The 138,884-nt window shown below is 39.9% G+C and overlaps 12 protein-coding genes across 19 annotated transcripts in view; 6 read left to right on the forward strand and 6 right to left on the reverse strand.

The window, feature by feature from the left end:
- The first annotated feature begins 6,248 nt into the window (after window positions 1–6,248).
- Window positions 6,249–9,973, forward strand: sumo3a (small ubiquitin like modifier 3a). Of its 2 annotated transcripts, XM_026152685.1 has the most exons (4): window positions 6,256–6,411; window positions 7,290–7,418; window positions 7,509–7,580; window positions 7,719–9,973. In XM_026152685.1, the coding sequence occupies exons 1-4, from the start codon at window positions 6,391–6,393 to the stop codon at window positions 7,779–7,781; spliced, it is 285 nt and encodes a 94-aa protein (XP_026008470.1). In that variant the 5' UTR covers window positions 6,256–6,390; the 3' UTR covers window positions 7,782–9,973. The 2 variants fall into 2 exon arrangements, with proteins under 2 accessions (XP_026008469.1, XP_026008470.1); XM_026152684.1 differs by having other exon boundaries at window positions 6,249–6,411; window positions 7,290–7,580.
- A 2,818-nt stretch (window positions 9,974–12,791) lies between these two features.
- LOC113012768 (thrombospondin-type laminin G domain and EAR repeat-containing protein-like) lies at window positions 12,792–18,675 on the forward strand. Its single transcript, XM_026153095.1, has 12 exons — window positions 12,792–13,016; window positions 13,510–13,856; window positions 14,267–14,357; window positions 14,454–14,610; window positions 14,705–14,836; window positions 14,917–14,987; window positions 15,123–15,281; window positions 15,369–15,570; window positions 15,650–15,882; window positions 17,635–17,813; window positions 17,938–18,039; window positions 18,226–18,675. The coding sequence occupies exons 1-12, from the start codon at window positions 12,864–12,866 to the stop codon at window positions 18,377–18,379; spliced, it is 1,980 nt and encodes a 659-aa protein (XP_026008880.1). The 5' UTR covers window positions 12,792–12,863; the 3' UTR covers window positions 18,380–18,675.
- A 665-nt stretch (window positions 18,676–19,340) lies between these two features.
- usp40 (ubiquitin specific peptidase 40) lies at window positions 19,341–34,307 on the forward strand. 5 transcript variants are annotated; one of them, XM_026152210.1, is made up of 31 exons: window positions 19,341–20,035; window positions 20,136–20,224; window positions 20,305–20,418; window positions 23,889–24,053; window positions 24,164–24,310; window positions 24,470–24,613; window positions 24,701–24,829; window positions 25,873–25,989; window positions 26,096–26,203; window positions 26,306–26,506; window positions 26,668–26,806; window positions 27,022–27,103; window positions 27,289–27,460; window positions 27,538–27,622; window positions 27,708–27,778; window positions 27,855–28,264; window positions 28,347–28,500; window positions 28,590–28,650; window positions 29,364–29,417; window positions 29,654–29,742; window positions 29,910–29,996; window positions 30,073–30,109; window positions 30,234–30,298; window positions 30,818–30,892; window positions 30,986–31,201; window positions 31,286–31,404; window positions 31,523–31,588; window positions 31,740–31,950; window positions 32,091–32,186; window positions 32,262–32,356; window positions 32,527–34,307. In XM_026152210.1, the coding sequence occupies exons 1-31, from the start codon at window positions 19,840–19,842 to the stop codon at window positions 32,627–32,629; spliced, it is 3,897 nt and encodes a 1,298-aa protein (XP_026007995.1). In that variant the 5' UTR covers window positions 19,341–19,839; the 3' UTR covers window positions 32,630–34,307. The 5 variants fall into 5 exon arrangements, with proteins under 5 accessions (XP_026007995.1, XP_026007999.1, XP_026007996.1 ...); XM_026152214.1 differs by having other exon boundaries at window positions 31,310–31,404; XM_026152211.1 differs by having other exon boundaries at window positions 26,671–26,806.
- Window positions 34,308–37,199: 2,892 nt separating this feature from the next.
- On the forward strand, window positions 37,200–38,330 carry fabp7a (fatty acid binding protein 7, brain, a). Its single transcript, XM_026151931.1, has 4 exons — window positions 37,200–37,348; window positions 37,467–37,639; window positions 37,743–37,844; window positions 38,076–38,330. The coding sequence occupies exons 1-4, from the start codon at window positions 37,276–37,278 to the stop codon at window positions 38,124–38,126; spliced, it is 399 nt and encodes a 132-aa protein (XP_026007716.1). The 5' UTR covers window positions 37,200–37,275; the 3' UTR covers window positions 38,127–38,330.
- A 1,907-nt stretch (window positions 38,331–40,237) lies between these two features.
- Window positions 40,238–71,005, reverse strand: LOC113012701 (trichohyalin). The gene is made up of 51 exons (XM_026152998.1): window positions 70,524–71,005; window positions 68,428–68,634; window positions 68,253–68,336; window positions 68,073–68,177; window positions 67,830–67,985; window positions 67,487–67,630; window positions 67,214–67,357; window positions 66,743–66,886; window positions 66,517–66,636; window positions 66,274–66,393; window positions 66,146–66,190; window positions 66,015–66,062; window positions 65,885–65,911; window positions 58,302–58,361; window positions 58,025–58,177; window positions 57,225–57,845; window positions 56,075–56,939; window positions 52,502–53,737; window positions 52,437–52,465; window positions 52,005–52,094; window positions 51,645–51,710; window positions 51,333–51,380; window positions 51,054–51,095; window positions 50,911–50,958; window positions 50,747–50,815; window positions 50,598–50,645; window positions 50,450–50,494; window positions 50,120–50,158; window positions 49,969–50,037; window positions 49,765–49,812; window positions 49,466–49,516; window positions 49,283–49,327; window positions 48,888–48,926; window positions 48,743–48,805; window positions 48,586–48,633; window positions 47,630–47,719; window positions 47,279–47,344; window positions 46,855–46,899; window positions 46,622–46,672; window positions 46,439–46,483; window positions 46,029–46,061; window positions 45,902–45,949; window positions 45,713–45,772; window positions 45,531–45,575; window positions 45,000–45,047; window positions 44,787–44,828; window positions 43,096–43,143; window positions 42,732–42,773; window positions 42,600–42,644; window positions 42,485–42,520; window positions 40,238–42,364 (listed from the first exon to the last, which is right to left on the reverse strand). Exons 1-51 carry the CDS (start codon window positions 70,531–70,533, stop codon window positions 42,279–42,281), a joined length of 6,006 nt encoding a protein of 2,001 aa, XP_026008783.1. The 5' UTR covers window positions 70,534–71,005; the 3' UTR covers window positions 40,238–42,278.
- Window positions 58,401–61,006, forward strand: LOC113012122 (zinc finger BED domain-containing protein 1-like). Its single transcript, XM_026152126.1, has 2 exons — window positions 58,401–59,992; window positions 60,157–61,006. The coding sequence occupies exons 1-2, from the start codon at window positions 58,929–58,931 to the stop codon at window positions 60,827–60,829; spliced, it is 1,737 nt and encodes a 578-aa protein (XP_026007911.1). The 5' UTR covers window positions 58,401–58,928; the 3' UTR covers window positions 60,830–61,006.
- Window positions 71,006–72,357: 1,352 nt separating the features above from the next.
- On the reverse strand, window positions 72,358–76,952 carry LOC113012209 (adapter protein CIKS-like). 3 transcript variants are annotated; one of them, XM_026152265.1, is made up of 10 exons: window positions 76,797–76,952; window positions 76,254–76,656; window positions 76,047–76,183; window positions 75,321–75,417; window positions 75,006–75,196; window positions 74,275–74,363; window positions 74,126–74,194; window positions 73,600–73,704; window positions 72,810–72,884; window positions 72,358–72,719 (listed from the first exon to the last, which is right to left on the reverse strand). In XM_026152265.1, exons 2-10 carry the CDS (start codon window positions 76,631–76,633, stop codon window positions 72,549–72,551), a joined length of 1,314 nt encoding a protein of 437 aa, XP_026008050.1. In that variant the 5' UTR covers window positions 76,634–76,656; window positions 76,797–76,952; the 3' UTR covers window positions 72,358–72,548. The 3 variants fall into 3 exon arrangements, with proteins under 3 accessions (XP_026008050.1, XP_026008049.1, XP_026008051.1); XM_026152264.1 differs by having other exon boundaries at window positions 76,254–76,952; XM_026152266.1 differs by having other exon boundaries at window positions 75,321–75,352; window positions 76,047–76,952.
- A 1,425-nt stretch (window positions 76,953–78,377) lies between these two features.
- On the reverse strand, window positions 78,378–97,821 carry fyna (FYN proto-oncogene, Src family tyrosine kinase a). Its single transcript, XM_026152192.1, has 12 exons — window positions 97,612–97,821; window positions 88,347–88,603; window positions 85,710–85,806; window positions 83,709–83,807; window positions 83,382–83,485; window positions 83,040–83,189; window positions 82,751–82,915; window positions 82,014–82,193; window positions 81,553–81,629; window positions 81,017–81,170; window positions 79,486–79,617; window positions 78,378–78,904 (listed from the first exon to the last, which is right to left on the reverse strand). Exons 2-12 carry the CDS (start codon window positions 88,591–88,593, stop codon window positions 78,696–78,698), a joined length of 1,614 nt encoding a protein of 537 aa, XP_026007977.1. The 5' UTR covers window positions 88,594–88,603; window positions 97,612–97,821; the 3' UTR covers window positions 78,378–78,695.
- A 3,928-nt stretch (window positions 97,822–101,749) lies between these two features.
- On the forward strand, window positions 101,750–104,626 carry marcksb (myristoylated alanine-rich protein kinase C substrate b). The gene is made up of 2 exons (XM_026152037.1): window positions 101,750–101,999; window positions 103,048–104,626. Exons 1-2 carry the CDS (start codon window positions 101,904–101,906, stop codon window positions 103,606–103,608), a joined length of 657 nt encoding a protein of 218 aa, XP_026007822.1. The 5' UTR covers window positions 101,750–101,903; the 3' UTR covers window positions 103,609–104,626.
- A 2,964-nt stretch (window positions 104,627–107,590) lies between these two features.
- Window positions 107,591–112,416, reverse strand: col10a1a (collagen, type X, alpha 1a). Its single transcript, XM_026152929.1, has 3 exons — window positions 112,336–112,416; window positions 111,867–111,984; window positions 107,591–110,076 (listed from the first exon to the last, which is right to left on the reverse strand). The coding sequence occupies exons 2-3, from the start codon at window positions 111,967–111,969 to the stop codon at window positions 108,236–108,238; spliced, it is 1,944 nt and encodes a 647-aa protein (XP_026008714.1). The 5' UTR covers window positions 111,970–111,984; window positions 112,336–112,416; the 3' UTR covers window positions 107,591–108,235.
- A 17,838-nt stretch (window positions 112,417–130,254) lies between these two features.
- Window positions 130,255–136,619, reverse strand: LOC113012471 (transforming growth factor-beta receptor-associated protein 1). The gene is made up of 11 exons (XM_026152706.1): window positions 135,233–136,619; window positions 134,881–135,075; window positions 134,556–134,710; window positions 133,911–133,993; window positions 133,433–133,774; window positions 133,206–133,263; window positions 132,961–133,104; window positions 131,994–132,128; window positions 131,776–131,917; window positions 131,266–131,687; window positions 130,255–131,166 (listed from the first exon to the last, which is right to left on the reverse strand). Exons 1-11 carry the CDS (start codon window positions 135,915–135,917, stop codon window positions 131,023–131,025), a joined length of 2,505 nt encoding a protein of 834 aa, XP_026008491.1. The 5' UTR covers window positions 135,918–136,619; the 3' UTR covers window positions 130,255–131,022.
- Window positions 136,620–136,894: 275 nt separating this feature from the next.
- fhl5 (four and a half LIM domains 5) overlaps window positions 136,895–138,884 on the reverse strand; it is a 2,178-nt gene continuing 188 nt past the window's right edge. The window contains exons 2-6 of the mRNA XM_026152707.1: window positions 138,579–138,758; window positions 138,232–138,406; window positions 137,650–137,819; window positions 137,289–137,475; window positions 136,895–137,171 (exon numbers count right to left, since the gene is read on the reverse strand). Coding sequence (XP_026008492.1) covers window positions 137,020–137,171; window positions 137,289–137,475; window positions 137,650–137,819; window positions 138,232–138,406; window positions 138,579–138,740 — 846 coding nt within the window. The 5' untranslated portion in view covers window positions 138,741–138,758 and the 3' untranslated portion in view covers window positions 136,895–137,019. The remainder of the gene's footprint in view (window positions 137,172–137,288; window positions 137,476–137,649; window positions 137,820–138,231; window positions 138,407–138,578; window positions 138,759–138,884) is intronic.

The raw sequence follows: 138,884 nt of genomic DNA on the forward strand, positions 1-138,884 counted from the left end.
TAAAACCACCAATTTTTTTTAGCATTTATGTTATGAATACTGTGCAAAAGTCTCTAGCCACTCCTGCTTTCTTTATATTTTTCTTCCAAGGAAAATGGGTTCACTGTTAGTCTGTTGCTAGGCAATATGATGACCTCATGACATCTGATATAGATAAGAACTTTTGGGGCCCTGAGTCGTGCCTGTGTGTTATCAAACTCCTGATTGAGTAGAAGTTCACAGACGAACACACACACACAGATTTGTTGCAGGCATGTGCAGTTAAGGTCATTGAGTACATTCTTCTTCACTAGTACGGTTACTTCAACGCCAATGCCTTCTCCTTTGTAGATGAGAGACACATGGTTTTCATTGACAAGCAGCAGACGCATCTAGTAAACGTAGAGCGGGCGCAAAAAATGACGTACCGGCAGAGCGCAGCAGAGGGCCAGCAGAAAAATTCGCTCCAGCCAGCGGTCAGTGCAGCGCATGTCGCTCCTTGTGTCAAGGGGCCTTGAGAGGGTCACATCACCACAATGCCTAGAAAAAGGAAAGGCTCTTGCCGCAGCAGTAAGGATGCCATGCGGAAGAAGAAAATCAGGGCCACTGAATCTCAGCATCAAAGAGAATCTAGACTGGAAAACGCCAGATTAGCAGAAGCTGCACGAAGACAGCGAGAAACCAGCGAAGAGAGACAGCGTCGTTTAGAAAACGCCAGAGTATCCCAAGCTTCGCGGAGACGGCGCGAGAGCAGCGAAAAAAGACGACTTCGCCTGGAAAATTCCAGACTGGCCCAGGCTTCGCGGAGACAGCGCGAAACCAGCGAAGAAAGGCAGCGTCGATTGTACCATGCCCGGTCGGCTCAAGCTTCGCGCAGACAGCGGGAAACCAGTTTGGAAAGGCTGCAACGTCTGCAAAATGACCGCCTGGCTAAGGCTTCCAGAAGACGGCGTGAAACCAGCTTGGAGAGGGAGCATCGCCTGGAAAATAAGCGGCGGGGGCAAGCTTCACGGAGATTGCACGAAACCAGCGAAGAGAGACGGCATCGCTTAGAAAATGACAGATTGGCTCATGCATCACGAAGACAGCGAGAAACCAGCGAGGAAAGACGGCTTCGGCTGCAAAATGCCAGACTGGCTCAAGCTTCACGGAGGCAGCGAGAAACCAGCGAGGAAAGGCAGCGTCGATTGTACCATGCCCGGTCTGCTCAAGCTTTGCGCAGACTGAGAGAAACCAGTTCGGAGAGGGAGCATCGCCTACAAAATAATCGACTGGCTCAGGCTTCACGGAGACTGCGCGAAACCAGTGAGGAAAAGGTGCATCGCTTGGACCATGACCGGTCCGCACAAGCTTTGCGCAGACTGCGAGAAACCAGCGTGGACAGAGAAAGGCCGTCAGAAAACGACAGACCATGGCGCCGTGAACATTATAGACTGCAAGTGCTCAATGCTTCCCGAAAGACAAATGGACTCGGCTTTCCAGCACCTGTGTGGAATTTTCACGAGTCTGCTTTTGAGGAGGGACAGGTGCATTCTGAATTACCATCACTGTACACAGTGAACATCCAGAGTTTTGTCTGCGTCTGATTATGGTGACAGTGTTTATATGTATGCTTCTCCGTCTCCCCAGAAGCCTCTTGATTCTGTGTATCACACTTACTCACCGTTGTATCTTATATGAAGGAGTGGGATTTATTTATTTAGAAGGCTGAAAGACATTTTAGCTGCACCTCCCATTCACACTGGTCTTGGAGAAACTGGATTTGAATACCTTGCTGCCTATGAAATGAGCTACAAAGAAAACAAAAATTGTGAAACTGCATTTTTTGATTTCATGTTAAGTGTCTGTCTGGATTTTTCTCCTGGTGGTGTCATGGTTCTGTTTGTTTGTTTGTCTGTTTGTTAGCAATCTTGACTCCACAGTTTTCAAGGTATCATTTTCATATTTTGTGTGATGGTATACCAGTAACAGCCGGAGCTGATTTAATTTACAAGAAAATCAGGTCAAGGTCATGCCAAAATCAATAAAATCTTTATATTGCTCTTCATATTACCTTATTTTTTTTAATGGGTTGTCTTTACAAAAATATGCAAGCCTAGGTTAGCTAAGCATTTGACCTTGACCTTCATTGTCAGCACGCAAAGGTAAAGTTGACCCAGAAAAGTTTTTCAAAAAAACAATATCGAGTAATATATCATATAAAAGGCCATTGAGAGCTGTACAACCTACCACCCCACCCCGGCCCTCCCCCAAATACCATGCCCTACAGTGTTACAGTGACAGCATAAAGATTTGCAAAATCACGCACTGAAAATGAAAATATTTTTAAATCTCAAGGTTTTTTAGCTTATAGAAGCCAGAAATTTTAGTCAGTTGTGTTGCAATCATATAGGTAAAGATAATAAAACAGACTATTTTAGTATTCAATGCTTCAAGGTCATAGGTCAAAGGTCAGGCATTATGTCTTTATAAAAGCAGGCTGAGGTTGCTGCACTGTAATAAAAGCAGGCTGATGTCAGCATGTTATAATAAAAACATCATAAAACATCTATTTTTTTTAGTATAGTAAAAAAAAGTATAGTCCTTGCCCTTCAGGGTGAGTTGCACTCTCCGAATGCTCTTGTTTTTTCAATTCGACATCACAATGACACCATAAAGTCACAAAGTCACAGACTGCACGAATTTAACTTAAACTTAACTTTGACTTAAAATCTCTTTTTCTGCTTATAGAAGCCAAAGATTTCAGTTAATTCTGCTCCAGTCATATGGGTAAAAATAATCAAATACACCACTGTAATGTGGTATTTATGTTTGGTATATATTTTAGAATATCTTCAAGGCCATAGGTTAAAGTTCAGGGTCACACAAATTAGGAAAAAGCTTTAGTTTCCATTGGATCATCTCCTTAAAGTGATATATTAGTCATTGGGGGATATAAGCACTTTCTTTGTTTGAGCTCTTTAAAACATTATTTTTTCAGTACAAGATTATATAACTTCAAAACGCAAAAACACAAAAAGATTAATATACTACACTAGATTTATTACACTAGATTTTGTGAGTGCTCTTATATGTTTTAGGGGACTTTTTGGTACTCCTTTCCCTCTTGAAAAAGATCTCCATCGCAGTGAGACTACCTGTAACTAAAGGACTTATTAGTAACACATATATACCAAGTAAGTGGGTTAAAGTAAGGCCATGATTTTGCTGTCAAAAGGGACAATTACACTGTAGCATGGGCATGCTCTAGTTGACTCAATGTCCCACATATTAGTCAGCACAGCTCATAAAGAAATGTGAACTATGGATGCATCAGTACTGATGCCAAACAAGATAAGCAGAGAAAATGAGATGAAATGAGAGTTAAAGGTTAGACCATAAAATAAACTTCAGTTTCTATTTATCTGTGTTGTATTTAGTCAAAGGAGCTTGCAAAGAAAAGCGTCTGGACTTCTTTAAGTTGCTTGAAGACGTTTCACCTCTCATCCGAGAAGCTTCTTCAGTTCTAAGGTCAAATGGTGGAGAGTCCCAGATTTAAACCTAGTGGGAGTAACCCCCCACAGAGGGACAAAAGGACCCACTGATGATCCTCTAAACTCACCCGAAACTCTGGCTGATTGGGACCCACACCCAGTTTCACACCTTGGCTCAGGCGATTAGAGGATCATCAGGGGGTCCTTTTGTCCCTCTGTGGGGGGTTACTCCCACTAGGTTTAAATCTGGGACTCTCCACCATTTGACCTTAGAACTGAAGAAGCTTCTCGGATGAGAGGTGAAACGTCTTCAAGCAACTTAAAGAAGTCCAGACGCTTTTCTTTGCAAGCTCCTTTGACTACGATGACCTGGATGACTGAGAACCTTCACAGACACTGTGTTGTATTTACTTTGCCAGGAAGCTGGGAACCAATGCCAAACCAGTGAGGGACTTGCATAGTTTTTATGTTTTTAATGTTAAACATATAAAAATTTGCTATACCAACGTTACCAGTACTTCCCACATTGCCCCACACATTGCCCCTTTCTTTAATCAAATCAAATCAAATCACTTTTATTGTCACATCACATGTGCAGGTACATTGGTACAGCACATGTGAGTGAAATTCTTGTGTGCGAGCTTCACAAGCAACAGAGTTGTGCAAAATACAATAATGTAAACAAGCAAAATACAAGAATGGCTACATCTGAAACTAATAAATATATGTGCAATATATAATAGTATATGCATTTCTGGATGTGTATACTAAATATTTTTCTACGTGTGTGTGTGTGTGTGTACACATATTTTACAAATTAAATAGAGTAAACAATAAATAAAATATATAAAAATATACAGAGTTGAGACATGTGCAAAACAGTGGCATTACTGTACAGTATGGAGTGCATAATGTTAAAGTTCCAGTAGTGAAGCTGAGGTGTCTATGACGTGTTCAGCAGTCTGATGGCCTGGTGGAAGAAGCTGTCTCTCAGTCTGCTGGTACGGGACCGGATGCTGCAGAACCTCCTTCCTGATGGAAGTAGTCTGAACAGTTTATGGCTGGGGTGACTGGAGTCCTTGATGATCCTCCCCGCTTTCCTCAGGCACCGCTTCCTGTAGATGTCTTGGAGGGAGGGAAGCTCACCTCCAATTATCCGTTCAGAGCACCGCACTACTCGCTGGAGAGCTTTGCAGTTGTAGGCGGTGCTGTTGCCATACCAGGTGGTGATGCATCCAGTGAGGATGCTCTCAATGGCACAGTGATAGAAGGTCCTGAGGATGCGGGGGCTCATGCCGAATCTTTTCAGTCTCCTGAGAAAGAAGAGGCGCTGCTGCGCCTTCTTCACTGTTTTGTTTGTGTGTACTGACCATGTAAGATCCTCAGCCAGATGTACACCAAGGAACCGGAAGCTGCTCACTCTCTCCACAGCAGCGCCGTTGATGGTGATGGGGGTGTGTACTTCTCTGCACCTCCGGAAGTCCACTATCAACTCCTTTGTCTTTGCGACGTTGAGGGTGAGATGGTTGTCTTGACACCAGTGGGTCAGGGCGCTGACCTCCTCCCTGTAAGCCGTCTCATCACCATTGGTGATAAGACCCACCACTGTAGTGTCGTCCGCAAACTTCACAATGATGTTGGAGTTGTTAGTGGCTGTGCAGTCGTAGGTGTAGAGTGAGTATAGGAGAGGGCTCAGTACACACCCCTGTGGAGCACCAGTGTTCAGTGTGATGGGGGATGAGGTGATGCTGCCCAGTCTGACCACTTGGCGTCTGTCAGACAGGAAGCTAAGGATCCAGCTGCAGAGGGAGCTGCTCAGTCCTAGATCCTGCAGTTTCCTGTCCAGCTTCGAGGGAACGATGGTATTGAATGCTGAGCTGTAATCTACAAACAGCATTCTCACATACGTGTCTCTCTTCTCCAGGTGTGACAGGGCAGTGTGTAGTGTCAGGGCTATGGCATCATCAGTATTATTTTGGATTTTATCTAATCCACGCAGTGTCAAAAGTACACATACAGGCTCAAGTGTATACACTATATTGCTAATAGTCTTCACTTGCTGCCTTCACACATATGAACACAAGTTACATTCTTAATCCATAGGGTTTAATATGATGTCTGCTCACCTTTTGGAAAGAAGAAACTACCAGTTGCATTCAAACATGATCACTAACAAAAAGTAAACAGGCCTTCACCTTGTTAAACTGATAGATATTGTAGAACATTGAATAGCACTTATTAAGGGAATTAAGTGATTTGATGTCTATATTTGAGTCTGTATTTCTGCTTTTGACCCTGTGTGGATTGAAGAAAATCCCAAATAAATTCAAAGTTGTGCATCAGATTGATGCATACTGTAAATTAATCATTCCTGACTGGAAAAAGAACAGTTCAAAGAAATTATTAAAAGCCCCAAATTATCATGACTTTCATGCCCATAATGAGTGTATAAGAACTTCTGACCACTACTGTATTTCTGAACTTCTTAAAACATATAATTAAATTAAAAGAGTCAAAGTATTATTAAAAATGACAATAATAATACACTAGGATATTTAAACATTAAAGAGCTTAACCAATTCTGAAGTCTGGTCTAAACTAAACTAAGATGGAAACAAAACATTTTAAATGAATGGAAATTAAACTACAGAACTTCAATAGCTACCACTTACAGGTGGCTCGTTATTTGGTTTAATTTGTGCGCACAATAAGAGATTTTCATATAGATTCCTCGCGTGATCGAGTTTTTTTTGCATAGACGCGCGCTCCCGCGATTTGGCAACCACGTGGTGTTTTAAGGGCCAATGGCTTATTTGCAGCAACGGTCTGAAGCGCGCACCCGTTAGCAGGGCAGAGGAGAGGACAGAAGGCGGCAGAAAGACAAATAAAGCCGAACTAGCAGATTATTCTGTAAACTGCAACGCGAAATCCTGCCGAGATGTCAGAGGAAAAGCCAAAGGTAATATATAGAGGTTTATATAACTGCTTGCTTGTTATGATGGCTGAGGCGAGCTCCTGCGAAACCGTCGCTTATATGTGCAATCTAAAAATGGCCTGGTTTGCACGTTTCTCTAAATCGGCGCAGTGTTTGTTTCGCAAATGAATGAGTACCCGCACATTCATATGTGCGTCTATATGCGCTCACACAGCTCACTGTAGGTGAGTTTGGGAGGGATGTTGTCCCGCTAATTGGGGTCTAAAAGGTTGGGAGCAGGAATGTCAATTACACCATGATTGTTATTTGCGGATTTTTTTCTTTGTCGAAACGGGACCACGCTATGTCCGCAACGCCGCAAATGCCGCAACTGCAGCAGTGGCAGAAGAGCGCAAATGGAGGTGACGCACCGCCTTAAAAACTGATGTGACTATGGTATTCTGGTAGTTTTTATTTTATTTGTTTTAATTTTTTCGTTGTGCTGCTTGTTGTACCACAATACTTCATAACAAAACTGCTAGCAGCGTTAGCCGGTAGCTAAACTCGCCAGTGGTTCTGAGCCTAGCCCGGAGCTAATGATGCTAACGTTAGCGCCTGTGAGTGCCTTGTGTGAACGCATATGGTAGCATGTCTGTGTTATTGAGCTCCAATGTACGTTTTGTTTTAATCAAAGCATCAACTGAATAGTATGGCAGTAATTCAACACAAGTCACATCTGTGTTTTGTGACACGGCTGTTAAAATTGTGGGATTATATGCCTATTAGTTTACTTTCTGTATGTCTGAGCTAGCAAGGCTAACAGTATTGTGGATGTCGCTTTAAAGAAAACGTATACGTACTATGCATTACTGTGGTTGCTAATCCATTTGTTTATCAAGTGTTAAACCATTGTGTTTCTACAGGAAGGAGTAAAGACTGAGAATGACCACATCAACCTCAAGGTTGCAGGGCAGGATGGGTCGGTGGTTCAGTTTAAAATAAAAAGGCACACACCTCTCAGTAAACTAATGAAGGCATACTGTGAACGACAGGTAAGCTGCTGTAAGTTCTTAAGCAGCATGATTACATGCACACTTAACTTTGCTGTTCTTTTAACGGAAAGGCGGCATCTTCATCTGCAGGGTCTCTCAATAAGGCAGATCAGGTTCAGGTTTGATGGCCAGCCGATCAATGAGACGGATACGCCTGCACAGGTATGATTATTATGCACTTGTAACCATTATTGAAACACATTCAGTTTCTTTAAGATTACAGTGCACTTGTCCCCTAAATAAATTGAATATGTTTGCAATACTGTAAAATAATTAATATATGGAACATCTTTTTCTCAGCTGGAAATGGAAGATGAAGACACCATAGATGTTTTCCAGCAGCAGACAGGCGGCCATTGCTAAGCCCTACCCACCTCATTGACGGCCACCCTCAGACAACGCCCTCAACCATCTCACTGTCCATCCCTTCCCCACCACTCCCCTCATATTATTATTATTATTATTATTATTATTATTCTTTCAGTTTAAAGATGTCTGTCATGGTTTTCGTCAGGTGTTGGCGGGGGGCCTCGTTGGCTGTTTATGTGCTGTCTCAGTCAGGACTGAACTTTTGTGTGTCAACAGTCTCTCTGCTGGCCAATCAGGACACAGATTTCCTTCTGGCACCGCTGGCTGTGATTGGACCAACAACTCATCACAGCTGTTCCTGGTTTGTCACTGCTTTTGGTTCACTGTGCAGTGAAAGCTTAGTATCCAGTAGTTTGTCACTGTTTTCATCCATCAGGGTTGAATGCGAGGCTCTGCAAGTGTTTTGTCCAGGGGTCACTGTCAGTGGGCATAAAAATGGTTTGAAGTGGAAGCACTATCTGAACATAATACACACATGCTTCCCATTTCACATTGCTTTTCTGTGTGTTTGTTGTCTGAATGGTGACTCGTTTTTTTGTTTTTTGTTTTGTTAAATGAATTTTAATTCTTTGCATTTTAGGTGCTTCTGCAATGTTTCTTTTCTTTTGTAAATGTTAATTTTAGTTTTTTCGTCTGTTATTTTAAACATTAACACCCATGGGGCATATGGTCGACATTTTTTCCCCCTCCTGTACAGCAGTATCAGAATGGGTGTTAGATAAATGTTGTGGGACTTGGACCAATACTCCAAAAACAGAACGTCTGCTTCATATTTGACGTGCTTCTCTTTAAAAAGCCAACTTCAAGGTGAAAACTGTCACATTTAAAGGCATTTATATTGCATCAGTGTTTGCTTCCTCTTAGATGGCTACTCAGTGAGTGACTGTGGGTGTCTGCGGTACAGATGGATATATGCTTATGCAGAAATGCTTGTTTCAGGGGAAAGAATTCATCTATATCACAGAAGTGCATCCACTGTGTAAGCTGGTCGGCGTTTGATTGTGTAAAGAATCTCTTGGTGCAAAATACATAACATTTTTCTTTTTGGTTCTGTTTTTTTCCAAAGTGGGCTAGTGACCGGTCCTTGTGATGATCTCAAAAGCAGGTCTGCTTGTTGTAGAGGGTGGACTGTGAGTGGGAATAACTGAAAGGTTCCTGAATGTTTTTTGTTTTTTTTTTAGGTCAGGTGTCTCATCCCCTGTATTGCCCTAGCACAAGTAGGCCAACGGGAACACTGAGTTTTAGATGTGCTTTGAAGAGGAGCAGGTTCAAGTTTGAGCAAGGGTATCCAGCAAAAGTTGGACTGTCTTTGCTAAAAGACACCAATGACACTTTTCACTACTGTGCCAGCTGCTGAGATGCTGTCTGCTTGTGTGTTGTTACAGTGGCAGTCTTTCAAGTGGTGATGAGCGTCTTTCACTATTTTTACATTCTGGAGAGTGAAGCATGCAGTTCGTTTCATATCAGGAGGTCAGCCATTGGAGTTTGGGAGACAAGTGTTCTGTACCTACAGGGCCCCGTTCTTCGTATGTGGGTAACCAAATTATCTTTGAATGTAAATAGTCTGAAATGAGCTAGGATTTCTTTTTTCCCCCTTTCCTCCCCCCAGTTCAGCCACGGTTCATTAAGCTCAAATCCTGAAAAGAAAAACCCAGCTTTTTTGAAGTTAGTTGGATTCAAGTTATTAGAAAAGGTTGCACCTTTCAAAGTTAAAAACACACTGCAACAAAATGAAATGTAGGTTTTAATACGTGCTTTAAAAACTGTCTGAACACTTTCAGCTACTACAGTAAATGTTTTTCATCTTTTATATGAATAGTTAAGAGTTGGTGCCAGTACTGAGAAATGAAACCTTATTTCCTTGCACAGCCATCAGTAAGCATCTGTCAATATTGTATTGCACAGAGAAATGTTGAGTGTTTGTGCGACATGCATCTGCACAAGCCAGTCAGCAATCATGATTCCAGCTTTCGTCACACAAAGTAAGAGCACACTTTACGATGCCAACAAGCAGCCTTCCGCTCGCATTTCAAGAACCCAGTGAGCTGGACAAAGGTCAGCTGAGCTAAACTGTAAAGTACGAAGAACGGGGACCAGGTCTTGTCATGTTATGTTTTCTCTACTGATTTGTACATTATTTGTGGTCTTTTACTACTGTATACAATAAATATAGTTTGGTACTCAGATTTGATGTCAAGTTTTTGTTTTTGTGTTTGACCAGCTAATCTGTTTGTTTTAAAGAACATAACTTAAAGCCCCTTTTCTGTCTCCAGGGAAGGGAGGGGTAAAATTTGGGTACCCAGATGCACACAGATGGGAGCTAAGGATCCAAAAGCACCGAAAACCTGCTTTCTAATGTGCAAAAGTAACCATTAGGTGGCACCACTGGTCCATACCAATACCATGTCTTGGGTTTGCTAAAGCTTTGCTTTCATAAAAACATGAAAGTAGTGGGAAAAACCGTAAACTTAGCTGAAGTGTGTTTCAGAAAATGAGGTTCTGAAGTGGTCCTCAAGCACACTTCTTCATGTAGTAGACAAAAGATGACTAAATTTAGATAAATGAGTTAAAAAAGGACAAACACTGATTATCATCTAAAACTTCACCATCGTCTTTATTACCCAGGTCCAAATTTAGAACGTGGCATCTCATCTGATAGTCTGTGTGAATACTTGCATTCAGTATAACCGGAACAGTGATAAGATTAATCATAGCGGCCGATGAGTCAAACCAGGAATAAGGAAAATCAGGCACCGGTGGACAATCTGCATCTGCTTTTCTTCATCTAAACGGGTTCAGGGGTGTAACTGCTGTTCCTGGCAGTAAGAGAGATTGATGAATGGATAAAGGAAAATATACTGGTATGTATTTTGCATCCTTGATATTTGTGGCGTCCATAATCTTAATGTGGGTGGAAGAAGAAAGACTGTGTCATTTGCCTTGTAAATGTGCCGGATGGTTCTGAGAGATCTGACACAAGCAGACATGCCGCTGTTCCTCATGAGCACCTGGTGACCATCAAAATAAGATTAAACAGACTTGAGGAAATCAATGAATGTCGAGTTTGAGTGGCACTGTACACTTTCAGGTACTCCACTGTGACTGACTTGGCCCACCCAGGTTGACATACATGCAAATATGTATTAATTGCAAAAACTATCTGACCAAGCTGCTCTTAGTACTTTCTCCATTACAGTCTTTGCTTATGTTAATACTATTTTGCTAATTCAAAACATATATGTGGTTCAGCATACTATTTAGCTTTACTATCTTGAAACATAATTACTTTTTCAATACTTGCAGAGCTTTCAGGAAGCATCTAGATGTCCTGAACATACACTAAAGTGCGATCACAACTAATATAGTAAAAGCTCGGCTTGGATGCACTGCTTGACCAAAGCTCGTGCAAGTGTTGTTGTTTTCTTTTGATTGCCTTTTAATAATAACAATAAAAAAAGCCCTTTAATCAATCATTTTTCATGTGATCACATTCAGATATTGTGCCTGTCTGCTTGTCTGTGAGCGTACACGTATACATTAACAAAGTGGTGCAGCTCACCCCTCTGGCAGGTCTGTGTCATCAGATTTGTGGTTGAGTGCGGATGACTGACAGGGTGCTTAGTGATTTGCATGAGTCCGGAGTTTAAAAGGAGCTGCAGGTGCAGGTTTTTCCACACTTATGAATGGATCTCTCCAAGCGCGGATGCTCTGGGACTTCCTACTCCTAACATCAATCTTAGGTTACCAGTGTGACTTTAATGATTGTCACCCGAATTTCTTCATAGACATTTTTTTGTTTGGAGCTGGAATTCTTAGCAGGCTCAATATGAAGTGTACACAGCTTTCTGGTGTGTGTTGTCATTTAGGATAGGCAAAGAAATACCTTCAGTATGGAGACATTCCTACCAACTGGAAACTGAAACAAACCGATTTTCTGCAATGTCAACGCTGATATTTATGCCGTTCCTTCTCCTGGGGTTAAGAGTAACTGAGACAGCCACAGAAACATGGAGGCAATGTACAGGTATTATTCAATTTTTATTCTATTTTATCTCTTCCAGTCTCAGCTGAGTTCAGCACATGTAATGTTTAGTTAATTATTATACAGCGAATGGCTTACTGTTTCATCTAAAACCCAGGAAGCCCCTCTAGCTAAAATACTTTTTGGTAATTCCAGCTGTCTGCATCTGCCTACAGTACAGTAGGAGTGCTTCTCTGTGTGGACGTGCATGCCACTTTAACCTAAATGAACATCCATAAACAAGTACAGACATTGGGTGTGGTTGGGATTCCACAACAATCCCGTACACATTGAAATATTAGGACGTACACAGCGCATGTTTACGTGATGTCTCATCAGTGTGGGAGTATTATTATTTTTCTGTTATCGTTGCTTAGGAAAGAGTATCTTTTTAAAAAAAATAATTAAATAACAAACCCACTGAAGTCTCATAAAACCCCACCACTACCTAGGGCTGTTTCTCACACTCCAGGGTGTGGTGGTGGCAGTAGTACTGGGACATTGAGGAATTTATTAGTTTCCTGTGGATCCTGACCTTTTTGACTCGTGTCCCTTTAAAACAAACCTCTGGTTTTGAAGATGCTCTACCACACTCAGCACTTAAGGTATATAGAGTAAGTAATCCTGCTGGTGCACTAATCATTTCAGCTCAAACTTTATATGCTCTTAGGTATTTTTCTTTCTTCTTTTTTTTTTTTTTACAATAAAGCATCAAATCACACTTTTCATTGCAAAACCTAAAGTTATTAAATTATTCTAATGTACTGAAGTTGAGTGAAAGTGTGAAGTACGGTGAATAGATTACTTCTACTGCAGCCTGAGAGCGATTTTGTTTAAATCCACTTTAAAAACTTTCAGCTTTTATTCTTTTCTAACCCATTAATCATCCCAGGAATTCTGCAGTGTTACTTTCGCAACACGAGGAAGTTTAAAGTTTGGCCATAAAACTCACTGCCATAGTCTTTATTTGCATATTTTGTTCAGGTTCGCTTCCCCTGGATCTTCTATCTTTTGTCCTTGAGAGGGACCCATCCAAACTTGTGCCGGGGGTGCACATGAAGCAGGCCGGCGGGGTGAGGGGGATTCATTTCTCAAGCCCTGATACTGCACTGAGCTTTCCCTCCTCCCAGATTCTGGTGAACTGTGACCTCTTCCCCAAGGAATTCTCCATCGTTCTGACATTAAAAGTCTCCGACAGTGCACCCAAGGTGAGCATCTGACTGAAACGCCTCGGTACTAATGACTGCAGGGGTGTGAAAATAGGAATATGTTGCAAGTAATAACAGTTGATTACTTAAGTAAAATAATAGATGCCACCACTCCACCCTGCTTTGCTTGAGGAGATGTTGTGTGTTACATAAATAGAAAGACTGTGTCTCTGCAAACCCAAAACACAGAATAGATTTGACAGAAATTCCTGTTACAGTGCCATATTAACCCTGACAGAAAGATGAATGCATACGCTGCTAAACTTGACACAGATGTCGGTATTGCTCATATTTACTGCCTATTGATTTATTTGCAATTAAACTTACATGCAAGTCTGTTCTTCTAGTGCAATTTAGTGTTTCAAATTGCAACATAGTTCATTACCCATCACCTAAAAAACTCCATTCTTGATTAAAAAGCGTATGCACTTTGTTAGCATCGTCCGCTGCCAAATTCAGTGTGTCTGGGCTTCCTTCTTGTTTTTCCAAACAGGGGAATGAATATGTGTTTTCTCTGATGGGGCCGAAAGGACGACCAGTGGATCAGAACAAAGAGGAGAACGATGGAGGCAGCAGCTTGAAAAGCAATAAAGAGTCAAGTATCACCGGAGAAGAGCAACACAGTCAGAAGACAAGAGTCAAAAGTGATGGGCGCCTCATTCTTGGACTTAAATTCTCGGGAAAGCGTCTGCACTTCCTTTATAAAGGTCACAGAGGGGTTGTAGAGCACTGGGTGTTTCGAGGCACCCAGCTGGCTGACAGCCAGTGGCACACTCTTGTTTTAGCCATTGGTAGTCATCACGTGAAGCTCACAGTGGATTGCAGCTCACCAGTGGAAATGTAAGCTCAGTTTCTCTCCCCTCTTTCTCTTCTCTGTTCTCTGGGTGGATACGTCTGTTTCCCACTTTACTCTGTTCCCTCCGATTTTGCCTTGAGGCGCAGTAGATCCTTCACCACAATAAAATGGTCCTGCTCAAAATCTGCGTATGCCCTGCAGCCATATCACAGTAGCCTGACAGTGTGTGATAGATGGTTTTTTAGTGGAAATTCCCTCTGGCACGCCGAAAGGAGGAATATCAACACCCACACAGCACTTGTACATGTAATACAGTTCATGTCTCACACTGAGTCCTAGAATGAGAAGAACAGAGTGAACTACTTTAATTATAGAGAATTTAGTTCATTTACAGAAGAAAAACAACTTACTCCACCTATTAGAAATAATTATGTATATCTTTTATGGCAAACAGCATTCCCTCCAGGCCTTTCCCTTCAGACCTCAACATTCAGGGATCCAGATTCCACATTGGAAGTCGGGGGCTGTGGAAGGGCTTGTTTTCAGTAAGATGCCTTTCTTTATTTCAGACTATAATAAGATTTGTAAAGGATATGCCATGAACTCGGAAATGATTACCTCTTCTGTGACCACATATCCAGGGTCTACTGCGACAGCTGGTTTTGGTGCCAGGTTCAGATGCTACCCATCAGATCTGCCCCTCTTCTGACCCCCAGCTAGCAGCTCTGTCAGTACCACCACTGTTTTTAGACCTGCCAGCCACAGGAGCAGAAGATGATAGACATGGGAATACCTATGGTAATTTGCATATGCATGTATTTTTACTCAGTATAAATAAGACATTGCATGTTTGCTTGCCTCTTTGATTGCTTTCTGGTTTTTAATATGTCAGAAACTGAAGCTAGAGTGTCTGTGGGCTTGGAGAAGTCATGCTCAGAGCAGCTACAGGGCCAGCTGTGGTTTAATCCCCTCAAAAAGGGCCTCTACCTCTGTGACGGTACAGTTTGGATCACTGTGTTAGAAGGTGAGACTCCAACTAACACTGTTTCTGTTCTTGTTTCTATGAAATAAAATCACATAAACCATTCATTTTCATTAACACAGATCGCAAAAGGCTGGACTATGTGCTGGAACATCAGGTGCTCACCACCAGCTCAGAGACCCACGACATAGAGGTATTTATCCACCATTTGCTGTGAAACTTACTTAGGTCTTATTGTCTTATACTTTATTGTCTGATACTTTTGTTTCACTTTCATTTGGGATTTCCTGTACATAAACCCGCTGTGAAAAAAAAATCCAATCTCCAGCTGTTCCAGGTACCTGGTATGGGTCTGATGGCTGCTATGGCTCATCGGTCGGCATCTGGCTCTGCTGTGTATCTCTGGACTAAAACAGGTTTCCAACTCTATCAGAATATCAGCACCAACGGAGCCCTGGCTTGGAGGCATTTCAGCATGGGCAATAAGGTGTGACAAGTTAGTGGAAAAATCACACTTTAATCCTACTAAAAGCTTTAAACCTATACTCTTTCTCTTTTGTTGTTTTTAATGTAGATATATCTGGTGGTGTCTAATTCTGGGGGAGACAGGCGATTTAACAAAGACTCACAGGCGGACTTTTCTGTGATTTACAAGTGGAGCAAAAGGAGAAAAAGATTTGTGCAGTTCCAGACTCTGCAGACGCACTGTGCCCGAGACTGGGAGGCATTTAATATAGATGGACATACATATCTTGCTGTCGCTAATCATAGACAAGGTAATATAAATATATACCTATACTACCCGTTAACTTCCACAGTGTCTGGCATGGCATCTTTTGCTTGTTTGGCTTTTAGGTGACAAGAATCACACTATAGACAGTGTGATATACAGGTGGAACAGATTATCAAAGTCTTTTGAGGTCCACCAGATGCTCCAGACTTCAGGGGCGTACGACTGGGAGTTCTTCACTGTCGGACCTTACTATTTCCTGGTGGTCGCCAATGCTTTTGATGGCGTGACCACTTCTTTAGACTCCGTCATCTACGTTTGGGTGAATGGAAACTTCCAGGTGTTCCAGAAAATTAAGGTTTGTGATAAGAATAATGTAAAATGGTAAATGGTAAATGGGCTGCATTTATATAGCGCTTTTACTAGTCCCTAAGGACCCCAAAGCACTCTACACAACCAGTCATCTACCCATTCAAACACACATTCACACACTGGTGATGGCAAGCTACATTGTAGCCACAGCCACCCTGGGGCGCACTGAAAGTAGCTCAAATAGACTAAAAATATTTTCCTATCAGCTGTTTGCTGCTTCGCTACAAACCCCTCAAAACTCTGAGTGGGTTTGAGGACGGCATGGTTTCCACTCCATGGCAGGAAGTCATCTTCTGACCATTTGGGCTTTGGTTTCTCCTGATGAGATCTGTATCTGATGATTATGAAAAACTACCTTAAAAAATAGAGTATGTGGTTTGCTATGATTTGCTTGAGCGATAACGGTGCTTTGACGTGTTACTGATAGTGAATGGTATATTTGAATCAAACCACATCTGATGTGAGAGTGTTGACACATTAATAGTCTCGAGAGAAAACAGGAGGAATTGTGTAATTAAGGGGGACGCCCCATGCGAGATGTGAGGATGTACATGAACACCTCAGGGCTGCTGGTAATTAATTAACTGAAATAATAAAGAAAATGGGGCAGAAAACATATTTATCACATACTTTTAGTCATGTTGGCTCTTTGATTTCACAGAGGCAAAGTGAGTCTGTTAGCTCAAAATAATTTTAGCCCATTGGCTACATTTAATATTATCAATTTGGATCTCACCTATCCAGATCTTTCATTTACGTTGAATTAAAAGAAGGACAAGTTCACTCTGAAAATGCTCACATTTAATGAACCATCTATCTACAAACTGATGAAAGGCTTGACATGTCTTCAGAGAAAAGGTGGCCCATATATCTTTGCTTTTTTTGTTTATTGGCATATGCTTTAATTATAGAGAGTCTTAAATCCAAAAGCATCGGCACGCCTCCTTAAGTATCTTCAGTTTTGGATGGCGCGCCATAGGTAATGTCTTCGTGACTCTGGCTTGGATAAATCTATCATGGGGTGAGCCATTTTTAATGGCTTATAATATTTCCTGGAACAAAGTAAATGAAAAGTCCAAGTCATATTTTAAGCTGTCCAGTGGATGTCAAAAGAATGTCCCAACAAGTTCACCCCGAGATTGGAGCATTGGAGCAAGACTGTGCATTGTTCAGAGAAATAAATAAAAAAACAACCCAAGAGTTACATTTCTGATTCAGACACAGCACAACTAGAAAAAGACTGAACAAGTATGGCTTGAGTGGAAACGTTGCTAGGAAAGACTCTTCTCTTAAAAAATAACATGGCATCACGGATTAAGTTTGCAAAGTCGCATTTGAACAAACCACAAGATCTCTTGAAGAATATCCGTTGGAAAGATGAGACCAAAGTGCAGATATCTGACCATAGTGCACAAAATCAGACACAGGTTATCAGCACAAACACCTCATAGCAGCTGTCAAGCACAGTGGTTGAGGAGGGATGATTTGGGCTTGTTTTGCAGCCAGAAGGTCTGGGTAACTCCTCTGTATACCAAAGTATTGTAGCCACAAATGCGAGGCCATCTGTTTTGGCTGAAACTGGATCCTGCATGTATCAGCAGTTTCATCTAGCACTGTAAAATATAATAGCAGCAGAACTCTTCTCATCAGCAGCAATATGCAACTTACTTAACTTCTGTGTGCCACGAGTTTCCCATTTGAAGGCTAAAGTATTTGATTTATTGATTGTTTCTTTTAGACGTTCTGTGCCACAGACTGGGAAATGTTCCAGATTGACAGCAGAGTTTTTTTGGTTGTTGCCAATGGACACAGACTCCATGGTAATGGACCGAGTCAGTACACCATTAACTCCACTATCTATGAACTGGACATGAGTGCACAGCTGTTTGTCCGCTTCCAGGACATTGTCACCTACAGGTATAGATGTTCAATCACCAGATAATACTTACCAGGTGTACACACGCTCAGAAACATTTTCTTGATGTGTCTGCTGTCATTTTATCTGTTCATTATCTCCACATACCTTCCTCTTTCTTTCCAGTGCAGTGGATTGGGAGTTCTTCAGCCTTGGGCAGGAATATTTTCTGGTTGTTGCTAACTCCTTCAATGGAGAATCCTACTCTCTCAACAGCATTCTCTACAGGTATTCAACTTGTCAACAGCACCCCTCCCAATGCGAAATAAGTCCACCTTATTGCCTTTTGGTATCCGCCTTGAAACCATCTCAAACATCACACACACACAATTCTAATATTGATTTATTATCTTACCGTGAGAGCAGATGGAAATACTGCACTAATGGGATTCATCTTTTCTGTTTTGCTTTTAGGTGGCAGGGATATGAAGGATTCGTTCCTGTTCATTGGCTGCCAACGATCGGGTGCAGTGACTGGGAATTTTTCAGCGCTAAAGGAGAATCATATTTAATCTACTCCAGTGCCAAGGCACCGCTCTCCAAAGTGTTCATGCTGAAAACCTACTAGACAAACAAACAAAAAAAGTGTGGCTTTGTGTCCTGCATCTGTGTAATTGTACACAATCTATCATGTATGAAAATAATTTGCAAAAGGTCATTTAAAAAGGTCATTTAATGGTTACATTAATTATTGAAATTTTATTGACTTTTTAAATTATTGTCTGCTCAGAAATTCCCTCAGGGTGTTGGCTGGGGTACCTTTGCAGTGATCAGCCCTGCATACAGTCACCCTCCACACAGTGATATGTTAACCACTGATGTACCTCATTTTAAGACAAAAAAAATCACATGGACCAAAGAAAGTCTGTTTTTAATATATATTTGTGTGTATCGTGTGACAAAACTTAATACAAATTTCTATATACTCTCTCTCTCTGTAAGAGCATTGTGATTTAATATTATTTTGTTTACTAACTGTAATATGTTTTCTTAAATAGAAAAGTGTATTGTTTGTTGTTATATTTTGCCTCTGGCTGCATGAATTGTATATGAAAAGTGATAGTAAATTATTGAAATTTAAATAAACTATAATTATTGTGTTTATGTATGGAATAAGAGTTGTTTATACCAACAGATAATGTTTAATATTTGAATGATGATTTATTGAAGTTTTTTTTGTAGCTAATCATTTATTTGGTACAGTTTTCCTTAGACAAATAATTACCCATTGAGCTCTGACACTCACAAGATGTTGGTCTATAAAAGACTACAAATCACATAATACATGCTTAACCTCAAAGCATAGACTTGCCGGAATTGTAGTTTTTACACAAAATTATTTTGCTATAATCAAAACGTAGATATGAAACGTGGGCTTTATCCATACCTGTATCATAAAATTACATAAAATCGCAGAAATTAAACTGGTTAATTATGGAAAAGAGCTTCAGTTACTTTCACTGTTGTGTGCGCATTAACCAAGCTTGGTACTACAAGAACCATAATGCATCATTTCATTCTCGGTCAGGAAGAAACATGGCTGCTCACTGTTCAACGACGGTATTTTTATTTACGTTTCGTTTGTTTTCTGCTTTACGACAAACAGAAGAAGAAATGGCTTATTTTGGTAGGGATGCTGTGTAAAAGTTCAATAATAAAAACTGTTAGAGTTTCATTAAGGCGACGTTGTTTTCCCAGTCGTTGTGACACAGTTCCCGACTGTGTGATTTTTTTTTTCTTTTCAATTTTCGCTGAGCTGTCAGCTGCTCGTTGGTGTCGGTGCTTTGCTAGCGTGCTGAGCTACCCAAACGACTGCAAATTTCATCCGGTACTAGTCGCAATGTTTAGTCCCGTAAAGTCTTCTTACTTCAGAGTCAGTCCGGCCATTGTCAACAGAGAACTCGGCAAAACCAAGATGAGATAGCAAGAGGGCACGTCGGAGTGCTAACACACGCTTTACTGCAAGGCTGAACCCCAGCATAAGCGAGACACAACGGAATAATAACCACACAAACCCCCTAACGCAGCATGTTTGGGAATCTATTTGAGGAGGAGGAAGAGGATGGCTTCTCTTCGACTTCCTCCAAGGGAAGAGTTTCAAAGATGGGAGATGAGCCACCTCCACGTCGAGGAAGAAGCAATCTGTGCGGCATCAAAAACCAGGGAGGGACCTGCTATCTGAACTCTCTGCTCCAGACCCTGCTCTTCACCCCCGAGTTCAGAGGTGAGGACAAGTGATCCTCCCTCCAGTACAGCTCATAATAATAAGGGGACAATTTAACATAGTTTGTTTAACATATTTGTTTTGTGGTGTGTGTTTGCAGAGGAGCTGTTCAGTTTGGTGCCAGACGAATTAGGATCCCTGGAAGACAAAGACAAACCAGAGGCTAAAGTATGTGTATGCATGGTTAATGTAGGTGCAGTCTCCATGGGTCTTTTTTTTTTTTTTTTTTTTTTTTTAAAGTTAATGAGGTTTGCTCTCCTTCTCCTCAGGTCAGAGTGATCCCATTGGAGCTTCAGAGGCTCTTTGCCCATCTGTTGCTAGTGGACCAGCAGAGTGCTTCCACTGCTGGCCTTACTGACAGCTTTGGCTGGAACAGCAGTGAGGTATGTGCACTTTATTTGCTTCATGGAGGAGGAGAAAGCGAGGCTTGATTTACATGTCTAAGTGATGGATTTACCCACCAGTAATGTCAATTACTAGAGAACAGGCAACCACAGTTGTAAGAGAGTAAACCTATAACAGACCAAAGCTTGTACTTTTCACGTCTTTATTGAACACACTGAATGATTCCTCACAGTCGAGGCAAGATGTGTTTTTCCAACACATTTCTGGGACTCATTGTTTGGGGCTGCTGTGCTACTTCAAGGCCCGGATGCCTTGCAGTAAGTTGAGGAAACAATGGTAGATCAATACCTTTTACAGGAGACTGTCAGGATAGGGCGGTGCATGATCTCAGGAGATGTTGGTTGATGCACCAGGACAATGAGTCATCAAAACATATAAACTGACAAAAGAATGCTTTGGCACAGTTTTTTTTTTTTTCTTTGATCCAAAATTCTTCTTCAGTGTCTCTACAGTTACAGGAAGTGGGCTGTTTTTCATACTTATTACTTGGTACAGTCAGTAAAGACATGATAACTACAGGGAGTGCAGAATTATTAGGCAAGTTGTATTTCTGAGGAATAATTTTATTATTGAACAACAACCATGTTCTCAATGAACCCAAAAAACTCATTAATATCAAAGCTGAATGTTTTTGGAAGTAGTTTTTAGTTTTAGCTATTTTAGGGGGATATCTGTGTGTGCAGGTGACTATTACTGTGCATAATTATTAGGCAACTTAACAAAAAACAAATATATACCCATTTCAATTATTTTTGTTTTACCAGTGAAACCAATATAACATCTCCACATTCAAAAACAAAACAAAAACAAATCAGCGACCAATATAGCCACCTTTCTTTGCAAGGACACTCAAAAGCCTGCCATCCATGGATTCTGTCAGTGTTTTGATCTGTTCACCATCAACATTGCGTGCAGCAGCAACCACAGCCTCCCAGACACTGTTCAGAGAGGTGTACTGTTTTCCCTCCTTGTAAATCTCACATTTGATGATGGACCACAGGTTCTCAATGGGGTTGAGCTCAGGTGAACAAGGTGGCCATGTCATTAGTTTTTCTTCTTTTATACCCTTTCTTGCCAGCCACGCTGTGGAGTACTTGGACGCGTGTGATGGAGCATTGTCCTGCATGAAAATCATGTTTTTCTTGAAGGATGCAGACTTCTTCCTGTACCACTGCTTGAAGAAGGTGTCTTCCAGAAACTGGCAGTAGGACTGGGAGTTGAGCTTGACTCCATCCTCAACCCGAAAAGGCCCCACAAGCTCTTCTTTGATGATACCAGCCCAAACCAGTACTCCACCTCCACCTTGCTGGCGTCTGAGTCGGACTGGAGCTCTCTGCCCTTTACCAATCCAGCCACGGGCCCATCCATCTGGCCCATCAAGACTCACTCTCATTTCATCAGTCCATAAAACCTTAGAAAAACCAGTCTTGAGATATTTCTTGGCCCAGTCTTGACGTTTCAGCTGGTGTGTCTTGTTCAGTGGTGGTCGTCTTTCAGCCTTTCTTACCTTGGCCATGTCTCTGAGTATTGCACACCTTGTGCTTTTGGGCACTCCAGTGATGTTGCAGCTCTGAAATATGGCCAAACTGGTGGCAAGTGGCATCTTGGCAGAGATGCACATCACCTAATATGCTTAATTGGTAGTAGGCTTTCGAGCCTATACAGCTTGGAGTAAGACAACATGCATGAAGAGGATGATGTGGACAAAATACTCATTTGCCTAATAATTCTGGACTCCCTGTAGCTGTGGGTTATTAGTTTAGTCAGGTAGTGTCTGTCCATAATTACACAATCCACATTTACGTAGCTCATGGCACATAGTTACCTCTTTGTTTACATAAATCCTACCTGGAACCACCACGAGTACATGGAACAGGGAAACTTAACAAGGAACCAAAGGCCTGTTTGAGAATATAACGAAAGTTTCCGGGCATCACCCATGCAAACAATAAAAGTAGTTATGTGATCTCAAAAGGATCTTCTAATCAGCTAAAAACATCTGTTATAGTGTTGTTTATTTACTACCTAATTGTTAGGAATTAGGAATATTTCTAGCAACTCGTTGAATCAGTGGAGTGAAGAATTAAGGCAGTTCTTAAGGCAAAACTAGGTCCAACCTGGTACTAAAAACATGTACCTAATAAAGTGGTATATATTTACTGGAAGGGAAGCCGTGGATCTTAATTGAATGCAGATTTTACTTAACCCTAACCCTGTCTGTAGTTGCTGGGCAGCTAGCTGTCTGACATCAGTCTGATAGGAAATACTTACTGAAGTTAAACTCCAGAATCAATTGCAAATTTAAGGATAATCTTACATCAGTATTTCATAATTGGACAATATAAACACCACCATTTGCCTCCATAGAAATACTCAGATTTAATACATAGAAAACTCAGTCTGTGCTGTAGCTTCGCTGTCCTCAGATTCAACTTTGCCTCTTGTTTTTCCACTTTTGTGGACCTACCAATCTAATTCTGTGTACATGTGACAGTTAACAGAAACTAGATTTTAGACACACTAACTTTTATCAGCCCAAGACTGGAATTCCATTTTGTCTGGAGCCTGTTCAGCTGCCTACAAGCAAAATTAATACAATAAGAAAGAACAGAAAGAAACAGAATTTGCCACAGGGCATGCAAACCACACGTTCAAGTGAAAACTGTACATTCTGTGATATGTTTAAACTTGAAGCAGTGCTCTAAAACCTTTGAAATATGACGTGCTGGAGAGATCATTCGCGTATTCGGGTAAAAATGTTGGAACAAATAAGTTGCTGTGTGTTATTTACTGATTTAAAATAAAGAGTGACTTGCTATCGTCCTTACTTACTACAGTTTTAGTGCAGTTTAAAATATACTGTATATTTTGAAGTCTTAAAGATTTAAATGTACCTGTAGGGTCCAACAGACATATAAATTAACATTATTATTCTTTTATTGTCACTGATGTTTTGGTATTTTTTTCAATTTACAAACCATAATGCAGAAATAATTTAGAAATGATGTCATCCATAGTTTTTACATAGAAACTTGTGATATTAGTGTTTGCAGCAGAGTAGCATTACAGCTGAGGACGCTGCAGAGACAAACAACGTATTTATGTTGTGTTGAAAACGACATGAAACAGATTGCCTTAAAACTTAATGAGCAAGCATCCCATTGTTTTTCTTTTCATTTCTCAGCATCATCTCACAAAAACCCAGGGTTACTTGTGCCACATTATATTGAAAAAAATAAATTAGCATCAACAATAATACAAGTAAATGTAATAAATATATAAGGCAGGGGGCAGAAATGTAAACACTGAATCTGCTAAGAGTTTTTACTAAGGCTGGATTGAATCTTATTTATTTATTTATAGGTAGTATTGGATCTGTGGCACATTTTTTTTGTTTGTTCCTATATTGATTCTTTTTCTGTTGTCACGTTGTTGTTGTTTTTTTAAGGGAACAAATCAGCATGATGTGCAGGAGCTGAACAGGATTTTGTTCAGTGCATTGGAGCACTCTCTTGTGGGCACCAGTGGCAGTACATTTATTCACCGTCTCTACCATGGAACCATTGTCAACAGTATCGTCTGCAAGGAGTGTGGAAATGTCAGCCAGAGACAGGTGTGTGTGCAAACCCAAACTCGTGACATTACAGAACACGATGCAATAAAATGCGTCTTAAATGCAAAGAGAACAATAATCAATGAACCTAATTTGTTTGTCTTCTTCAGGAGGACTTCCTGGACCTGACAGTGTGTGTTTGTGGTCTGCCTAGTCTGGAAGACGCTTTGTGGAACATGTTTGTGGCAGAAGAGCTGTTTGAGGGCAATAACCTATACCGCTGTGCACAGTGTGACAGACTGGTCACTGCTGCCAAGGTCAGTGCCAATTTTCAGACAGCGTAAATACAGCAGTGAAGAATACAATGCAGTAAACATTTGTACTTTTTTACCATGCTCGACATTACAATGATTTCTTCCACTTTATTTACATTAACAATATGTAATTTGTTCTTTCTCACCATTCTTATTATCCAGTCTGCTAAACTAAGGAAACTCCCTCCATTCATGACTATGTCTTTACTGAGATTCAGCTTTGACTTTGCTAAATGCGAGCGATACAAGGAAACAGGACGTTACAGCTTCCCCCTCACCATCAACCTACGACCCTTTTGTGAACAGGTACTTGGGAAATTTAAAATTTAGCTTATGAAACACACTTTGCTGCATTAAAATGGCTTTTACTGTTATATTTCCCCCCTCCCACAGGCTGATGGAGATGACTCTGATTACTCCTATGAGCTCTTCTCTGTCATCATCCATAAGGGTGGCTGCTATGGTGGCCACTACCATGTTTACATCAAGGATGTGGATAAACTTGGTCGATGGGAGCCACCGGTGAGAAAAAGAGATGAGCCAAAAGAAAGTACACCCTCTGTTAATTCAAAGGTTTTTACATATCAGAACATGATCAAAATGATCTGGTCCTTAACAAGTCTGTGGTAACAACCTCAGATGAACAGCAACACATGATATATTATTAATGTGTCATTATTTATTTAACAGCAAGTAAGCCAAAATGCATACTAAGTACACCCCATGATTCAGTGGCTTGTAGAACAACATTTAGAAGCAATTGACTTTATCAGTCTCTCACATCATTGTGGAGGAATTTTGGCCCACTCATGTTGGCAGTCATTATGGCACAGCTCTCTTGAAATCCTATCACAACATTTCAGTCAGGTTGAGGTCTGTATTTTGACAGGGTCATTGCAACACTTTGATTTCTTTCTTTTGTTCAAATGCATTTTTGCAAACCTAATTTGTGTTGTTCTTTTTAGAATCAAGCGTCTTTTTCTTGGCAACCCTTCCAAAACAAGCTGTACTTGCTCAGTCTTTTTTTAAATTCTACTGGGATGAGCTTAAGCATTTAGCACACTAACTGAGGTCTTTAGAGTCTGAGATGTAACTCTTGGGTTTTCTGCAGTTTCTCTGAGCATTGCAGGGTCTGACCCTGAGGTAAGTTTGCTGGGGTGTCCATTCCTGGGAAGGCAGCTGTTTTGAATGTTTTCCACTCGAGAATAATCTTTCTCACTGTAGAATTATGGGTTTCAGATTGTCTGGAAATTGTTTAGGCACCAATTGTCAAAACTTCTGCTTTTATAGAGGTGGTTACATTTCTGTAATCATTTAATCAGGTGCATTTGATTATGAGGACCTTGCTGCTACTTACCCTCTTAATAATGACACCGATAACATGTCACAAGTTATTATTCATCTCAGGTTGCCTAATTTTAAGATCTGGAGATCAGGGTGTACTTTCTTTTTCCACTGACAGTATACTAACCGCCCGTACTTGGAATAATATTTTAGAATATGATACACATTGATTTTCTTTGTGTACTATTATCAGCAAATTAAGAAAAGCTTCTCATTGTCAGGAGGAAGACTGCAAACCTAAAACTCAAAAGAAAGCTAAAGTGGAGTTTAAGGAAGTGTTGGAGCCAAAACTTCATGAAGATGACCCTTTGTCCATCGTCACCACTATTATTGCCCAGGTACTGCATGAAAAATTGTAATTCTCATTTTCATTTTTTGAGTTTTGACCAGCATTGAGATGCTGATGAATAATGAATAAAATGCTGTGTCTTTGCTGTCCACTAGGAGTCATCAAAGAGTGTCCTGCTGGACCAGTTGGGCCAGAAACTCTTGGATAAGATTGGTTCATCATGGAACAAAAAGTTCAGAAAACAGTATGGACCCATTTGCAAGGTATCATTAGTTTCAGGTTTTGACTATGTAACTAAGCTTATGTCATTTTGTGTGCATGCAAATCCTGAATCCTGTTGCAATGCTTGGTCTTTTATAATTTAGTTCCTGCAGTCGCACAATGATGTTTTCATGATGGTGTCCAATGGCACTCGAGTGGCGCTTAAGGCAAACCCACCAAGCCCAGCGACTGAGCTCCCCAGCCCCGCAGAGCTTACCTCAAACTCTGATCCTTCACCAGCTCCAGTCTCGGGAGCTTCTGAGCCACAGCTTTCACTAAACCAGAAGCCAGAACCGGAACCAGAGGTACTAAAGCAACAAGCTTTGTATCAGGAATGCAGGGTTTAAATTACAGTCCAGTCTCAAGTCTTTTGAAGCCTCAAGTTTGTTTTTCTTCAGATTCCTGGTAGACATCTTGTGATTACTTTGATGCCTGTTTTCTCACGGAGCATCCTCCTGTCTGTCAGCAGGGTAGCCACTGGTTTGACCTCAATGACTCAACTGTGACCTCCATCAGGGAGTCGGACATAGAGAAGCAGTTCCAGGGCAAAGAGAGCGCCTACATGCTGTTTTACAGAAAAACACAGCTGCACAGGCCCAGTGAAGGTAATGAATACCATATTTTGCATTTGTAATGGAAAGATTATATCCGCTTAGTTCGACAAGGGAAGGAAATAGGGGAGAGGTGAAGTTAGAGTTCAGAGGGTTCTTGTTAATATAAGGATCAGTTAATTGTTGATTTAATCTAAATGACTAGATACAAGTAGTAATAAAAGTCATAATAAAAAGACTAGCTAATTGTTTTATACTTTCTTTTCCAGCTCTAAACAATCCCCAATATAAAGTTCCTTCTCACCTCATCCAGATGGCTCAGGAGGAGAATATCAGACTACAGCAGATGCGGTATAGAAATGAATAAATTTATACATGATGCTCTCATCAGTTCACCTGAAGCTGTTTAGTATCTGACTCACAATCATGACAGTCCAGCTGTATCTTAAATTTAAAACAAACAACAAATAGAAAAAATGAGAAATCTGAGCTACTTATGCAAGTTATTCATAGGAGTTTCTTTGCTTTTGTTGCAGTGAAGAGTTTGAAGCCACTAATAACACACTGGAGCTGCGTCTGCACCTGGCTCCCTCTTATAGGCTAGAAAATGGAGCTCTGCAACCAGTCAGGAACAAACCAAGCGGCAGCACTGCTCTGAGTTTTGACCGTAGAAAGACTGTGGGAGACCTGCGATTAGCTATCTATCAGGTATTGTACCTCTGAAATCAACAGCTGTTCTATGTTGAGGTCCTGAAGGTGACAATAACAATAAATTGTTTGTTTAGATGCAGGAATTCTGGGAGGGAGATATGGCTCTGACTGTGGCCAAGAGTCTTCCAGCAGGTTTACACCTCTACAGTACACTCACAGGTTAGAACCTTAAATAAAGGCTTAAATAGATAGAAGGTAGTGATTTATTTATTTTGTAACTACACTCTGTTTTCGTTCTGTACAGATGACAGTGTTTCCCTGTACAGTGCAGGCATCTGCACAAACACAGAGCTGTTTGTGTGGAATGGCAGAGAGGTGAGGAGAGGCATGATTCATCACCTGCTTTGTTGGTCGATAACTGGCATCTAAAATGTTTTTATGATCTTTTCAGGTGTGTGGTGCATCTGTCTTGACTGGGGCTGAGTGGGAGCCTGTCCTGCTGACTGTGGTGCGTCCCTTTTTAGGTGATGATGTGGATAAAGAGGTGGAGGAAGATGTGGAGAGTGAGGAGAACAGAAAAGGTTTTGAAAATGGTGGTCCAGGGCTCAAGAGGGAGGCAAGAGGGTTTGCTGGTGGTGTGACTCTTGGGGAGGTGAGGGACTCACTCGGGGAACCTAAAGAAAGCCTGCTGTGCCAAGAACATAAGGGAGGCAAAAAAAGGGAAGAGGAGGCAGGAGAAGGTGGAGGGTCAAGTGGATGGAGAGTTTTCCCCCCTGACGACATGCAGCGGACACTGAAGGAGCTGTCGCTGAAAGATGGAGATGCACTGTTGGTGCTGGAGCCACAGTCATTTGACAGCAGGTAAGTTTCCTATCATGTGCTAAGCATTATGGAGGTTTTCTTTATGTGTTTGTTTTAAAACCTTCTTCCCAACTGTCTTTAGCATCTTCACTCGAAATGGAGATGTTGTCACTGTGACTACACCGTCTGACTGCCGCTGGCTCCAGGTGGAGTTCCGGCCTATTGCGAAAGGAGGTGAAGGGAACAAGGAAGAGGAGAATTTTAAGAAAATCAAGGTTCCAGCCACAGGAAATATGGTCAGTAGTTTGTTTGTGGCTCTCTCTACTTCCTTTATATCTTTTTATTTAAGAGATATCTAAAATTACTTGATTTTTGTTTCCCACAGCTGCTGTCTGAGGTGAAACTGAGGGCCATAGAGGAGCTGCAGTTAGGGGATCAAACCCCAGGCAAGATGCATACTTATGGAAAACTGCAGCACTACACAAGCACATCAATACTTCATATTAAAAGTACAGGGTTTATCAAAAAGAATGCTCAAATTTCAAATAGCCATATTTTTGTTAAAAGTAATGGAGTTAGAAGTTTGCAGGAACCTGTAAAATACATGCCTGAATATAGTTTTAGATACAAAACTTATGTTTACAAGTGCTCAATATGTGCCCGTCCAGAGTCATGGCAAATGTCCATACAATATTCAAACTGGGCACATACTTTTGCGAGCATGTCTGGAGTCATTGCACCTGATGCTGTTATTATCCTATGTAGTGGCACTTTGAAGTCAAATCGAGTCTTTTTGTTACACAGTTAGAAACTTAACACAGGTTTTTATGTTGTTGTTGTTGTTGTGTTTTTTTTTTTTTTTTTTTTTAACCTTTTTATATCTTTAATTTACCAGCTATGTAACCAACAGACAAGTTTTGGGATTTTTTTCAAAGCAGGAAAAGCACAGGTGTAATTATTAGCATTAATGTTGGATATATTACATATAGCTGAGTTAGAGCTGCTGGTTTTTTTTTTTTGGTTTTTTTTTTAGTACACAAAACGTAACACATGTTTTTTTCCTCCAAGTTTCTATTCAGGCAGCTACAGAGTGTATTTTTGTGTAAGGTTTTTAAATGTACGCTCCTAAGCTGGCCATTTTTCCTGCTTTACTGACCAGGTGCAGAGTACTGTTTGAGGCAGTCTGACTGCACAGGGAAACTCCTTCCTCCAGGTACTGTGTCATTTGTTACCTCAGGGTAATTTTAATAGTGCAGATCACTTAGAGTTGGAAATCCCCCTCATTTTGCCAAAATATTTAGATTTGCTTTCCTTTACAGTTTTCCCTTATTAAAAAGTTGAAGCGGTACTCCCCCCTGCTTTTAATTTTCTTCTCTTCATGTGCCTTTGAAATCTTAAAACACGTTTATGAATCGCACTTGTGTCGTCCTATTCTCGTTTGCCTGACAGTGTGTGAAGAGTCGAGCGTTCGGGATGCAGGGGTGCGACTCATGACCACACTGACTCTCTGTCCGGGTACTAGCCCCAAGGCATCGCAGGTGTGTCTTTTATTTGAAGTCTTCAATGACGTCTCTTTTACTTGCAGCTGCACTGAACAAAGTTGCAGAACCTTTAATCAAGACCTGCAATTTAAAACGACAAAAACAAATCATGGCACATTTAAAAAGCTTGTTTGAAGTTTAGAAATTTACACTTTGCTTTGCAGCTTTTCTTGCACTTTACTGTGGGTGCAGCTCCCTCTGCTGGCATGGAGATGGACATAATTGTGGAGAAGACTAGCACTGTTAAAGAGGTAAGGAAATAAAACTGCACATCATGCTCATAAATTTTTCTGCACTGAATAAAAATGTGTAATATTTTCTTTGCAGTGTCTAAAAACAATGCTGGACGCAGTTGGACTTGATGGTAAAACACTTTTTTTTACTTTGGTTTTCCTAATGTATGTTTGCATTTGCTTTAGCCTCAGCATTTGTGAATTTGGCATTCCTTCTCACAAAGATGATCTCCTTATTTATAAATGTGTTTTTAGGCACATGTTGGCACTTGAGGAGGCTTGATTGGTGTGAAGAGGTCGGAGAGCCACTTATGGATGAGGTAAATAAGTGGAGAACTATTGTAATAAGTCAATACAATACAATACTGCTTACCTTTTGTTAATTGACTAATTCTTATTTGTGATGATGGTGGACAGGAAGTCTCCACGGCCTGTGATGTTTGCAGATAACATTGTGATCTGTAGTGAGGGTAGGGAACTGGTCAGGTGGAGACATGCACTAGATAGAAGAGGAATGGAAGTTAGTAGAAGCAAGATGGAAAATACATGCGTGTGAATGAAAGGGAGACATGTTTAACAGTGAATATGCACATATTTTAAATACTTGAGGTCAACCATCCAAATGCAGGGGGTTGGTGTGACAGAGAAAGATGCTAGAGATAGGTAGAGCACCAAGAAGAAGACAATTTCTTAATTAATTCACTGTTTAAATGTTGCAATTAGTTTAAGTGACAGTAAAATAGTTTCATTATTACTCTGATATCATCTACTCAGTAGAAGTTACCCACATATGTTCCAGTGCACATGACTAATAAATCTTTATGGCCTTTGATTCTCAGGATGCTTCTCTGTCAGAGCTGAAAATCAGCAATGGAGAGACATTAGTTGTCACAGAAGGAAATTTGCCTTCGAAGGTACTTCAGTGTTTTGAATGTAATTGTGGATTAATGATGTGTTATAGCTTTATGTAGTGCTTTAGCATTTTTATGTCTTGTTTTTTCCATCAGGGTTTCCTAAAGATATCTATATGGCTGTACTGGCATCCAAAAAACATGGAAAGAGATTTTAATCACACAGAGAACGGGCCTGCTGACGGGCAGATGCCTGCAGGAACAACACACAATCAGTTACCTCCTTTATGTAATGGAAACGCTGCAGAGCTCAGACGTGTGGGGCAGATAGAGATATCAGATGAGGCCACTCTGGAGGACCTCAAAACTCAGGTGAACTGTTTTGGTTGTGTATGTGCTGACTGTCTCTTATAGTTAGCTATTTTCAGATGAAATACATGCTCACTTTGCTTTTAGGTTTTGACGCTGCCTGCCCTTCAGGAAGTGTGTGTGCCCACCACTGGATTCATGCGTGTTTGGCAGCTGGAGGGACGGAAGCTAGCCCGAATCCTCAGAGGACCGCAAGCCACACTCAGGTCTGAATGCTGTGCTCTCATTCGTACATTAATGGTCAGAGGATTGTTTTTTGTTATTGACAGATGAAGGTCACTGAGTGATTCCTTCTTATTATCCTTTTGGTTTCTCCTTCTTCAGGAAGATGAAGCTGACCAGTGGTGCAGACCTTTGTGTGCAGACACTACTGAAAGAGGAAGATCTTGGGTAAGTATTGTGTTACAGCTCTTTTCTTACAAAACCTAACCCAATGTAATATCTAAATAATTCATTATGAAGTGTGTCTATTGCGCACATTTTTGTTTTTTATTAACTTTTTAAAATAATTTTCCTTCTTTAACTGTTTCCTATTCACAAGGCCAAAAGACGTGCTGCTCTATGTTAAAATGGGAATACCAGGAGAGAGGTCTTACTACCCTTCAGAGGAACTGGTTTGGAATGCGACCCACGATTCCTCGCCTCGCTCTTTACGCACTTGTCTGGCTGCACGCTATGGCCTCTCTCCAGACTCTCTGCTGTTGGCCAAACACCAGCCAGACAAACACATCTGGGAGGAAATCTCCAACTGGGTACGATTAGATGAGGGAAGGTTCTTGAGTAGGAACCTGGTTGGGGGTGATACTGTATATACTTGCACTCTCTTGCATGCACTATTTTGTGCATGAAATTAGATTTGGCCTTCACTAAGTAGTTTGTCTTTAACTCTTAGACCCAACAGGTCTCCAAAAAGAAGAAGAAGAAAAAAACAGAATCACTCCTGGGAACACCGTTCCACCTCAAAGATGGTGACACAATTGGCGTCAAGGTAAATGCCTGTTTAATAAACTCTGTTCTGCTTTGGTTTCAGAGACACTCAGTCTGTTTTCCATACTTTTTTCAGAATCTTTTGATTGACAACAACAGGAACTTTATCACTCTGGAAGACGAGCAGGGCCAGCAGAGGCTCAGAGAGGAGGCTGAGGAACGCAGGAAAGGGTGAGAGCCCTTGGATACATGTAACAGCAGGGAAAATGCTTCTTATTTAATGAGAAATTAATATTAGTGTTTTCACTCAGTCATTTTACAGCAATGATGCAATCCATAAAGACTGTGTCCATTGGTGTTTGTTATGTTTTATGTTATTTGTGACTCTTGCTTACTTTCAGAGGGCAGGCTGCAGGCGCTGGTGAATCACTTAAGAAAGCTGGACAGACCAAATCCAGGAAACCAGAGGTGGCACTCTCAATCAGTGTTGGGGAATTCAGATAGCGTCCTTCTTCCATTTGTATAGATCACAATGAACTGTGATACTACATGCACACACTGTGAGATGCCACATTGCAATTCGGACATCTGACATCAGTCTTGTGCAATTTGTTTTTCGAGTACTGTTTGCATACTGACTTTCTCCACAAATCTCTTAAATCAAACCCTAAACCGCTTCCTACTTCTCAACTTTCTGACGGACAAAGAGAAGGAATTTATTTTTGGCACTTTGATTTGCTGTTTTGTTATAACTGACTTTGATTTGCATCGTTCCTATGCAACATTTCTGTTTTGAATGGATTATCCATATTTGTCTTGATTCCTCCCTCTACAGACTTTCAAAATATGATAAATCAGTCTGCTTTCTGTTTTTTTTTTTTTTTTTGTTTGTTTGTTTGTTTGTTTTTTGGTGTGCGGATCAAATTTTATATTCTGACACTCTTGGTTTCTCAAAGGCAAATTGTTGAGTGTTTTGTCCACTCAGGACTGGCAATTATGAACTGACACATGTGCTTACTGGAACTCCTGTTAATTATGAGCCAGTACAGCCAGTACAGGTCAAAATTTATACCCAAGCCACATGCCAGTGATCAATATTCTGGTATTCTTCAATAAATTGTTCTGAGTGACCAGCCAGTGCAGTAGGGAATTGCCTTCAATATGTTCTAATGTTCTTTAATAGGGAACTTGTTGTATAGAAAGTGACTACTTTTTATAACTAACCTGTCACTGTGCAGCACGAGCAAAAATGTTTCTCTGGATCAGCCGCTGTATTGATTTTAGGTTAATAAAGGAGAGGAGAGACAGGCCTTAATGTGGAGAAGCCTTAGTGCTGCTCTGTCCTCCCTACCTCACGCTGCCTCTCTCTCTCTCTACCTCTTCTGCCCTGTCATTTCTTTTTCTGGTTTTCATAGTTTTATTTCGTTTTATTTCCTCCATTGCTGTAAAGTACCATTAAGTATTTAGGCAATAACGCATTGGTAAAAGTTTTGACTCTGTGCCCTTAACACTGAGTGTGACATGATGCATCTAATTAAGTATAATGGGAAAATAAATAATATTTGAAACATTATCCAGACTTTTGTAGGTGAAGATTAAAGTAGGATGATCTTCCTTTTACCTTTTTATTTCACATTCAGATTAGCTGTATAGAGCAGAAACACATACTGCTGAACTGTTCTTCTTGAGTGTGTAGAAGTAAAGACCCATGAAGCGTCTTTGTGGAACATTAATTGTTTTAGTTGCTTGCAATATTTGTGAACTTCAGGGAATTTATAAAATGACTCTTTAGATAAGTTATTTGAAAGAAGCGACAAATAATTACATTGTTGAATGAAATATGATGGGGATTTAATTTTCACACAAAAGATTTTTTTTAAGCTGCTTCGTTCATTAATCTGGCCTTGACCGGTGCCAAGATTTTTCAAGTAGAAATGTTTTTGTTCTTTTTTTTAAAAGAAATTATTTGAAGCAGATAATAAAACTGTTCTACAATATACTCAGCAATAGATGGACTTCTTTTTGTATAATGTGGTATCGTTTACTAGTGTTAATGATTACATCTTTGGTGTCATTGATAAGGACTGATCTACTGTATTGTAAGAGTGGACAACTGTTTGTACTCATGTCGGACTGTATTTGCAGAAAGTATTTTATGAACAATAAAGGTATACAATCATAATTACCAGTCATGTTAATGACAAATAACTACTATTACATCAGTAATCTGTTAGTTTAAAACTGATTCTTATGGATTCCTTTTCTAAAAATATTTAGTAAATCTTACATCTGGCGCAAACATTAAAGGGCCACTGAGTATAATTAGGATTTCCTACTAATTAATTAGGATTAACCAGATCATTCTCCATTTTTGAAACATGGTATAAATAATATTTATTAAATCCACTTTGGTTTTTATCCATTATGTCCCAAAATGAGTGACAGACTTGATAAAATTAGCGGGAAAGTGTTTACAGACGTTAAGTCAGAAAGCTGGTTTCCCAAAAACTTCTATAGGACCGAAAGTCTTTTTACAAGCAAATCTATCACCATCTGGTGGCCTTCAGATAGAAGGGCAGGTTTAAGGTACATTGACATTAGCTTCATTTTTCCGATCTGGATGCTACGCCCATGCTTTACACCAGAGGTGGGACCAAGTCATTGTTTTGCAAGTCTCAAGTAAGTCTCAAGTCTTTATCCTCAAGTCTCAAGTCAAGTCTCAAGTAATGTCAGGCAAGTCAGAGTCGAGTCTCAAGTCACTGGTGTAAAAGTCCGAGTCAAGTCACAAGTCTGAAACTTTGAATTTCAAGTCCTTTCGAGTCTTTAAAAAAAAAACAACGAAAAAATAATGTTGCAGTTATGCTAAATGTAAATATTAGACCATGTAATTTTAAAATCTGTGTTTTTCTCAACACATGACAAAATAGTGAACTTAGAAAATATACACAAATTGTGAAATTGCACCTCTTTAAAATGCAGCTCAATTAAACCTAGCTCCAAGAATAATTTTCACCGACAGTTCTGAGATAAGCTGCATGTTATTCTTGGATGCGGTTGTAGGACCGGCTTTAAAATCGCATGACAAAAATATCATACACATTAAAAAAAAACTGTATCACCAACGTAGCCTGGACAACATTTGCTAGTTAGATGAAGTCAGCTATCTCATCGTAGCATATTTATATGCATATTTATAATCATACGGTTCTTGGAGTGAGTGCATACACTCATGAAGTTTAGTAACTTCAGGTCACTGCAACAAGCCCAGGTACCGTTTACCGACGGATGGGTACAGGACCTTGAAATGCACCGTGTAGAACGAAAGACCATCGTACGTATCATAAGTTTACCAGTCTCACAAATTGTCGTCATAAATACACATTCGTTAACCGTTTATTAATAGGACCTTTGAGCTCAACGGTAATTAATTAGTAGTGGAAATAATTTCTGGTAGCATCACAGAAATGTAGCAGTGACAATACTGTATGCTGTAATCGTACTGGGCAATTAGTGATACAAAAAACCTGTTTTATCCTGTGAATAAAAGTATATGTTTTTGTCAATGTACCATAATAACAGAAGCGAAACGCAATATTGTGTCAGGACAATTCACTATTTATGCACAATAAATAAAGGAGCATAGCGCGACAATTTCTGTTCAGCGCCAGACTTGCTTGTAACCTATATCACTAATTATGTTATGAAAATGACGTATTAACTACAACAGCAGACTGACCTTTGTGGAAATGCTTGGAGCAGACTAACCTGTGAGCTGGAGGGTTCTGGGACGTTATATTTGATCTTTGAATGGCTGCAATCCAGGCCATCCGTCGGGTCTTTGTTACTTCGGAAACATGGCTCGAACAATTTCTCTTCAACGACGTAATCCGATAACAACCGATCTCTTTACCCGTCGGCTTCCCGTGGCTGTCATGTGACCGGCTATTGCAGTTAATAATACAACAGCTTCTTGACATTTTTGTGTTTCTTTTTATCGCTGTATAACTGATTTTAATTGAAAGCCTGCGCGCGCTAGTACCTCTTGCCACGAGTTCCCAGAATCCTTTGCGGTTCTACCCGTGAATGACGTCACATTTTCAATCTCTATATAATATGCATGTTAAATTTTATATTTGGGGTGAAATATCAAGTCTTTTCAAGTAAACCGGTTCAAGTCCAATTCAAGTCCCAAGTCATTGGTGTAAAAGTCCAAGTCAAGTCACAAGTCTTAGAACATTTTTTCAAGTCAAGTCTAAAGTCATAAAATTAATGACTCGAGTCTGACTCGAGTCCAAGTCATGTGACTCGAGTCCACACCTCTGCTTTACACTGTAGGTCTGTGTCCTGCAGAATAGTTCCTATGGATTTATCCAGTGGGATAACAAAGGATAAACCCTAGTGCTTTGAGGATCCTGTGACTTTTACAACAAGTAGCTATTGCAGGGTCATCATCACCACAGGCTGTGGGAGATTATGTCTAATTGTTTTTAAACTAAATTTAGTTATAAACCAAAATCTAAAAAGTTGAGGTATTTAAATACCTGCAGCCTCAGCCGCTAGGCACAAAAAGACAGATATGAACAACAACCAAAGTACTCATTCACAGTTTACTACAAAACCGCTGATGCCGGTCATTTTTCTACATGTTCTCACATTTTACGACATATTTACATAAATAGTGCATATTCTGGACAGAGGAAGCAGACTATAAAGAGGGTTTGTATGATAAAGGAGGATAGGGATGGAGGTAGATGATCTGCTATGACAAAAGGGAGCAGCTGAAATGGGAAATTATTATATTTATATATATTTCAACATCCGAGAGTCCCTGGTTCAAATCTCTTTGTAGTTTATGTAAAAATCCGCTATATTAGCTAAACTACCCGCTGTGACAACCCTGCCGCCCTTCCAAGATTTTTTGAGCGTCCCACCTTTAACACCGAGACAGCGCGTTCCATTTTGACCAATCACAGTCTTCAAGTGTTCGGGAAGATCCAATCAGGATTTCGCGCCACTGCTTACGTAACCACTCTCCGTTATCGTATTCGTAAGAGGGGCGGGCCCGCTTCTGCGGCTCCAGGATTTAATCCACGGAAATAAGAGACACTCTGACAGTGTGACACAGAAGTGGACCAACAACATCTGCAAAAATGGTTGAGGCTTTCTGCGCTACATGGAAACTGGTCGACAGCCAGAACTTTGATGACTACATGAAGGCACTCGGTGAGCAAAAAAACGCCTGTTGTACAGTTACCGTGATTTTTTTTTAAATTTTTTAAATTTATTAAATATTTAAACTTTTATTTTAAACTTTTACTTTATTTAAACTTTTTTTTGACAGGCGTTGGCTTTGCCACGAGACAAGTGGGTAATGTCACCAAACCAACTGTAGTGATCAGCCAGGATGGAGACAAGGTGGTGGTGAAAACTCAGAGCACCTTCAGGAACACTGAGCTCTCTGCCAAGCTGGGAGAGGAGTTTGATGAGACCACGCCTGATGACCGGCATGTCAAAGTAAGATATGTAAAACTTGAGGGTGTGATCACTGATGATTTCCTTCTGCTGGTCCGAAATAAAAAATAAAAATAAAAAAAGGTTCTTTTTTTTCTGCTCGTAGTCGACCTTCTCCATGGATGGAGATAAATTTGTGCATGTGCAGAAGTGGGATGGCAAAGAGACCAAGTTTGTCAGAGAAATCAAGGATGGGAAGATGGTGATGGTAAGACCGCCTGTTCTGCTGGGATTACATCAGTTTTTAAGAGGCCTTTGAAAGCATCTTGTTCTGCAGGGAGGCTGGTTTATTTGTAAACCAGCCTCACCTTGTCTTTGCATATATGCAGCAACTCATAACATATGACTGCAACAGACTGAAATACTTGCTGAATAATCAGGTGCTAATGTTAACTGCCAGTCTGTCTAAAACAGATTTTCTTTTTTCTTCTGCCTCCAGACGTTAACCTTTGAAGGAGTCCAGGCCGTCCGCACGTATGAGAAAGCCTAATTTTCAACATCTACTTGAAAGAGCAAATCATTCCAGCTATCAGGAAATGTTGTTTTCCTTATTATTATTCTTATTTTTTAAGTAAAAAAAGTGTTTTGACATTTTGCTGTGATTTGCACTTGTTTGAACATGAGATAAATATTTTGTAAGATCTTTTGTGAAGGCCTCAACAAAAGGGAAAATAAACTTCTGGGCTAAACTTTCTCAATGTCTCAAAGGTTCATCAGAAACAGGACAGACTACTCAGTTTTATTTACGGCATTTTTCCTTTGAATGCAATTCCACATTTCTGCTCATATATGTCTGCTTCAATCGTGGGAACAGTCCCCGTCAGAGTCTGTTACAGGTGACAGCTGCAGGGTGACTGTGCAGGCTGGAGCCGACCATGCAGCACCAGCGGCCAGTCTGACCATTGAAATTGCTGTGTGAATGCCCTTTAGTAACCCCCAGATGGTCAGAGATGGCGAGAAGCTAGGGGGAGGGTGGGGGTGGTGATGTCACTCGTCTCAAGATAATCCGGTTAAAGTTGTGGTGTCATTACGTAGAAGCATCATTCGATGCTGTGCGGACCAACCGTGACTAAATGCTGCCACTGGTGTGATGATAAGACAGGACACCACGCAGGATGTAGACAGTTTGGATGCAATAGTCACTCTAGTGTTAGAGTTTGCCAGCAAACCTTTGTCCAGCTGTGGGTTTTTATATCTCTAATATAAATATTATTTAACACTGTTTTAGTTCCTACATTTTAAGATGCTAAAGCCTCCCTTTTTCAGCTCTGTGCTGTGTCCAGCCTACTGAACACTGACTACATGTGGCCATTCTTCTCATCTCAACACACACGCTGTTCAGTTTCTGGCCACCTTTGAATAGGCCGTAACACAAAGAAGCTGTGGTAACTGGAGTGGAACTCATTTAGCAGTGGCCAGATGAATTGATTTAAAGTCTGTCTTTATGCTCCAGTTATACAACACTGAAAAGCATTTAGGCTGCATGCAGTGAGAAGACAAGCTCACGGGGAGTTACTTTCTCAATATTTCACAGTGGCATAATCACATAGAAAAGGGAGATTATCGCATTCTGTGTAGCAGAAACAAAGACAGATAATAGTTAAGCGTCTTCTGTCTGCAGTGTTTGCTGTACTCTGGGAGAGCAGCAGGAGTTTCCTCTTAGTGAGGAATCTGTGTCAGTGGTGTAAGCTGACCTGTAGTAACCCCTCCCTGGCCTTATTAGGGAAATAGAGTATAAAGACCTGACCATCTACTGTATATCCTCTTTGGTTCAGTTGTCTAACTGCTACAATCTTTAACTTAAACACACTGATCAGGAGTGTAGCTACCATTGAGAACACAGGCAAGACCCTGAAGTAATAAATATAATTTGTGAGGCTTAATAACATAAAGGTTAGCCTTGTATTAATGGGTTTTAATCAAATTTCACTACATTTAATATTAATAATCATTGAAATTCAGGTGAAAAGTCAGTTTTTATTAATAAGTTTAAGTAGATTAACACTTGTTTTATGCAAATGGCTTAAAACTACACTTTTTCTTTACTGCTGATGCTAAAAACGTCTATAATCAGGTTAGAGGTTAGGTTGGGGATTAGCCGGATGACAATGTTTTGCCATCAACTCTCTGAAATCACATGGTCAGTCCTGCAGGGAATTCATCACGCCGGGATCAGTGGGTTTAACAGGGAAGTACATGTGAGTATCAGCAGCACAACAATGAAAAGAAACACCACGATGTCCCGTCTCGCTAATGCTTTTCATTGCTCGTGCGTTTAGTCTCCCGGTGAATTTGATCTCTGCTTGGTTGTTTTTCTGGACCTTTCCTTTCTCTCCTACATGTCAGATACAGTTGCCCGATCCTGAAATGACTCCTAGTTTCTTACAGGAAAAAATAAAATTGCTCCCAGAGATGACCCCTACTGCACAACAGACACCTTTCTTTATACTTATCTCGATTTGAGGTGAAATACTGAAATACTTTCATTTAGATAGTTACAAAAAAACTTCATGCATTAAACATAAAGTATACAGTATAAAAACGACGTCAGCCCATTTTTGTGTTAGAAATGTTGGTATGCTTAAAGAAAAGTCAAAACACTTGCATTGCTATGTTTTAATGCCTAATTGTTCTATTCGCAAGGGATTAAGTGACAAATGATACACGTTGTGGTTTTTACTGAAGATGAAGAGCCGCTTCAGGAATAATGAATCAGGGATAAAACAATCAGTTTTTCTGTATATTTAACTATTTACATCAAGAGCATTTTAACACAGTGTGTATGATGTCAGCGACACCATACAGTGACACTGGCACACATCATCAAATTCACTGATTCCTGTCTTCAAGTGTTCGCGCTATTAGGAAACCACATAAAAATATAAGAGCATAAAACAAAGGCACACACATCATGCATACTCCATTAAAAGACTATTAGACTAACATAATGCGCTTTGATCGCTGATCTAAGTATTGCACATGTTCACCTGGTAAACGTGAGTCATTAATATACAGTTTAAACAAGTTTATTTATCTTTTGGTACCATAAATAATAATAATGACAATAATCAAAATTGTTTTGTAAAAAGTGTCCAAAACTTCATCAGTTCATGAATCGCTATTAAACTCTGAGCTCACTGAGAGCTGCAGAGTGTGAGCTTTCATTATTCCTAGACTGACAAAGTGTGCACTGGTATCATTTTAAAAGATAAGCAGATTTATATATAAGCTTCAGGATTAGCGACACAGGATGTAAAAACTGCTCTCTGTGCAACATATGGAGCAAATGCAACAATGTAGCCATACGTAGCTGCTAAAAGCAGACTGAGAAATGTTTTACATCTGAGATCACCTGTCCAAACATGTGACACCTTCTGCAGCGACTTATAATGTGATCACACGGTGTGCCGGTGCAATCAACAATGTAAAATTTGACATTAGACTCAGCCAACATTGCTTTTGTGTTCATCAGACATTATCAAGTAAAGGATATTCAGATAACAGAAATCCTGTTTGTATTATGCTGCATTTTAGCAGCATGAATCTGAGATATCATTATACAGTTGTCATTAATATTATCTTAATGTTGCCATAGCATATTTAGGCAATATTGATTGCATTCTTGTTTAAAGGAACCTGCTCTATAGGTTTCTACAGTACGTTAGCTTCTACTGTGTGCACACAGTGCAACAGCAGTGACCAAAGTCAGCTACAGTGTGATTTTGGTCAATCAAGGAATTTGCAGAATAAATCTGACGCTTGATTTGCTGATGTTTTTGATAGATTGAAAGGAACAAAAACTGAACTCAATCCTCATTCTGAGATTTTAGGCAATGCCTCTTACTAGCACCAATATAATAACGAGGAGCTGGTGCAGATATCCAGATGGTACAGTTTGATAAGACTTTAAATGTTTCAGGTAGCAAGATTGGGAGCTCTCATATACAGTGCATGGTCATTCCTTTTGATGCATAAAACAAAAATAAAAGGTAAAAAAGTCATTCAGTAATGATATGATATCTGTTGTGTCTCCATTTGGGAAGAACAATAGGAAACTGAGAATGAATCATGAACAAGTGCTATAAAGGGTGGGATGAGCAACATGATCAAGAAAGACGCCACAGAGATGTACAATTACAACGCAAACCACTGTTCAAGTAAATGTGGGCTAAGAAGGTCTGTCTTGGAGTAGCAACTGTGGCAGTTTTGTACCCTGTTAACCTCACAGTGTAAACTACTCTACACTTTGTAGCTACTTTAAAAATACTGCACCATTTTCTGGACCTTTTATGAGAAAATAAAGTAAGCTGTAAATATATTAAAGGCTTTGAATCCATAGAAGTGAAATAGTAAATTGCTCTATTTAAAATATGCAAAAGAAATTATTACTTAAAAAAATATTAAAAAAAGAAAAGAAAAGAAAAGGAATGACACTGACTGCATGTATTTGGTATGAGAGCTCAACCAATTCTGGAAAGAGAAAAATAACGGTCCATCTCATAACCTGTCGTCTTCTGCTGTGCAGAGATTTCTGCTGAAGGCGAACAGCATCACCCGTGTTTCAACAGTACAGGGTGTGAAGTGACCTCGTCCTTATCGGTAATTTGACTAAATTGTAAATGTCAGACCACAGACTGACGTGTCAAATCTGCAGCGGCGAGAAGGCGTAAAACGGAAACTGGGCCTCGTCCTCATCCACAAAGAAACACTGGAAGTAGGGCAGCTCATCTGTAAAGAGGTAAAACAGCGAAGAACAGTATGTTCCTTCCCTTTCCTTTAGCATTTGGAGAGAAAAATGCCTGAAATTTGCGCGCTCTGCAACATTTTGTTCTAAAAATCTGCACGTACCTTCCATGAGAAAGCTGTCCGATAGAGACGGCTCCACTGTTAAAATATGAACATAATGTTAACTACAAATCAATAAAGTGTTATATGACTCTAAATTACAGGATCAACGTGATACCTTTAACTTTCTCCTCCTTATCAGCTTTCTTCTCAGCAGTTTTTCCTGCAAACGTTTTGCATACAGTCAATAAAAGCTATAATGTAGTTTTTTTTTTTGAATACTCAGAAATGAAGGGCGTCACAATCAAACCTTTCTTTGCAGGCTCTTGTATCTCTTTGAGAACCCTGTCCTCTGTAAAAGGCAGCAAGACATAAAAAAGTCAAACACTTTTTCTCAAGTGTTTAATTTGAATGTATTTGACATAAAAATTTATTATTACATGAATAATTTAAATGTGTTTTCTCTCAAAAAGAAAACACAACATTTTTCTTTTTTAAAAGGAAAATGTTTGTGAATTTTGTGTAAACATATTTCGCTTGAGAAACATCTGAATATTAAGATAGTCGCGGATTATTTTCACCCTGTTCACTAATTAATCAAACAGCAGTTTCAACTCAGTAATAGTGACTGCGTGTTCTACATTTATTTTAGTTTCTCCAAGCTGACTGCATACCTTTCTTTGTTGCAATGGGCTTTATCTTTTCTTTTAAAACACGAGGCTCTGTTTCACAAATGTGAAGCAAACACAAACAGGCATGAAATACACAACATTTATGCATAAAAATTACTGGAGGGAAGAAAAAGGTGAAGCTTTAAAATAAGTGATTTGAAAATTTCAGTAAAGGGTAGAGGGCTCTTTTTTTGCAGTTGTAATGCAACTGAATGACTTAAAAACGCTTATGAAAAGCAAATGCGCAGAATGAAAAGTGATGCCCAGTAAGCTCAGAGAAAAATGTTAAATGAAGAACCACTTTCTAATAAAGTAACCTTTAAGATTTATAATGTGCTACTGCTTGGTATATACACTCTCAATTCATTAGGTACATCCGTCCAGCTGCTCATTAAAGCAAATATCTAATCATCCAATCACAAGGCAGCAATTTAGACATATAGGCAGATAACCTTCTGGAGTTCAAACCAGGACCAGAATGGAGAAGAATGGGCTGCTGCTTGTGTAATCGTATTGGAGATATTTTCACTTTAGTACCAACTGGACATTGCCTAAATGGCACAGCCTACCTAAGTATTGTTACTGACCATGTCCATCTCTTTATGACCACCGTCTGCCCATCTGCCCACCGTCTGCTACTTCCAGCAGGTCAACTTGCCATGTTACAAAGCTCAGATCTTGACAATGAGTTCACTGTACTCAAACGGCCACCATAACCACCAGATCTCAATCCAATAAACAACTTTCAGGATGTAGTGGAATGGGAGATTTAAATCATTGATGTACAGCTGACAAAACTGCAGCAACTGTTATGCTAACACGTCAACCAAAATCTTTGAGGAGTGTTTCCAGCACCTTACTGAGTCTGGGGCTGCACTTAAGTGGAGCTTAATATGGTACTGGCAAAGTGTATCTAATAAAGTGTCTGTTGGTCTGGTGACAGCATATATTTAAAAAAAAAACAACAACAACTTGGGAGCGCTAGGTTGTGAAAACGTGGCTTTTTAAATTCGCAATTAATAAAAAAAAAGAGCCACGTGTGATATAGATGAAAATCTGCTTGGTTTTATAGTTTAACTACAGATTTTGATAACGTTTTGTCAACTGTCATAACAGAATTATAACGAAATACATCAACAGCCAGATTTCTCAGACTCTGTGTTCTCCAAGCATAGCTCATAAATCATTTTTAAAGAAATTATTTAGAAAATATTTATTCATGATTAAGTTAGTAGTTACAACCTACAAATCCTTTATGTATGAGGCCTTATTAGAAAGTGGCAGTACATTCTCAGATTTGTGCTAATTACCTGCATGCATGCTTTGTGTAAAAATTACTGTGAAGCATTTTTTTTTTTACATCAACCTATAAATATTTTATTGATGGCAGATTAAATAACTTTGAGATCATTTCCTTGCTGGCCATTCAGTTGCCTATAATCTTTGCTAATTTAGGATTTTCATTTGAAGCTCTTTACTTAGATGTCTGGTTGACTATTTCACACCCAGCAAGAAAATCTTCTCAACTATCAGCAGCAGCGTGTTTAACGGTTACTTAATTTTTATAAGCAAACTAGCTGTTTCCCCTCTAAGTTACTTATCTACATTTAGAGGGGCCTTCATGTTGTAATCAGATTACCACTGATGGTTACATGAAGTATGAAGTGCTGCCTGCACTGAAGCACCACATATACCTTTCTTCACGTGGGCTGGTTTGGTCTTTTCCCTCAACATGGCTGTGCCATCAGGGACAAAAATGCAATCGATAAATCATACAGTTGGAAGTATTTTAGTGTATTTAAGACATCGGAAAATCTCAAATTTGTGACAGTATCCTGACATTACACGTAGCCGTAAAGCCCTGTACCCACAGTGTCATAAATAAAGTGTAAAACTTTGCACTGTACCTTTCTTTACTGCAGCAGGCCTGGCCTTTTCTTTAGGTGTTTCCAGTTCTGTAAAAGAACAACTTTGGTCAGATTTTAGCAATCAACCTGAAGAATTTTACTGCAGAAGCCACAATTAGCTTACTTTTAAACAATACTTATAGCAGCTCAAACCACTTTCTGCAGTGTGAAAGCTTCAATTATTTTTTTAAATTACTGATTTAGTCCATTCTACAAACAGCCAGAACACATTTTTAGTTTGTTTTGTCATCTTTTCAGATATGAAATAGGCCTATTATGTAATTTTAATTATACAAAACATTCCTTTTCCTTAGTAGAAATTACTTTTCTTTGGTTTGCTTCTGACTTTGTGGAGTATTCGGGGGTCCATGTGGCTGCGATAGAGCCAACGATCTGTTTTTGCACATTAAATCTAATCCACTGGTAGATTTCTTCTATAGAGGATTCCTAGATAAGTCTTTGCTCAGTCTTTAAAGAACAAAACAATGATTCTACTTGTTGCCCATAACACCAAAGAGTTTTATAAATTACCTTTTTTTACAGCTGGTTTTGCTTTTACCTCTGGTACTTTTGGCTCTGAGTAATAAAACAAAAAGGTATGATATGTAAAGATAATCAGTGTTTATCTACACCATTATCATTATTTTGTGATAGTTTTCTAATGGTACTACATAATAAAAAGCATCTACATGCAGATGACAATGGCAGTCTACCTTTTGTCTTTAGAAGGGATTTAATCTTTTCCTTCTTTGCTTCGACCTCTGCTTTAGGAGCTGTAAAACAGGGAAAAATAACATTTTCAACTTTTTTTTTAAAGAACTACTTAAACAGTATAGAGTGTGTATGATCTATAACAGAAATAGAATATGTGACTATTTAAAGAGTTTAAATCAAACATATACCTTTCTTTTCAAGAGCTGGTTTCAGTTTTTCCTTTGTAACCTCTGGCTCTGATAAAAAAAAACAGCATGAAAGTGTTAATAATAATTCACTTTAATAAATAATAACCATGGATTGTAAGCAATTCACCTTTCTTAGCAGTAACTGGCTTAGCCTCAGCTTCTAAAGAGAAAGGGAAGAAAAGAGGTCATATGAGAAGAGTGATGACTGTTATCACTGATAGCTAATTGCAAAACTAAAGCAACACAGTGCATAAACTCAATCTATTGATTAATCATGTATTGAGGAATGCTGAAACATGAAAATGACCAACTTGAAAAGGACAAAACTCAGCAGTAACATAATAACTTAATCAAAATAAAAGCAGATTATGGTACTTTGAGCATTTTTACTTGGGTCATTATCACATGGCAGCGAAGCAGCTACATGTCAGCGAATCAGTCGTGATGTGACGTGGGTTGAACATGACCGAATTAATATCAGCACAGTGCTGCGTGTGATGTTTCTACAGCAAAACAACACACGATTCTGCTGTATACCTTTCTTCTTTTCAGCAGGTGATGGTTTTGTCTTGGTAACAGCTGCTAGAATAATAAATGCTCCAATTAACTTGAATTATATTTATAAAAAGGTGAGAAACCACTGAAATACTGCTGTTATACATGTTAGATAATTAAAGGAAAAATAAGACCTGTGAAAGAGGTGAAAAGCTAAAAGGATACCTTTTTTGGGAGTCACTGGCTCAGCTTTCTTCTTCTTAAGAACCTCAGCTTCTAAACAAATAATAGCAACAGAACTTCACATTCAGAAAAATATTTTTGTGTGACAGAGAAAATTGTGTGAAAATCAAAAGCTTGAACACATTTTTGGCTTAGCTGTAACTTGTTCTAAGTAAAGAAATTTTAGGTTCAGTGTTACAGAGACACAATGAAACTCAATGATAACTATTTCTTACCTTTCTTGATTGGAACTGGCTTGAGCTTCTGTTTTGAAACCTCAGCTGATGTTAAAAACACAGAACCTCATGTTCAGTATAAAATTCAAATTCTCTTTCATGTTATTAAAAGTCTGACTGTTAAAATCTAGATACTGTGCTGTGTTATTTTTCGCACTTTTTGTAGAGGATATGATTTAATTTACAACAGACTAGTAATAAAGTTTCCAGCACCTCTACAGGTCTCCTGGTTGATCAAAAGCAAAGGATTTAGAGATGTTTTGCCAAGTTGTCTGTTATGTGAAGCCACAACGCCTTTTTATTCAATTCAGTTTATTTATTCATATAGCACCAAATCACAACCACAGATGCATCAAGGCTCTTTATATTGACTTTTATTAGATTTTGGGCATTGATTTCAACTCCATCATCATATTTACCTTACCTGGTTTTACAGGTGTAGGCTTTACTTTTAGCGTTGGCTCCTTCTTAGGTTCCTTGGGAGCTGCTTCTGGTGGAAAATAAGACATTGATTTCTAAAGATTGTTGCTTATGAATTAAAATTTTATTTTGATTTTTTTATATCCCTCATGAAAGTCTTTAGGCTCATTCGGCATTACATTGTCAGTGTCAGCAAACAAAGTGTGTATTAGAACATGCTTAAATGTATTTCTTGAATGACTTGAAAAATCAATGAGACACTATATCGTCAACCATTAACTTACACATTGCAGAGAAAACGAGACAATGTGGTGTCTCATGCCTTACATTAAACAGTATTCCAGCATAGTCTCACCTGCTTTTGTAACATCGAGCTGTTCCTTTTTAAGAACAGATGCAACCTCCTTCTTGACAATTTTAATTCCTCTTACAGGCTTTTTGGCATCTGAAGTGAAAAGGAAACATTTTTATCCTCCACAAAACAAATAAAGCCTATAAGTCCATTTCCCTTTTAGGCTCAATGTAGGTTTCCTTCTGTGTGAGTACAGCTAATGCTAATGAATTTTTCTTACAGGTCCACATCAGTCATCCAAAACAACAACCAAAAACTGTTTTAAAGACAATAAAATGCTGTTTAAAGTCTGACTGTTAAAATCTAGAGTACTGTGCTTTTATTTTTTATTTTTTTTTAACTTTTTTCTTTGTAGATTTAACTAAAAAAATTAGAACAAATGATTTGTTTTTACACCAGACCATTAATAAAGTTTCCAGCACCTATACGGGTGTTCTGGTTGATCGAAAGCAAAGGATCTAAAGATAATTTGCCAAATTGTCTGATATGTGTAGCCGTAACATTGAGTCAACCCTGGAGTTAAGTTGAGTAAGGTGCCTTTTTATTCAATTCAATGTACTTATTCATATAGCGCCAAATCACAACCACAGTTGTGTCAAGGCTCTTTATATTGTAAGGTAAAGACCCAACAATGATACAGAGAAAACAGAGAAAACCCCAACAATCAGATGACCCCCTATGAGCAAGCACTTTGGTGACAGTGGGAAGGAAAAAAACCCTTTTAACAGGAAGAAACCTCCAGCAGAACCAGGCTCAGCTGGACCGGTCAAAGGGTCATCCCCTTTGACCGGTTGGGGGTGAGGGGAAAAGACACAGGACTTAAAAAAAAGTTCCATAATAGTCTGGTTCTTTGGAAGCAAAATATATAGAAATGAGTGGCGGCTTAACACCTTTGCACAGTACTGTAGATAAATAATTAAAATTGAATACAAAATGTTCTCATATATGACTGTTTCTACCTTTTTTGGTTGGTTCTGGTTTAACTCTCTCTTTCAGTGTCAAAGGCACTAACAGAGGGGAAAAATGTTTGAGTTTGGAAACATTGAGAAAGTATTCTGAACTTAGAAAGTTGGTATAAAAACACACAAGAACAGCTGCTTAAACAAAGAGATGCACCTTTCTTCAGTGGCACCACCTTCACCTTCTCCTTTGTTAGAGTAACATTTTTGTGTGGTGCTTCTGTCAAAGATAAATGAGTATGAAAATCAAAAGCCTGAGTACATTTTAAAATTATGATTAACAAAGTTAAGTCTGCTCTTACCTTTAGCTGGGGTTGGTTTTGTCTTAATGGGAGCTGGCTCTAAGTAAAGAAATTTTAGGTTCAGTCTTGCAGAAAATAAGACACTGTGACACAGCATTCATACTTAGTTTGTCAATCAAGCATGTATTGAAGAATGCTGAAACATGAAAATGACCAACTTGAAAAGGACAAAACTCAGCGGTAACATAATAATTTAAGCAAAATAAAAGCAGATTATGATACTTTGAGCATTTTTAGTTGGGTCATTATCATGTGTCAGCGAAGCATATCGTCAGCAGCTACATGTCAGCGAATCAGTCGTGATGTGACGTGGGTTGAACATGACCGAATTAATATCAGCACAGTGCTGCGTGTGATGTTTCTACAGCAAAACAACACACGATTCTGCTGTATACCTTTCTTCTTTTCAGCAGGTGATGGTTTTGTCTTGGTAACAGCTGCTAGAATAATAAATGCTCCAATTAACTTGAATTATATTTATAAAAAGGTGAGAAACCACTGAAATACTGCTGTTATACATGTTAGATAATTAAAAGAAAAATAAGACCTGTGAAAGAGGTGAAAAGCTAAAAGGATACCTTTTTTGGGAGTCACTGGCTCAGCTTTCTTCTTCTTAAGAACCTCAGCTTCTAAACAATAGCAACAGAAAACATAAGGTCCAGTTTACTGCAGAGGACAATAATCTGGTTTCTATTATTACAGTCACAGGTGATTATTCCAAACTATGATGCTGTATAAAAAAAATACAAAAACGTGCATAGAAATACAAAAACTTCACATTCAAAAACATTGTTAAGTTCTAAATCTATGTATTGGAATTAGTATTAGTATTGGTAGATACTATTTGACTAGTAAAATGTTCAGTCACTATTTTTACCTTTTTTGGTTGGTTCTGGTTTGGCTCTTACTTTCGGAGTTACAGGCACTAACAGAGAGGAAAAAAGTTGGCAGGTTATGTTTGGAAACATTCAGAAAGTATTCAATAATTGTAAAAATATATATAAAAAAACAACAACAACAACATAATAACAGTGCATGGTGGTAATCACACAAGAACAGCTGCTTAAACAAAGAGATGCACCTTTCTTCAGTGGCACCACCTTCACCCTCTCCTTTGTTAGAGTAACATTTTTGTGTGGTGCTTCTGCCTCTGTGACAGAGAAAAGAGTGTGAAAATCAAAAGCTTGATTACTTTCAAAAACTATTTAAAGGAAAGGTTAGCATCAGCTTACCTTTAGCTGGGGCTGGTTTTGTCTTAACTGGAGCTGGCTCTAAGTAAAGAAATTTTAGGTTCAGCGCTACACAATAATTCAGTTCAGTTTAATTAATACAGCCCCAAATCACAATAACAGCTGGATCAGAGTGCTTTATACTGTAAGGTAAAGACCCAACAATAATACAAAGAAAACAAACCCTAACAATCCGATGACCCCCTATTAGCAAGTGCTTTGGCGACAGTGGGAAGGAAAAACTTGCTTTTAAGAGGATGAAATATCCAGCAGGACCAGGCTCAGGGGAGAAAGACAGGACAATACTGAAACTCAATGATAACTGTTTCTTACCTTTCTTGGTTACAACTGGTTTGAGCTTCTGTTTTGAAACCTCAGCTGATGTTAAAAACACAGAACGTGATGCTCAGTATGACATCCAGACCTCTTTCATGTTATTAAAATTTTGATCTTTGACATTGACATGATATACTGTACGTACTTGTCTTTGCAGAGACAGCTCTGACTTTCTCTTTTGGCATCTTGACCACTGATGAACAAAGAACAGACATCAGGTTACGGAGAATATCATTAGGAACAGTGGGATGCAAAAATCTGAAATCAGTGTAACATAAAATAAAAGTAGATTACCTTTCTTCATAGGCACAATTTTAACCCTCTCTTTCACCAGTGAGGCATTTCTAGCAGTACCTTGTTGTTCTGTCAAGAAAAAAACAACTATTTGTGAGATTTGCATGCAGCCTGTATAGTTAAGTTGGTGTTTCTTTGTGCATCAAAATATGCACCACACCTACCTTTAGCCAAGATCGCTGGTTTGGGCTTTTCTTTTGGAGCAACAGCTTCTGTATATGAAAAATACATTTTTTAACAGCAGGATAATGCAATCATTTTATCTTTTGGTGATCAGAAGATTATCAATGTAATATGTGAACATTACCTTTCTTTGCAGGATGTGCTTTAGCCTTTTTCTTTGGTGCTTCTGTGACACAACACAAGTGCATAAACTTACCATAACTCTGGCTTTGATTGGTTATTTTTACAGTTCAGATTTTAAAACATCTGGAACGTAATTGTTAGTGATATTCATAAAACGGATGCACAGGAACATTCTCCATAAGAGTTAGCAGGTGTCAGTAGTAGTGTCCACTTAATTCCATAGACCTGTGACTCTTCTGCCTTTAAGTCTTGACACTGTCATAAAGGTAAGTATATTTACCCTTCTCTGAAGGAGCTCGTTTTACTCTTTCTTTTGTAACCTCAGCATCTAAAATCAGAAAATAACACAGGAATTGATAAGAATATGTAATTTGCTAGTAATTAAGTATACTGCTCCATATAATTTATTAAACTGAGCAACAGACAAATAAAATATCAGTAAAGTGCTGCAGAGACTGTAATAGCTTAGCAGCATTACCTCTTTTATTTACTAGTGCTACCTTTATGCTCTAATATGAAAATATGTTTAGATTTGGCGTGTTGTTTGAGTTTAATTTTCAGTGTTTCAACTCCATCATCATATTTACCTTACCTGGTTTTACAGGTGTAGGCTTTACTTTTAGCGTTGGCTCCTTCTTAGGCTCCTTCGGAGCTGCTTCTAGTGGAAAATAAGACATCGATTTCTAAAGATTGTTGCTTATGCATTAACACTTTCTTTTAATTTTTTTATATTCCGCATGAAAATCTTTTCTCATTAGGCATTACACTGTCAGTGTCAGCAAACAAAGTACGAATTAGAACATGCTTAAATGTATTTCTTGAATGACTTGAAAAATCAATGAGGCATTATATCTCCCTCAGAATAGCTTTGACTTACACATTGCAGAGAAAACAAGAAAATGCGGTGATTCATGCCTTACATATATTAACCAATAGTCCAGCATAGTCTCACCTGCTTTTGTAACATTGAGATGTTCCTTCTTAAGAACAGATGCAACCTCCTTCTTGACAATTTTAATTCCTCTTACAGGCTTTTTGGGCTCTAAAGGAAAAAGGAAAAGCTGCTTTAAACATTTTTAGAAAACGGATTAATTATATTCCCCACAAAATAAATGCATCTAAATATTATATTGTTATGAAAACTATACATCACTATTCTTCTTACGGGTCAACAACATTCATCCAAAAGAACAAACAACGTTTTAAAGATATTTACTGTAATGAGTCAAATGAGTTTTTTCTTTTTCTTCGATAGAGACATGATATCCTTAATATCCTCTTTCTCACTGTTCAAATCTTTTGTTTCTGAGGGGCAGCCAATCAGAGGAAATAGTGTTGTGGATCTTTACATTATGAAAATAAAACCTCTGTACTGTACATGTACCTGTCTTTGTGATTCTTTTTTTCACAGGTTCTTTCTCCTCTTTGGAAGGCTTTTTAACTTTTTCTATTTTGTGAATCTCCTCTTTCTTTTCTTTGGAAGGTTTCTTTTCGACAGGTTCTTTGGGGAGCTTCTTCAGTTCTCTTTCTTCTTTGATAGGCTTCTTTGGTTCTTTTTCATCCTCTCTAGAAGGTTTTGTTGGTTCTTTAACTACTTGTTTTTCCTTTGCTGACTCCTTTGGTACTGCCCTTTCTTTAGAAGGTCTCTCTTTCTTTATGTCCTCTTTCACCTCTTTAGAAATTTCTGCTGTTGGTTTCTTCTCTTTGATGATCTTTTCTGGCTCTTCTGAAATCTTCTTTACTTGCTCAGCATCTTTGGGTGGTTTTTCTTGATCTTTTGTTTCTTTCAAAGGCTTTCTTGATTCCTTTTCTTTCCTTGGATGAAGTATTTCTCCCCTTGCTTCCTTGGATGGAACCTCATCTTTAGATTGTTCCTTAACTTCTTTTTCCTTTTGTTCTCTTATAGGTTTAATTTCTTTCTCCTCCATGGATGGTTTTATTTCTTCTTTGTCATCCTTTGAGGGTTTTTTCACTTCTTTCTTTTCCTTTGGAGGTTTTGTTACTTCTTTTGGTTCTGTGGTCTTCACCTCCTTCTCTACTTTCTCAACCATCTCTTCCTTAGATGTTTTTAAGACTGCCTTTTCTTTGTGTAATTTTTTCTCTGCTTTCTCATCTTTAAGGGATTTCTTTTGTTCTTTGAAATGTTTCTCTTCTCTTGGTTGTTTCTTCTCCGTCTCATCTTCGGAAGGTACTTCCTTAGATTTCTTAACTTCTTTCTCTTCTTTAAGAGTTTTTGTCTCTTCTTCTTTTAGCGGTGGTTCCTTTTCCTCTTTTTCTACTTTTGGAGGGTGGGTGACTTTTTTCTCCTCTATATGTGGTGTTTTAGCCTTAGAGGGTTTCTTCACTTCTTTCTCTTTTTTGGGAGGAACCTCTACTTTTTCTTCTTTAGGAGATTTCCCAATTTCTATCGCTTCTTTAGGAGGTTCCTTGTCCTCTTTGAATGGTTTCTTAATGTCTTTGGGCAGTCTCGTGACTCCTTTCTCAGGTAGTTTCTTCTCTTTTGAAGGATGGCTAATTTCTTTTTCTTCAATGGGTTTTATTAAAGGTTTCTTCTTTTCTTCTTCCTTAGGAGGTTTCTTCTCTTCCTTCTCTTTTTTAAGATGTTCTATCTCAGGTTTGTCTTCCTTAAGAGGTTTCTTATCTTCCTTCTCTTTTCTGAGAGGTTTCTTCTCTTCCGTCTCTTTTCTGAGAGGTTTCTTCTCTTCCTTTTCTTCTTTGAGAGGTTTCTTCTCTTCCTTCTCTTTTCTGAGATGTTCCTTCTCAGGTTTCTCTTCTTTGAGAGGTTTCTTCTCTTCCTTTTCTTCTTTAAGATGTTTCTTCTCTTCCTTCTCTTTTCTGAGAGGTTTCTTCTCTTCCTTTTCTTCCTTAAGAGGTTTCTTCTCTTCCTTCTCTTTTCTGAGAGGTTTCTTCTCTTCCTTTTCTTCCTTAAGAGGTTTCTTCTCTTCCTTCTCTTTTTTAAGATGTTCCTTCTCAGGTTTCTCTTCTTTAAGAGGTTTCTTCTCTTCCTTCTCTTTTCTGAGAGGTTTCTTCTCAGGTTTCTCTTCCTTAAGAGGTTTCTTCTCTTCCTTCTCCCTTTTGAGAGGTTTTGTCTCGTCCTTTTCTTCTTTAAGAGGTTCCTTCTCTTCCTTCTCTTTTCTGAGAGGTTTCTTCTCTTCCTTTTCTTCCTTAAGAGGTTTCTTCTCTTCCTTCTCTTTTTTAAGATGTTCCTTCTCAGGTTTCTCTTCTTTAAGAGGTTTCTTCTCTTCCTTCTCTTTTCTGAGAGGTTTCTTCTCAGGTTTCTCTTCCTTAAGAGGTTTCTTCTCTTCCTTCTCCCTTTTGAGTGGTTTCGTCTCGTCCTTTTCTTCTTTAAGAGGTTTCTTCTCTTCCTTCTCTTTTCTGAGAGGTTTCTTCTCTTCCTTTTCTTCCTTAAGAGGTTTCTTCTCTTCCTTCTCTTTTTTAAGATGTTCCTTCTCAGGTTTCTCTTCTTTGAGAGGTTTCTTCTCTCCCTTTTCTTCTTTAAGAGGTTTCTTCTCTTCCTTCTCTTTCCTGAGAGGTTTCTTCTCTTCATTTTCTTCCTTAAGAGGTTTCTTCTCTTCCTTCTCTTTTTTAAGATGTTCCTTCTCAGGTTTCTCTTCCTTAAGAGGTTTCTTCTCTTCCTTCTCTTTTCTGAGAGGTTTCTTCTCTTCCTTTTCTTCCTTAAGAGGTTTCTTCTCTTTTTTAAGATGTTCCTTCTCAGGTTTCTCTTCTTTAAGAGGTTTCTTCTCTTCCCTTTCTTCCTTAAGAGGTTTCTTCTCTTCCTTCTCTTTTATGAGAGGTTTCTTCTCTTCCTTTTCTTCCTTAAGAGGCTTCTTCTCTTCCTTCTCTTTTCTGAGAGGTTTCTTCTCTTCCTTCTCTTTTATGAGAGGTTTCTTCTCTTCCTTTTCTTCCTTAAGAGGTTTCTTCTCTTCCTTCTCTTTTCTGAGAGGTTTCTTCTCTTCCTTTTCTTCCTTAAGAGGTTTCTTCTCTTTTTTAAGATGTTCCTTCTCAGGTTTCTCTTCTTTAAGAGGTTTCTTCTCTTCCCTTTCTTCCTTAAGAGGTTTCTTCTCTTCCTTCTCTTTTCTGAGAGGTTTCTTCTCTTCCTTCTCTTTTATGAGAGGTTTCTTCTCTTCCTTTTCTTCCTTAAGAGGCTTCTTCTCTTCCTTCTCTTTTCTGAGAGGTTTCTTCTCTTCCTTCTCTTTTATGAGAGGTTTCTTCTCTTCCTTTTCTTCCTTAAGAGGTTTCTTCTCTTCCTTCTCTTTTCTGAGAGGTTTCTTCTCTTCCTTTTCTTCCTTAAGAGGTTTCTTCTCTTTTTTAAGATGTTCCTTCTCAGGTTTCTCTTCTTTAAGAGGTTTCTTCTCTTCCCTTTCTTCCTTAAGAGGTTTCTTCTCTTCCTTCTCTTTTATGAGAGGTTTCTTCTCTTCCTTTTCTTCCTTAAGAGGCTTCTTCTCTTTTTTAAGATGTTCCTTCTCAAGTTTCTCTTCTTTAAGAGGTTTCTTCTCTTCCTTTTCTTCCTTAAGAGGTTTCTTCTCTTCCTTCTCTTTTCTGAGAGGTTTCTTCTCTTCCTTTTCTTCCTTAAGATGTTTCTTCTCTTCCTTCTCTTTTTCAAGATGTTCCTTCTCAGGTTTCTCTTCCTTAAGAGGTTTCTTCTCTTCCTTCTCCTTTTTGAGATGTTCCTTCTCAGGTTTCTCTTCCTTAAGAGGTTTCTTCTCTTCCTTCTCTTTTCTGAGAGGTTCCTTCTCGGGTTTCTCTTCCTTAAGAGGTTTCTTCTCTTCCTTCTCTTTTCTGAGATGTTCCTTCTCAGGTTTCTCTTCCTTAAGAGGTTTCTTCTCTTCCTTCTCTTTTTTGGGAGGTTTCTTCTCTTCCTTTTCTTCCTTAAGAAGTTTCTCCTCTTCCTTCTCTTTTTTGAGAGGTTTCTTCTCTTCCTTTTTGAGAGGTTTGTCCTCTTTCTTCTCTTTTTTGAGAGGTTTTGTCTCTTCCTTTTCTTCCTTAAGAGGTTTCTTCTCTTCCTTCTCTTTTCTGCGATGTTTCTTCTCTTCCTTCTCTTTTCTGATAGGTTTCTTCTCAGGTTTCTCTTCCTTAAGAGGTTTCTCCTCTTCCTTCTCTTTTCTGAGATGTTCCTTCTCAGGTTTCTCTTCCTTAAGAGGTTTCTTCTCTTCCTTTTCTTCTTTGAGAGGTTTCTCCTCTTTTTTGAGAGGTTTCGTCTCGTCCTTTTCTTCCTTAAGATGTTTCTTCTCTTCTTTCTCTTTTCTGAGATGTTCCTTCTCAGGTTTCTCTTCTTTAAGAGGTTTCTTCTCTTCCTTCTCCCTTTTGAGAGGTTTCTTGTCTTCCTTTTCTTCTTTAAGAGGTTTCTTCTCTTCCTTCTCTTTTCTGAGATGCTCCTTCTCATGTTTCTCTTCCTTAAGATGTTTCTTCTCTTCCTTTTCTCCTTCAAGAGGTTTCTTATCTTCCTTCTCTTTTCTGAGATGTTCCTTCTCATGTTTCTCTTCCTTAAGAGGTTTCTTCTCTTCCTTTTCTCCTTCAAGAGGTTTCTTCTCTTCCTTCTCTTTTCTGAGATGTTCCTTCTCATGTTTCTCTTCCTTAAGAGGTTTCTTCTCTTCCTTTTCTCCTTCAAGAGGTTTCTTCTCTTCCTTCTCTTTTCTGAGATGTTCCTTCTCATGTTTCTCTTCCTTAAGAGGTTTCTTATCTTCCTTTTCTTCTTTAAGAGGTTTCTTCTCTTCCTTCTCTTTTCTGAGATGTTCCTTCTCAGGTTTCTCTTCCTTAAGAGGTTTCTTCTCTTCCTTTTCTTCCTTAAGAGGTTTCTTCTTTTCCTTCTCTTTTCTGAGATGTTCCTTCTCATGTTTCTCTTCCTTAAGAGGTTTCTTATCTTCCTTTTCTTCCTTAAGAGGTTTCTTCTTTTCCTTCTCTTTTTTAAGATGTTCCTTCTCATGTTTCTCTTCCTTAAGAGGTTTCTTCTCTTCCTTCTCTTTTTTGGGAGTTTTCTTCTCTTCCTTTTCTTCTTTGAGAGGTTTCTCCTCCTTTTTGAGAGGTTTGTCCTCTTCCTTCTCTTTTTTGAGAGGTTTCTTCTCTTCTTTTTCTTCCTTAAGAGGTTTCTTCTCTTCCTTCTCTTTTTTGAGAGGTTTCTTCTTGTCCTTCTCTTTTCTGAGATGTTCCTTCTCAGGTTTCTCTTCTTTAAGAGGTTTCTCCTCTTTCTTCTCTTCTTTGACAGGTTTCTTAACTTTTTTCTCTTGTTTGGGAGATTTTTCCTCTTCTTTAAGACGTTTTCTCTCCTTCTCTTCTTTGGGAGATTTCTTCAAGTCTTTGTCTTGTTCAGGAAGTTTCTTAAGTTCTGTCTTTACTGTAGGTGGTTTCTTCTCATCTTTAGGATGTTGGGTTACTTTTGTCTCTATTTTTTCTAGTATTCTGATCTTTTTATCTTCTTTGGGTGATTTCTTGAGTTCCTTTATTTGTCTTATTGGTTCCTTTTCCTCTTTAACTTCTCTGGTAGCTTTAATTAATTCTTTCTCTTTTTTAGGTGTTTTCTTGATTTCCTTTTCTTCTTTTGGAGGTTTTTTGACTTGTTCCTCTTCTGTCGCTGGTTTCATTACCCTCTTCCTTTCTTTGGAAATCTTCTTGAGATCTGTTTCCTTCTTAGGTGGTTTTGTTGCTTTGACCTCTGCGTGAATTGGTTTTTTCGCCTCGTCCTTTCCTTTGGGAGGTTCTTTCACTTCCCTCTCATCTTTAGGTTTGACATCTTTTTTCTTTTCTTTGGGCAGTTCTTTTACATCTTTTCTGAGCAGCTTCTTTACTGGCTCTTCTTCTAAAAGCAACAATTTAGGTGTCAGTTTAATATATTCTGTAGGGAATATCATTTGTGTGGAGAAGTTACTGGTATACATTTGTACTGGTTGTATATATTTTGTATTTATTTTTCATATTTTGTAAGTCTATTTATACTTCTGAACAGTATTTTGTAATTTCAAAATATAACGTTATTACCTTTGGGCTTCTTTTCTTTCAGTTTAAGACGTTTTGTGTCAACTTCGGGCTTCTCCTTTAGTTTTACTTCTTTTGGTTTTATTGCTACTGTTTCAAACTCTTTGGCTTCCTTATCTTTTTTCTTCTCCATCACAGGGGCTGCAGCTTTGAGATCTGTAAGCAGCAATGCATCCTCACAAGATTATCCGTGGCAAATTGGCACAAATATTTACAATTTAATATTAGAAAAAAATAAGCTGAGAAAAATCAAAGACATGCACAGTTTCAAAAAATGTACCTTTAATAATGCCATCTTTAACTTCTTCTATTGCATGTCTTTCCTTTGCTTCTTTCAGAACTAAAGTATATTAGATATACAGAAATACAGCATACAGAAATATTCAAAAATATTCAGCATACAATAATTAATTTCTGGACTTGTAATACAGTTAACATGACAAATAATCATGCTTGCAAAAGCACTAGAAGCATCACAGTGTTAAAAAAAAACTATGATTACAAACACGCCACAATATCGTCGTCATACTGTTAAAAGTAATCAGCCTGATGTTTTGGAAATGTACAACTTTATCACTGTGTGTCTGCCTGAAAATTGATTGGGCACACAAAATACTTCTATGGGATCTTAATGAAACCCACTCTAGGACATATGCTCATATACAGAAGATTACCTGTACATATTAGTGCTGTCAAAATTAACGAGTTAATTTTTTGAGATTAATGTGAAATGTTTAACGCGTTAAAAAAAAATAATAACGCAGTTTCCCCCTGTAATACAAGACCTTTTAACTCATCGGCAGCTCTGAAGGAGGGGGCAGCATTGTGCTATTCTGGCGTTTTGCCTGCCGGAAATAATTAGACGAAGAAGAAGTGTTACCACGCTATTATAAGCAAACACGCAACAATGGATAAGGACGGGCTTTTGGGGGGGAAGTTTTACTTTAAGAAGTTGCCTAACGGCTTGTTGGACAAAACGAAAGTAACGTGCACAATTTGCAAAGCTGAATTCAGGTACCACAGAAGCAATTCGTCTCTGTGCTATCACCTGAGAGCAAAACACCCAGAATCCACCTCTACGGGATCTTGCCAATCTACGCCTCAGGATTATGGTGCTCGTGGACGGATAACAAAACATGTGAGTGAAAAGCTAACCAATTCTTTGGTTGTTTGGATAGCTAAAAACTGCCGACCAGTTAGCATAGTAGAAGATGATGGACTGAGAGAAGTCATTCGCGTTGCATCAGGAGACGTGCGTTATAATCTTCCCTCGAGAGGAACCATCGTGTCGAGACTGCACACTTTGTATGAGGACCAGAGGGATCAGCGGTCCAGCAAGCTTGTGCAAGTAAGGAATGTCGCTCTCACAGGAGATCGCTGGACTTCGGTGAACAACGATAACTACTCTGGCGTCACGGCGCATTTTATTGATAACGACTGGACACTACAATCGTTTGCACTAACAGTGAGTAAAACTGAAGAGCGACAGTGTGCTGAGGCGTGTGCTGACCATTTTCTGAGTGTTGCAAATGAATGGAAAATTAAGGACAAGTTAACCACGTTTGGCACCGACAGTGCTCGTAACATGGTTGCAGCCGCCAGACTACTTCCATTTGAACACATGCCCTGCACGGCCCACATTCTGCAAAGAACGATCACAGTTTCTCTTAACGACAGTGAATTTGAAAGGGTTCTGGCCAAATGTCGCAAGGTTGTTGGACATTTTAAGCAGAGTCCAGCGAACGCTCAGGAATTAAAGGAACAGCAAGTTGCACATGGACAAAAAACAGAACCACTTGTTCGGGACGTTCCAACAAGATGGAATTCCACCCTAGAGATGATCAAGCGGATCCAGAGAAACAAATCTGTGCTGACCACCATCCTGGCTCAGCAAAACAGCATGGTGACTATGTTGACCGACCAGGAGTTTGACATACTGCAAAAGCTGGAGGAACTACTTGAACCTTGCAGGTAAATCATTTTGTTTATCATGTGTGTGTGGGCGTCTACCTTTGTGTTCTGTGTTCTAGCTCCGTCTTCAGGTATGTTCTCCCCCTCCACCTCTGTGAGTTTGTCTCTGTGTGATTAATATAAAAATATAGGCTTGTTTACAACTTTTGTTCTTTCTATTGCAGATATGTGACCGAACTGCTGGGGGGGAGGCAGTATGTCTCCTGCTCCGTGGTGTTGCCAGCCTTGTGTTATTTGTTCAGGGTTATGGAGCTCTCAGATGATGACGCAGTCTACGTTTTGAGGTTTAAGAAGGTTTTTACCACAGACCTAGCTCAGCGGAGGGACAGCATCAATCTGACATGGCTGAAGATCGCTACTGCCCTTGATCCCAGGTTTAAAGACCTTAAGTGTGTTTCCAAAGATGAAAGAAGAGAGGTGTGGGCTTCATTACATGACCTTGTGATGGCAGAGACGCATGCACACCAACCATCTGCTCAGACAACAGAGGAACCATCACCAAAAAAGAGAAAGATCGCCATCTGCTTGCTGGGTTCTTCAGATTCAGATTCAGAGGAAGAGGAAGACTCTATAGATCGCTGTCTGGATCGGTACAAAGCAGAGCCCAAAATAGACATAGAGGAGTGTCCACTACAGTGGTGGTTAAAGAGAGAAGGAGCACATGCCAGGCTGGCACCTATTGCATGCAAATACCTGTCAACCCCTGCAACCACAGTGCCTTGTGAGAGATTATTCTCACTCTCAGGTCACATCATTCAAAAGAGGAGTGCTTCTTTGTCTTCAGATGATGTCAACAAAATAGTCTGCCTCAATAACTGGCTGAGTGTAAAGGACTAAGCCAAATTGCTGCTTTGGAGAGAATAATGTTCACCACTCTGGGTTTTCAGCTGTCTTTTTGTGTTTTAAATATTGACTTTTGTGCACCCTTTTGAAATTCAGCATTAAAGTGTTACATTTTGTTATTTATATTTCTATTGTTAGGAGATAATCTGTGTTAGATTGACAATGACTATTAAAAATCTCTTTGAATTTAAGCATACATTCTTTGTGTTTATTCTGCATTTACTTCATTATGTTACTTATATTGGCTTAAATATCTGTTACAAGCTTAAATATAAAGTTGAACAAATGTAATTGCAGGCAGGGTATTTTTCAAATAATTGCAGACAAATTACAAATTTGTGCCAAATACTTTTTTTTTTTTTTTTCTTATATATATGGTATGTAACATTGGGTATGTTTATGGTGTATTTTTAAATATCTATTATTACCATATCTTCATTAGTAATACTACTAATAGTGATTTTCTAAGACAATTATAAAAAGAAAAATACGTGGCATAAAATACTCTTCCAATACTTGATGTTTCAAAAAGTTAGAAAAAACATTCACACATTTTTAGCCCAAAGAAGAAAAACTGTGACATAAAATATTAAACATTAAAAATTAAAAAAAAGTTAAATGAATCATTCAGCACATTACATGTTAGGTCTGAATAACTTTAGTCCTGTCATTACCAACTATTCAAAGAGCATGTAAATTAACACTGCCATTCCACATAAAACACAACATTACTTAATACATGCATCATGTATTTTCATAGCCTCATAATGAAAAACATGATGACAAATATGTGAGGGGAAGAGTTTAGTACCTTTTTCATATTTGTTGTGGCCTTCTGCTTTGTGAGACAATTTGAGTCCTCCAAATCTCTCAAGGGTAACATCGGCCTTCCTCTTTCGTTTAGGTTCAGTCTTTCTGCTTTCGCTGTTGTTGTTATTTTCATCATGATCATCAAGGATGTTGGAGTATTTATCCTCCTCGTAAACAGGAAAAAAAGTTTCTTTCTCTTCCTCCTCACCATCAGCAGATTCAGGTACAGCGCTGTCATTACTGATTTTCTCAGATAACAGTATTTTAAGGTGTGTCATTGATGGCTCTTCAGTGTTGGTCTCTTCCTGTTCTAATACAATAGGTTCTTCTGGCCCCTTCTCCCCACTATCCTCATATTCTACTACGTCTTCATTTTTCTCCTCCTCTTCCTCGTCTCTGATTTTAGTCTCTTCTTGATCTTCAAAAATGTATTCAGTTTTAATTTCCTCTGCCTCCGTCTCAGCTTCTACCAAAATACTGGGAAGCTCACTATCTTCCTCTTCATATCCTGCCAAAATATCACGAGTCTTGGATTCCTCTTCCTCATGTTCTACCAAATCATCCTCAGTTTTGGCTTCTTCTTCCTCTTCCTCATATTCTACCAAATAATCTTCAGTTTTGGCTTCATCCTCTTCCTCATGTTCTACAAAATCATCCTCAGTTTTGGCTTCTTCTTCTTCCTCATATTCTACCAAATAATCTTCAGTTTTGGCTTCTTCCTCTTCCTCATGTTCTACCAAATCATCCTCAGTTTTGGCTTCTTCCTCTTCCTCATATTCTACCAAATAATCTTCAGTTTTGGCTTCTTCCTCTTCCTCATGTTCTACCAAATCATCTTCAGTTTTGGCTTCTTCTTCCTCCTCCTCATGCTCTATTAAATAATCTCCAGTTTTGGCTTCTTCTTCTTCCTCCTCATGTTCTACCAAATCATCTTCAGTTTTGGCTTCTTCTTCCTCCTCCTCATGCTCTATTAAATAATCTCCAGTTTTGGCTTCTTCTTCTTCCTCCTCCTCATGTTCTACCAAATCATCTTCAGTTTTGGGTTCTTCTTCCTCTTCCTCATGTTCTACCAAATCATCTTCAGTTTTGGCTTCTTCCTCTTCCTCATGTTCTACCAAATCATCTTCAGTTTTGGCTTCTTCTTCCTCCTCCTCATGCTCTATTAAATAATCTCCAGTTTTGGCTTCTTCCTCTTCTTCCTCCTCATGTTCTACCAAATAATCTTCAGTTTTGGCTTCCTCTTCTTCCTCATGCTCTATTAAATAATCCTCAGTTTTGGCTTCCTCTTCTTCCTCCTCATGTTCTACCAAATAATCTTCAGTTTTGGCTTCTTCTTCCTCTTCCTCATGTTCTGCCAAATCATCTCCAGTTTTGGCTTCTTCTTCTTCTTCCTCATATTCTACCAAATAATCTTCAGTTTTGGCTTCTTCCCTCTTCCTCATGTTCTACCAAATCATCCTCAGTTTTGGCTTCTCTTCCTCTTCCTCATATTCTACCAAATAATCTTCAGTTTTGGCTTCTTCCTCTTCCTCATGTTCTAACCGCAAATCATCCTCAGTTTTGCTTCTTCTCTTCCTCATATTCTACAAATAATTCTTCAGTTTTGGCTTCTTCCTCTTCCTCATGTTCTACCAAATCATCTTCAGTTTGGCTTCTCTTCCTCCTCCTCATGCCTCTATTAAATAATCTCCAGTTTTGGCTTCTTCTTCTTCCTCCTCATGGTTCTACCAAATCATCTTGCAGTTTTGGCTTTCTTCTTCCTCTCCTCATGCTCTATTAATAATCTCCCCAGTTTTGGCTTCTTCTTCTTCCCCTCCTCAATGTTCTATTTTTTCAAATCCCAATCTTCAGTTTTGGGTTCTTCTTCCCTCTTCCTCAATGTTCTACCTACTCCAAATCAATCTTCAGTTTGGCTTCTTCCTCTTCCCTCATGTTCTACCAAATCATCTTCAGTTGTTGGCTTCTTCTTCTCCTCCTCAATGCTCTTATTAATAATTCTCCAGTTTTTGGCTTTTCTTTCTTCTTCCTCCTCCAAATGTTCTAACCCAATCCATCTTCAGTTTTGGCTTTCCTCTCTCCTCCTGCTCTATTAAATAATCTCCAGTTTTGGCTTCCTCTCTTCCTCCTCATGTTCTACCAATAATCTTCAGTTTTTTGGGTTCTTCTTCCTCTTCTCATGTTGCAAATCATCTCCGTTTTTGGCTTTTCTTCTTCCTCCCTCAATGTTCTACCAAATCATCCTCAGTTTTGGCCTCTTCTTCCTCAACTCCTGCTCTATTAAATAATCTCCAGTTTTGGCTTCTTCCTCTTCTTCCCCTCATGTTCTAACCAAATAATCTCAGTTTTGGCTTCCCTCTTCTTCTCATGCTCTATTAAATAATCCTCAGTTTTGGCTTCCTCTTCTTCCTCCTCATGGTCTACCAAATAATCTTCAGTTTTGGCTTCTTCTTCCTCCTCATGTTTTGCCAAATCATCTTCAGTTTTGGCCTCTTCTTCTACCTCCTCATGTTCTACTAGCTGAAGCATCGTCAGTTCTGGCCTGGTCAAAAATGTCTTCAGTTTTTGTTTTCTCATGTTTATCCACAATAGTTTCTTCAGTTTTGCTCTCCTCATCATCTTCTACCAAAATGTCTTTGGTTTTTGTCTCCTGCACCTCTTCATCTTCTACCACCCCTTTGTGCTGTATCACTTCATCATTTACAATTATCGCAAATTCATCTGTCTTTGTGTCTCTCTTTTCTTGGTCTTCACCTCTACCATCACCTCCTCCTTCTATCACCTCTTTATTCTCTTTTTCTTTTATTAATTGTTCTGCATTATCCTTTATTTGAACTTCGTCATCATCACCCTCTCCAATTTCCTCTTCCTCCTCCTTGGTGTCATCATCAAGCTTTTCCTCCTCCTTCAGTGATGGTCTCAGTTCTGATTCTTCAGTGTGTCTTGCTAGTGATGTGATAGCAATAAATTTAGTGTCTGTTTTTAACTTAATTAATGTGACTTAAAAAAAAAGAAAGAAACAAAAATCATGTGAATACCATCATCTTCCTCTGTCACATCTGCTTCAGTGGGTGCCATCTCGGAGTCTTCTTTTATCTCTGCAGCAGGAGCAGCTTCATCTTTGGCAGCACGCATGATCTCTGTAACTGTATTACGAACCTTATCATCCCTCTTATGTGATCTTCATTTCTTTATAGGGTGATTTTAATGGTGCAAAATCATAGCAACATTACAGCATGAATACACCACAGATTGCAGTTAGTGGATTTTTAAAATTGCTTCATAAATTGAAGCAGGAATTATTTTATATCTCGTTTCTTTTCTATTTAGCTTCTTTTAAAGTGTTTTTTAAATGCCTTGTAACTTCCTGAAGTAGCTGGTACAAACTGCAGCTGAGCTATATGTTTAGCCACTCATTACAGCAGAGTACTTGATCAAATTAGGCTACAGTGCCGTGATGATCTTAATGAAGGAGCTGGCTGGATCAAATCGTTTATATAAAACCACAGGACCAAAGGAACATGATGTATCAAAACTGGCTACAATGGTAAATACAGTGTAAAAGTATTGTGAATGCTATCTTTGCAACATGTGGTGTGTTTAATAGTTACATGCACAGGTAAAAAGTATACAAAAACACATGCAATCCAGTCCGGACGATCCAAGGATATACATATGACAACAGTGTAAATGGTCAAAAACAGGAGGCAACCAGTCAGTGGCACAAAAAATGCGAGAAAGAGCAACAAAGGAATGCAAGTCTGAAGGACACACATGGTCATGCACAATGTTACACAGAAAAACATGATGACTGAGTCAAGACATATCACTGCGAAGTTCTGTAAAATATTACAACAAATGGTCAGTGTGACAAAGAAAGGGAGGAATGAAGTAAACCAATCCATAACAATGTAGCAGCTTAATGACAATTAGAATAACAGAATGAAGAACAGATATGATGCATGTTTGTCCATGCTATAATGTAATGAGTACAAATCGAGTATTTTTCAAACACAGTGGCACGCAGTTTCATAGATCTTCAGGGTTACACTGAACAGTAAGGCATACCATGAGGCAGACTTGAAAACAGATTGAATAATGTCCCTTGAAAAACACAAGTCTGTACAAACATGCAAGAAACAAACAAAAATCAAAAAATCTATGCAGTCTAGTTGCTTGCAACACACATTGCGCAAGTTTAAAAGCACATTTTAAATGTCTTTAACGAAGATATTTTCTTACCTTTTTCAAATGGAGGCAGAAATTTCCCTGTATTAACACATGGAAAAAGACACTTAGCTTCTTTTTTTTTAATGTAATATTTCCTTTTCTGTATTACTGCAATGGAAAACAGAAGAAATACTGTCATTACCTTTCCTTCTTACTAAATTGATATCAGATGGGGAAGGTACAGCTTCATCTAAAAGAAACAAAGACATTTTGTGAAAACCTGCCAATCATAAATGTTTATCAGAATATTTCTGAGTGGATTAGAGCAGAAACCTTTTTCTGTTACTACATTTACACCTGGGGTGGTGACAGGTTCCCCTGAAACATAGAAAATATTTAGCAGATGGATTTTTAATATTTCCTAATTAATAGTACTGAACATCTAATACTAATAGCCATACCCTGATCACCAACAATCATGCTTGACATGTAAGCTAAGAGCAAATCCTTCTTGTCTGTGAGCTCTGACACAGCATCTTCAACAACTTTCATTGGGTCAATGGACACTTCAGGCATGATTCCTGAAAATGAAAAACACCAGACAGTGAATAAAAGCTGCTTTGTCTTTATTTAGAAAATCAGCTTAGCTGCCCTAAGGATAACATGTAACCAATTTTCTGATAATGACGTAGGCTAAAACAGACCTTGTTCACCAATCAGTGTTGAGGAGATGTAGCTCGCAAGCAGGTTTGTCTGCTCTTTGGTGATTTCTACTGCTGACTTAAAAACTGACACGGGGCTAAATCCCAAGGTATGCTGGATATCTAACCAACAGAGAAAATAATAGAGAAAATAAAACAATCCTTCGTGAAGTCTGGGAAACCTGCAGTGTGTGCATTGTATCAGGTGATGTCTTGGCAGACTGTGTACCTTTTAGCGTGTCCAGTATGACATCCAAGACTGCGCAGAGCACGCCCTGGATGTAGCCAAATAGTCCACTCACAAAGTCATTAGTAACACTGAAGGCATTTCTGCCAATAACCACGGGGTCAATGAAGCTAATGTCAGTGGTTCCTGAGGACAACACACACTCAGGTCAAAGGTGCAGTAAAGTACTTCATTAAACATACATGTACTTGACAGTTACACAGACATTAGAAAAATGTGTTTAAGGCCAACATTTTCCTTATAAAAGCATGCATTGTCAAAGTTAGATAAGTTATATAAGTTTTTGTTTAGTGGACAACATCCATAACAAGCTAAAAAGAGTTACTGTTGATCTAAAAATACATTCCTAATAAAGTCTGTAAAATGCATAAGCAGTATATACAGAATATAAGATGTACTGTAAATATTAAGCCACAAACATCACAAATGAGACAATATGGAGGCACTGAATACCTTTGAATACATCCAGTATCATGTCTACGATGGCACAGAGCACGTCCTGGATGTAGCCAAATATTCCACTCACTGTGTCATTTGTGACGTGGAATATATTTCTTCCTATTACCACAGGGTCCATGAAGCTAATGTCGACGGTTCCTGAGAAACACAAACAGGAAATGAATACGGACAGAAAGTACGCAAAGCAAACTCTCTAAATTGTGTTAGATAGATATTCTTTTATGTTGTTTTTAAGAGGTTATGGGTTAAACGAGAGAGCGCAAATACCTTTCACTACATTCAGTGTAGTGTCCAGTATGGAACAGAGCACATCCTGGATGTAGCTCGCCACTCCACACATGAACTCATTAGTAGCATTAAAGACACCTCTGCCTATCATTACAGGGTCAATATAGCCAAGATCAGTTTTTCCTGAATGGAAAAGAAATAGAAAAGTAAGTGCATTTGTAAGTACATTCTGCATTAATTAATAATGTTACAAACCAGCAAGGGAGTTAAAGTTTAGTTCAAGTATTTAAAAAAAAGACAGATTTATTCATTCATTAACTGTATGTGAAACAAGAGAAAAACAGTCTTGAGTAGAAAAAGGATTCAAGTATAAATTACATACCTTTTTTAATATCTTCTATGGTTTCCAGTGATGTATCCACAACAGCACACAGTGTGTCCCTGAAGGAACCCAGTGCTCCACCTATGAAGTCATTCGTTGAATGGAAAGCTTGTCTACCAATGACCACAGGGTCAATGTAGCTGAGGTAGAAGTTCCCTGTGGTTTCAGAAGATTATTCTGTACTTATTAAGCAGTCTTTGTTTTTGTTTTTTTGCTTGTGTTGGTAGGAGTGAGCGGTCATACCTTCTTCATCTGACAAATATCGAACAAACCCATCTTTTGCTTCTGATATTTCCTCGGCTGCGTATCTGGCAGCTGACATGGGGTCACTTAAATCCGGTGCGCATTCTGCAAAAGTACAGCAAGTCATGCATTAGAGAGCTTACACAAATAAAAACTGTGCCAAGATAAATTCCCCACTACCTTGAAACTTATTGAGCAGACTGGATAACTCATCAGTGGCGTCGTTCACGGCCTGGACAGGGTCCGTTATGATCTGCTGGATGTCTAACGATGATAGCAAACATGTTGGTCAGATTCTGCATAACTGATGGCTTAAAAGACTTGGGGACATACACTTTTAGATTTTGTGGCTTACCGGGGACTGCTTTGTACTCAACAAAGTCAAACATCACCACACCTACAACCAGCCAGGACAGGAGAGCAGCAAGGGCGATCAGCAGCTCAACAGACATTTTCACCTTGTTGAGCAGCCCCAGACCTTTGGATCTGAGAGAGCTCGTCTGTGGCGCTGCTGCTCCGTCACTGGACCCAGTGGCTGCAGCGTGGGAGGCTGATTTGGCTACTATATGTGGAAGACATAAATAGACAAAAGTTAGTCTGACAAATTCTTTCTGCTTTTGTTCTTGTGCTTGTAATGTTTGATATTCTTGCACTGCTAAAGTAACCACAAGGGTTTCAGTTCTTTATAAATATCCACTGCAGATCATGTGCAAAACCTATGTGGATCAGAACTGATAAAACAATTAAATGTCTGCTTGTACACATATTTATTGTTGTCTATAATGAGTGATTGGTAGCAAGAACTTGCACACTTGCATAGTTTGTCCACCAGAGGGAGCTGACATTACACTTTTAGCTGTGAAATCTCTGTATGTCTCCTAACAACAGTGAAAGTGTTTCTCCGTGTTTTGTTCCTCTGTTACAAAGTGTGCAAACTATGTATGTTTTATCAGATCTGTCAATTGTTGCGTAAGTCTTTTTCGGTCATATTATCGCCCTCTTTCAGTAATTTCACTATCGTAACAATGATTTTGCCCTGGCGTCTTAATAAAAGCCCATTTTCTTAAACCTTTCAAGTCTTTTCATCTACACAATGAAGACAAACCATGACAGGAAGACATTTTGCGCACATAGTGCATTATTAGTTGTATATATATAATTTTTCATCTTTACCATGAGCCTATACTGTCTCTTTATTTCCTTATTATTTATATTAATCGGAAATGTTAAACGTCATCAGAAAAGTCATGGTGTGATAGGGCACTCCAATTTTAGCAGTGACATTTTCCAAATGTACTGACACACTTTAGACTGGCTTAGCACAGTGAAAAATGCCCAAGGCAGCATTTAGTAACAGTGTTATCATCATTAAATGCTGTGCACAGAGTGTAAGATTATCTGTACTGATTTACTGTAATGTCAGGCGTCAGGGAGACCTTCACTCAAGGTCCAAGTTGAATGAACTCTGAAAATGTTCGATGCATGACGACTTGCTTCCAGCGTGTAGGACACGGGGGAAAAAAACCTCTCAAACGCAAACTCAACTATTCAATCAACAGCATCGTTTAGAGCTGTGCAATTTTTCTAAGTAACTATCGTGTTATTACATTTTTTGTGAAAACACAAGTTCACTCGCTGTTAAAAAACCCTAAACCCAAAAACATTCGATCTTAAAATGTGCTTTTTAAAACTGGTGATAACTGAAGTAATAACATTAAGTAATTATGAGCATTGGCTTTGTTTACAGAGTAGCCAATATGCACTATACACTTCATAAGAAAAGACTATGTGCTGGAGCGCATTATAAAGCTTTACAGGTTATTTATTGTTATCAGCTTTCTACAGTGCTTTTGATGCCTTTAAAATAACGGCTAACGATTCAAAGAGTAGCACAAAGGCATACAGAATAGGGAACACTTGTCTAAACTTGCTGACTGCAATAAGAAACAGTACATATATAAGTGAAAAGCAGGTCTACAGTGTCACAAGGAAATGCTCTTTATAGACACTGGTGGATCAGTAGCAGCAGTCTTCTGCATTAATATATCAGACGAAGACGATTTTTTTCCTCCACTAACACCACTTTTGCACATTTAAGCATGATCTAAGAGTGTCTTACATTTACACAGTACTGTGAATGCAGGACTTGCAGGTGTTTTTTCACACTTTTATTTATTTATGTATATTCCTTTTGACGTGCTTGAGGTCTACCACGCTGGCTGAGGTCAGCTGCAGCTGCAGTCTGTCACAGGAGAGCAATGCGAATACTCTGGTGACTTGATAGCTTATATTTATAGCAACCAACTTTCGACACATCATCGTCAGAGGACACAACTTATCAAAACACTGCCGTTTATTTGTTATGCAGAATTTATTACTGTGGATTTTTGTGCTGTAGTAAAGGTTTTATTTGAACAGTTGTGCTTGAAGACCCAGGTGTAACAACCCTACCTTCAGCCATTGTGACGTGTAGACTATCTCAGGTAGGATACTTTAAATTGGAGACAAAGCCTCCTCATGAAGAATTAACTGGTGACGGCTCCAGTAAATCCAGTTTGAATCCACTTTCTCAGGAAAAAAAAAAAGTGTCCCAGGTGGTAAATTATTCCATTGTCACTTGGACCGTCACAGCCTTGTCTTCTTACCCATAACATCCACAGGTGGAACTTGTCCAAGGTTTTAAAAAGTAAAAAATGGAAAATTAAGCATGAATTGAAAGCCTACATATGTTGGGGAATTTGGAGCTGCCTGTGAGGCAGCATTAAAAAAGGGGGTCTGGGGACAGTGGGGCAAAGTAAAGCGACACAGGGGAAGAATCAGCCAAGCTAAGCACAGGGCTGGGCAGGGTGAGGGGAAATGCACAATATCTCACCCAGTGTTTCTGGGGGCTCACATGGGTATAGGCCAGTGCAGAGAGCAGGAAGGCTGCAAGGTAACTCTATCCGCCCAGAAAATACAGGTTATTCTTAGCTGGAGCTCTGCTCACCAGCCGCTCTGGCAGACCTTTTTTGGACGTTCAAGGGTGTGCAAGATCAGCTGGCTGAATTGAGCACCCCTACTGGCTGCTGCAGCACTCTGTCCACTAAAAACAAATCACAGGCCCACGATTAATGGCAATTCAGATGAAAACTACCTTCAAATCCCCCCCTTCTACCTTCAAGTTAGGTTAAAACAGCTTCTTTTGAGTAATTTCAGAACTAGTACTAGTTGATTAAAAAAAAGTCCATAAAAAGGTCCATAAGTGCATGTTTTTCTGCAAGAGGTCATTAATAGGAATCATGGATAAATGTAGCCTGATCCTGGTTTGACAAAAGTTAACAGGAGCCAAAACTGCAACTGCTTATGGAAAAGGATTAGGGCCATCGAAAGAAAAAAGAAGTCAGAATTGTTTCCCCCCCGGTGGCCTAAATCTTTTCCATAACTGCTTCTTCCAGTTGTTCAGGTTTTTATTTTAATTTATTTTAATACCTGCAACGTGGGATCCATGGTTTGTGTCTTCAAGGCAACAGAGCTTAAAGTTCATTTCTTATTTAAAATTCCTATTTCCAGTATTGGGGTTTTTTCACATGAACATAATAAATTAATCATCGGTAGTTACTTAAATTCAGTGGTCTCTGCTAGCATTGACATTTTGTATAAAATACTGACAAAATGATTGATATGACTTTAAGTATGTTTTCCATCTGAGAAAAAACCACCACAATGAAAATCCCACTGACATTGGACATCTGAAAAACCTGAGTAGCAGCTAAAGTGATGGAGGGTGACTGATTTGCACCCCAAAGTTCTGGATAAAGTCTGTTCTGTTTTATTCAAATATATTTTAGATTGGTCGGTTTGGCCAGTCTTAATATAATTTCATTAAAGTTAGATAGTTTCACACAGTAAAAAGAGCAATCCAATCCAAACCACAACAACAACAAAAAGGCCACCCTCTTAATCCTGATGCTAAACTAAGAACATTGCTTTCATGATAAACAACCATGAAAATATAAAAAATAATAGCAACAAAAGCGCTGTGTATAACACTGTGATTAGCAAACACTGCTGTGGAGTGAATAATGAGAAGGAGGGGGAGGGGGGGGATGCTGCAAAGAGAGAGAAGGTAATCTGGACATTTACAAGTATGTGGGTGGTTCCAAGAAAGTCTCCCACAGGCCAATACCTCCAAAAGGTGACACCTGTGCAAATAAGCCACACCATTGGTAGGAATGCCATTCAGAGTTATTATATAATATATTCTGCGTATGTTTACATAGTAAATGTACCAGAGAAATGTGTCTAAATACATGGAAAAAACTTTATTGAGTCATCTGAAAAACAGCACTTAACATAAAATAGAACTTGGAACATGAGCTTATATCTCAACTTAAACTGGATCAAACTGTGGATTTGTAAAATAAACGTACTGCAAAATGTAGCTTTTAAAGCAGAAACATTAAACCCAGACACATGCCCGAACACCAGTTTGTTTGTTTACAGTGTAGCTGCGTCGCTCATGGTAACAGGCCTGATGAATAAGCTGAGCTCCACAGGTACAGGAGGAGCCACGTATCTCTCCTCCCTCAGCAGTCGCAGTAACAAATCCTCAGTGTCCTGCGGCCAGCGGTACACGCGAGTATTCTGGAGCCAGCTTGGGACATGTTTCTGTCGAGATTTTCCACAGTTTTTAAAAAATATATATATAATAAAGATAAGATAAATGCAAAGGGATAAATATGGGAAATGTTTTCTGACCTGGGATGCACAAAGGAAGAGAACCGGGATGAATCTAAAATTCAAGCTCCCCTGCTGGATGAACTCATTCTGCATCTGGCAAAATTAAATATACAATAAAATACTCTAAGTTTACCTGTCAGCATTATTGCATATTATTTATGTAAAGAAATATGACATTATTTTTTTGTGTTCATAAACATTAATAAACATTAAAGGAATGAAGAACTTAATCATAAAACTTACTGTTAAGAAAAAAATGAATAAATGTTCTTTTACATACTGAACACTTCTAAATAACAATACTGTGGAAAAAGTCTGGAGTCAGCTCCATTTATTTATATTTTGCTAGGACGACTGGAAATTGCTGCAGCAATTCATTGAAACGTGAAAACGTTTTTTTTTTAATGTATATAAGGATTATAAATCCTTGAGTCTGCTATAGATCTGTTTTTAAGCCTAGTCCTTATGTTTTGACATAGTGTTTGTAACAAAGTGTCTAAAGATACAATTTTAAATTGTTTCTTTGCTAAGCTCTCTGTCGTGTGTAGACATAACGCTGGTTCATCCTTCAAGTTAAATGCATTTTTATGCTTGAATGTCCAAAGAAAAAAGCCATTCAGAAAGCCTGGAGAATTATTGCTCAAGGCCCTCTAAAGAAATTAAATGAAATAATTTAAGGGTGGCTCAAGACTTTTGCGCAGTATCACAACTCTAATATTTTAATAGCATTTTCTAATTCAGTGTAGAATTAACTCCTCTGCTAAAATACAGTATTTGAGTATTTCCTCCATTGCTGATTTATCCTCACTATTGAGTGGATATATCTGGTGTGTAGACCATGGCTGTCAACTGCAGGTCCTTCAATATCCTCCTTGTACTTTGGACTGATGGCGATAATAATAAGGGTTAACGGCTGTTAAAAAAAAAAACAGACAGAAATTTCAGACACTGAATAAAAAGACAGTGTTCATACAAAAGTAACTTGAAATAAACACAGATACAGCAAAAACATGGAATATGAAATATCATTTTATCTGTTATAGAGGGTAACACACTTGCTGATCTTGATGATGGGTACTTTATTAATCCCAGGGGGAATCTGAGATTCTCCGGAGCTCACACAACCACATAACTACATAAACACTAACAGAAAGCAGACTGACTATCAAGCTAGAATCATAGTTTAAAAATAAGATAGAAAAACACATGTTACAAGACCTGTGCAAATAATAGTGTAGCCTAGTAAGGAGTATTAAAAAGGTAGACTTGTAGAGATACTTGCAGCAATTTATGGTAACAATATAACTTCGCACACAGTTCTCATAATTACTTACATCTTTAAGGTAACTGTCTGTCCACTTGTTGACGTCCATACATCTAATGGAGCTGTCATATAAGTCAATCTGTGAAATTTAGGTTAGTGCTGTGAGCAAAGTGTTTAATGATATTACAGAATGATAGTGTACACAGGGTGGAAACTTACAGCCGGTCGAAAACCTTGCTTTGTGAGGAAATCCACAAAGGGGACCATCTCTGAGGACACGTCCGAAGAGTAAGTGATGAAAACGTTTCCTGAGAAGAGGCAAGATAATAAAACCCAAACAATCAGAATCTTAAAGCTTTATGTTCAGTGTCAGCTTAATATAAGCGTACTTGTATTTTCTGCTATACTGTTACATACTGGTTTGGCTGTTGATGCTTCATTTAGTGCAAGTGTTCAAAGCCAAACTGTGACTTAAAACGTTTCAAAAAAGAAGAAACAGCAGCAAATAAAAATGATCAGATAGGTGAAGTACCTTTATCCTGACTGCCTTTGGTATCAAATTACATTTTGAGAAAATAATTAAGCTACCACTGGGTTTGGGTCACCGATTTCTAAAAATAAACAAAAAAAAAATGTATATAAAAAATGTGGTCAGCAAAAATATCTTCATCATTATTCTAAGTAACTCATTCCTATATTATAAATTTGAAAAATTAATCAAAAATATAGCCTAAAGCTAGCTTTCTTACAATATTTTGAGCTTGCTTTTTATTTTAAATGTGAATCTATAAAGACAATACAAATAAATATTACTTCAGTTTACGTGCTAAGTAGATAGTTTCTGCGCTAGCGACGAAATGTCTCTAAGATACTAATTAATCTGTTCCGTTAACACTTAAATGTGCATTCCTTGTTACAGAGACAATAAAGTGCCAAAAAAAGTGACTCACGGCACTCATCGGGCAAACGGATGCCCTTCCTTTTCCCGTGTGGATGTGAAGCGGACTCCTCTGCTCCTGCTGAGCCCACATTCAGCATGCTGACCCGTGAAACATCCTCCACAGTGGGAAGTGAGAAGTGAGGGACGTTAACTGAGACACTTCCCATGATGTTATTCTTAAAGTGGTCATGAAACTGGAGCCTGAAGCAGCAAGAAAGAAAAATATACGAAGACCAACATCTTTCACATAATCTTGCCAACCTTTATCAATATACCATACATGTAAAAAATGTTGTTTTCTGAATACATCGTCAGCTGTGTTTACCCATTTTGGGGTTGATTCCGAGGTGTCCAGTGCTGGAAAGGAGCAGAGAGGTGACGTGACTGAGGATGGTATTGGTTGAGATTACACAGCCATTCTCCTGCAGAGTATTAAGTTCATAATATGACGAAGGTCATTGTGTACAGTTTAAACATTTCTATGGGAGTGTCTGTTGAAAGTCTTTCAGTAAAAGCAGTTTTTTCAAAATCAAGAGTAAATAAGCATCTTTTTTCTTTACCTCAAACAGTAAATACTAATCACAACCCTTAAATTCACAACAGGTTTCATCCTAATATTTAAAACTTCTTTTACATTTTTCTGTTTTTTCTATTTTTCAATTGCTTTACTTTACCTGCATTGTACTTAAAATTACTTACTGCATAAAGTTTGACACCTTTCCTGTAAAGTACTCAGAAGTTAGGCAAGGTTAAGTCATTCCATAATACAGCCACATGCCCCGAAGTACAGCATACTTGCTAGCCCCTTATTCTAGTGTACTTACCTTTAAGTATATGTTGGTAATTTCAAATTAAATACGTTAAAACTCCATTTCATTACAGGGGAACAGTGCTCTTAGTCGCAGGCCACATTATGAAGTGTTACCCTACATGTGTGTCATAGCTATATGTATTACAAACATACAGAGTATTCACAGCCTCTTTCAAGGTTTCTTTTATCTAATTACACAAATAAAAGAATCACAACAGATCACAGAACTGCTTTCCTTACCGCAGCTATGCACGTCGTGGTGGGGAAGTAAAAAGGGAGTACAGTGTTGCCACTCGTTGTCATCTTTCAGCGGCAAAGGAGCCTCGAGTTCCTCTTCTAAATCACTCTGAGGTTGAGCGTCGCATTCATCCTCCCCTCTGAAAATGAATGCTTTAACTAATCAAATGTGTGCTGGTATTTTACTCCCTAAAAGTGTAACATGGTTACCTCGCTGTGTTTCCATTTGCAGGCTCAGTTGTTCCACAACGCTTTGCTCCACATTCCCAGCAGCCGCACTCTCTTTTTGTGCCATTCGGCATCGCTCCTTGAGAAAAGCAGTCATCAGAAGACTGATGATGTAGATTCATCCTGGAAGATATTTCTCTTCCATCTTCTGGTACTCTGGGTTGGATCATCTCCACATGCTGCATAAAATGAAGTTTCTGCTCGCAAAACTCTTGATTCATTTCTCTGCATCTGTTTGGGCTTCGGTAGAAATAATCTGCATTCATGCAGCATCTCGGTCGATCCATTTCATTTTCTCTTACTCCAGCGTTCATAAGTTGAAAGCTGTTTTCTAGCTTTGGCTCCTTTCCAGATTTCTCCATTTTATCTCAGCTTGAGACACATCCTGTACCACATCAAATTAGATGATGTGTAAAACAAACATTTCCTTGTGTTAAAATCAATAGATCGAGCTTAATTTACTTGCAGGTATTAAAAACAACAACACGAAAGTTCATGCTCATAAACATGTCTATGGTTAAGTACCAGAGAGAGGCATCACCCTCCTGTTAAAAGTCTGGTTTCAGGACTCCTGTGGATGCACAGACTTGCACTGGAACCTACTATATGCAAATATCTCACGCCTTTGCGCGTCCAATCAGAGCCAAGAATGCAGTCTGTATGCCTGTGCCAGATTGGACAGGAAAGCCTGCATGAGTAAGGAATTTAGTTGTTTTTAAACTCTTTTTTTTAATTGTGAAACTGTTTTTTTATAAGCAGTCCACATTAGAACTTTAAAAAAACAAAAAAACAAAGCGTGGGATAAAACAGGCTTAGGTTATGCATCTGATTGATATTTGGCTTCAGGGCATACATGTATCCGATGATTTGCATATTCAGCCTTGTCATCTGCGTGAAATTCACCCCGAGGGAAAAAAAACAAAACCACAGGCTCATTTGTACTCTGTCATTTTCAATAGTCATGTCTGCTTATTCACCACGCCTGTTGCTGAGAACCTGAAATTTCTTGAGAATGGGAGCAGTCAGACGAGCTTCACAAACAGTGTTAAATAGTGCGTCGTAATGGCAGGATTCTTTATTTCAAAAACAGCTGTGCACGCAGAACAGACAGAGACAATAAATAGAGACCAAAAGTTTTGAATACCTACTAAACTCAGGGCAAACGGAGTGATACAAAAGTTTCTGCTGACTTTTACACCCGTGGAGAGCAACATAAATACACATAAATGGCACATTGTCATGTGATTACACACCAAGAGTGAGAGGAGATTGATAGTAAAGGAAGATGAAATGCTATCCAAAGCCTAATGCCTGGAAATAATCAATTATTCGCGTCTCTTAACTGGCTGAAATGTTCTTAAAATGAAATTAAAAGGTATTTGGTCTCACAAACTGTTATATTCAAATACACATTATGGAGGGACAAACACAGGTACACATCCTTCATTCATATCATGTAAGTGGCAGTTTGTTTGGCTGTTGAAGCATAAAGACAGTGTGGAAGTCTTACACAGCCTGCTGCCATCTGCAACATACATTTAAAAATACTGTCAGTATACTAAGCAGTCAGCTGAACGAAGATTGCAGTTAGAGAGGAGTTCAGTCCTCATTTGAATTACGTAAAGCTCAACTTAAAAGTCACTTTAAGCCAGTCCTAAAAAAAAGATCACTGGCAGAAGCTGGAATGCAATGAATGCACAATATTAGTGCAGATGGCATACAGTTTTGGGAGGAAGAGCCCATGATGCACTGAGTTAGTGTGTGTAAAGCATGAAGGCATTCCCTTACATTATAAGAATATTACTAAACAAGAAAAGGCAAGAACAGGTGTTATAGTACATCTAAAGTCCTTGAGAAGAGGAGAAAAGTATTGTTACATTAACCTTATAAAAAAAGAAAAAAGAAGAAAAAAGTCAGTGGACTCCCAGAAAAAGGAAAAAAACTAATTTTCAGATACACTTTGGTCCACAGTGTCTAACTATTCCCAACAATTATTATTCCTACATCTGTAACCAGCTTGTGAGCCTCACACACTTCTCTATGAGCCATAACAAATGTAACCTTACATTTAAAAATGGAAAAAAAGAAGAAGAAAAAAAAAAAAAAAAAATCACACATTTCCAAATTATCAAAAGGAATACAAAACAGAAAAAAGATAATAAGTAAACAAGCAATTTGTATTTACATTACATACACGTTACACAACAGAACTCATGTCGTTCATCCATGACAGTCACTTCTAATTCTGATAGTCACGTTGCTGTGTTTGCACCCCTCTGTCCTGTTTGTATGACGTCTGAAGGTTGGAAAGCGAGTCTGCCAGCTTTTAAAACCATTAGAGCCGCAGAATGAGAAAGAACGCGTGGTGTCTGGCTCCCTCTGGTGGAATTTTGGTGAAACGACATGAGACGAGGGCCGCGGCGCTCAGAGGTTATCCCCTGGCTGATACTGAGGCTCAGTGGCAGTGAAGTAGTCCTCCAAAAAGGCTTGCAAGTACTCAAAGGTGGGCCTCTCCTCTGGGTCTTTCTTCCAGCACTGTAGCATTAGCTCATGCAGGGACGAGGGGCAGTCCTGGGGGCACGGCATCCGGTAGCCTCGCTCCACTTGCTCCAGCACCTCACGGTTGTTCATGCCTGAACAAAGGTGCACATAGAGTGAGAGTTTAGGGCTGTGCTGCCATCAAATCACCAAGTTTGTAAGCAGTCTTTCTGTGCCGTTTCCATAAGTTGCATTACTCTAGACTTTGCTTTTGAGTTTCAGTATCGTGGAACAGATTAGTAGATGACTTCCTGCACCTACTATTGGTTGCAATGTGACATTAAGATGGGGGTAATAGTCGATTAGCATAAAAATGTGAACAGTCAAGGCGGGAAAGAGCCTTCCGTTTTGATCTGAACTGAAGAAATAGTGCTTTGCATAGAAGTGGTGTCGCCTTAAGCCTTACACTGGAAACTGAAAACATCGCAGCAATCATCGCATAGACACTAGACAGCTTATATAAAGGTTAAAATGGAATTATAATGTCAGTGAAACTGGAACAATTCACATTCATTAGCTTGGAACATTTCTATGTATAATGCATTATGCAACTAACTACTGCTTTTTTTCCATTTAAATCATGCAAAGTCTCGTGTCACAGTCTGCATTAACTGAATGCAGCAGTTTGATTGGTTTTGAGAGGTGATTACATAACCCTCAAGCTCAGCACTCTCACCTGGATAGGGCACTCTGCCCTTGGTCACCAGCTCTGTCAGCAGGATACCAAATGACCACACGTCTGACTTGATGGTGAATTTCCCGTAGAGGGCAGCCTCGGGAGCGGTCCACTTTATGGGAAACTTCGCACCTAAAATAAATTCAGGTGATATTAATTTCACAAACAGTCTCAAACTTTTATTATTTTGCTTCTGCATCCCTCCAGATATACACAAAGATACACAGCAGCGGCTTCCACCAAAACCTAGACTAAAGTAGGTCAGTCTTCACTGTACTGATTTTTTTCCCTTCACTGATTTGATTAGTGCAGGCACATAAGGACATCATTACATCCCACCAGGGAAATAACGGAACCATTCCATTATCCATCTCCGTGTCAGTTTGCACTTGGCCCGAGTCGAGCAAGTAAACATTTCATTTCTACCAAATGAGTGACTGAACATGTTGACAGAGTGACTAACAGAGCTTGAAGTCCTCCTGGTGTGGTTCACGTCTGACTCAGGGGGGAAACAACACTGGAGTGAATCAGGTTTTGGCTGCTTCCTCGTCATCCTTCAAACAATAATCGCAGCGGCATATTTTCGTGTAAAACAAGTGCCCTTTTAAGAGGTCTCAAGTCCGGCACCGTACCCCTGTATAAACACATCTTTGGTTGTCTTTGCGCTAACCACACGTGCATCCGCTTTCCAGTGGTTCCATCAAGACAAATTCTTGCTCAAAAAGAAAAGCAGCATGCTCTAAGTGCTCATGTTGTGACATGAGTCTGTCAGTAACAGCATTTTAAGGTGAAGAGGTCAGGGGTCAACATCAGGAAAGTTCAAGTTTTGTATCCATGAAATTCATTTTGGTTAAAGCAATGTCCTCTGAAGTTACAGAAACACAAATGTGTGTGTGTTCGTGTGTGAAACTGGATGGAATAAGCCCTTTTGCCAAGCCACCAACATTTTTCCTCTGATGGCAGTTTACAGGGAACTTAATGAATCCTACAGAAACAGAGTTAGACAAAACATGTGCAAGCTTCTAATCTTTTTCCCAGTAGTAGTCAATAATTGACCTGACTCACTGAAACATAAGAAATCTAGTAGAAAACCACCACTGGACAACTTTGCTACTGAACAGACATTTCTCAAGCACGGTCTGTAGTCATATATTGTCTTTATTACAATGTCTAAGCAACATAAACACAAAGAAAGTTTAAGTGTGTACTCACACCAGGTGATCCATAGATCTCATCTTAGTTCATCAGCACATAGATCACAGGTGTGTGTACTATGTCAGCATTTTCAAAAGTGACTGAATTATTACTCAATTCTGACACAAAATCTGCTGCTCATCTTTGAAAGTACGCACAAATACAATAAATTCTACATTTACAGGGACAGGAAGTTTTTTCAGTTTTGAAGTTTGGAACCTATGTTGCAGTTTCTGTACTGTGTGTTGTTGCAACGTCATTTTAATTCATTTGTGGTTTAAACAAGCAGGAAGGCATTAGCAATGGATTCATGAAAATGTGTTGGAGTGAAGCCTACCTTGTCTTGCTGTGTATTCGTTGTCCTCGATGAGTCTAGCCAGACCAAAGTCAGCAATCTTGCACACCAGGCTGTCTCCGACTAGGATGTTGGCAGATCTTAGGTCTCTGTGGATGTAGTTCATCCTCTCGATATAAGCCATGCCCGCCGCCACCTGGGAAATTGAGGGTTTTTTTCCTACTGAACATCATCTCAATGTATAGCTTCAAGGTCATTAAATCTGTGCTAAGCAAGATTTACACAAATGTTATCACCCTAAAAAAGTGGGACAGCAAAAGTGAAGCATCTCTCTAAACTGAAAGCCCACAGATTTGCTTTATATACATTTACTTTCTCAGTAAACAACATAAATCACGTGGAATTTGTGCAAAGTGTGTGAAAAATTGGGAAATCACCAAAACAAAAGACTTTAAATGAGCAGTGCTGAGATTAAATGACTAAACTGGGAACAGTTGGAGATGATTAAAGTCAGTTAAGCTCTTAAAGGAAACATCCTTCCCTGGGAACATGTTTTCTGAGCATCAAGATTTTCACACCTGAGCCGCCATGTCCACTAGATTTGGCAGTTTGAGGCCTCGACCTTCGCCGTCCTTCAGGAAATCAAGCAAACTCCCTGAAAAGATAAGAAAAAAAAAATACAGTCAGGATATCAGGCTTTTGTTTTCTTGGGCTGCCACATCATTACAAGCATCACGTTGTGCTAATGTTGCATCAGTTCTGGGATTTCTGCCTAGAATGTTACATCTTAGTGAGATGTTTGTTAGGTATTGCTGTGGTAACTGAAAATATGTTTTTCCATCGCAAATGCATCCTGCCCAACAGTCACAATGTGAAATAAACTTCATTTGCTATACAGCAAACTGGGAGACATACTTTACATCCTATGCAGATAGATCGTTTTTTATTTATATATATATATATATATATTATGCAACATTATTTAGGTGCATGCATGAATGCATGTATGCAATGATGACACTGTTAAAACAGCCTCTACCTTTGCTCATGTACTCTGTGACTATATAGATGGGTTCCTCGGACACCACAGCATAGAGCTGCACCAGCTTATCGTGTCGGAGCTTCTTCATTATCTGAGCTTCCTCCAGGAAGGACTCAGGTGACATCGTGCCGGGCTTAAGAGTCTTCACTGCCACCTTGGTGGTGCCATTCCACGTACCTGAGAAGAAAACCCCCAAAATGTGACATTCAGTCTAATTAAAAGAAAAAACGAACAGGCCATGCTTCTTTTAACTTAATCTGTAGAACACATAACTAGAAACAAATACTCCCTGAAAGTTGCATTAAGTGTATCAGAGTATGACATAACAGATTGTAATTAAAACTGAGGTTTGCATGTATTTTCTGGGTTTGCTTCAGGAGCTCCAACAGTCCAAATACATGCATTGGCTGTCTCTCTCTGTACACTGCCTATCACCCAGTCACAGCTGGGACAGACTCCAAGCTTCCCCGTTAACCTGATTTGGTTAAGCGGTTAAGAGCGTGCACAGATGGATACATTTTTTTTTTAATGGGAGAAATGAATCAAAATGTTATTTTAATGCTGATGAATTAGATAAAGCTAGAAATATTCTAATAACTTGCTTTTGTTTTTCCCAGGGTTCAACAACCCAAGCCCTCCCCAAAATCTTAAATCCACTCAGAAATCACAACAAGTTCAAAAATGGCATTCTAGTCAAAATGGAATTTTTGGAATTTGAGGAATAAGATACACACCCATCCAGACTTCTCCGAACTGGCCATTGCCGAGGCGTTTAATAAGCTGCAGCGACTCCCGCGGGATCTCCCACACGTCTTTGGTTTTGACAGACAGGTCGGTCAGACGAGGCATGCCTTTGTGGCACGGCACGATCAGTCTGCAGCACAGGCCTGCAGCCCTGGCTGAAATGACCGTGCAATTTGGGGTCACATGAGAAATGTGGAAGTGTAAAAGAAGAAGAAAAAAAATCCCACACACAATATACCATTAAGATGTTTTTGTACACACTGAGCAGCAGAGTCTCACCCGAGTAGTGCTGCACTAGCTGCTGGAGTGTCTCAAACTGGGCTCTGGTGGTGATGTAGTAGCCTCCATTATCCAGTTTGCGGATTTTATAGTGTTTAACGTGATCTCCCTTCACGTCATCCCAGTCCTGGATGGAGAGAGAGTAGGCTCCTAGAACAGATTGGTTGTGATGTTATTTTAAGTTATTCAATCTTTAGTCTCACGGCTTATTCTAGGTTTATCCATAAATAATTTGCTTCTACTTACTTTCACTTTAATGTGCTCCTTTACTTATGTACAAACACCTGTCAGTTTTCCTAAAGTTTAAAAGCGTTCAAACAGTCACCATCTCGTTTTGAGTACCTTTAGTTGTTTCGCTCTCACGGATCAGGAAAGTGCCTCTGGCGTTGCTGTTGGAGAGCAGTTGCCTCTCTGCGTCCTTTCGACCCAATTTACCAAAATACCAGCTGAAGGAAGGAGGAGAAATGGAAAAAAAGATGTGGGAAATTTGTTTTCAGTGCTTTCCTAAATATTCTATTTGTACTGTGCGTGCAACCATGTCACATCTAACAAAGGCAATGAGCTGACTTCTGAAATATTTATGCTCTCTGGTGATGAAGCTGCCGTGCCTCGGAGACCCGTGGAGGCTGTGTGTGAGAGCGTGTGCTCAAATGAAAAAGTTTCACTCACTCCTCGGCTTGGATGGAGTCCACAGGAGCTACGTAATTGCTGGGAATGTATCCAGTTCCACCTGTAGTGAGAGAACGAGCCTCCCACCAGTCTCCCTCGCTGAAAAATGAGAGGGTGGATTTAACAGAGCTAGATCACCATTTACTCATCGTGTAAACAGAGTGGATGCACTACATTTAAGGAAATAAACGCACTCTTCTTAATACTCTGAATGCTGTTGTTTTAGTGCAAATCTAAGACAAAGCAGTTGTAATGTAGAGACCCCCGTGCATGACCACCCTTATGTGATTTAACCATTCTGAAATTAAAATTATAAACTCAGTTTTTGAATTCATAAATTTGACTACAGCTGAAGCTCTTCATTCGCAACTATGATTTGAGTGCTTTATAATTTTCAGGACAACGTTCGGACAGTCTGCTCATTTGTCGCCACGGGGCGATCGTGGCTCAAGAGTTGGGAGTTCGCCTTGTAATCGGAAGGTTGCCGGTTCGAGCCCCGGCTTGGACAGTCTCGGTCGTTGTGTCCTTGGGCAAGACACTTCACCCGTTGCCTACTGATGGTGGTCAGAGGGCCCGGTGGCGCCAGTGTCCGGCAGCCTCGCCTCTGTCAGTGCGCCCCAGGGTGGCTGTGGCTACACTGTAGCTGCCATCACCAGTGTGTGAATGGGTGGATGACTGGATATGTAAAGCGCTTTGGGGTCCTTAAGGACTAGTAAAGCGCTATATAAATACAGGCCATTTACAAATGCGCTTCTTATATCCCAAATAATATCCAGTGGGAATCACCTCCAACCTTGTGCAAATATATATTATTTATATGTAAATGTTCTAGCAATAGCTTGTTGGTTCCCCTTTGTTATAGACCATTTCCTGGTTTAAAAAAAGAATTACACTCGTTGCCACTTTATTAGATACACCTTTCAACTGCTTTCTATCACACATATTTAATCAGCGAATCACGTTGCAGCAACTCGGTGCATTTAGGCATGTAGACGTGGTCTTGACGACCTGTTGATGCTCAAACTGAGCATCAGAATGGGGAGGAAAGGGGATTTAAGTGACGCTGAACGAGGCATGGTTGTTGGTGTCAGTTTCCCGCACAACCAGGATTTACAGAGAATGGTTTGAACGGGAAAATGCCTTGTTGATGCCAGAGGTCAGAAGAGAAGGGACAGACATCTGGTGTAAACAACGCGGATCTACTTTAGGTTAGTGGTGGGCTAGTGTTTAGGCTCCTAAACACTAAATGCGCATTGTTTAAGCGCCATATTTGACATGCTGCTTTTAGCAGGATAATGTCTGGTGTCACAAAGCTCATATTACCTCAAACTGGCTCTCGAACACGAGTTCACTGTACTCAAATGGCCTCCACGGTCACCACATCTCAGTCCAATATAGCACCTTTGGGATGTGGTATAACAGGAAATTCACATCATGGATGTGCAGCCAACAAATCTGCAAGAACTGTGTCGTGCTGTCATGTCAATATGGACCAAAGTCTCTGCAGCACTTTGATGAATCTATGTCACAATGAATTAAGGCAGTTCTGAAGGTGCACCTAATGAAGTGGCTGGTGAGTGTATGTTTCCAGCAGGACCTCCCATTCCGTTTGGAGTTAGGGACTGAAGTTTGACTGTCATGAGTAGCTGAGATAACTGGTTGGATTTAGGGGAAATGCTTGGTTTGGATTCAGCGAAAGAGAAAACACAAAATGACAGGGAGACAGAACAGAGGCTCTCAGATGTCAGTCAGCATTTACCATGGGAAACGCCCACGCACAGCCCGCAAGTATGGTCTGACTGTTTAATTCTCCTATAAAGATGCGATAAAGCAACACAAATCACTGTAGTTACACAAAAAGTGAGGAGAATCCAAGAACCTCACAGACCCGGTTAAGTCTGTCAGATTGGTGCCGGTGTAACGTTTGTTACAGCCGGACCAGAGAAGGAAAACACAACCACCACCCTTTTGGTGCTGTCATGCAGATGTTTTCACACTTACGTGCTGTTGAGGATCTGGAACCTCTCCCCTTTTCTGAAGCTGAGGTCATCCTCGGTCCTGGCTTCATAATCATAAAGGGCCACAAAGAGAGTCACCCCTGCCGCAAAACAAAAATGTTGCATGTGGCGGTTATGTGGCTGAAATATTATGGCGGTGGGTTTTTCATTCCATTTTTACTGTAGGGTTCGTTCATCTGTCTAACACATGGGGCTTATGTAACGGCAATAAATATTACTGCCTTCTTTGTTTATTCTTTACACCCCATCTGCTGCATTATTTTCACCTTAGAAACAAAACAAATTTCTACTCTTTTATCTTTCCAAACATCTCACTAGCAGCGCTAACTTAAAAAGAATTGTGGGAGTTTTTCGCTTATAGAAATTTTAAATAAAAGCAACAATTTGGAGACTCTTGAGATGTTTCAGCGCAGTTTGTGATTTATGGTGATGTTTTACTTTTAAGGACTTGTGTGGGACATTTTATTTTTTCAAATAAAGTAAAACATTCATATTAAAAAGCTAATTGCTACAGGTGTGACACAAAGCTTAGCTTACAGAAGCAAACTCTTTGCCACTAACTGATTTGGATTTATGTCCTGATACCTTAATGACAGCTGTATGATCTCAGTTTAACAAGAAAGGAGCACTTAGACTCTAAAAAGGCAAAAAATATAATAAAAAAAAGTTGATGGGGTAAAAAAGATTTCACAAAAACAACTTTTGTTATTAACTGACTTGTGATGCCTACTTAACTAACATAAAACTGCAGACCTAACGAGCAAATATAGATACTACTTGGTGCTATCATGGTCTAGATGAGGGAAGCCAATCAAAAATCTGCCAGTATCTGTTAATAAGCCTAAAACTGTAAGTGTTCATTTTCTGAGTTGATCTAAATCCTCCAAGCTGCAATCCTAATGTCGACCAAATCTGCACACTGTCCGTTGAGGTCATTGCAGATCAGATCAAGTTTCGGCTCTACATCTGTTATAGTTTCAGTTTCTTACGCCTCAAGTCTTCACTGTACAAATTAGACATGCATTTTATTTCTCATTCCCCCTCTTAGAGTAGTTTCTTGTTCATGCGAGCTGGCGACGGCAATTTCAAAGATGTTGGTTTTATTCAACCGCAAAAAGGGTTCAAAGTACGTCACAGACATCAAAGCAAGGATGGTGGCGATTTATAAATCTGATGATACGAAGCTTTCAAATTTCGAGCAAAAGAGTGTAAAGCTTATTTCTCCCCATTTGAAGCGCTCTTCAGCAAAAAGTCTGCTCTCTGTCATTGTTCTTCACAGAGAACTGGTCATAATTTAGGGCATTTCTATTCATTTTGAGGCTCTACTACACACAAGAGAAGGCTCACTTATTCATTTAGTAAATGGCACACAAGCCACGAACTTCACCCGTTATTTAAGTTGAGCCTGTAATTCTGAGAACAGAAAGCTGACAAGCCAACATAAGCTGTTTTTTTTGTTAAACATCTATATTCACAGGCCATACACTTGTTAATGCAAATCTATAATCAGCCAGTCACTTGGCAGTAAGTCTGTGCATTTAGGCCTGTACGCATGGTCAAGATGACCTGCTGAAGTTCAAACTGAAGGGTCATTTAAGTGACTTTGACTTTAAGTGACTTTGAATACTTAAAGGTGGGTGGCGCCAGATGGGCTGGTCACAGTGTTTCAGAAACAGCTGACCTGATGGGATTTTCCCCACACAACCATCTCTAGGGTTTGCAGAGAATGGCCCGGAAAAGAGAAAATATACAGTGAGTGTCAGTTCTCGGGGTGAAAATGTCTTGATGATGCCAGAGGTCAGAGGAGAATAGCCAGACTGCTTTGAGCTGACGAGAAAACAACACTAACTCATAAAGCCACCTGGCTCTGTAAGCACACAACAACATGAAAGAATGGATCCATCCTACCCGGCAGCTAGCAGCCTTCAGAGACATTTTTAGACAGTTTAAATTAGACATTTTATTTGTAATTTGACCCATTACTTAACAGCGTGTAAGTTTATCTTCCAACAGGGTACTCAGTGAATTTATTCCGGGCAACCAAATTCATATCATTTTTAAAATGTGATATTTTCTATTCATGTATTTTTCAGGGCAGCACGGTGGCACAGTGGTTAGCACTGTTGCCGCACAGCAAGAAGGTCCTGAGTTCAATTCCACCATCAGGCCGGGGTCTTTCTGTGAGGAGTTTGCATGTTCTCCCCGTGTTTGCGTGGGTTCTCTCCGGGTACTCCGGCTTCCTCCCACTGTCCAAAGACATGCACTTAGTGGGGATAGGTTAATTGGTTAATCCAAATTGCCCATAGGTGTGAATGTGCGAGTGAATGTGAGTGCGAATGGTTGTCTGTCTCTGTGTGTTGGCCCTGCGACAGACTGGCGACCTGTCCAGGGTGTACCCCGCCTCTCGCCCTATGACAGCTGGGATAGGCTCCAGCGCCCCCCGCGACCCTGAACAGGATAAGCGGACGCGAATGGATGGATGGATGGATGTATTTTTCAGGTTCAAATTATGCAAATGTTCCGTTTATTTGCAGTTTTTATGCACATTAGCCCTTTAAAAGGTGACAAATATTTTTAAGACATGTAAAGTAGCTCACATTCATTCACAGTCTAATATTACCTGTGCCTCCCCGAGACCGCAGGGTCCCAGACTGCGAGGACGTGTGGACTCCTCCGAACACAGTGACTCCCTGCGAGGCTGCGCTGTGGAAGTTGTTGTAGTTGGGAATGGTGGTGACCCCAAAGCTGGGGTAGTGCTGCGGAGTGGGGTCGGACCCATAGCGGTAGCCCGAGTTGTGCGAAAGGCTGGTCTCCCGGTCATCAGTGAGTTTTGCTGCTTCTTTATCCTTACATTGGACACAGCCCATTCTCTACTGTCTGTGGGTGGAGAGAGAAAGAGAGCGAGATGGAATTAGCACTTAGGTAAAATAATAGCTCAAAAGCCGTCTCCACTGGGGAAATTATGATTCAATATTCCCATTATTTCAGAGCTTCCTTTGAGAGCTCCACAGAGTCTTCTGAAAAATCTTTCAATTAGGCTGAAATTAAACACGACGCTTTAAAAGATGCATTACTAATTAAATGGAGGAACACAATGCACCACAGCTGTATGTGCTCGGTAAATATGACCGCTGCATATGTACGCTCGCATTAATGCTTTATGCTGAGAATATCCAGTTAAACTGGCCGTAAAACAATTTAATGGCCCTACTTATCACAGTTTACTTTTCCATCTGATTGCATGACCACACTGAGGAGAAGAGTCTACACCGAGCCACTGACTTTACAAGAGAGCATTTACTTTATTTTTGTTTGCTTTACAAGGAGCCACGCACACGCGCGCTGATGGAACATTTGTCCTCACTAAAGCAAAGATAAACCAGTTTTTGAAATGAGGGAGACAGCCTGCTTTCTGCTTTGTCAATTAAAAAGAGCCTTACCGTCTTTGCAGACCCAGTTAAGTTAATGAACATTTCGGCTCGCCGTGTCCCACTCCCCAACCCCCCCTTTAAGCCCTGGAAGCTCGTGAAACCGGTTCAGCATGTCTAAGAAGAGGGCCCCGGCAGCAGCGCTGTCTTTCAATGGCATAAGCAGGCAGCTGACTTCAGAGGCAGCTAATTGGAAACATACTTGTTTACAGTGTCGGTGAACGGAGAGAGGTGGTGTTCGGAACAAAAGTCAACACTGCAACAGATCGAGGACAAGGGAAATCATCCCAGTGCTCTTTACCCCAGCTGTATAACCCCCCAAAAAGCACAATCTGCCTTTATACAGCAGGTAATGTTGCTAATATTGGAAAATAAGCACGTCTTTCTAAGGAAACTATTTTCCAAGCAGAAAACAAGCAGGAACCACAGGCTTGTTTTTGAAGGACTGGTGCTTAATGCTTACAAGCAAAGCTACACAGTATAAGATCAAACCCTTCAGGCCTGTTTTACATTTACTAGCAAGAAACTTTAATGCCTGCACAGGCAAAAAGTGCAAACAGATGTGTCACTTGCTGCACAGTGGGAGAAAATGCTGCAGAATGTAACAAGTCAAGCACTATATGTAGATGAGGAGAAAATGCATGAACGTATCAGATGAACGGGAAATAATGCCCTCTTTGAGAAGAGGTCACATGATGGTGCAGTGTCAAAATCTTGAAATGATTATTGTTGTTGCAAAGTTGCAAAACACCAAAAGTGGTTTTCAAGTGCAAGTTGTTGTAAACCCATCAATGCTTATCTATTATACTTCAGAGAGAGCAGTTTGGTCCAGAAGAAGCTAAGTCTGAGGTCAGATTTCTCTGAAAGATCACGTTACAGCTGATGATTAACCAGCTAGAAAAACGAATTCTGCTGCATAAAATTGTATTCATTCATTCATTCGACAAGAAAAATCCTTGCTGTGTTGCCTGCATGGAAAAAGTACCAAGAGGGACTCTGACACCAAAAACTGAGTTTTCCTTCTGTATACAGGATTTCATTATTGCCACACTATACAGCTTAGCTCCAGTTTGCTTAAGTAACAAAAGGACGTAACTGCTGCAGAGAGACCGACATCACTGTGATTCATTACTGCCAATAAAACCCCATAAAATACGCAGAAGAAGAAACGAGCCCAGCAGCATTACAGTATAAGCTCTGACCGAAGCAGAGACCGCAGACAGAAATACAAGAAGCACGGCTGCTGTTGCGTCTCCAATAATCCTTCAGATATAAAATAATCTGTTTTGACATCTATATTTATATCTCCAATCTTCTGGTATTTACAGCACGTTGCTCTAAAGTACAGCTGATATATTTAAATGTAAAAATCCTATATATGAATGGCAATATGGCAATGAAGCAATATTCAAAGCGAATACGTGGACTTTTCAGTGCTTCCACACTTGGTTTTGCTGTAGGGCTGCCACAAACGATAATTTTGATAGTCGACTAGTCACCGATTATTTTTGCGATTAGTCGACTAATCAGATCATCATCCATTGGACATACAGCGTACAGCTTATTGCACCAGCAGCATCTGGTCTTATATAACTATCATTAGCTTACAGCTTGAAGTGTTTGTGCTAACTAAAAATAAAGACAAGATGGTAGTTTATTAATTTTTAATGAAATTTGCAGATTGTTTCGGTGAAGTTTAATAAACTCCTTGCTTTCTAAAATATAACAGGACACCGGAGTATATTCTCCAGCGTCTCACACTTCTGATAATCAGCTGTCTGCTTGACAGTTTTAGCTGTGCAAAAACTATAACTTTAATCTCAGCCAAACCGATTTACTCAGGAACAAATAAAATACTAAAGAAAGCCAAACAATAACATTTTTAAGTTATCTAAGTGACTTATATATATGTTTAACCTGAGTAGCGAAAGACGGCAGTGGGTTTGAAAACGATTTGCCGGGAGTCCGGTGTTCTCACGGCTCTAGTTAGCCTTGCCCCCGCCTAGCTAACGAGCTAGTGGGTAACAGACGTCTCCGAAAACGTCGGAGCGCTTTTGAAAATATGTGGTGTCTTGATAAACTGAGCAGATATTTGAGGTTTACACAGCTACATTCTCGCCTGAAAATATGTTAAACGTTTATTTTGTGACCAAGAAAGAATAATAAGAGTAAAGTTAAAACTAACTAGCTGCCGCCATTGTTGACAGCTGCGCTATGAATTCTGGGACACAGCTTCTTCTTCTTCGGGGTTTAACGGCAGCTGGCATCCTTGTACATGCAGTGCTGCCATCTTCTGTTTCAGTCCGTTATTACACTCTTAAATCCTACTACTCATTCCTGCGTCCTTTGTGATCTTACAAAGCTTCAAACGATGCGTCGACTATTAAATTAGTCGTCGACGATTTTAATAGTCGACATAATCGTGACTAGTCGACTAATCGTGGCAGCCCTATTTTGCTGTTTGTTTTATCTTTTTTTGCTGGACAAAGCAAGTAAATGAAGACTTCAGGATGTTGTGATGGGTATTTTCTGACTTTTTAATCGACATCTGAGAACTGATATAAAACAAAAAGGGGATCCGCTCTAACAATTCACTGAGGAGAAGAAGCAGCAGTACTACAAACACAGCAGAATGAATTGATTTTCCACAGTTGAGTTCAAAACGTGTCTTTTCAACATGTTGCAGTGATTTCATTAGTATCGGGACAGCTGACAGTAACCAAAGACGGCCTCCAAACCAAGTTAACACTGGGTGGCGATGAGTGTGAATTCATCAGGGCTCAAAATTGTATGGAGAAAGAAAAAAGGAGGACTGGGACACGTCGTGATTTCAGTCCAATTCAAATAATTTAAAATAAAAAAACAAAAACAAAGAAAACCACATATCCAGTACTGTCACTCGGCTTGGGACATTACAGTATTTATTTGGCCAGGAAAGCTATGAATGTACAGTTATGTGAAAACGTTTTGTCCATATAACTGAAGCATTCAGGTGTGTGGGTAATGCAATGCCACAGTGGACGTCCCAGTAAATTCAGCCCAAGGTCAGACTCTTCAATGGTCGGAGAAACTGCAAAAAAACCCAAAAAACTCTGCAGGCCTCAGTTAGCTATTAAATATTAAAGTTCATGACTGTAAAGTTAGAAAAAGACTGAATGAGTATGGCTTGTTTGGAAGGGTTGCCAGGAAAAAGCCTCTTCTCTCTAAAAAGGACATGACAGCACAGCTTACGTTTGCAAAGTTGAATCTGAACAAACTACAAAATGTCTAAAACAGAAGTGGCCTCAGAAGTGGTCTCATCTGTCTAAAGGACAGTAGAGATGTTTGGCTATAACACACAGAGCCATGTTTGGAGATACGAGGCGTACCAGCACAAACACCAACTGTCAAGCACGGTGGGGGAGGGGGAGTGATTTGGGCTTGTTTTGCAGCCAGAGGACCTGGGCACCTTGCAGTCACTGACTCGACCATGAACTTCTCTCCATATGAAAGTATTCTAAAGTTAAATGTGAGGCCATCTGTCTGACAGCTAAAGCTTGGCCATTTGGGTTAAAGTGTTGTAACGGCCCAGTCGAAGTCCAGACCTCAGTCTGACTGAAATGCCGTGGTGGGACCTTAAGGCAGCTGAGCATAAACAAATGTCTAAAAACCTCAATGAACTGAACCATCTTTGAAAAGAAAATTGAGCAAAAATTCCACCGCAATGATGTAAGAAAGTGAGTCATACAGAAAACGTCTGCTTCAAGTTATAACTTCTAAAGGTTGTTCTACTACAAACTACTGAATCATGAGGGTACTTCGTTTTAGAACTTGGAACTATCACATGACTGTATTTAACAAGACCGTGCCCGAAGTCCACGCGAATGACAGAGGTGACCTGAGGTAGTCAGGCATTGAAAATAAAAATAAATTCTTATGAATACACAACAGAGAGAAAAACAATATCAAGGCCACGAATGTTAACTTCCCATAGTTACTGCATTTCTTTACTCACCTTCCCCGTCGATACAAAAACCTCTAAACGTGGCGTTAATAAGACTAACGTAGCACCAGAATATATTAACTGAGCAGGTGAAGTCTGATTTCTGGTGGATTTTCTCTTCAACTCAAGTGATTGAAATAGCACTGCCTCCACTCCTGCAGGGATCAGAGTAAATGAGGGGAAATCTCATGTCGTTGTGCTGCCTGTGGGGATTATGAAAATCTTGCTCTTCAAGTTAAAAAGACTAGGGACTACTGTAGCTTTAGCATACATTTACCATTCAGCTGCACAGAATCTATAACATTTTGCCTTAATATAGTATTCATACATGTTCCCTGTGTGGTCTTTTTATTGCACAGTGTGTATTTGTAAACATTAAATCATGTCTGTGTTGCGATTCCAATTAATAATCTCATATTTACAAGATAAAGAATCCTTTAGATGAGTCGGTGAATCAGCAGCTTTTCACATTTACACGGTAATTTAATAAGAGTTTCACGAGCGTTCATCATAGATACATTTCTGCTCTCCGGTTACACATGAGTCAACACTACGTATGAGATCACAACATAAGTTTTAGATTGGTGCTCTCGCTGCATTTCATCATGGTGGAGATGGACACAGACACACGCAAGTCTACTCAAACCCCCCACACCAAACCAGCAGATGATGGCGTCAAAGCCTCGGGGCTTGTTCCCTTTCATGGCACAGCCTGGGTATTGCATGACCACCTCAGCCTCTGCAATAGCAATCATCACGCTATTTTCAGACCCAAATGAGCAGCTTGCTGTAGAGAGAGTGACAATGGCGTGATCAGGAGGGTCCTTCGGGGACAAGATTGCAATGTGCTGTAAGAGTTAATTCAAAAGCCAAAGAGAAGGAAAAGGTGAGAGGCCTCAAGTTTTTCACCAAAAACGTGTTAAAACGTTTTTGCTACTTACCATTTACCATCAGCTGTAAATTGGACTGAAACCAACTCCTTTTAGAGCAAGCCTCAAGTGGACAATAAATTGCAGTTTTCTGCTGTTGTTGTTTTTGGTTTAATTTTTTAATTTTCACAAAATCTGTGTTAAAATGTTGAGGTTTTTTTTTTTTTTTTTTTAAAGAAGCTGACCATAAATGAGGTGTTCATGGAACATATGTAAACTGAAACATCAAAAAATGTGAGGAAATTTAGGAATATCTGTGAATATCGCTGCAGGACACCCTCTGCAGTGACTTCCATCACGCCTACCACCACAGGTAAATCCACAACCTGTTTTTAGTAACTATCGGCTTTCACACTATTTTATCAAATGCACCACTGAACAAGCAGTTTTTTTGAATGGGTACCGAACACACAGCAACGGGGTCAGCTTTACTTTATCTGTCACAACCGCTCGGCTCAACTGGAAATTAATTTACCCAAATGAAAGCCTTTATTTTGATGCCGCACAAGCTCGAGTGTTAATCATCCATAACAACAGTCATAGCGCTGGAGGCCATAATGAGATAGTGGGTCATTTGGAGTAAAGCTGCAATCAATATACTATATTAAAAGGACAGACATGTCAGGGTCGCACAGACTAACTGATGGATTTACCAGGAGAGACTCAGTCAGGCCTGAAAAACAAATATATCTGCAGTCTGATTTGTGTTACGAGCAAGAACAAAAAAGATAATTGGATGTGTAAGACTAAAAAAAAAAAAAAAGAAAAAGACTGAAATTCCCTAAACAGCAACAATTATTTTATTAAGAATTACGTAAGAATGAGTGTAACATCTGCAGCTTCTAAAAAGGGAACATCTGACGATTTCCTAAGTGTTACAAGATTATGAAATATGTATCTATCTGTGCATAACTTTGAGCTCAGGGAAAGTATGTAACATTACGTGCAACTGACTGACTTCAGCAAGTCCTTCAATCATTTCATCATTTTAAGTAATTTTTATGTTTTTAGATTTTCCTTAAAATGCTGTAACCTTATTAATCTCTCACTCTCTGGAGATCAATAAAGTCTTAATGCTACAATATAAAATAATCATACAAGTCTGCAGAGTAATTGCTACATGTGAACCTAATGGTAACAAGTTTACAAGATATTATTTCAGCTTAGAAAAACAAATTGAAACGTGGCTTTGACTAATAAACTGTGGAAATTATGGTCAATTGAGCATTACATCTGGCAATGTTGTGATAATTTAACCTCTACGAACTAACAAATCCCTCCAGAATACAGTCTTTCCTCAGTCTATTTTGCAATTCAACACATCTTCTTAAAAGGTATCCTGTTTAAGTTGAAGTGTGGGGGTCCTTTTACACTCAGATCACTGACAAGGCACAAAACAAGGTCAAACTTCCCACATGCCTCCCACTGGCATCGCACTCACTGTGACCTTATTCAACTCCATAATTCAACGTTCTGATCATGGAACAAAGACGAGACCAACGAACCAACAGAGGATCTTTTTTTTCCTTTTTAAGAAAAGCTGTGTGACATTTGAATGCACGTGAAACCCACTGTTATGTTTGCTGGATTTGGTACAACGCTGACAATCTCCTCCTTATGGCTGCCATTCTCTGAATAGTTACAACATTTGCTTGTGTCAGACAACCGAGTTCATTCAGTGTATCAACAACGAGACAATGGCCACTTTTCACTCTGCTACAAGATTATGAGCACAATGAAACACTGTTAAAGCTTTCAAAGCATTCTTCGTGTGCTGAATGAACAGAGCTAGTTATAAAACACGCAGCTGAGATTCATACAGTACGTGCGTGTGGGTTTAAGCCTAGCTGTGTTTTAGTGTCACAGTGTCTATACTTGAGCTTCTTGAGTCATGTTGTTAAATCACCGATCCCATTGTGTATGTCTATTCAGTCAGCGAGACCAGTGCAGACTAGGTGAACACTTTCCAAACAGGAAAAAAGTGTTATCCAGATACCAGAGCAGATTCTTGCTGCTTCTGCCTGACAGTCTGAACTGAGGGTTTAAATTATTCTTTCCAAATCTTGTGCCAGTGGAGGGTAATGGTCGATGCAAGAATCCAGTGGAAATCATGATGAGGTGGGTTTACAGGAACGGAGGATGGAAGGTTTCTGGCAGAACTAAAAATCGCACTTGAGTTGATGGAAAGTGTAAAACACTGGCACGAGCCACATGGCGCACAAGTGCTGGACGCAGATCTACAACGATAAGCCAATTAGCAGATGCAACCCCCCCCCAAAAAAAAGAAATAAATTGCAACTTGTTTGATTTATTTATATTATTAATAAAAAAAATGCTAAAAATGTGTGGCTGTTTTCCACTTCTCATTAGTTTAGTGCCCAAAACATCAGAATACAAAAAAATATACCCACTGCAATTTCCATCAATGAAACCTGATTTTTTTCAGACCCCCAAACAACTAAGTCTTCCTAAATATTTAGAATAATGGAAAATGCTCACATTTTAGAAACTAGAAAAATATCTTCAAATGTGGCTTAATGATGATTTTACAGTTAAGTGCTAATTTATTTTCTGCTGCTTGACAGATTAATTTTACAATGATAATCATCACAGTAGATGTCAAAACAAACCAACACCTTCCAAAAATCTTAAAAACCAACAAAATGGTCTTAAACTAAAGTTATCAACTGAGCCTTATTTTGAAAAGCATCTGCATTTCTTTATAACTTATTTCAGGTTTGGCAGATTATGCGCCAGCAGGTTGAACTGTATAAGGGAGAGCGAGCCTGAAGGGGGAAAAGTGCACGGTCCACGAAGCACAACATCCAACTCCTTTCATTCAAATTTAATACATACCATGCACACCAATTGTGCACTCATTCATAGGCAGGCTGAACTCAGGCCTTCAGGGAGCTGACTGAACAATTTAACAACCAAAACAATAACTGCTGACTAACTTATTGCACATGGGTAACAGTGGGGTTAGCTCACACATATCATCCCCAGTGTTTGCTCACAAGATGGATGGCTGCACCTCCAGACACATGAGATAACCCGACTGGAACAGCTTTAATTGGATATTTAGCAGCGTGGCAATGCAATTAACTCAAAGCATATGATAATTCCTGTGGAGTTAAACAATTAAGAGGCTGTCCGAAGGCCAGCCTGGCGTTTATTAGGTGTGTGTGTGTGCATGGCCTCAGTGGTCAGCTCTGTTCTGCAGCGCATCCATCCCTGCTGCAACACAAGAGCCCCCTCTCCAGAATCACTGCAAAACATCATCCACAGTCACCATCACCGCTCTCCCAGTCTTTTCCTCAACGAGGGCAATGTTTACGCAAACCACACAAAGCCAGCCCTCCGAGGAAGACTCGGAGTAAAGATTGGCGTGACTGCAGCCACTCAAAATGTGTTATTTATCTCATCTGCTCTCTCTGCCTCTCTCCCTCTCGAGATGAATTCAACTCGCTTTCCACAGCGCAAAATAGGGGACAAGGCTGGCGCACCAATTGAAATTCAACAGAAGAAAAAGAAAAGCGCGCTCACCGCAGAAAAATCAAATTAATCCATCGGAGTTTCCAGAGGGAGCTTCGTGGAGGAAATTCGCGGTCGTCTTTCTTCTCTGTCAGTGTTTTTCCTCCGCACAGACAGAGAATAGCGGTGGGAGACCCGTCCCTGCCGATACAGGAGCTCCTGTCGCCGCCGTGTGTACGGATGATGACGAAGGCGCAGGGGGTCAAGTTCACCACAGTAAAACTGCAGCTTCCGCCAAGTACTATCAAAATAAATCTCCTGGTTGGCAAAGCTTTTTGTAAAAATCGATATTGCACGAAAGCAACGCTAAAAGGCATGTTTGTGGAACCAAAATTAATTCAAGGTATTTCAAGATTTAGTAGTTCCACTACTTCTTATCGCTTTCAAACAATAATAAACCACTAAAATACTTATTTAGAAAAGTAAACTGCTAGGGTGGTTTTATTTTGGGCAGCATATGGTGTTTTATTGTTGGGTCTGTCTCTGGTTGTCTTGACGCAGATGTTATTGCGTACGCTTGATGCGGATCCACACCGACCAGTAGCTTCGACTGACACCGCTTTCCTCCAATGAGAGATTACAATGTGTGGCCGGGCACCTCCTCCTCTTTGGAGTATGACTGAAAAACGGGGCAAGGTTGGCAAATTCTCTGTTTTTGTTCAAGTAACGTAGAGCTCTATTTAGTAGCTTCTTTCGCCTTTTAGTGCGAGTAAAACACAGATGCACAGATATGATGCAAAATGAAATTCAACACATCTGTAGCGTTTTTATTTATTGAAATAATTAAAGGGATCAGTGCAATTATATTATATAAATACAATTATATATAGTTTGCATGAGTTTTTTGTTTGAAAGACTTAAAAATATTTTAAATAATTGTTGATATTTTTTTATTATTATTTTGATGAATATCAGACAGAGAGTATACAGTACACACATGAAAATGTGTTTCTCTTCTGTTGCGATAATGACACACCAGCAAAATTTCAGCATTGATTGGGAATGTTTTGTGAAAATTAAACATGCAATGAAGACAGTAGTCATTCAGAATTGACCACTTATGCTTTAGTAATGAATCCCAATGCTGACCTCTAACCTCCATTTACTTTGCATTCCTTCAGTTTCAGACTTGTTAACCCATTCAGTCCCAACACTCTATGAGGAAGCACTTGGCGAGAGTGGGAAGGAAAACTCCCTTTTAACAGAAAGAAAAAAACATTCTGTACGCTACCTAAAAATGGAAATTAGGTCTAGACAAAAGACAGATTAAAACACTTATTCATCCAAAACACACACATACAAACAACTGTATGTCCAGATGAACAGAATGAGCTTTTTGGGAAATCAGATATTCATCCACTGGGTTGTGAAACTTCAGGCTATCTTCAGGCTACCTCTGCCGTAAGTTTTACCCTTATATACAATCTAATCAAGATGTGTGAAATTCCTTTTAGTTCCTTGTCCAAATACAATCCAATCTGTACAATCCAAGTGGATGATAACAGAAAAACGATTCCCCTAAATAATTTTATCTACACATACACCATGCTCCCTTTTCTTTAAGTACAAGTGCTGTTCAGCCCTTTGCCAAGGCAGGTCTGGCCAACAGGTCCTATGTTTGACACCTATAGTCTAAATCAATCACATGACTTCTATAAAAGGTTTTAAAATGATCACAGTGACAATGTTACACTGAATATTGCACTTGAAGGGAAGTCCAATAAAGTTACAGTACTTTTGTTTCCATGCGTACTGCACTAAAGTAAGAGTGTTTCAGTGTGCATCCATCAATCATCTGTGTAAGTCCCCTTGTGCTTTCAAGCCCTGACCCGCTGAGGTACAGAATCCACAAGAGCTCTGAAGTTGTCCTGTGGTCTGTGAACTTGACTACAGACTGGACTTCTGGGGATTTTGGAGGCCAAATCAACACCTTGAACTCTTTTCCATAGCCTTCAAACCACTGTGTGGGTGCACTGCTATCAAGAAATGCTGCTGCTGTGAAGAGAAGGTGGGCAGTACATGTCAAAGCAACGTCCACATGAAAGTCAGATCGCAGGATTTCCCAGTACAACATTGGCAGGAGCACAAAACTGCCTCCATTTGCTTGCCTTCTCCTCATCCTGTTACCATCGTTTGCCCAGGTAAGCAATGTATAAGCACCCTCATGTCACTCTTACTAATGACAAATGATTTGGATATTTTCATAAATAAATTTCATAAATTTCCTCCATTCACTTAACATTCATTCAGTTTTTCAGCTGTTAGTATTTATCAGCTATCTATAAAAAATGATAACATTTTTATTCACAGTAGTCACAAATAATGACTTGCTCATATACACTCTGACATAAAGACAGGAGCTAAAAACCAAACCTGCCACTGCCAAATGAATAAAAATAAAAGACAATAAAATTAAGAAAATAAAGAAAAAAACAAAAGAACAGCTCGCCGTAATTATACAGACTTCAAATTTCATCCATATTTTGTGGCAGCTGGCTAATTGGTTCAGCTCTTCAGCTTTAATAGGATATGAAGAAACTCACATTTTGTCTGTTATATGTGTCTGACCAGAAATATTCATTAAAAAAAAAAACTCAGGATAGCAATAGTTGTTACTGGAAATGAGCTTAAAATGCTTCATGGTTCTGTATGTGAGCTGTATACTCCCTTGGGTTTTAGCATGGCTATTAACAATAAAAAGAAATAAGTGCTTTTATACTAAAACTCTATATTTTGTATTTATTTTTATTTAACTAGGATAGTGTAACTACTCTATGAATTTGACAAAAGCAAACAAATGATCACAATAAACTGTGATACTGATAAATGTAGATGTTGACTTAAAAATGTGGCCTGTTAAAAAGAATGAAAGTTAAACAAACATCTTTATGCTTTCTCCCCATGTTATCATATTTATGGCAGCTCATCATAATTATGCTACAGCTTTGCATTTAATCAAAATATAACAACAATGAGTGTGGCCTAGTTAGGCTGCTGAGGGTGGGTTAAAGAAGGCACCCTAATCCACAAACTGCTGAGTGCTTTGCCGGGCTGTCTTCACTCCACTCTCACCCTGCTTCTCCACCTCCCAGAGTCACCATCTCTAAAGCCCTATTCAGCAAATGCACTGCCTCTTCCTTGCAGCCATTTTGGACTAACAGTAACCATGGAGATGTGGGTCATGCAGCTCTAGCAGAGAGAGGAGACTTGTGGCTGCTGGTGGAGTTAGAGCACTGCAGGCTGCTGGAGCAGACAGCAGCAGAGAGCCATAAACTCTCATTATATCTGGGTCACTGGGATGCTCCCGCTGCAAGGAGCAGACAAGACACTATTATGCAAGAAGAGGGATAAGAGAAGTTTTGGGCACATGGTCTTATAGTAACAGGGGATGTCTGTTTACTGAGTGGGGCGTATGTCAGTAGGGTGCCATGATGACATAAGGTGAGACCAGCTGAGTGATGCTTAGTCAACCCAGCCTTCAGAACATACTGTTGTTTGGAGGGCTTGCATTCATTTACAAGCTGTGATGAACAGTTTTAGGGCTCTTTGTTGCAGCCAAATTAGGCTAAAGTGTAAGCCGTGTTTTCTATAAAATATTACACATATGTAAAAAATATACATGATTGCTGTGTTGCACACAATCGCCGTTATCATGCACTTAGAAATTAGACAAAACAAAATATTTACCGGTACAGAGAACAGACGTTTTTCAGTGCAAATCAGTGGCCATGTTTATGTGCAAGCAAATATTTTGCACTTTTCCAGGGGAGAATCATCAGATATGTCTAATCTAAACCTTGTGCTCAATATAAAGCAAAACATGGAACATCAAGTTTCTGGGAAAAGAAAAGAAAAGAAAAAACAAGTTGTAAGCCATGTTGTTGTGTCTCTCCTATTGTCCGTGCCCCCCGCCCCTCCCCGCCAGCCACTCCATGACCTCCCCACTCTTTGGGATTTCGGACTTTTGATTGGTGGAGACCGGATTGCTTTGTCGTCATAGCCCCATTGCCCATTCATCAGCGGACTTGGGCGTTGTACTCCGCATCTCATTTGCGGCGGGGCCAATTTCTCCATTAAGGAACTCCGTTCGGGGGAAAAAAATCGAAAGAATTCGCGTCTTTCGCACCTTAGCTACTTTTTCCTTGTGCAAGCGCTCGCACGTCCCTTTGTGGTCATCGTGATTCCGTGCTGATTCCTCGGTTGCAGAAGGGGGAGTCGGCTTTTGACTTGATTTTTCTGGGGAGGAAGCTTGCGGTCTTTGTTCATTCATTTCATCGGTTGGGTCCCTTTGTTGGAACAAAAGCATGGGAGCACAAATCTCCAAAACCGCTGGAAAAGAGGAAGCCGCCGTGGAACAGCCAGCAGAAGGTGCAGCCGTTGCAGCAAAAACGAACGGACAGGTAGTTTTGTGGGCTTTTTTGTTGTTGAAAAGAATGATTCAGATCTTAATTGCGCACGCGGAATTTTGCCTCAATTTAGCAATGTGTTGCGTCAATGGTGTGCTCAATGTTCCCTGTAGCGCATCTCCACGCTCACCGGCTTTCAGGGAAAGTGGCCACATGTAGGCCTGCACGTTTTTCACCGGCAAATGCACAGTTTCAGGTTATTTTCTCTAACGCATTTAAACTATATATTAAAACTTTTAAGTGAAATCATTTAAATTGATACACAAATGTATTTTTTTTTTAATTCATCCTACAAAAAAAATGCCTGAATGTTGCTGCACAACTATTCCAGTGAGTGATGATCGCAGAATTATTTAAAAATCGTTTTCTTTTTAAATTGTTTGTAAAATAATCGCAGCTGTTCTGCGGCTCCTGTGTCTAAACATTGCGCCTGTGCTTATTCATTTGGTTGAAATGTGTGCAGCAGGGGTTTGTGGCCGCTCTCAATGTGGCATGGCCATTTTAAAAAACGGTACCACGCCTTTGTTGCCAGATTGACGAAATGAGCCACGGTTTTTTTTTTCTTTCTTTTTTTTTGTTGCAGACACGGGCCGCAGAATCCGCAAACTATAAAAAGCAGAAAAGAGTAGGATGAGCTAAGTGCATGAAAATTTTAAAAATGGTGCACATTGGTGGACTACACGGGGCATTTAAAGGAAGGGATGAGATGATGGGGGGGGGGGGGGGGGGTTGCGAATTCCTATGTTGTTTCCACTGGCTTCAATCTGAACGCCACCTCGTGGATCCCGGTTGTACTACCGTCTAAGCAACTAGCCTACTGCTGTAAGCCACAGATCTGTCGTCACTCTCCTGGTAACAGATGTTGTTGCAGTTTAAGGAGCTTTTTCTTATTGGTTACTGCTAGTCTGTGAGTATAATTAAATATCACAGGACACCAGGCTTTGCAGGGGATAGCCCTGCACACACTTATGAGTGTGTTTGACCTAATGAACTTAAATAAGTGCATGTTCAGTAATTTCATTTTTATTCTGTTTTCTTCCAGGAAAATGGCCATGCCAAGACCAATGGGGATACCTCTCCTGCTACAGAGGAAGTCAACAAAGCCGAAGTGCAGGCCAATGGAAGCACTCCTACTGAGGAGGCACCAAAAGAAGAAGGTGAAAAGGTAGAGGGTGCCGAAGCCAATGGAGAGAAGGAGCCTGCCGCCACAAATGGAGAAGCTTCTGCCAAACCTGAGGAAGGCACTCCGTCTACTAGCGAGGATGGCAAGCAGAAGAAAAAGCGTTTCTCTTTCAAGAAACCGTCCTTCAAGCTCAGTGGCTTCTCTTTCAAGAAGACCAAGAAAGAGTCCGAAGAGGCGACAGAGGACGGTGCGGGAGCAGCAGCAGAACCAGCCGAAGGGGAGAAGGCGACATCTGAGGCACCTACTGAAGAGGCCAAGCCAGATGAGGCCGGCGAGGAAGCCAAGGAAGCTGCAGCTGAGGAGCCAAAGGCCGAGGAGGGGAAGGCAGAGGAAACCGCAGGAGAGGAAAAGCCAGCTGAAGCTTCACCTACTGAGCCAGAAACGGCAGCCAGTCCAGAAGCCGCTGCTGCCGCCGAGTAATCCTGCTGAACCAGACAACAGAATGAAGGAGACAATGTAGCCCATCTGAAGGAATGCGAGGACTTTGTCTAAAACCAGGGATTTTTTTTGTTTTTGTTTTTTTTGCTTTAGTGTTTGTTTACTACTCTGCAACCATCTCATCCATAACTGCAATGTCCCTGGCAGTGATGGACAGGAGGTGTAATGGAGAGTGTGCTGCTTCCTCACTGCTTATTGGTGCTTGCATTTGTGATATGGGTGAGTGTGAGAGTGCAAATGTGAGTGGGAATTTTTTACTTTTTTTTCCCCCCTATTTTTTTTTTTTTTTCTACATGAAACCGTGACTGTCAACACGTTGCTGAATTTGACACATATTTAATCAAAAGTGTTTGGTGCTGGGCAATTGGATGTAGCAGCTAAAGCTGTGTCTGCAAGATCTGACACATTGTGGTATTTAAAGGGAAAGTCCAAGTCTTAAATGTTGTCATTGCAGTGCACAGTTGTTTACAACTCTTGAAGCTCAACACTCCTGTGAACACAAACCATTCCTGAATGAACTAGATTTAGTCAACTGTTAAAACAGTAGGTGCTCATCACTTTCCATTAGATTCCACTGTTTCCAAACTCTGTAGTAATGCACGTTGTATAGACTTTGATATTACTGGTTTTATGACTGAGATGTACCTAAATGACTGAAGTTTTTAACAGATTACCCATTGTAAATGAAGTTTTCTTGTTTTTTCACCATTTGTAAGATTGAATAAAATTGGGAGATGTTTTAAGCAAGTTTCGCATCAAGCTGTGATGACTACAATGCCTACAATACCTAAAAATCTACACAAGAAAGCACATAAATCTGTGGTTGGGGGTACTGTCTTTAAACAGCATTGGGGTTTTTTTTGTTTTTTTTTCTCTTTTTGTTTTGTATATGAAACTCACCTTATTCAACATGAAATGTAACAATATCTGCAAACTGGTATTAAGGTGTTCAGTTTATTATATGTGAGTACTGCTGAAGAATAAAGCAACAAAATGTGGATTGGCACTCTTGAGCTCCTTTATTTATGTTTAAAAAGCATAAAAACACCACTGCTGCCCTTTTATAATACCCATCATAAATCTGGAGAGGGAGTGGGAGAGTTTAGACTGGTATTCAGAGCTGAGGTCGGCTGCTGTAGCCACAGATATACAGATTCTTTGTTTCACAGCACCATCGTGTGGTGCACTGAAAGATTTCACACATACAGAAGGCTTTTTTTTTTTTTTTTTTTTTTTCTTTTTTGTTAATGCAATGAGTTGTATTTAGGATTCTAAGTATTTGTCTGCTAAATCCAAACTGTAAGCTAGTTCCTCAGGAGAGGGGTCTAGATCTGCCCCCTATCCTACTTTTAGAAGCCTTGAGGGGAATGATTTTCAATTCAACTCAGTTCAATAAAACTTTATTGATCCTGAAGGTTGACCCGAAGGAAATTAGGTTAAGGCTGCTGACCTTTTGCCAGTGCCATCTTACCCTTCCGACCATACATACATTACACAACATCAACATAAACTAAATTTGACAAAAGTCTTTGAGGTAATACTCCAAGATGTTAGAAGAAAACTGCAGTCCTTGTAATGAAGAGGCGACGGTCACTTATTTAAATATTCACCTCATTTACTAAATTAGAGCAAAAGTAATGATAAATTAGCTGGTGAAGTTGGCCTTTGAGGACCTTGTTGCGTTTAAGACAGGCACATTTCTTTCCCTAAAACAAACTTAATCTGGAGTGAACCTAAAGTGAGATATGATTGCTGCCCAATAGTATTTTTAGTGATTTACCAATGAAGGAACTACACAACATAATTGTGCCACATGATTCAGGGTCAGTGGCGTTGCATCCGAACTCAGTTTCTGGTTTTGGACCATAAATGATAGTGTTTGAAACAAACATTTTTACGACGTCTGGAGGTTTAGTGTCTTTCGCAAACAGCATAGACTGAATTGATGCCTGTGCGAGATTCCTTCCATGAAACCCCATAAACACCAGAATGTTTTTAAGAGTGGAGGAGAAAGCAAAACACTCCTGCAGGGTGTTTTTTTGGCAGCACACAGCTCTACCCGTGCACATTTCAAACCCTCTATTTCCTTTGCACCCACTCTAACCTTGGACACCGTAGCTCTGGCCACCGCAAAAAGAGTGTGTTTTACACATAATACTTCTATTTCTGCTTCTTAAACTGCTTGTCCATTTTGGTCAGGTTGTTGAGAGACGTGCTGCTTCTTGTAACACCCAGTGTTCCTCACATGCTGCCATACACACATCTCTCTGCATCCTACTCAAGAACATCTGGTTCCTCTTTGCGTTGCTTCTTTCTTTCCAAACAGATGCACAACTGTATAGATAGACATACAAGGTGAACCTACTAACAAAAATATATCAAAGTAAATTATTCTTCGTAGTCTCAGCAGATAATTTTAGAGTGCGGCTTGTGGAGTCAGCCAGAGGCAGCTCTCCATCTGCGCTGTCCCACCTCATTGCAACAACCACAGGCCATCTCCAAATGGAAGTACCCTCAGATGGCAATCCCCAGCAGTTTACTTCAGCCAGCTTCCTCTCTTTTCTTTCCCTTGGGCCCCTCACCTAACCACTGTCACGCTCTTTCCCCCAAGCGAGATCAAACAGCTGCCTCCCTGCCAAAGGACCATCCCTGTCCCTCATTCCACACCCAAACTATATTCAGCACTCTCATATTGAGGCTTGCATGGTAGAGTAGCCTTTGTAAACTTTGGCTGCCAAGCAGGCAACTGGTAGCCATCATGTGGAGAGAGATTTTTTATTTAATCTATTTTAGCCTCTGTTTAGGACCATGTACTGCACTGAAGTATGTGTGAATTTTAAGCACTTTTTAAACACATATACTGACTACAAGCTGGTTAAATTGATATGATCAATGGCAAATTTGTGAGAGAATCTCAACTTCAAGGGTAGACTAAATTAGCAATGGTTGGTCTTACATAATAATAATTACTATTATTGCCTAAGAGTTAAGACTGTGTTGAAGAATAAAGGTGGTCATACCATATATTGACTTTTAAGCTTGTTAGAAATGTTCAAACTCTGTTTTCCCCTTATAAACTGTATATCCATGTATGTTTGCACATGTCTGCTGCACCTATTTCCCATTTTCTCAGCAAAATATAGAGAAATGAGGGGCGGCTTTTGCACAGTGCTGCATGTAGTTAATACTGTGCACAGGATACCAATTTATGGTGATACATTTAACAAAATGACCACAAATGAATAGAAATACATCATTATGTACATTATATATAATTATATAAGTTACATTACACTGAGGACAGTAAGTCCAACAGTAACGTTGGTAGGAAGATCCATTTTATAGTACCTGATACTTCCACTTCACATTTGTCAGCCAAAATTTTGCTTACAAAACCCATATGAGTGCTTAAAATTAAAACGTCTTGTTACTAACAAATAATGGCATGGTAGTCCAGTGCTTGGTTTGAACCTGCTGGGTGATTAGAGCCTCGCTGTGGATTGTTCATCTTATCCCTGTGTCTCTGTGGGCATACCTGTCCATGGTACGCCCCGCCTTTCTGTGGTAGTCAGCTGGAATAAGCTTCCATTAAGTAGATGAATGCATGTTGCTGACTTAAGATGCTTCATCTTAGGTAACTTTAGTATTAATAATATTTATATTAAATTACTTTTGTATTTTTTCACAATAACTTAGTCTTGTGTTGAACCTGTCACAGATCACAATTATAACTTGATTTCTTGTTTTAATTTATGAATCTGCAGGAAAACTAAATTGGATTAGGGTTTTATTTTTTTACAGAACTCAACCAGTGCTTACAAAATACTCAAAGTGAGTTGACTCTTATGACTGTGTGTCTTCTTAAGCAGTTTTTGTGTTGTTTTATGTGCCTCTAACTGAGTTCTTTTTTAGTTTTCAAATTAAATGAGCTGCTAAATAAAAAAAAAACTTCTGATACAGAACATTCATTAAGACATCATTTATTTTGGTCATTATGGTTTACATGACACAATGTATGTCCAGGGATACAACGATGTTGCTGTTAAAACAGTTTGTGTTTCCATGACAGCATTTTGGTGACTTATTTCGTCATAACGGTCAATTTGACCATTACCATTTCACAATATATTCAAGTCACATTTAGTACAACAGGTTGCACAGAAAAAAGTATTAGGGTACTTTTAATAAGATTATTGGTAACCCAAACAAAAAAACTGAAAGAAAAAAAAAAACAAGGTTGTATAAAAACAAACAAAAGCAGACAAACACTAAATTAAGAGTCACCAGTTGAAGTCAGTAAAAGGAACAGAATGGAAAAGAAAAAGTCAGGACATAACACAGTTTAACATCTCAATTTCACATGCTGTCTCCATTAAAATCTCACTGGTAACATTGTGGATTGCTTACCCCACCCCTGATCACCTGTGTTCATAAATTAGTTTTCCTTCTTCTAAGCACCTATTTCTTGTAGTTTTCAAGTCGAGATGCAACTATTTCTCAAAAATGGTGAACTGCCTGTCTGTTAGGTTGAGGAAAAACGAACAGGGAGTTTAGTTTGAGAAATGGCAAATTTAGTTGGTTGGCTTTCGGAAACTACTGAATCAACGTATCACGTTGAAGCGATGAGGAACCCAGAGAAAGAGCAGTGGACATTCTCTGCAGCAAAGACGCCATTGGCCTCATCGTCAGGGATCTGGACGTAAACTGTATCCTGCTCATCGAGCAAGAGGACAGCACTACCAGACATCTGGTCAAGGAAACCCTTGTTGTACTCATCATAAGTGAACATAACAGGCTGGCCATTCTTGTACAGAGCCACCAGGGCATGAGCTCCATTGACATGGATGCTATAAGAGAAGAAGTACACTCCAGGAACCTGGCAAGTGAAAATGCCTGACTCAGGGTCATAGTGATTCTCAGCATTATACACTATGTGGTCAAATTTAATGGGGCTGCCAGCAGGAGGGTAGGGGGTGGTCAGAGCTGCAGTGAAAGCAGACATGGGGGACTTCACCATAATCTCGCTCACTTCCATGCCCTTGCCCTTCTCAAATGCAACCTCACCTGGAGGGCCAGGGGGACCAGGAGGGCCAGCTGGGCCAGGTTCTCCATCAGAGCCGGGCTCACCAGGTTGACCAGGAGGACCCTCAGGTCCAGTGAGACCCTTAGCAGCCAAACCAGCGGGGCCAGGGGCACCAGGGAGACCTGGGTGTCCCTTGAGGCCTGGAGCACCAGCGGGACCTTGAGGCCCAGTAGGTCCTCTTGAACCTGGTGCACCATCTGATCCAGAGGGACCTTGCTCACCTGGGCGACCAGGATGACCTTTGGGTCCAGCAGGGCCTGGGATACCTGGGGCTCCTGGGGTACCTGGGGCACCTCCATTTCCTTTTTCACCTGTGGGTCCAGTTTCCCCTCTGGCCCCAGCAGGACCAGCTGGTCCTGGGTAACCCTGCTTACCTTGGAAACCCTGTGCTCCCTGATCTCCCTTGTTTCCCTTAGGTCCCTGAGGACCAGTTGCTCCTGTGTCACCTTTAGAGCCAACAGCACCAGGTGCACCTGTGAAACCTCTTTCACCCTGAGGTCCAGTAGGACCAGTTGGGCCAGTTGCACCAGTAGCACCAGTATATCCAGTTGGACCTTGCTCACCCTTTGGGCCTGTAGCACCAGTGCTACCTGTAGCTCCCCTTTCTCCTTTCTCTCCATTTGCACCTGGCTTTCCATATCCAGGCACTCCAGGGGCACCAGTGGATCCAGTAGGTCCCTGGTTGCCTTTAGGGCCACTTGGACCAGGCAGACCGGGGGCACCATTCTCACCTGGTTTACCTGGAATACCAACACCTGGGGCACCGGTGTGTCCTTTAGGTCCCTGAGGTCCCATGGGACCAGGGGCACCATCGCTACCTGGGCTACCTGATTTTCCTGGCTCACCTGGGGAACCTGGTTTTCCTGGCTTTCCAACTCCAGATGAACCTGTAGCTCCAGGTGGACCCATAGGCCCTTCAGGTCCTGTCTCACCCTGAGGTCCAGGTGATCCCACCCCTCTATCACCCTTAGAACCTGGCAGTCCAGGGATACCTGGATGTCCTTTCAGACCAGGCTCTCCTCTAGGTCCCATTGCTCCAGGAAGACCTGATGGTCCAGGCTTGCCAGTAGCAGAGAGGCCAGCAGGTCCAGGGCTTCCTGGTGATCCAGGGACTCCCCTAGGTCCTTGAGGGCCAGTGGCTCCAGTATCTCCCTTCTCACCAGAGTCTCCAGGCCTGCCAGGTTTGCCAGGACCACCTGGAGATCCAGGTTTACCAGCAATGGAGCGGCCAGGAGATCCAGGGGGTCCGGGAGGTCCTTGAGGTCCAGCATAGCCTACACCATTTTCACCTGGTGGGCCAGGAGGGCCAGAAGGTCCCTCGGGGCCTGGCTCACCTGGAGGACCAGGCTCACCTGCCACTGACACCACTGTGAAGAGTTAAAGAGAAACCATCATTAGTTCCATTAGCAAACAACAAAAAAACAAAAACAAAAAACAAAAATGGACACAAAGTAACAAAGTGAAAGAAATCTCTGTGTGTATGTTCAGGATACCTTAAGTCTGTGCATAAAATTCAACCACTTATTTCAAATTAGGGTCTGTTTAGGATGTTCAGTAACTCTGACTGCATCCCATTCAAGGGACAAGTGCTGGGTCATGGATGTTCTGGCCAACTCTCAGTGCTTAGTGTGTTTGAGTGTGCATCAGTTTTGCAGCGTTCACAAGCAATATGACTTTCAGCAATCAAATATGAGCTGAATTTTAGCTTTTAAGAAAACCTCTCTACATAATGTTCTTCATTTTTTAAAATGGCTGAAACATGATCGACTAATTGATCCAGAAGGCGGGGCATGTTTAACTCTAATGAAGCAATGGTCTAACTTGTGAGATACGCCCACATACAACTCACCTATTGATGTACAGATATTATAAGATGTTACATGCATATTTTATTTTGAAGCAACCCCTTATAAACAGATGCATGTTTAGTATTATTCTAATAATTAATTTTAATACAGAAAAAGCATAACGTAAAGAAATATGGCTGCATGTAACCTGCTGAATGACTATTTTTAATACAAAGTACAGGTTTCAGATTTTAATGAGAGCCTTATGATTTGTTTAGGAGCTACTCAAGCAAAATAAGAGGGAGCTCTTTTTTATTTGCTGCCTTAATGTGGTCACATGGGTTTGAGTGTAAAAGGCTCACTCCTTGGCTTATTCTGATTTAGTTTGGATAAAGCCAAACAGATGTTTCTACTTTTGCGTTAAACAGGCGCACCCAAACAAACCACACTGCTGGGTGACTGGACTTTAATTGTCAGTGTGAAACTAAAAATAACCCTATAACAGCTACTTTCTCAAATAGAAACAGCAATGAGCTGATGACACAAAAGCGACACTTCACATTTTGCACTGCGTTTGGGAAACACACAACCTCTCTTTTTGTGTTTGGCAAAATAATAAAAAGAAAAGAAAATCAAACGTAACTCATGTTAACAATTAAATAAATCGCTTGCTTAACAAATAGAGCGAATAACTCTGCCAGATTGTAAACAGAATTAAAGTGCCTTCCTGTGAAACGTGCGCAAAATAGAATAAAATAAAGTAATAAAACTGTTGCTAATGTGAATAACTCGGCTCACTTAGTCATAAGGGGTCGCCACAGAGAAAAGCTCCGCCTGTTCGATTCCCTTCTTAACAGGATTTTTTTTTTATCTCCTCCAGGGATCTTTTGCTTGTTTGGGGAATGTTTAAACCACTACACTACGGAGCTAGCGCTTTGGGTGAATATAAGGATACAAATATACAGGAAATGCTACAAAAACTACAGAGGGAGATTTAATCTGGTGATTTAGAGGAAAACAAAAACCTGCAAGCTCTGCTTCGTGCAAATAACCTGCAATTTCCGGCCTCACTGCGTGATTGGAGAGGCATGCAACCTGTTGTAGCCAATCAGAGAGCAACACTGGCCCAGAGCAAGGTGGAGTTCAGCTTTCAAAGTAAAGTGCAGCTGTGCCTATCATCTGTCAGGCTGCTTACGGTACCTCTATTGGTCAAAATAGCTATCCCCCTCACTGAAGGTAAGGAAATCCTGCCATACAGCGTTGCTCAAATAAGACCAACTTTATGGAAGAAGATCTCCCATAAAGTTGATAGGCTGTTCGTGAAGCTCACAAACTGATTGAACACAGGGCGAAATGATGCGTATTCTTACCATGGCTCTTCACAGGCATCACCTTCCTCACTACGTAACCCTTTCCGTGGGCTGCTGCAGAGGCCACCACAAGGAGGAGGATGGTCGCTACACGTATGTCCATCTTGCAAGGTCAAACCTGCAATGGAGGAGGAGAAGAAGAAGAAAGTCAGTACATCTGTTTTCAAGGTATAAAAAGTGCCATCAAGCTTTAGTGTTTGTATTAGTGTGAATTTTAGAGAGCCTGAAAACTTTTCTGGTACAAGAACATGCTTTAATCTTTCTTACAGAAACAATACTAGACAACAAATAAGAACAGAAAGCACAATTTTCTATTTCCACACTTCAGGCTCATGTATTACAAATGAAGGTAAAAGGCAGCAGAAGTTGCTCTATTTTTCTCCAACCAGTCACAGGAATGACTGAAGGCCCACACAAAGCCCAGATGTTGACAGCACTCCCCTAGAGATAGAGAGGAAATTTCACATACCAGCATCCAACGAGAAGAACCAAACTCCTCAGCACCAGTGAGCTCCCGGTGCTGCTGTATATCCTTAGGGTAGGAGCACAACTGAGGATATGCTGCCCTCCAGTACAATGATGTGGGTATTTATACCATATCTACCCTGCGCATCATTAAAAAAAAAAAAAAAAAGCCCCCACCACTCAAGTACCTCCCTCCTCCAGCTAGGCTGTAATTAGCAGAAAGATCTGCCCAAAGCGGGCATGTCACATCAGGGTTCCTCCATGTCTTGAATATCCAGACACATGATTATCACTTATTTCTGTCTTCTCCTGAACTATAAAACAATAAAAAAGTATACTTTTGCAATGGACAAAAACAATCTCAACGAGAGCAACAAGGACACCTTTCATTTTCATCTTGGTTACATGCATATGGCATTTTACAGGAGGCATTTAAAAATCTGCTCTGGACATGTTTATGTTAAAATTCCTCTTTCTAAATATGAAAATATCTTAAGGTAGTCAAAACAGACAGCTACTGTAGGTCTGTAACGGCACCTGTATAGCTTCACAAAGCGTGCTTTGAGGATGTATAGTGCACTATATGTCTCATCTCCAAATTTACATCTTGTCCAGCCGACTGGTGAAACTTGTCTTTACCTGTGCCGTCTGTCTGGACACCTCTATGCCTGCATGATAACATAAACAAGGGAAGTGGTGGGGAAAGCTTGCCTTCATGAAAGGTACAGTAGCTTTTGTGGAGTTTGACTGAAATGAACTAAAAATATTTTTTTCACTGATGTGAAGGCGTCATTTAGGAGATTCGTATATTTAGTTCAGTACATTTCCTGGGTATTATTATTTGGTCAGCTTGTTATGTGACTAATAGAGGACAAAGTAGATTTCATTTCAGCCTCTATTTCAAGATGAACACTTTTTCTTAACTTGGATATTTTTGTATGTGTTTCACCCTCAAAACAGCTAATAAATCTATATAAAGAGCCACTGGGAAAGGCATTTGGGCTTGTTTCTGTGCAGTCTTGTAAATGCACTCTAGTGTAGCAGTGTTTGCTACACTAGAGTTCACTACTCCTGTTTAAACACCAGAGGGCAGGTTTTACTGAGGTACAGCACCTATCCCTGGAGTGAGGTACCGCTGCTGTAGAGAAGGGGCCATGCTCCTGTGGTCACTTGTTATTTTTGGCCGCCTCAGTGCATCATCAGAGGTTTCAGTCCTATCCCTACAATAAAAGCTAGTTCCTGTCAAAATGTTGTATTTCCTCACTCCTGTCCTCCAGTATTATCCTCCCTCGCCCTCACCCTCCACCTTGTGTTGCTTACTTTGAGATGTTCCAACTGTAATTTCTCAGTTTCACCCCAGCCACATAGGAAATGCATACACCCAAATAATCACATGTTCTCAAACACACAAGTAGCCATAAACGATGTGTAGGGTAGTCCATGGCCCATCCCAAAATCTCCTTGGTGAATGGCGCAGCCAGTTATGGCACATGTTCTTCCTGTGTTCTTATAATGTATATACATACTGCTGACAACATGTGTATATTTGCAGAAATGATGATGAACTGCGTGATTGAGGGCTTCAAAATGTTTCTACATAAGGCGTCTATACTACATGTGACCGTGACTGGCATCTTCCACCACATATATAATTAAAGATTCTACAACATGGGTTGTTGGAACCCCCTTTTTAGTAAATTAGACCAAATTATCTGCAATTTTCCAAAGTGCTACCTTCACCCGGCTCATATCACTTAATCACGTTTGGCAAGTATTGTTTAAGTTCACTCTTGCTGTCAAATAAAACGTAATATAATTTGCGATCTTCATTTTCAAATATTTGAAATTTTGCTCATGAAAGAGTTGGGAGTGATAGCTCGCGGCAAAGGTGTAGACTGACTACCAGAGGCAGTAAAATGATAGAGAGAAGTTACATTGCATTTACTTGAAGTGTGTCTCAGTTGGAAGGAGCAGAGCACTTAAGCCAGTTATCACTACTGGAAGTTTTCCTTTTGAATGTGCATGTTTAGTCTTGCTTCATCAGCTTTGGAAAATCAGGTTTCTCCTGCAAATATACAGCAGAAGGTTTCTATTTTGATGAAATTACTGGTGAATGCCACACCAACGCCACATCAGTGTGCCACCAGTTTTGTTCTATGTATTTTTTTTAAAGTTATGCTCTATTATTTTAAAATCTCTTTATGCTTGTGCCCTAGGAGGAGGCCGAGGCTTTCCGGCTTTAGTCAGATTTAGATGAAAGAACAGAGCAAAGGAGGGTGGAGTTAGGATTTTGTATGTTTAGGTTCAGATCATTTCAGTTTATGTTTTTTCAAACAAGGCAAAGCCAATGCGAAAGAGGCTCTCTGTTTTTAGTCTGTTGTTCTGAAAACAATGATTCATCTCTTTATGCATGAAAAAAAACTCCCATCATGCATTTGCATGTGAAGCGACAGGAAGGCTCATGCTGCGCTTTGGAACCAGAGCTCATTTTGGCTTGAGGAAGACTTGAATTGACAGTGCAATTTTGATGTTGTTTATAACCTTGCAGCATATATTTTTTTTGCTTTTCTTAACACGCCACTGCACTTATTCGAGAAGGACGCAGTGTCCTTGTGCCTTCTAGCAGCTGAATTGAAGGCTGTGAAAAGTACATGGCAGAGCTCTATCTGCTCTTCTCATTACTTCGCCGCAGCAGCTTGATGTGGCTGGCAAGCCTCATTGTAATAACCATTAGGAATTAGGTTAACGGCCTTCAAACTTGAGGTAGTGACGTCGCTTCGTGCTTATATTCCTTGTGAGCCCCCCACTGTAAAACACACACATGCTTTCAGTTTTGTGTCACTTTGTACCCTTGATATGTGACATCAAATATTTTTTTTACTGAATTTAGAAAACAGAGAAAACAGCTAATTATGCACACGCCCAAAGTCACTGGGAGCAAGTGAAAGCTGAATCGCTCCTTGTTTTAAGATCGCACAGATTTTATGGCTGTTTTTCATGTAGTTTAGTGACAGCAGTCATTTAAGGAGTCATTTGAGGTACTTCTTGAGTATTTGCTTTTTTGGTACTTCACTATCCAATAATTATTGCAGTATTTATTTCACTATATTTGTCTCACAACTCTTGTTAGTAGCTTTGCAGTTTCAGATTATTAATGGAGTCATATGTCAATGCTTTTTTATTGCATAACACAGGGATTCATATATACTTTTTTTTATTGCTGCTAGTGTCCAATCAGAAACTCTTATTTTGGAGCATAACTCTTTGTAGATTCTTCATATGCCCCACAAAACAAACATGGGCTGAAATAAGGATAAAAACAAGCATGGGAAGCCATGACAGGGCAAAGTTTCTTGCCTGACCCTTCTGCAGAGGACATGAACTGGCATTTTGAGGCCTTGCATGTTCTTCAGGCCTTCATCCGTATCTAACAACAGCCTGTGGATTTCACTAAAATCCCCAGAGAGTAGCTGGACAGCATTACTGGCAATGCTGGTGATGTTTGTGCCTGTACTCTGCAATGATAACAGTATTTGAGGGAAAGCTTTTCGCATTTTGTTTCTCTTTCTGTGCGCTCCACTGCCTAGGAATCGATGTTTTTGGTTTCTTCGACATTCTGGCCGAGGCTCAACCCACACCCAGCAGAGGCACATAATTGGTGGTTGATGTAAGGGGGCCCGGGCCGAGCACGTGAGTTAAAGGCTAAAGATACACCATCACTGCTGGGATACAAATTTAATGTTTCAATAAACTCCACGGACCACTAAAAACTACTTTAAACTTTATGAATGGCAGCCTTGACAGGGGCCTATGTGAGTGATTGGTGGGGAAATTATAGGGTCCTGAAAACAAACAGGGACCCAAATGGTGCCGGAAGCGTAAAAGTAACTGAAAAATGGCAGCGGTAGCTTTAGAGACGAGAGCTGGTGTCTGGGAGGTCACCAGTTTGAAATCCAGAAAGGCAGAAAAACTGGGGGGATGAATGAGAAAGCGCCTGTTGGGTGTTCTTTGACAGATGCCAGGTGTAAACGCATGCACGTGTTAACATGAAAGCTTTCCTCAGCCAGACACCGCATGGTAATCTAACGTAAATTCTTTTGACTTTAGGGTGTTTTACCCCCGTAAACACACTACATTTGCTGTGTAATTAAGCCGATAAGTTGGAAATAGTTTGAAATTTGTGCTCACTGCCTGCTTGTGAAGGTATCGCCGTTCTGGCTGTTGAAGCTGGTGAGACGCACTTCTGAAAATGAGGACTTGCTTATTGCCAGTGAAGCGAGTCGAATGCTACTTGATTTGATTGCTTCTGTTTCCATAGTTCAGTATGCTGTATGTTTACTTATAGAAAGGTCTGACTCAGCTGTCATTTTCGGGCAGCTTTCTTTAGTTTTGCAGAGGAAATCAGGCCTTCAGAAGTGCAGCAGCCAGAAACTAATTGAATGAGTACTCAGCCAGACAGTTTATGGGGTGCTACAGGGCACCCAATTTACTTCAAAGGTAAAAAGGTCATAAGAACATACAGATATTTTTCGCATGCTTGTTGTGTCCTCAAGCGAGGAGGCGATCTTTGCTCGTTATCGTTTTTATCATGAGGTTGTTTTTTGGGGGATTGAAACAAACAAACGGTGAAACAGAGGACAGACTGCTGAGACTATCTGTTTACTGTGGGATCATTTAAAGATATCAAAGCGAAATAAAACGACCTTAATGGGATTTTCAGCGCTTAAGCATAGGTGGCAGAGTCCTGTATTTAAGGATAATGACTAATCCGCTACATCGTGCCTGTGAAAATTTAGGGTTTCACCGTCTGTATCAGTGAATGCAAGAGAATCTGTTAGAGTGTGTGTGTGTGTGTGTGTGTGTGTGTGTGTGTAGGAAAGTGCTTGTGAAAGGCAGGAGGAGCAGAGGTGGATTTATTATTTATTTGTCTTGTCTGTTCATAATCACATCTGAGTTGAACGTGTGGTGGGGGAATGACACTTTGTGTGCTTCAAATCCAGAGTGACAACCAAGAACCATGTTTACACAACACAATGTCACCTCACTTGCTGGAGCAGATTGTTAGCACTGCGCCATTATGACCGCTGGAGAGACAAGACAAGTGTTGTTTCTGTACACTATATTTGGGAAGAGCCATGTCTGTCTCAAAATAAGTGTTGGGGCTAACCTGTGAGTTAGCACCCACACAATTCACAAACCTTATATAAAGACACAGCCACAGGAAGTTAGCTAGAGTTTAATGTACAGCGTGTCCAGAACAATGCCGGGGCCGTGGCTCCATCGCTGTGGTTTTGAGGTTTGTTTTGCTGGCTGATGAACCCTGTGTGGGTTGATACTTTGACTGGGCCTGAAACAGTAACCCTAACTGTGTCTAAATGGGAACGAGTCCACATTATAAAACACTAACAAACAATAGTGTGCTGTCTACTTTCTATAAAATATAGTTGCAGTAAAAATAATAGTGCACACAGAGTTTTCTCCTTATAAGGTTTAAGTTTGTTATTTGGTTTGGTTGATTCGTGATGAAGTATTGACCTGACACAGTGTCTGCAGGGATAGGTTTCAGCCTCATGGTGAACCTGAGTGATGTATGGATGGATTCGACTGTTCCCTTTAGAGGTCGCCACAGCGGGTCATCTGCTTCCATCTCACCCTATCCCAGCATCCTCCTCTGTCACACAAGCTTCTCCTGTTCCTTCACTACATCCTTGAATGTTTTCTGTTCTTCCTCTTTTCCTTCTGTCCGGCAGCTCTATCGTCCCAACATTTAAAGTTTCTATTCTCACTAACATACTCCTACCTTTCCTTCCCTCATGCTGCCTTACAACATACCTTCCCTTCTTCTCCTCCTCTGTATTCGGCCAACAGTAGCATAGTTTCCACCATCACCGTCTTGGCCAGCAGCACCATTTATCCTTGCTTGAGACCAGGACTGGGGGCACACTGGATAGTGATTTGCAAATGAGTTTTATATTGTTTTGTACTGTAGGCTCAAACTTATTAAACTGGTTATTCCAGTTTTTTTATACACAGTCTTTTGTAACGGCTTCACCCCCTTAGTTGCTCTGAGTCAGTGCAGCATTGGATCCGAGTTATGTCATTGTGCTTTGTTTATTTTATTGAGTTTTATTGTTTGTAATTGGAAAAGAAAAAAATAAAGTCCGATCACCAAACGGAAACTGACACATCAGAAAAACCAGTAATGAAAGACACACACTAACCTCTGCAAAATATTATAAAAACGACAAATATGCAGCTGGTTTGTAAACTGAACTCAGATGTGACCAAAAATCTGAAGCGTTGCCATAAAAAACCAATGTGAAAGTATTCAGTTGGCTGGCTATTTGAAAAACAGTTATTCAGACGAATGGCTCGCTGCAGATGTTTTGGAGTTTGTTGTTGGTAATCCACAAACACAAGAACATCCCAGAATAAGTCAGGAGGAGAACACACAAGCTGGCAGTTGGCGTCTCATTGTGTTTGTTTAAGGGGGTTTTGGGACCAGACTTTATATTTGCAGAATATTTCGAAGAGACGGGCCAAAGGTGGATCCAAAAACATTTGTATTGAGTGAGTTTGTCCAGAGCTTTACATGGGCCGGGACTGTGGAAATGGAAAGCTGTCTGACACAGCAAGGGTCCGAGGTATTTCTTCTTCAGTGTATCGTTTGATCGCCTACTATAAAGGAAAATATAGTGCATTAAACTTGCCTAACCACAGGTCATGTGAGACCGTCCCTGACATTTAGACAAAACAAATCTGTAGTGAAACTGTAAGAGAACTTGTAGCCTAAAATAGACAATTCTGACTAAATGTCCACATTTAGTCAGAATTGTATGATGTAGTGCCCGTGTCTGCAGTTCTGCATGATGCTGTGAAATTACAAGCAATTTAAACTTTTTTTCCTGACAAAAAACATGGTTTAGTACATCTTTAAAGGAGCTATTAGACCCAAATTTACATGAAATGAGCTGTTGAAACACCAAATGCTTTGCAGGTAACTTGGAGTTCAAGATGCTGTACAAGGAATATGCACGCTTAGAACTTAGAGGCATATAACATTTTTTGTGCGCTTGTACATAAAATTCTTACTTGCGTGACTAAACCTTAGGTGCCTGCTGGGAGGACTTGTAGCCGAGCTTCTGTGACATCCAGCGGATTGAAGCTAAGGAAACAGGATTTTATAATCTTCTTGGAGGGTCTAGATGATTTATTTTTCCTACAGCCAGTAATACATCCAGCATTGCAAAGCAGAACAAGGAGTTTGTCATTTTGTTGAACCATCAGTTTCGCTTTGGAGAGTCGAGTTCACTGTGAGGGCTTGTCCCCTCGCGAGCAGAGCCAAGTGGTCTTAAACACAGAAAGAGTGTGAGTCATTGTGCTCTGTAATTTAGGCACACTGCAGCTGTCTTAAGTGACCACGACTGGAGACCTGTTAACCGGCCCGATCCACATGTAAGACTTTCCTTTCCTGTTAACGTAATAATTATAATGTCACTTCCAGCTCTCTCCCTCAATTGCAGCATGTATAGCTTTAACTGCAATGACAGCTTGCTGCAGGATCTTTCTAGGACAGGCCTGATGACTATTTTGGGTTTCTGACCTTCTTTCCCGACAAAGAGCCTCTGTTAATCTCTTCTATAATCTTTTTTCTGGATAATGCATCTACTGTAAATACTATTTTCCAAGGTTATGGGCTTTTCTCTTAAACCCTGTAAATATATGTCTTCCTCTATGGCAGTGAGCTGGAGCTGGACAGTCAAGTGGCACAAGGTGAACTGCTAACTCGGCTGAATGGGACACATAAGACTTAAAAGACTTTCCAATTTGTCTTTTTCTCAGCTATTTACGGTTCTGTATTTCAAACAAAATCTCCAAATGTGGAAGTCTGAGGTCCTGTGGTGAAGGAAGAGAGAATTACAGTCTTAATACTGCTGCGCTTTTTCTGCTACAGTGTTTACATTGGTCTAGTCACTTTCTGGTTTGCAACAGCATGTGGTTGAGTAAAACTGTGGTTGTTGCTGCCGCTGCTGTTTGAAACCCATCTTATTCCAGACAGACAGGTGGACTCTGTCTGGAAACTCTTGCAGTCGCATTTAGATGGCAACAGCTTTCTCAAGTGGCTTTCTAATAAAGGGATAGAACATTTGATCAGACATGTTTTCCCGTAAATGGAAAACCCCCTCACTAGCAGATTGTGCTGCCACGTGCATGTCACTCAGTGTGCCAAAACTGGCCATTTTTAGGTGGTAAGTACTCGGGCAGTGAATGTTTATTTTATTTTCAGCCGTCTGACTGGTTTTTATAAGGTCAATTTGTGCATTTATATAAACACAGATTACTTTCTAATAATTTGGGGTATATTGGTATATACTGTACTTAATTTCACAGGATCACCAAAGAAAGCTAGTCGCAGTGTGCATCTGTGCTGTGCTCAAGCACAGACTTTAAACATATCCTAAATAAATTAATGCCAGTAATGATTAGTAAACTTTTGCATTTTTGCATAATATACAGTGTAATATTAGCATTTTATTTAGTGCAGTGTTTCTGGCCTTACTGCTAACTCCTAAAAACTAACAGTATTTCTGCTCAATACTTTCCTGTGCTCAGGAGTTATTAGATGTCGTTGTCTGTCTGATGCAGAACAACAGTGTGAACAGCTTTTTCCAAGTTTTTACAGCGTTTGTTGAAACTGGAAACAAGTCGATAAGAGTGATGTCGTCATAAAAGATGAACAAAGGCATCATGAGATCATCTGTTTCTTGGGCTTGTTGTTTTGAAGCCTTTAATTTGGCATTTTGTCCTTCACCGTTTTGATGTTTTGCAACTCGATGCCATGAGTAGGTGGTGGGTGGTGGATTTGACTGACAACCTGAGACCACTGCACGCTCATTTGGTAGTGATTTGTCAGTCATCGAGGAGCCACACCATAAAGCCTGTCCTGCTTTATTGTCTGGTTTGCTCTCAGTGGCACAATAATTTACGTATGATGCTGTATTGAAGGAGTCTTAAAACTAACAGCTGGGACCATGCAGTTACTTTCCTGTAGACTTCTATACAATCAGAATTCTTTTTAACAACTGAGGTCAATCCCTGCTGGCCATTCGGTTCATGATGATAGTATCACACACTGTTGTTGCCGATTTGTCAGCTACTCAACCATAATGAGAACATTCTACCACATCCCAAAGGTGCTCTATTGAATTGAGAACTTGTGACTGTGGAGGCCATTTAAACACACTGAGCTCATTGTTAAATTCAAGAACCCACTCTGAGATGATTTGAGCTTTGTGGCAGGCTCCAGCAGCCATCAGAAGATGGCACACTGGTCACAAAGGAATGGGCATGGTCAGCAACAATGCTCAGGTAGACCATGGTGTTTAAATGCTCATCGTTTGCCAACAATATATCCCCCACTCACACCACTGAAACTCCATTATGCTTTTGTTTTGCATTCAGAGATGCTCTTCTGCATACCTTGGTTGTAACAAGTCGTTATTTGAGTTACTGCCTTCCTGTCAGCTTGAAGCAGTGTGGCCGCCCTCCTTTTATCTCTCCCATCAACATTTTTCCTGAGAACTGCAGCTCACTGGATATTTTCCTTTCTGTGGACCATTCTCTGTAAACCCTTAAGATAGTTGCATGGTCAAATCCCAGTAGATTAGTTGCTAAAAACCAGCCTGTCTAGCACCACCAACCATCCAGCATTCAAAGTCACTTAAATCACCTTTCCTCCCCGTCCTGATGCTCAGTTTGAACTTCAGTATGCCTAAATACATTATATGTTTGACATAAAAGTGAGGGGTGATTTATGAGTGACTGGAAAACGTCTGTTATCGGTGATTACATTGCATTTCTCATGACTGGATTGGCCTCTTTTGTCGCCTTGTCATGCAAAAATTGCATACATTTGCTCTTTTCCTTGCTGAAATGACAGATTAAAAGCCTAAATGAGATAGGTTTCATGTTTGTGTTCTTATTTCAAAGCCCTTCACTTTCACTTTATCACAGTGCGAAACCCCTCTGTTGAGTTTGATCCCCTCTGTAACCTCACAGACAAGCGGTTTGCTTCATTGAAATTAGACTAATTATATTCCACACCTCAACACACGCATTTACTCTAAGCTGTACTTTCACTAGCCATTATCTCTTTAGTGTTTCATGACTGTGAAACACCCTCTTCCAAATTAAAGGTCGGAAATGTGCCAGAACCTTACATTATAAGCAGGGTTTTTTTTGAGAATTAAAAGCTGCCCAGTCGCTCCAGTCTGTCAGTCTGCACCAGTTTGACATCAGCCGCCAACTGAGAGCTTAGCTTAAGCTGCAGACTATGAAAATCTGTTTTTTCCCTTCTGCTTGTGCAGATAGAGCGGGAGAGCTGAAATGTGCTTCCACAGACATTTTGGGATTTCTGCCCTGTGATGAAATGCAGCGATAGACTCTAAATGTCAGTAATCACCTGGGGATAAAGAAAAGAGACTGTTATGTGTAGTCATACAGAGGTGCACAGACTATTTGTCAAAAATATTTTCAAATCAGGTCCTAGCTGGAAGGTGTGCTCAGCTTTTTCAAATCACAGCCACTACAGAAAACTCAGTTTGTTCATCATTCACACAAAGTATTCTTTTTAAAAGTTGGCGGTTTCTGGTTTTATTCATGATTTGAGATTTAAAAAAAGATGTATCTATTACTTTGTAATAATGTAAGCAGTGTCTTTAATTCATAATTCAATTATTAATCAGAGTTGGCACTCTGTGCATGTGCTCTATGTAAGATTAGGCGACTCAACATAAGCCATAAGAAGGAAGCTTAGACGATACAACACAGACCAGTTTGGCTTTTTTCTCGTCTAATCTAACATTCACTAAAGTTTCAAGACAAAGGGTTGAAAATATATAAAGCAGTTTATGCCACAGGTTATAAACACAGCGTGCAAATGCACTACCCTAGATTTTATGGGCTTTAACAACAAGCCCGCTCTGGTTTACTCATACATATAATAGTGGCTGTTGCCATGGTTTTGTTGCTTCGTTAAGCAACATGTTAAGCATACACAATGTTATGTTATAGAGCTGAAAGTTGGTTTTGGTGTTTAGACAAAGGAAAGCTAGAGAGCTTTATTTAGGATGCTGTGATTCACTGTGCTTTTCCCGCAATGACGGCCGCTCTTTGATTTACATCTGGACCCACGGAGTTTGAGCAGATGCTGAAAGCTATAGTGGATACATCATTCACCAAATAATCCATCACTAACAGAGGACATCGATGACCAGACGATAGACCAGAAAAAGCTGAAGGAAGTAATTAAGTAGTGTTATACTCAAGTAACTAAATCTACAAACCTTTTAAAAAGTTCACCTAAAAATGTAGTGATGAAATAAGGCATTAGTTAAGATAATTTAGCGTCTTTGCTTTTTTGAGAAAATCAAATCCCTAATCTAAAAAAATTAGGGATAAATACATTTCTGGTATTCAAATTAATAGTGTTCCAGTTAGTTTTTGCATTATGTGGAGTAATAGATAAAATCATGGCAAAAAGAAAGGTTTTACTTGTCAGTATAGTACGTTATTTTAAAAAAATCACCTGGTCTTTGCTGAGTTTTAAAATTAGGCAAATAAACATCCCAGAACGTTCGTCTCAATTTCAGACTGTGTAAGGTGAAGTTATTATGTAGAAAAGTTGGCACTTCTGTAATATTTTTTTTTAAATATCTTTATTTAACACATTGGCTTTAGACTGAAATAAAACTGCTCAAGTGAAATTTGAAATTTATCTGATTTATACCACATTTTAAAAAGCATATTGCTTTCCAAGACCAATAAGCAGACTTTGATAACACAATAGAAGCTACTGTTTGCTGAAAACGTCACGTTAACAACTAAATGAAAAGGAAAATTGGACACTACAACCCAAATTAATGATTTAAAAAAACACTTTTTATGTGTGCGTTTATTTATTTATTTATTTTTTGTTGTACTCTTTGAGAATTCTTTGCGTTTTTTTAGATGCAAAGTGATGCTTGGTCACTCTTGAAATACTCTCAAGTATGGGTATGTGTTGGTGCATGCGACCACAAACTGCAGAGATTTTGTGCTGTTTCACATCAGCAGAGAATTGGGTCGTGAAAGACTTAATGAAAGCTTTGAAATAACCTTCTCTCGATGCCTGCGGAGATGTTCGATCTGTAGAAATAGAATTGTAATTCTATGCTTAAGTACAATATACCCCTAATTTGTCAGTGCTCTGATTGGAGCTTTGATTGCTAAATATAAGTTTATGATAGGTCACTGGGTTTTTTTTCTGCTGTAGCGCTGTGGAGACTTTTCAGTCGATTAAATGAGGTCTTTTGAGGTGAGTATTGTATTTCATTCTCCCCTTGGGATTTTATTGTGTGGGTTACAGTAAGTTCAGTCCTTGATAGCACAGGCAGAGTGTTTCAGACTCCAAGAGACGATATTGGGGCTGTTGGGACAATTTTAACTGCTTGGCCTATCTGTTGTGGTGAAGGGAGTGTTTATATGTAGGGGAGGATTGGTGCTAACTGTCTAATTATGTATGGCCTTACGTTTCAGCGTTCCCAGGGTACAGTAACAGTAACTTGATGTAGCACGTGCTCTGTAATCAGTAATGTCAAAGACCACATAAGGCACACTCTCACAGATAAATCTTTAATTTGGTGCAGTATGCACGTCCCCTCTTTTGTTGAGGGCTTTAATTATGTTTCTTTCACACAGTAAAGGCCATTTTTGTGGGACTAAATTGATCACCTCCAGCTTGTTCAGCTTATATGTGATAAAGTTAATTTATATGACTCAGTTTTTAACAATAAAGCAGTTGGCCCAAACTGCAGTTTCTCGCCAGCTTTTAGAGTACTCAGCAGATCCTTTTGCCTCTGTTCCCAGAGCGCCAAACTGGCCACACATGAAAGTTGATAGACCTGGATGTGAGACACGAGCTTCTAAATTCCACAAACCAGGTGGAAGGGCACAGCTTGACCCCATGAGCTGAGTACTTAACTCTCCACCTGAAGTTCTCTCATTAGAAAAGAGCAGTGTAAACACATGCAGCTGCCAAACAGCTTACACTTTCCAAACCCAACTCTCATTCTTCATCCAAAATTGAGCCATTAGGCTCGCAAAGTGCACATCATTAAGTTAATGCCAATTAAGTTGTTTCGGAATTTATCTATTTATGGCTGACTTCAGGTTAATGAAAGAAGTGTTTGAAAAGGCTTTCTGTTTATTTGAAAGTGGGGTGGGAAGGTGGATTGAAAGATATCTTTATGTTTTTATCTTGTCTTTGTTGATTTACATTTATGTTATAGGGGCAAAGCAGTTTAAAGCAGACCATGAAACTGATTTGCTGAAGTGTTTAACCAAATGTTTTACTCGTTTATATGTTATTTTTTATTTGCAGCAATATCCACAAGCAAGGCTTCAAAGTATTATTAATAGTTTTGATGCATGAAATGACAGTTTGCACCATGAGAGCCAGACCATCCCCTCAGCAGCTGGTGTGACGCTCACTATTGCACGTGTCTGACCTCATCCGTAGATGTCGATGACAATTTGAAACAAAAATGTCAAATTTCAATTCGTCACTGCATAAGACTTGTTTCGCCCTGATTTTCAGTCCAGTTCTTATTAAATTTGTAATACCTCGGCCTTTTCACCCTCTTTCCATTCATTAAAAATGGCTTCTTGACAGCCACTCTCCAGACCATTTCTGATGAAGCTTCAGTAGGTGGATCAATTGAAAAGCCAGATGTATCTCTCACATCCCGTGTCAAGAAAAGGCCTATTTCTAAGTGATGACTTTCAGACACTGTTCAGTGTCTTGAGATTTTTTTAAGGTCACACTGCATTCAATGCTGAGATAAGTTTTCGGCTAATAGCTCTTTTGGAATCACCTTGTTGCTGCAAAAACTGTTTTATGTCTATCAAACTATATCATCATTGGGATTTTTCAGACTCAACTAGAGAAATGGGAATAAAAACAAAAGAAAACAACAACAACAAAAGAAACAAATAAAAAAAAAATAAAAACATTCATCTGAAAATGGTCATTGGAAACAAAATAAGAAGAAATGAGGAATGGTTCAAGACATAGTACTGCATATTTGCTCTGTATCACCTGGTTGTATAAAGAACAAAATATTTGTTTACATTTTACATGGTGGTTTGCTTTAGTTAATGGTGGGCGTATAAAAGTGGGTGAGCTTAAATTGCTTATGGACTCAAAAGTATGCATGCAGAATGCAGGTGTTTGATATATAAAACACATTCAGTTCTTCCCCATTTTCCCTAAAATAATAATTATAATGATGATAATAAACTCACTGTTCCCTCTCAATTTTTGTACCCCTGCAAAATATTGGTGCAGTCCCTTTACCAGTTGCTTATATTTTTATTTAGTTCTTAGATAAACTAATTATCTTGAGGCAAATAGCTCAGAGTTTAGCAGCAAACATGATTATTATGAAAGTTATTAACAAAATTGAGATATATCATAGCTCCCTTATAAAAATACTTAAATGCTGAGTGAGGTAAAGAGAAACAGCATGGACCTTGTAAACTCTCTATATGACACAGTATGATGCATATAACCCATGCCTTGGAGCAGCAGGGCAGGGTGGGTGCTTGTGGTCACTGTCTCTGCTCTCAGTGTCTCCAGTGGGCCCCCCTGCACATTTAACCCAGTGGCTTTCTGCCAAACCCCCAAGGTAGCACGCAATGAAAATGAGAGTGTTGCCTTAGGAGTTAAAAAAAGTTATGCTTTGATCATCCTCTTTGGCTGTTTATTCCCATGCTTGTTCAGCTATATCTACAGAATTAGTATTGCTGGTTAAAATGGGACTTTAAGTGCAATCGTTTAGGTTTTCTGCTACCTTACCATTATTGCTACCAAAAAGGTTGCAAATTGAGATTCTCCTTGTCTCTTGTCAACCACCAAGCCTGAAAAATACGTCATAAGGGACATGATACAGTAATTTGTGGTTTTGGCTATAAATATGATGCATGATACATAGAGAAACACAGTAAATTCATTTTCCCCAGAGGCTTTGTTAAGTGAGGTACCTGCTGCAATTTTCATAACTTTAAATATATAATGTTCCACAGAGTCTCTTTTTAGAGGTGTTGCCAAAATGAGGAGTACACAGAGATATCGTCATAACTTTTAAGGTAATTAACAACTAAGTTTCTTAAATACTGAAGTAATTAAGAAAATAGATAGCTGGATAAACAATTCACTTCATTTCAGCTTTTTATTATATAGCAACATATTACAACAACAGTTGTTTCCATCAATCCATCCATTTTATTCCACTTATCCTTCAGGGATCAACCTGTCAGCTGCCATTTCAATCATATATATTTAGTTGTATTATTTATTGTATTATTTAATTTAGTTTAGTTACTGTTCTTACTGTCTTGGAGCAACTGTGGCCACATAATTTCCTCAGGGATTAATAAAGTATTCTGATTTTGGTTCATAGGGTGTGAGACAGGGTGCACCCTAGACAGGAGGCCAATCTGACAAAGGGCTCAGTTGCCTCAAGGCGCTTTAAAGTGTAAGGTAAATGTATAACCCTACTATAATACAGAGAAATCCCCGGCAATCAGAAGACCCCCCTATGAGCAAGCACTTGGCAACAGTAGGAAGGAAAAACCCCTTAAAAGTAAGAGACCCCCAGCAGAACCAGGCTCAGCGTAGGGCAGCCAACTGCCATGACTGGTTTGGGGTGAGGGGCGGACAAGTAACTAATTTAGTATTAAGACAACAGCTTAATCTTTTTATTGTCATTTATGTAAGTTTCTACCGAGATCACTCAAAGAAATTATTAGTCTTAGGAAGCAAATACAGAACTTATCAAATAAATAGATCAGCATTTATCACGGCATACAGAGATAAATGCAGAAGTAATGCTCCTATGTTCCAATGCCAAACTGCAATGCAGTTCAGCACGATAAAAGGCTAAACTCTTTTCTAGTAATGTTAGCAGAGCTTAAAACTGATCATGTGTTTGGCTAGTTGAGTGTCTGGAGCATCAGCCTAGTGGATAATCAAAACGCCCCCCAAAAAGTACTTTATTCTGAAACGATGGATTTCATACTCCTACAAGGTTACACAGCAGCAAAGTTTGGCTCCTACCAAAAAAGAACAAAGTGGGAGGCCCCGCTGCACAAATGAGACAGAGGGTAAGTAAATCAGTCTCTAGGTCGAGACAGAGATGCCTCACAGGTCCTTAACTGGCAGTTTCATTAAATGGTACCCATTATGGCACAATTGTGTTGGTGTGCAGAGTGGTTGATATTGTTGTGTGAAAACCTTTGGCAGTTTCCCCTTCTTTTGAGATACATTGAGACTATGATTAAACTCAAACAGAATGGTGCACCAGATGCTCCGCTAGCAGAATTTATTGCGTCTTTAATCAGCAGTTTTTGGCGTGACGACTTCTGAAAATGGGCCTGTGTATGTCTGCGCAAATTCTTAAATGGTTTATGAAGAACGATCTCTTTAATTACTGTCAGTTTCAACATTTCTGATTAATATTTATGTCATATGCTACATTTTTTGCGTGACCTCAAACTTCGTGTGTGAGGACAGACATTTTTTAAAGGGTTTTTTTTGTCACCTTAACATAGGATTCTCATATAGCAAGGGGGCAAAACAATGTCAAGTATATTTTTAATTTGCTAAAAACAGTGTTGGAGAGAAAAAGTCCAAAACAATGTACACAGCTACATGCAAAAATCCAGACATCAGACAGTTCTTTTCCTCCTTAAATTTAGAAAAGCAAAAGCAGAAAATGTTCCTGTTTTCCTCTCTCTTGCTGACTTTGTGGTGACATGGATATTTATAATGGGAGACCAACGTCTGGATGCCTACCACTCTTTCCTCCATAACTGCTGATGTTTGCATCCAATCCATTCCTCTTTTATGTAAAATGATCATCAGTGCCATCCTGGACGATCCAGGCTTGCACCAAATTGGAAATATTACAATAATTTAACTCATTTTAATGCACAAAATGTTCTTTCTGCAGCCTTAGTTTATGTGGAAGAAGACGTATTCATACTTGTACCTGTGTATTTTTACCTTGTGGTTACTTATGGCTATTGGTCAACACAATCAAAGTGGGAAAAACATTTTTTGAGGTACAGCATCACCACAAGTGCTCAAAACAGCATTAACGGTCCCTGAGGATATCCGTGAGAAGGAAAGAAGTGGACGTAATCACGGGCCCAGATCCACCCAGTGGTTACTGGTCATCAGCACAACCCAAAGATCAGCCAATGACATGGAAGCAGCCCTCCCTGTCTGTCTATATAAGCTGAGAGGAACAAGTAAGAATCAAGGGAGGGGGGACACTCATATCTTTCAGCTGTCCATCCAAGATTGCTTATGATATAAAACTAAATGCGTAGATTGTTAAAATTATAAGGAGCCGATAGAGGAGATGTGGCAATTTTCCTGCATCCACATGAAAGCAAGAAATTAAAAATACAGTTTTTTGGGGTCTTGTGAGTCACGTCATTTTTATAAGAGCCTGAAGTTAAATATATCCATCCAGGGTGACACTTTTCAAGTTAAAGCTTAAGTCAAGTGTATTATTCGTGTAGCCTTTAATCCTAGCTACGCTCCCAAAACGCTTCTTAAGACCAACATTGTGGAACATCAAATGAACTTTAAGACCTGCAGTGAGAACAACGAAATCCCCCCCCCCCCCCCCCCCCTCCCCATTTATCTGTACTACAATTAGTCACTCAGCTCCAGCTGAAACCTTAAACAGTCCAACCACATGCCCGAGTTAGTGCTGCTGCTTTAGGCGTCTCCTGAGCGCTTATCTCAAAATGCATCAGAATAAAGAAATTGCTATGGTTAGCCTTAATGACAAAATTACAGCACAAACAGACAAATACTTTATGATTTTAATGATATATGTTTAAGTGTTCAGATGATTTCCATGCTGTACATGTGGACGCACTGGAGTTTGTGTGATAGTTTTTGGAAGCTCTCTAATGATACAGGAATGATGCTGGGGAAAAAATATTCTATAGATGGTGCAGACATGTCATTTGCTTGCTCGTAAAATTAGTTTATTAAATTAAAGTGACTCAAAACTTTGACCACAGTGTTTACGTTCCAGTTTTAAACCTGCAATTGTGATTTCTATTTCAGGGTGTAATAAACGTTTATTAATGCTTGTGCTGAATAAAAAAAGTCTCTCACGTGCAGCCTCTCGGTTGTTGACTGTCTATTTCCAGCTCTGTGTACACAAATATACACAGTGGAAACCATGATGGCAGGGATGTATATATACAGCAGTGGAGGACGGCCATATTCCTTCTGGTCATCAGGGTGACCACAGGTGGTTTCCATGTAAAATACCACTGTCTGATCAGTGAATATACACCCCTGAGGGTTTTTCTCAACTGACTTTATTGCTCTTGATGTCTACAATCTGTCTAAAAATGGTTGCCTGCAAAAACTGCATTGCTTGTTCTTTTCCAGTTTGAATCCCTTTGTTTAAACTTTTTTTTTTAAATCTTAGTAGCAAAGTTGTCCTTGACTTTGATTCTGGTAGAGTCTGGCTCTATGATCAGACCAATCATCAGGTTGGAAGCAGAAATGTAAAAAATGAATGAGATTCTTAAAAGTCCAGTGAGAAAAAAAAGTCTGTTGTTATAATCCAGAGTAGCCCATGCAGCTTATGTGCACCACCTCACCTCGCAGGTTACGGACAAAGTGTGGTTCTGTAAGTTCTCTCTGGCAAACTCTACATTTCTGCTCCTTGTCCACTCTGAACTTTGTTTTTGAGACCTGCATCTGCAGACGAGAGAGTAAAAGTGCAACAGGGCTCATAAAGAAAAAGGAGAAATTCAGTGTTCACTGCAGTAAAAATGTGAACTGTATCATTAAACTCACCCAAGTGACCTTGTGCCTCAGGAGTTCCGCCTGGGCCAAAGCCTGTTGCAATCTCACCATCTGCCTCTGGTGGAAGGTTTCCCTGAGGGATACGACTAAAAACTGAGAGACCAGTTGAACAGACCAGGACTCAGGAAGGAGCTGGAGTACCTTCTCCAGTGCAAAAACATGAGGTTGGCTGTTAAGAAGATCCACAGCTGCGCCTGTGAGATCCTTGGAGCTCAGGTAGATTTGGAGAAGAGTGAGCAGGAGGACCTCCCTGAATTGTGAGTCCTGGTCCTGGGCTGCCCTGCAGCAGTAGGCCTCTGCAGCCTGGAGGTCTTTCTCCTCATGTACAAGCATCTGCAGTGCTTGGTAGTGTTCACCAGACCTACCAAGGAGAATGGCCTTTTCTGGGTGTAGGGTTGTTGACTTTACTCTGTCTGCAATGAGTTAAAAATCATGACGTTTACTTTAACTTGCTGCTAATTCCACAATGATTTATTTTAATACGCAAACTAATTCACACACCATACACTGTGGAGATGTTATAGAATTTGGACTCCCATAGCAGCTGCTGCAGCTTCCCTCTGGTCACCCTCACTCTTTCATCTTCCTTTTGCAGCATCTGAGTAACATATGCCAGGGCCAGACGGTTGTGATGGCTCTCTTCCTGGGGGCAGATTACATCAATCATGTCTGCGCATTTAATTTAGGTTATTAGATTAAGGAGCTGTTGGTGTACCCACCTCGCTATTTAAATCATGGATTAAGTACTCAAGATAGAAAATCAATGCCAGTGGAAACGTCTCCAAGAATGTGAGGACATCTTGTGTTTCAAATTGACCATCTGGTGGGCGCTTGATGAAAATCTGCACACCTGTCTTTATCAAATAAAGTAAAATGTATTTAATCACTACAAATTGGTTTATAAGGCAATTTCTACAAAAAAGGTGGTGCCATTTAGAGCTGTTGACGTATACAGTCACAGATACATTTATATTCCAATAATCTTATGGGATTTATCGGCATTTAAAACAAGAATTTAAACATAAAAAAACCTCTGGCTCTGCCACTGACTTTATGTTTGACAAATTGCTACCATATGAGCACAAAGTGGCCCTTGGTTTTTCAATCATATCTGCCACACCCGTCATCAACTTCAGTTTCTTTAAAACAAGACGATGACAGCCAAAATGATCAGCTCAAGGCTTCAAAACAGGAGTACATAAATCACTGGTTGATGTCCACATATACAGTATATGGTTTATGTAGACCAGAGACAGATTAAAGGGAAAAAAAACACCTCACTGTTTCTTAGTAAAGCATGGGAGTGGGACCATGAATCACTTTAGCAGCTTTAATGCACTTTACCATTTATTTATTTAGCATTTCTCAGACTCTGATGGAGGGATGGAATATGATTCTTTCTAAAGATAACCCCTCATTTGGTGTTTTGATGATAGTGGTTCAATGCACTACCAAACCTTAAAGGTCACTGCAGGTGATTCAGACAGTTTCATATGTATTTAACCATTGAGTGACTCTACTGCAGATGAGGGTATCAACGTCCTGGAAGAAGCCATTCCACCAATCAGACAAAGCAATTCAGATTTTCCTTTAATTTGTCACTTTTCTATGTCTGCAATACATAGTTGTATTGTACAACTCTGCCCTCTGCAGTTTGGTAGTGAGTGTGAAAAATGAAAAAGGCACCTCTTGGTTTCTTTGTAAAGTCCAATCTGCAAATGCCCACACGGTGTCTTTGTCTCTGAGCTGACTGAGAGTCGCCACGATGTGTCCATATACATCTGAGCAGGAAGAATCTTTACACAAGCCATCTGTAATCTTCACCCAAGTCTGGAAGAATACAACCAGTTAAAATACACTGCTTTCATACATCAAGTTTGTGTGAACATATGTGATGTTTTTTTGGTTTGGGGGGGGGGGGGGGGGTGTACCTTTACTGCATCAGTGTGCAGCCCGTGGCTTTCGTAGAGGGAACCTAAAGCAAAAAATCTGTAAAAGACAAAGAAAAAAAGAAAAGAAGTCAAAACGATTCTCAAAAAGTAAATTATCTGAAATAAATAATCTAAAATCAAAAGCATGGTTGTGTCCTAAGCAAAATATTCAGATTTATAGGTGTGATTTCAGATCATTTGTATAACTAATAATGATTCATTTTCACCTGTGGTGTTGCTCCAGAACAGGGACACAGAGGTCCAGACTGCACTTACTGGGAAAAGCAACAAGCTGTTGGAGTTTTTCATCATCGTTCATTTCTACATACAGCCTCAGGAGGGTGCTGTCCACTTCCTTACTGCACTTCAGGCCTCTCTCTGTCCCCCTTACTGCTCTGAGAAAATCTCCCAGGAAGGCCAGGTAATGATGAAATTTGTTTCTGTCCTCCTTCTTGAGCACCTGGAGATCTCTGCCCTTGTTTATTTGATCAAGATGAGATTGAAAGTCCTCGCTGAGACACATATCCGGGTAGAGGCGGATGATTTCTCTCGGGTCCAGCTCACCTTTACTGTTCAAGTGGGTAATAAGTATACATTTTTACATATGGAAGAAGCAGAAAGTACACATCTTTAAAGCAGTGTTCTGAGATTTATTTAGCATGTATTTTGGAGTGTTTTGTTATGGGAGAGGGAGTTTGGTCTCACATGAATAGATCTTTGGCTTGGGAAAAACCCTCCTGGTAAAAATGAGCAAATCCAGCCAGGCAAGTGATGGCCTTCTGTAGCTCCTGCGAGGGGAAAATAGTCTTATTTTTAAACCAGGCACATATTGTATGAGCATATTTAACGCACCAATATGTGAACTGAAATAACTGAGGCAGAAGACACTGTGACTCTCTTGAGGCTAAAATGTTACACTTCAAGAAAAACAAGTAGCAGAAAAATGGGAAATGTCTATAATTCATGATTGTGTTAATTAGCCTCTTCATCTTTAACCTGTAAGCTGAGATGTGGCACAGATTACGCTAAAAGTCAAACGCCATCTGCTGCCTTCAGTTGCATTCATCGATATCGAATATACCTGCGTATACTCTCTGTAAGGTAACAAGTCTATGCTTTGACAGTCTGATCAATGGTAAATTCAAACCATATTATGCATTGCTAGTTGGGTTTGTAATGCATGAATCTGAAAGTCAATATGATTGTACAAAGCAGCCGGAGCTACAGCAGCACACAAGCAGGCAGCAAAAGTAAAAGATTTGGAGGCTACCTGATAACGCCAAAGCTATATTTTAAAATCAGTGTGATGTGAGTTTGCATCCTTCAGTGTGCCTATAAATTCTGTTTCACCTTGTATGAGTCAAGTGGATGACGGCTTTGAGCCCCTTCCAGCAGCAATAAGGCCTCCTCAACCCTTTGGTGCCTTACAAGTGCCTGGATCTGCTCTTCGAATGGCACCAGGCTCAGGCTGAAAATGTCTCTCTCTGTGAACACTAACACACCATCTGAGGGGACATTTGCTTTTGGTTTTTAGAAACTCTCAGAAGGCGCAAGAACGACTGACTATATCTGAGCAAACTGAGACAAACATGACTACGTCTTTTAAAAACAAAAGCAGGCTCTTTGCGATTAATCTGACCTGGATCAGATGAGAAACTGATGTCGCTGGATTTACCTGAAGTGGAAAGTAGACCCCTTGCTCCAGTGAGACTCACAGTCTGTTTGCGTTGCTGATCCAACATGCTGTAAACAGACAACAGTTCGGGCTGCAGGCTTAGGACGTAAGGGAAACATGCCCCGGCTGCCAGCACCTCCTGAGGCCACTGAAGGGGAGGGCGCTGGCATATCCCTGTCTTCATCACAAACATGCCTGAGGGATGAGAATGGAGAAATGATATCTTGGCAAAATAAATATCCTCTGGCTAGATGGATTAATGACTTATGAGTGATATGAAATGAGCTGTTTTAGAAGCTAAGCATAATGGCACATGAATGTAAAGCCTGTTGGATATTTTGGCAGCTCTTACCTAAAAATTCGGGCCCATTCAAGAGGAATTCTCCTTCTCCCAGTGAGGTAACGATAACATGCTGCCTGCTGTGATTATGAGGAAAGAGCTCCTCACAGTTGCCAGTCTGAATATCACAGAGGAGGTACCTGTCACTGGTGGCAAGACACAGAGTTGCACCATCCACCGCCAAGGCCACAGGGTCTTGGAGCACAGAGACTTCCTTTACAACCTCCCACCTGTCCACTCCCACCACATGGATCCGGAGCACTTTCCTGCGGCTGGAAGACGTCACCATCTGCACACACGTCCCCTCCGATGCGAGCAATGAGTCGCACACCTCAAACAAAGACACATGCTGGATCTTCTTCAGAGCAGGAACAGGCTCTAAGGAAAACATGTTGAGGGCAGTAACGCTCCGGTCCCACAGGACCAGCAGATGGTTGAAAAGTGGGACTGCCCTCAGTTGATTTACAGAGTTGCTTGAGCCTAGTTTTCTTGCCCTACCTTCTCTGATTTTGGTCAGGCCAGGGCTCTTGTCTCCATTTGTGCTGCTTGTCAGAATGAGGTGTTGGACTGTTGCATCTTTAATCCCTATGTAAACATTTTGGTCATAGCACTCAAGGCACTGGATGCAGGATTTGTCCTCTTTCGAGACTGCTCGTTTTTCATATATGTGAGCTTGTCTGAAGGCACTAAAAGCCATTGCAAAAAAGTATTAATGTTGAATAATGGGATGCAGTTCAAGCAGAAGAAAAAGGAGTTCTTTCAAAAGTCACTGATATATGCTTAAATCAAAGCTAAACACAGTAAGATGTTCCTACCTCTCTGTTGTCCAACCTTCCTCTAATTCCTCTACAAGTTTATGAAGTGTAAAAAAGTTACAACTCCCCCCATGTGACTATATCCTGACAGGAAATCTATGTCAGCATTTTTTACCGCTCATCCTGCCATGTGAGGACACTTACACAACTCATCCAACAGCCTCACCAAGAAAACCAACTTTTACAAGTTCATGGTGAAGAAGATGGATATTTTTGAGGTGGCCACAGTTACGGCTTCTTGTGTTCTTGGTATGCGCGTAGGGCTGAAGCGGTCACTTTGGTCAGTGGATAATGGACAAGCAGAAGCGATCTGCTGATCGTGGTTTGTTTGAGTTTGTTTACAATGTCCGTGAGATGGGTGTGATGAGGTCAAGAGGCAACAGAAACACAGCAAGGGGGATTGTTTTATAGCGATGATTGCCCCAAGGATGACTAAGAGAAGACACTGTGGTCATAAAAACAGAAAAAAAACCTACCACCGCAGCTATATCTGTTACAGTGAACTTTGTGCCCTCTGTCCTCACTATGGAATTTGAGTTAAATATACAAAAGGCCCGGAGCAGATTAAGTTATGATGAGATGAACAAAAGCAGTACTAAAAAAGATCTATATGGCAAGACATATTTCACCTGAGGCAAATCCAAAAATCATGCATCATTTATTGTTTCTTTAGTGTGGATACGTTTATATCTAGGCACAACAGATGTACAATAAACTGCATCAGACAGCTAATGATTGCTTTGTCATCAAGAAAAACATACATGCCAGATTAACTTTAAAATCTGTGTGTGGGTGTGTGTGAGTGACATACAAGAGATAATGTCTTCTTTTTTAAAAAAAAACAAACACACTAAAATAATGACACTTGAAGGCTTTTTATGTGCAAGGCATTCTTGTGCGAGACTTTCGTAGATCCACAGTATTTCTATCAGACAGCAGGCGTTGTTGTCATTTGGGTAGAGCTGTGATCCTGGCATGTAAAGGTCATTTGTCCCTCCCGCAGTCAGTGCACAAAATGTTGTCACGCTGGGTGAGGAAGCCACGCCCCACCAGTGACACAGAGCACTGCATGCAGGTGAAACACTCACTGTGCCACTGGCGTTCCTCAAAGGAGATGTACTTGGCTCCTGCCAGACCTGCATGCATCAGAGAGCCATGCATTTATGTCAATGTAAAATCATCACCTTGTGTTGCTAACACTCCCTCGACAACACAAACTTAAAAGCTTAAATGTGAGTAGAATGAAAACTCACTAGTAATGGGCTTGGTGCAGCCCACACACTTCTTTGCGTATAGGTTGCTGAAGCACTCCAGGCAGTAGGGGTAATTTTCTCTGGTGGTGAAGCGCTGGCCTGACAGCTGCTTTCTGCATCCAATGCACAGAAAACACTCGCGGTGCCAGGGCTTCTCTTGGTAGGTCACCCCACCTGTTGTGATGGCCTAGAAGAAGCACAAGCAAGAGAAATAGAGCGCTTAGCAAAAAGAGACATACAGTGCTATTCCCATTTCTTCTCTTTATTCTCCTCCCTGCAGTGTGACTAACACAAAAATGCCAGAGTCAGGGGGATTTACTGTAGCACTCAATACACGTAATCCACTCAGCTGTAACCCTACCTTCTTACAAGCGGAGCACTGGTATGCAAACTGCTTCTCGAAGCAGGCCACACAGAAGTAACCGGTGTCTTTAGGGATGAAGGACTTGGTTCCTATTGGCTGCTGGCAGCGGTGACACAGGAAGCAGGTCTCATGCCAGCTGTTCCCCTTGTATTCCATTTTGCGGGAACCTGGCACACGGGACGAGAGCAGCTTAGTCAGCATATGGTCCCTCTATGACAGAAACACACCGTGGCCCAAAGCTGGCCTGCTTTGTCTGCAGGCAGGGGATGATGCAACTGAAATAATCTTGGAAAGAATTTTAGGCAAAGGAAGAAATTCTAGTCTTTTGAACTCTTTTTTTCCCCAATAAGAAATAAATGTGTGTAATAAATGTGTGTAATAAAAACTTGTTGAATTTAGATTTTCCCAGGCATATCTTTTTGTTCATTGTAGCTTCAAAGTCGATACTTTAAGAGGTTTCACCAATTCATTGCTGCCTTATCCTTAAATTTTAGCCATAACCTCTGAATATATATTTAACACTATATTATGATCTAGCTTTCAGGTGACATTATCCAGTACCATCATCACTGCATGTACCTGGCATGATGGTTTTCTTGCAGGTGGTACACTTGGAGGAGTAATCCTGTGCATGGCACTCAGTGCAGAGCAACAAATCATCCTTGGCGGCAAAGGCCTTTTCCACTAGAGAGCGGCTGCACTTGCCACACTTGAAGCACTGCTCGTGCCAGTGACGATCCTTATAGGAGAGATCCTGCAAATATTTTGCATGTGATTATTATTGATGTTCTGTAAGGCTAATGGTTCATTTAACAGCTCTAAAACTGAAATCCTTCCACATTTCTCATCTACAGACTCAAACCACTAACCTCACATTCTCATCTCGCACTACACTATTCTCACTGTCTACACTGTTGCTTCCTTACCTTGCAGTTACAGCCGATTGGTAAGGAGCATGCCTCGCAGTTGTTAGCGAACAAGTTCTCGTAGCACTTAGTGCAGTACTGCGTGTCATCTTTCATTATGTACTTCTTCCCCAGCAGGGAGTCTTTGCAGTAATGGCAGTCTAAACGCTCGCTGGTGGGCATCTTATTTGCTTTTCTTAGCTGCAGGTCAAAGAGAGCAGAAGGATAAAAAAATGAACAATAAGGAAGAACAGGAGAGATAGGGAAAAGTAATAATAGTCCAGGCAATTTATCCTCTTTCTCATCAAGCAAGTAAAGAGGACAAGC

This window comes from Astatotilapia calliptera, chromosome 19, assembly GCF_900246225.1.
Source record: "Astatotilapia calliptera chromosome 19, fAstCal1.2, whole genome shotgun sequence".
Lineage (NCBI taxonomy): Eukaryota > Metazoa > Chordata > Actinopteri > Cichliformes > Cichlidae > Astatotilapia > Astatotilapia calliptera.

Coding starts and splice junctions, on each gene's coding strand:
- sumo3a (XM_026152684.1), top strand. CDS start 6,391: ATGTCAGAGGAAAAGCCAAAG. Junction 6,412..7,289: donor TGTCAGAGGAAAAGCCAAAG/GTAATATATAGA, acceptor GTGTTTCTACAG/GAAGGAGTAAAGACTGAGAA. Junction 7,581..7,718: donor AGACGGATACGCCTGCACAG/GTATGATTATTA, acceptor TCTTTTTCTCAG/CTGGAAATGGAAGATGAAGA.
- col10a1a (XM_026152929.1), bottom strand. CDS start 111,969: ATGGACATACGTGTAGCGACCATCCTCCTCCTTGTGGTGGCCTCTGCA. Junction 110,077..111,866: donor GATGCCTGTGAAGAGCCATG/GTAAGAATACGC, acceptor AACTCTTCACAG/TGGTGTCAGTGGCAGGTGAG.
- LOC113012122 (XM_026152126.1), top strand. CDS start 58,929: ATGGATAAGGACGGGCTTTTGGGGGGGAAGTTTTACTTTAAGAAGTTG. Junction 59,993..60,156: donor GAACTACTTGAACCTTGCAG/GTAAATCATTTT, acceptor TTTCTATTGCAG/ATATGTGACCGAACTGCTGG.
- LOC113012768 (XM_026153095.1), top strand. CDS start 12,864: ATGAAGCAGGCCGGCGGGGTGAGGGGGATTCATTTCTCAAGCCCTGAT. Junction 15,571..15,649: donor TGTCGCTAATCATAGACAAG/GTAATATAAATA, acceptor TTTGGCTTTTAG/GTGACAAGAATCACACTATA. Junction 18,040..18,225: donor CTCAACAGCATTCTCTACAG/GTATTCAACTTG, acceptor TTTTGCTTTTAG/GTGGCAGGGATATGAAGGAT.
- LOC113012209 (XM_026152265.1), bottom strand. CDS start 76,633: ATGGAGAAATCTGGAAAGGAGCCAAAGCTAGAAAACAGCTTTCAACTT. Junction 74,195..74,274: donor AGCAAGGTTTTCGACCGGCT/GTAAGTTTCCAC, acceptor TAAATTTCACAG/ATTGACTTATATGACAGCTC. Junction 73,705..74,125: donor CAGACAGTTACCTTAAAGAT/GTAAGTAATTAT, acceptor TTTTTTTAACAG/CCGTTAACCCTTATTATTAT.
- marcksb (XM_026152037.1), top strand. CDS start 101,904: ATGGGAGCACAAATCTCCAAAACCGCTGGAAAAGAGGAAGCCGCCGTG. Junction 102,000..103,047: donor CAGCAAAAACGAACGGACAG/GTAGTTTTGTGG, acceptor GTTTTCTTCCAG/GAAAATGGCCATGCCAAGAC.
- fyna (XM_026152192.1), bottom strand. CDS start 88,593: ATGGGCTGTGTCCAATGTAAGGATAAAGAAGCAGCAAAACTCACTGAT. Junction 83,190..83,381: donor TGAGAGCGAAACAACTAAAG/GTACTCAAAACG, acceptor AATCTGTTCTAG/GAGCCTACTCTCTCTCCATC. Junction 81,171..81,552: donor TAGTGGACATGGCGGCTCAG/GTGTGAAAATCT, acceptor TCAATTTCCCAG/GTGGCGGCGGGCATGGCTTA.
- LOC113012471 (XM_026152706.1), bottom strand. CDS start 135,917: ATGGCTTTTAGTGCCTTCAGACAAGCTCACATATATGAAAAACGAGCA. Junction 135,076..135,232: donor GAATGGGCCCGAATTTTTAG/GTAAGAGCTGCC, acceptor CTCATCCCTCAG/GCATGTTTGTGATGAAGACA. Junction 131,167..131,265: donor TGAGGCACAAGGTCACTTGG/GTGAGTTTAATG, acceptor TCTCGTCTGCAG/ATGCAGGTCTCAAAAACAAA.
- fabp7a (XM_026151931.1), top strand. CDS start 37,276: ATGGTTGAGGCTTTCTGCGCTACATGGAAACTGGTCGACAGCCAGAAC. Junction 37,349..37,466: donor TGACTACATGAAGGCACTCG/GTGAGCAAAAAA, acceptor TTTTTTTGACAG/GCGTTGGCTTTGCCACGAGA. Junction 37,845..38,075: donor AGGATGGGAAGATGGTGATG/GTAAGACCGCCT, acceptor TTCTGCCTCCAG/ACGTTAACCTTTGAAGGAGT.
- LOC113012701 (XM_026152998.1), bottom strand. Junction 66,637..66,742: donor CATACTGGACACGCTAAAAG/GTACACAGTCTG, acceptor TCTGTTGGTTAG/ATATCCAGCATACCTTGGGA. Junction 46,673..46,854: donor GCCAGTTCCAATCAAGAAAG/GTAAGAAATAGT, acceptor TTATTTGTTTAG/AAGCTGAGGTTCTTAAGAAG.
- usp40 (XM_026152210.1), top strand. CDS start 19,840: ATGTTTGGGAATCTATTTGAGGAGGAGGAAGAGGATGGCTTCTCTTCG. Junction 24,311..24,469: donor GACTGGTCACTGCTGCCAAG/GTCAGTGCCAAT, acceptor CTTATTATCCAG/TCTGCTAAACTAAGGAAACT. Junction 30,893..30,985: donor AAGGAAATTTGCCTTCGAAG/GTACTTCAGTGT, acceptor TTTTTCCATCAG/GGTTTCCTAAAGATATCTAT.